The sequence below is a fragment of the Pteropus medius genome, unplaced genomic scaffold (genome assembly GCF_902729225.1).
Source record: "Pteropus medius unplaced genomic scaffold, Ma_sr-lr_union100, whole genome shotgun sequence".
NCBI classification, from domain to species: Eukaryota; Metazoa; Chordata; class Mammalia; order Chiroptera; family Pteropodidae; genus Pteropus; species Pteropus medius.
Window position 1 is genome coordinate 10109990 of NW_024356249.1, and position 135436 is coordinate 10245425.

Here is a 135436-nt window from a genome sequence, read left to right on the forward strand (position 1 = left end):
GAACTTTTTCCATGTTTTTTCCTAAGAGTTTTATAGTTTTAGGTCTTAACATTTAGGTCTTTGATCCATTTTGAGTTAGTGTTTGTATATAATGTATGTAAAGGGTCCAAGTTCATTCTTTTGCATGTGGCTATCCAGGTTTCCCAGCATTGCCATTTTCTGTATTGAATGGCATCTTTATTGAAAATCATTTGACCATGTATGTGAGAGTTTAATTTCCGGGCTCTATTCTATTCCATTGGTCCTGTCTGTCTGTCTGTCTGTCTTTTTGCCAGTGCCATATCATGTTGGTTACTATGGCTTTGTAATAAGTTTTGAAATTGGGCAATGTGAGACCTTCAGCATTGTTCTTTTTCAAGATTATTTTGGCTGTTCAAGGTCCCTTGAGATTCCATATGAATTTTAGGAGATTTTTTCTGTTTCTACCAAAAAAAAAAAATCAGTTGTGATTTTTAATAGGGATTGCATTGAATCTGTAGATCACTTTGGATAGTATTGACATCTTAACAATGTTGAGTCTTTAGCCAATGAACACACATTGTCTTTCCATTTATTGGTGTCTTCAATTTATTGCAGCAACGTTTTGTAGTTTAAATATTTTATTCTTTTTGATGCTATTGTAAATGGACCAACATGCACTTTTAAAAGCTGTTTTATCATAAATGTTATATCTATACAGGCTACTTTTCTGGGAAGATACACCATAGGATCAGGATGAGAGGGGAGGGAGACTTTCCTTTTTTCTCAGCCTCTGTACTGTTTGCATTTCTTTCATGAGCATGTGGTATACTTTTATAATTAAAACCAGACCAAGTTTTTAAAAGGGAGAGAAAATAAATTTTAGGCATAAGAGCTACTCTTTTCTCAGAACTGATTTCTTAATGTCACTTTATAAATTGGTTTACTTTCTCACCTCCCAGATTATTTCTAATAATTTTGTTAATGTTAAAATATGAAACCTTTTGAGTGCTATCTTATAGCTTACTAAGTTGCTTAATTTCATGCCCCAGAAGTAATTGACTTTTGGCCATAGATCAAGTGGCATGCATGACTGGAAAATAGCATGTGACTGCCTGCCTTCATGACACATTTTGCCAGAAGAGGGGATTTCCCCTCTACTAGGTAGGCATATATTGGCTGGGATGACCTTACAAAATTATTTTATTTCTTTATGTTATGAATCCTCCCAGTATAAGTAGTATTCCATCTACAAGTTGTCTCAGGGAGGGAAAAATTAACAGTTGTCCCTCTCTGTTTTTGCTCTTTTCCATCTAGTGTTGATCAGTCGGAGGGCAGGGTCATATTGGCTCTGATTTCCTTAGAGCAAATGGGAGCCTGCAGAGAACCCGCAAAGGACTGGGCTTAGAGTCAAGGATGCTAGTTTGAATGTTCCCACTTACTTCAGCTTATTCATCTGTAGAATAGGGCTAGTAATTCCAATCTCAGAGTGTTATTTTGAGTTACTAAGTAGAAATCTAAAGATCTGGCACATAGTAGGTAATCAGTGAATGTTAACTTTGTCTTTGGAAAAGAACCTGCAAGAATGTCATACTTGCAAAACTAGATGGAGCTTGTCTCTTGCCAGCTCTAAGGCAACCACCCACACATTCTCCACCAAGCCCATATTTCTTCATCTGGGCTAATATACATGACAGAACAATAGAGTAAGTCTGAAATAAAAGTTATGGACATTCTCTAAGTTAAGTAAAATCTTGGGGCAAAGGAGAGGAACCCAGATAATGCAGTGCTTCGAACAAAAATATCAGTGATCTTTGTGCTGTGATACGGGAAAATAAGGTGCACTACCAACCTGGCCTACTTGATCTTTCATTGCTAAACAAGTTTTGCAGCTCCTTACAGTAAGCTGTGCTATAATGGTGGGAAATGAACAGAAGTAAGAGGTAATGTTAGGTGCTAGAGAAAGGGTTTGAGGTTGCTCACCTCCCCTTAAAAATTCTCTCTCTTTAGTATGTGTGTTGCCCTTGAACCTTCTGCTCCATGCATGACTCAGTCTCCCTTTTGGTTTTAAGGTCCTATAACTCCTGCCTCAACATGCTGCTTTGTTTGCCATCCTAGCAGGGAGGGTGAACTGGTTCAGTTTCATTTCAGCAAGTCCAAGCCTGTTTTCAGATGATGCTGGTAATTAATTCCTTAGTGTTTTTAATTGGTAAACTTAAAGAAAGCTGGGATTTTTCATTCTGAAATACTATTTTTGCTTTCCAGACACCACTAATTATGACTAGAAGAAATCATGCCATCATTTTCCATTTCTCTGGAATGGATTGGAATTATGAGACTAGAGGCCAGAAAATAGAAACTAGAGGCCAGAAAATAGAGCCTAGAAATATAGTGTCAGCCTTAAATAAATAGAGATAGAAAAAGGATTAAAGCAGAAAGCGGAAAATACTTCTAGATTTTAGGAGTTTTGTGTTTTGTTTTGTTTTGTTTTTATTCACTTCTTTGGGCTTAATCACCAAGGACATTTAAGTTCAACATTTGGCTGAAGCTCTTGACACTAAAGCAGTTGCTGACAGGATTGGGAACAGAAGCTGAGCTGATTTTGGGATACTGTGGCCTGTCCCTCATTTCATCTAGTTCTCCTGCACTTGCATTTGGTTTTAATACTTTTTCTCATGTGTCACAAAAGAAGCTAAGGCTGGAGTTATCATTTCCCTTCCAGATTAAACCACGATCTCTGGTTGAAGGATAGAATTTAAAACATGCAAGGCATTAGGAGAGAAAAAGAATCTTGATTCTCCAGCCCTGTCCTAAGGTTAACTGTATCCTACTGTCCTCGTCCCTTAAAACACACCACACAGTGGCTTCCCTCGGGTTCCATGTCTTCCTCCTCCATGACATTGGGAGCATGAATGATAAGGGCTCACTCACCCTGACTATGTCCTTAACAGTCATTATTGGTTTGGAAATACACCGAGAAATGTAGTGCCTTTACTGAAGCATGTTAAATTCATGAAGAGCAAATGGCAGGATTCAAGACCTTCCTCGTTTTCATGACATTTTTCAGATGAAGAGCAACTAAAAGAAAGTGTCTAGGATATTCTGTTGAATCAAATCCTGGAGTCTCAATCAAGGTTCTTAATGATGTTTCAGACCTTATAGTAGGTAGGGAAATCCAGATGTGGGCACTTAAGCGGGTAGCTCTCATTTCTCCTTTTCTGTTGGATCACTGTTAGCATTTCCCTCCGCTGGTGTTTAATCATTATGAGGAGAGAGAGCTTTCTTACAGTGAATCCCACCGAGGCTGTAGGCTGTAGTTCCTGAGTTTTTCCAAATCACAGATGGTCATAGAAGGGTGAGCATATTGGGAAGAGCTTTCTTTTCCACTGTTTGGACAAAGGAAGCCTTTGGAAGAAACCGGGTCAGATGAATATTGGGCTATTTATTCTGCCTAGGCATCTCAGTGCTTGCCTGAGAACCAAGTTCTGATTCCTCCTCCTCCCTTTCTACAGGCCTTAACCCTTTCCTCTCTCCTCTACCTCCTCCTCCCACAGGAGGAAACCCTGAGCAGCCTGTTCAACTAGAAAATCGATGACTGATAGAGACTTAGTTGCTGGACTGGGCTTTGTAAACAAAATCTGCCTTTGGAAGAGAATGAGGAAACCAGGGTACCTAAGTTAGCTCAGCTCGTAGAATTAAAATAATCAGCCTTAGGTGAATATGCTTGCTTTTTTTACTTTGGTGTTTCTGCCTTACTTGTTTTTATGTCAAAGATTTTAACCAAGTGGTAGTGGTGGTGGTGTAGCAGCAGCCTACATTTGTTGAATACTATTTTGTTCACTGCTCTATTATCCTAAGCATTTTACATATATGAACTGATTAAATTCTCAAAACATTATGAGATGGATAGTAGATGAGGGAACTGAGGCAGATTGGTAACTTGCCCAAGGACACAGTGGAGCCAAGATTCAAACCTAGGCAATTTTTCTATAAGCCCATTTTTTAAGGACCATACGGCTGGCTTATAATTATTCTCATATCTAATAGTTAATATTTACTCTTGAATTATAGAAAAATTGGAAGCAGAGTCAATGTTGTTGTTGTTTTTCAGCGTATTATATCTTTCTCATCAGTCAGGGACCAACCTCCCTTTTCTTTTCTAGTGCTGAGGAATGTAAACAAGTTTGCTGGGCCTTGCGAGACTTCACCAGGTTGTTTCGATAGCTCACTCCTGCACTGTGCCTGTCACCCAGGTGAGTGGTATGTCGTTCCCAGCTTTCCCCTGGCTGCCAGGAGTGCTTGGGTTGGGGGTGGGCATACGTTTTAATGCCCATCATAGTACTAGGACTAGTACTATAGCTAGAGTCAGGGAAGGACCTGACAATTTAATCCTGCTGTACAACTGAGAGATGCAGGGTCCTGATTTTCTTGAGCTATGGCAGCCAGATAATTGTCAGCTTCTTTTGGATGCTCTTTTCACTTGTATAAGAAAGTTACTGTTGTGGAATATCTCAAAAAAAAAAAAAAAAAAATTCTCCTCTCTTTACCTTACAGACACTTCTAGGGCGGTAAGTGTGTATGGTTAACAAACAAGTATTTTTTTTAACAGTGCTGACCTAAAGTTGACCGTGGTACATGGCATGACTCATCTAAAACTGACCTTTCAGATTTAATGAGCAAAGATGCTTATTCTAATTTGAACACTGAAATGCCAGGTTTTGACTCAGGCAGGAGGTATAGGAAAGGAGCTGACATCTCTGTCTAGCTCATGATCATCAGTTTTCTCCATATGCTTCCTATCGCCTGATTTCTGAAGCAAAGCAAGAAGCTGAGCTAAGGAAAGAAAGGACTGGGTAGAGGGACTTGGGTTCCATTTTCTTGACTGAGAGAAGAAAGGTAACTTTCCTCTAAGCCTACCCTCTGACATTTTAAGCAGAATTTGTTCAGTCAGGAGGCAATTCTCGATGCATGTATAGGACTCTGGTAATTTCTGTGATTAAATGCATTAGTAGGTGAAAGTGCTGTTCAGCAGTGCCTCACCACACCAGAAATTATTTCTATGTTTTGGTTCTTTAATGAGTAGTGATAGCCTTTTGGATCCTCAGGTTTTACAGTGTCTATAAAAGCTAACATTGATACACGTTGGGTGAACAGTGAATGTTCATAGCAAATATTCATGGAGCCCTTACTGTGTATCAGATACTACTATAAATGATGTATGTGTTTTAACTAAGATAACCCTCACCCAGTTCCCTGGGTTAGTTACTGTTATTATTCCCATTTTACAAATGAGGAAATTGCGCTTCTAAGACGTTAAACAATTTGCTTGATGTCACAGTCGGTAATTGATAGAGCCACAATTCATATGTAGACATTCTGGTGCCAGAGTCCTCATTTTTAACCACTCTCTTTAGCACTTTACAGTAGTACTCTTTCCAGAGAGTCTAAATCATTGTTTTTTAAACTTTTATTTGTGAAACTCTAATATTTAAATAGACCGAAGTGGAGATTTTCTGGTTGGTTTAGAGTGGGTAGCATGGAACTACTGGCTCACCTTTACCCCCACATATCATTCTGAATTTCCACAGGACCCTCAGGATTGGAAAAGCACTGCAGATAGTATTTCACTAAAGCAGTAGCTCCCTTCAAATCACAAGTAAAACTTGAATTTCTTTTTTTTACTGACTTCTTATGGCAGAGACCAGAATAAGGTACCTGAGCAAGTATAGAAACTTCTGCCTTGACTTTATAAAATGCTTATTGTCTCCTGGACCACAAGTATTGACTATCTTTTCTCTTTTGTCAGGAATGTCTTTTTAAATTAGAAGACAGGAAGAAAACAAACCAGACTGTGTCCCACAATCAGAAACCTCCATTGTGGCAGAGGGGCCTTCACCGCCACCAGGGCGCCCACCAGACAGGGAGAGACTCCAGCCTTCCGAGGCTATCCTGAGGAGTTCCTGTTTGGGGGTGTGAGGGAAAATCAGCACGGTTTTTAAAAAGATGGCTGCGGGCCTGTCCAGCGTGGTGGGAGGGGAGCTGGTTTCCTGGTGAGCTTGTTTCTAAAAGGAAAAGTAATTTTAAGGAAATAAAAAAGGAAAACTAAACTTAAACCAGAACTGAAACATTCGCCTGGTAGCAAATGACACACACACATACATACACATACCCACACACACACATGCTGACACGTGTGTGCACACAGAAAAATTAAAGTACAACCTTTCTGTGAAACAAGAAAAACAGATACTTAGGGAAAATGGGAATTCAGATGAGATAAATAGCTGCAATGGAAGATAAGGGTCAGGATCATCTTACGGTTCTTTATTGTTTTGCCCTCTCTCTCATCCTCATCCTCCCTTCTTTCCTGTTTCCCCTCCTCTTTTAACAAAGTGGATAGAAATTTCCCCCATCCTCCCCAGGCGTTTCTTACCACCTTTAGAGTTGTTCGAACAGGGAGGAGTAAGTACAGAGCCTGTTCTGTTCTATATCATGGTCACATCAGTGATAGTGAGACCTGCCAGGGCCAAAATTCATGTATGTCCCAACTCTGACCACCCTCTCCAGTCTCTGATCCACTTCCAATCCACATTGGGTTGTTGTCAGCCTTGGAGAAAAGAGCCAAAACTGGGTTGAGTGGGATATAAATGTATATTCTAAGTTTTAACTTTTTTAAGATTTTTTTTTTAGTTAATATTTCACCCACAGACGTGAAAAAAAAAAGAGGGTGGGAATATGGAAAAAAGTGTTTACAGGGCTAAGTGTATTTTACTAAAAAATGTGGAAATTATTTGACTTTATGGGGATGAGGCGGGAAAGGGAAGCCCAAAGCAGATCTTAATGTTTTAAAGGCATTGCAGCCCTGCACAGGCACTAAACATGAGGGCACTGTTCTTTCTGGTGTTGTAGCCATCTCAAGAACAAATCAACAACAAAAAAGAAAAAAAGAAAAAAGAAAAAAATAAATTTTTAAAATTTAATCAATGTTTGTTTTATTTTCTTTCACTGCCTCATAGTTCTGAAATGGTACAACTGGACCACTTCCATGAGCAGTCTTAGTTGTGATCACATCATCTGTGTTTGAAGTTTAAAAGGCAGGCCCCTGTCCTTCATGCCACAGACACTTCGTATTCCAGGGGAGTGGCGCATTCTGCATCTTTTATTCTTCTAGTTCTCCCCAAAACTCTTGCGTTACATTATATCTTTTCATATAGCCTCAGTAGAAAAGAGAATGGATCTCTACAGCATGTTAAACAGCAATACGGTGTATTCTTTCCACGGTGGCCACCGAGTAGATTGGTGTTTACTAACCTACTGAGTATTTGGTCTTTAAAAAAAAACCTGTACTGAAGTATAATTGACATACAGTAAGCTGCACATATTTAAGGTATGCAGTTGATAAGCTCTGACAATAGGATACACCCATGAAATCATTAACAATCAAGACAATGAACTTGTTTACTCCCAAATTTCCTCATGCCTCTCCCCATTCTCCTCCATGCCCAAGTAGCCACAGGTCTGCTCTCTGTCATTGTAGATTAGTTTCCATTTTCTCGAGTTTTAAATAAATGAGATCATATAGTATGTTATAGTAATTGGGCTTTGAGCTAGTGAACTTGATTGCAGAGCTGCATCTACTATTTGGAATTGATGAAACTTTCCTGCTTAACATCGATGCTACTCAGAGTTTTACTCTCTAAAGAGGCATTATTGGAAGGGGAGGGAAAAACTTGAATATAAAAGTGTTTCTAGTGAGATTATCAAATTCTGGGCATCAGCACAGTACCCCAGCCATCTCTCATTTTCTGGGTAAACAAAACTGAAGCCTGGTCCAATCCTGGGTTCTTAAAACGGCCAGTTGCCCTTGCTCTGTTTGCTTTGTTTAAGGATTTGGCTTTGATCACAGAAAGTTGTATCTGGACTGGAAAAACGTGTAGAAGACTTAACACAATTCTCCCTGGCCACTGAAAAATTGCACGTGGAATGCATATCCCAGTTATGTAGCTCATTAATGGTGTCAGGGCCTCACTACTTACAATAAGTTACAGATCACTTCAGACTAGTTCTTATAAACAGTTGTTTTTGGCATAGCAAGAATACCCACCTAAATTTTAAGTTAAAAGGGAACTTTGGGATCAGGTCCCCTCAGTGTTTTCCTGCATGATATCTAGTGGAAGAATGAGAGTCTTGCCCCTGAGCTTACCTAAGGCATAAAGTGCTCACGCAATTGTCTGTTCCATGATTTCTGCATTGGCGTAGCCAGAGAATTTTAGTCATGATTATGGGGACCATAGATCACCCATTGGGGCTATACCCAGCAAGATTAATACTAAAGAAAAGTAACTTGTAATTTTTATGTTCATGTTCGATGAAGATAAGTAACTCAGAATGTAGGACAAATAAGACATTAAGAAACTTGAGCTTTTGAATGGCATCAGTACCTCATGAATGCAGTGTACATGTCCACCTTGTGTGGCCCCAGTTTAACTGAATCTTCTGCAAAGATTAAAGCCATAATCCATGATTATGCAGTAAGGTATGCCTGATTTTTTGAGACACGTTATCAGCAAATGAGAAAGCTGCTTCCAAGAATGTTCCTTTTACAAAAATGAAAACCATCAATATCCTCTCCTCTATGAATAATGAAAATTTCTTTATGTCAATGAAAAGCTGAATTAGAGGAAGGAGTCTTGAATTAAAAGGGAATATTTAGTCGGATACAAGGATGAACTCCGTTGGAAGGGTTTGGAGAAAGGAAGTGAGGGGGAAATTTTCTGTTGGGGGCTAGAGGGATGCGTTCATCCCCAGGGCCACGGACATCAGTGTTCTAATGGATTCCAGCTTCAACCCTAGCAGAGGCCCCTAGCACAGTCAAAGGCCACCACCAAGCAGAATTCTAGCAGAGCTAGGGAGTAGTAAATTGCAACACGCATTGTCCTGCCTTTAACCTCTGGAATGAGTTAACGTCTGTCGCTCCTTTCGGGTAGCGTTCATCCACAACAGGCTACTGCAACACAGATCTGTATGAAATGACAGCCAGGTATGCTGTTTTTCATTTTCATTTTTGTTTTATTTTTTAAAAAGTCAAAAAGTCGAAGCCCAAAGAGGATTTGCAGCAGCCCCTGAGCTTCCTGCAGTATTAAGAGAAATCCATCTACAAGTAGTCACCTAGTGCAGATCTTCCTTCCAAGATTCCATAGTTCATCTATTCTTGGGCTCCCTGCTCCACTGTTCATCAAGGGTTTCTAACCCAGATGCCTTCAGGGACAAGGCAGTGAAAGGAGGGAAGCAGGCTGGGAGAGGACTGTACTGAACTCGCCCATCTGAAGTTCCAGCTCATTATCGCTATTGGAGAATGTAATGGGAATGCTTCTATATTTCCCAATTCCCTGAAAGAAGCTGGAAATCAGGTGGGTGACATCTACTAATCTCAAAGTGTTGACAACTTATTTCAATCTAAAGAGGAAATAGAGCTATACAGGCCAGTGGGGAAAAGTGCTAACCTTGGTAAATGATTGAAAACTAAAGACAAAAGGAACTGTACATAAACACTGTGTTCTAGTCGGTAAAGTTCCTTAAAGGGTATGGGTTAACAATTCTGAAACCTCTGTGTGTATGTGCAGTATGGAAAAGGTGGGAAGAGGCGTCACCTATGGTAGAGAAACCTGACAAACACTATCTTAGCCAGGTGATCACGAAAAAAATCACGGTGGTAGCATGTGCCCTCAGTATGATGATGTGAGAATGACACTTCACCTCTGTGGTCTTCCTTACAAAAACCATGAGAAACACAAGAGATAAACCCAAAATAGGGGACTTTCTCATGTGTGCCCTCAAAGTCAAAAACAAGGAACCTCTGAGAAATTGTCAGACCGGTAGAGGCAAAGGAGACATGACTAAATGTAATGCAATAACTTGGATGGGATCCTGGAACAGAAAAAGGATATTAGATAAAAACTAATTAAATCTGAATAAAGATTGGAATTGAGTCAATAATAGTGTATTCATACAGATTCATTAGTTGTGACAAATATACCATAGTAATATAAGGTGTTAGCAATTGGGGAAACGGTATGAGGTATATAGGAACTCTCAAGTAACTTTTCTGTAACTCTAAAACTATTCTAAAATTTTTTTAAAATCCACACAGGCCACTTAACCACACAAAGACGCTTGGCCTTGCTCATAATGAGAAGTGGCACTAAGATACTATTTTTGATCTGTCAGGTTGGCAAAAATCCAGAATGTTAGTATAGTTTGTTGGTGTGATTGGGGAAACAGGCACACTCAGGTTTAATAGGATTTTGCCAATATCTAGAAAAATTACATATATTTTTCCTTTGGCCCAGAAATCCCATTTCTGGAGCTCCATCCCAAAGATACACTGGCAAAACTATGAAAAGATGAGTATGCACAAGCCTCTTCACTGTAGCATGATGTATAATAACTAAAGATGGAGACAAATACCTAAAACTAGGTAGTTAAAAAACTCCATTCAGTTGAGCCTCTAGAATTCAGAGTCTAGATCAAAGTACCAATTTACAGGAAATACAGAAGACAAAATACGTTAATAGCAGAGCAGCCAGCATCTAGGCAAAAGCAGAATGCTGAACAATTTGGTTTCTTCCACAATTAAATTGCAATAAAATTTATCTAATGTCTTAAATTTTTAAACAATAGGTATTTTATAAAAGTTAATGTCTTCACATTAGATTTGAGGATATAGTGGTTTTGTTTTTTCAGAATGTCCCTGTCTTCTTAGAGATACATGATGACAACACAAAATGTTAGGTGTAGGTAGGATTTGCTTCAAAATAACCTCAGGGTGGGGGTGTGGATGGTAGTTTAGATGAGAAAGACTATGAATTGACAATTGTTGAAGTTACTACATGGGGATTTCATACCATTCTCCCTACTTTCACAAATGTTTAAAATCTTCCATAATAAAAAGATAAACAAAATTATTCAAGCCAGAAAATTATATCTATGAGCCAGATTCAAACAATGAGCTACCAATTTACATTCATTGTCCTAATATATTTAATAGCGTGCAAATATACAGAAGGATAAAGATTGCGATGTAATCGAAATACCAGCCCTTTTTCATCATTTCTTATGGGAAAATTGATTTGGACAGGATTTTATATTCTGCACACATTTAAAAATCCATACCCTTGCTTTAGTCAGCTTCCTCCTGGAAAGCAGCCAGCCAGGTGAGTGTTTATGAAGGCCCCGCTGACTCATCAGCCTGGAAGGCAGGCCCTCTCTGTGTCAATGGCACCAGAGATGAAGGGGAGGTGCTAGGAGAAAGGGCCAGCTGGCATCAGAAATAGGGTCTAGTAGAATAGCATGGAAGCAGCTGGTGCTGGAAAAAGTAAAAGAATAGCTGAATGTTTTTAACATTTATTAATCCAAAAATATATAAAACTCCACTTTCTACCCCAGGTTCTTGGACTCTCAAGAAGAGGTAGCTGCCAGCCTTAAGTATCTGGTATAATACCTAAGTGCTCATATCTGTCTCAGGAAGGAGAAAGATGAAGTTAGGCTCAAAGTCAGGCCCATGCCCTGCAGAGGCCCTGCTAGGGGGACCGGGCCCAGAGCTCTTAGCTCTTTCTGCCAGAGGAAATGAGGGCATGCTGGCGCAATTCCCTCTGGACAGCGAGGGCCCCGGAGTCGGAGTTCCTTGTCTGCTCACTGGTGTCGATGGCTGAGTTCTTCCAGAGCCAGGAGACCAGGGCGAGCAGAGGAGAGGCATGTCCAGAAGATACAGCCCCCATAGCAAAACTGGCTTCCAGCTTCCTTTGCCTTCTGTCTGCAGGGAGAACCTGGAATTTGGGCCTCTCTTTCCTCTATTTTGGCCCAAATACACTTCCCGGAGACCCAGAGATAGGACCCTGCAGCCAGTCAGATGCCCCTGGGGCTGTCACACCTCCACATTAATCCATGCAGCCACCCAAGAAGCCTAGTTCAGTCACTATCTGCAACCTCATTGCATGCCGGCTGGGTGCATGGGCCAGGCCCCACCAGCAGGAGGGGCCTGGGCCACTGGCTGCAACTGCTGCTGAGACTGCCAGATGTGATGGAGCTCCTTGAACTGTTCCACCATGTGGTCTTTGAGGTCTGGGTTTGAGATCTGTAGCCGGATACTATCAGCCGACCAGGAAAGCTCCCCTGAGAACATCTCCAGCAACAACCGAGCTGCTACGGGCACCACCTGGGGAGCAAAGAAGATCCAGGAGAGGGAGAACCTTGTCAGGGTGGTCAAATCCAGTTGCACGTGAGGGCATCCACCAGGGGACGGGCGATGGGCCGCATACACCAGGAAGAAGCGGCACCAGTATCTACTTTGGACAAAGGCGACTTATGTGTGGACAGCCCTGGGCCTTGATGATATCCAGCCACCAAGTTCACACTGCCCAGAGAGCCCTGAGTCTCCACCGTGGGGCGAGGGCTTGTCTCAGGAGTCCCCTTTACTCAAGCCAAAGCAGAATTGGGGGGTTGGGGGGGTTGGGAGATGGTAGTATACCTGTACAGTGATGAGCTTCTTCTCTCGGGGTTTGCGGTCAGGCCACTCCTCCCCAAAGCAGAAGAAGATTTCAAACGGTGGTGGGGTGTTGGTCTGGCCCTTCTGGAACAGGATGAGCCCTACAGCGAGATCAAGACCCTCAGAGGCTAGAACCATGCCCCCGATGATAGGAGCCCAGGAGGAACACAATGTGGGGCCCTCACCATTGAGAAAATTCTCCAGGCTGAAGAGCTTGGTCTTGACCTCTCGCTGGATGGGGTTGGGGTGTGACCCATGAGCAAAGGCACAGGGCCCACTCCAGAACACCTTGCACTGGCACAGGCGGATGGCATACAGATCCTGACCTTGCAACTGGAGGATGAGCCCGCGGTCCAGGACATCCAGCAGCTGGTTCGTGTAGAAGCGCTGCTTGTCACTGGGGATGTCCTCAGGGCTGGGGAAGCGCACTTGCTCCAAGCTCACAGGGCCAAAGAGCTCCACCTGCTCCTGGGTGGCCTCTAGCTGGCTGTAGAAGAGCCGGCAGCCATGTGGATTGCTGATGGTGAGGGCACGGGGTGGCCGCCCACGGTACTGGAACTTGATCTCCAGGTCAGTCACTGTGGGGCAGAGGGGCAGGACTTCCTGGTCTCTGAGCCCCAGACCTCCCATTCTGCAGTTCGACCGACTTTTTCTGCCCAGTGGCTAGGTCGTCTGCTCAGCACTCCCCCTTACTTCCCCCCACCCAAGGAGGGACTGGCATGGGCATCTTTGTTCTTTTCTTAGCCATCCTCCATCCTCTTTACCAAACCAACCCCCCACCCCCCCCCCAGCACCGCTTTACCCTGCCCAGCCAGCCCCTGGGTCCTTACGAGGCAGCATGTGAGGGCTGATCAGCAGGTCGGGCAGGAGTTGTTCGCTTGCAGGGGGCAGGCTGGCAGCCAGGGCCCCGTGCTGCAGGCTCGGCAGGACCTCAGGGAGAAGCTCCCCATAGGCGGGGGCAGGGCCCAGGAGGTTGGGTCCTGGAGCAGGGGGGCCCAGCACTGCAGGAGGCTGCAGAGTAGGTGGCCACTTGACATCTTCCTTGGGTAAAGAATAGGGTGCCATGGGGGGACCAGGCTGCGCTGCTTCTATAGAGGGTAGGGGTGGAGAGAGCTTTAATGCAACTTCTAGGAGCTGCCTCCCAGGCTCACCTACTCCCGGCCCTGGACCTCCCCCCATAGCCTCCCTTCAACCCCCTCCCAGGTACCTATGGTACCTGCAGCTTCTCCTTATACTAAGCCCCCAACCATACCACCTCCCAGCCCCACCTGTGAGGCTCAGGCTTGGTAACATCCTCTGGAGCTGAAGGGAAGACACAGGCAAAGGAGGAGGGAAGAGGCCAGAGAGAGAAGGGAGGACAGGTTATTAAATTGATCTGATGCTAAAGAAAACACATGAGAACCACAAGGCAATTCCCTGGTCCTCGGCTTAGCCGAGGCCAGACCCTGCCTCCAGCCCCAGGTCTGCCATCGCAGGCAAGTCAGTGAGCTGCTCAGTCCCTCAGTTTCCACATCTGCCCTCTGAACAGGTATAGCACCTACTAAGCTCCAACTTTTGTGAGAGTCAGTCAATCAAAGTGTGAGCACGTGTTGAACCGACAAAGCCCCCGAGGGTTCAAGGTGGTGACTTTGTTTCTATCCTCAGAATCCCGGAGAAGAAACTCAAGAGTAGAGCTGCAGGGAGAGCAGCAGGGCTCCAGAGGAGTGGAGCAGGGCTGCCCGGTCCTAGAGCAGAGGACAAGAGAAACGCCCCGGCCGGGCCCACGTCAGGGCAGGCAGAGCCCCCGCTCACCTCTTCCTCTTCCTCCTCCTCCTCCTCCTCCTCTCCTGCACCACGCGTGTGGTCCTCGCTGGGCTGTGACTCTGCAGATGGAGGGAGAGAAAAAGGAAGACGGGAAAGAAGTCAGTGGGGAGGAGAAGGAGGGTCACTGGGGTCCACATAGCAGCCCCTGCTGTAGCTGCACAGCCATCAGGAACCAGTAGGGACCTCTCTGACCCCGTGGCGCTCAGCTCCCTAGGCCACCAGATCTGTACTGGGAGCCGGGAGCCAAGAACGAGAACTGGCTAAGGGAGATGAACCTAAAGCCCTGGTCCATGCCCCACAAGTGGCCTATCCCCAGCCACTCCTTGGGAGCGCGTGCCCGGCCACTGCACAATGGAGGGCACTGGGCCTCCCTGTACCGCCTCCTACGTGGCCCACACAGGGAGGCATGGATACCTGCGGGAGCAGGGCCATTGGAGCAGACCTCGTAGATCTTGTAGGGCTGAGGCGGCATGTCCCGGGGCCCGTCATAGATGAGGCGGAAGTCACGGCTCTTGTTAAGGGCACAGCGCAGGTTGGCCTTCCACTTGGCCGGATCGGCCTCGTCCACCCCCTCGGTGTACTTCCCCGTCTCCTTGGCCCAGGCCTGGGGCAGGGAGAGAAGACAGGCAACCGCAGAGAACCTCGCCCCTCACCAAAGCCCAGCCCCTCCTGTCTGATGGGAGTTGCTGCTGTGCAGGGAGACCACGGACACCCCGAGTGCCCCTCTGCAAGGTGGGAGATATGACACCAGCCCTTCCCAGCCCTCGGGGAAATCGAGGTGCTTTGAAAGGCATTGCTTTCCCCGCTCCTGCAAGCGTGAACAGGTATAATCTCTAAGGAGGACAGTACGACATGGTGGACAAGAATGTGGGTCTGGAGCAGGACCGGGTTTGAATCCAGAAACTGCCACCCGCCAGCTGTGTGCCAGCAGCACATTACTTTGCCTCTCTTTGCTTTGGTCTCCCCATCATAGCACCCACCTCACAGGGTGGCCATGAAGACTCGAGGGCCCAAAGAGCTCTCAGAACTAACCACACCTGCATTTGGATGGGCTCCGTACACTTTAGCTATTGGCATCATTATTTTGGAGGGCACTTTGGTTGCTGTCAGGATTACAAATGTTTCTATCCCTTAACCCAGTCATTTGACTTCCAGGAATTTATTCTATAGATACAGAAGCATCGACCTAATTCTACATATATAAGGTTATTCATTGCAGCATACTGTTTGTGAAAGTAAAAGACCCCAAATAACTGAAGTGCCCATCAATGGGTGCCCGTTAAATTACAACCCATTCTAAGAGTGATTAAAAAAAAGAGGGAGCTTTTGATATACTGACATGTTGTAATCTTCAAGAAATACGAGCTATGCATACGAATATGCATACGTCTCTCATTTTGTGGAAAGTGGAAGAAAGGATAGGTACATATTTGCTCGTCTATGTACAAAAAACTCTCGCAAAGGATAAACAAGAAACTGATAATACTTATTGCCTCTAGGGAGGGGGTGGCTGGCTGGGGACAGGGACAGGAGGGAGACTTTTTCTTGCAAACTATTTTATGCTTTTTAAATTTTGAGTTGTATAACTGGGTTATCTATTCAAAAATAAGCAGATTTGAAAAGAACTTGATAAGTGCAAAAACTAAGAAACACACATCCAAAGCTTTAAAAATAAGCATTCTCTTTGACCCAGCAATGTTTAACTCTAGGAACTAACCCCAAAGAAAATCATTTAAGATGTACAAAGGGTAAGAGTTTAGAGGGTATACCTGGCAATGTGGTCTTCAACACTGAAACACCAGAAGCATCCATAACCTGGGACTGGGTGACTAAACTGTGCTAAACCCCTCCAATGGAAATTACAGCGGTCACTAAAAGTGACGTGGCATATATTGGAGAGAAAATTTGGTCCCAATGTTGGGTGAAAAATGTGGGTTACAAAATAGAATACACAGTCTGATTCTAGGTTTGTGTCTCATGAATACATATGCAGAAGACTGAAAATATAAGCAAAAAATAATCATAGCAGTTACCTCTTAGTGTTATGACTACAGGGGAATTCTGTTGTCTTCGTTCAGCACATGTACATCGAACGTGCACAGTGCACACATGCTCACGTGTAATGAGTACAAGACAAGAACGAGGGGGAGGAGGAGTTACAGGAAGGTCTCTTGGGGACCTCTCAGTCCCCACCTTGCTCTTGGGAGCAAATTAGAAAAGATATACCCTGTGGTCATGCCTGGGTCGCCTAAGTCCACGTGTAGGATCACATGCAGCAAGGCAACTGAGTGGCCAGTCTGAGATTTGGGAGGGGGGGTCCTCTTCTAGGGAGGGGGTGCCTCAGAGGTCCAGGCAGTCCCTCATCCAAGGCTTACCTTGAAGATGGTGTTATCTCCATCCTGGCTTGGGCCGTGCCGTGTGGCATGTCGCCAGGGGATGTAGAAGAATTTCCTTTCACCATTGACCCACTGAAGCCCTGGGTACTGGCAGCTGTTCACCTGGGCCACCAGCCAGGGCTTCAGCCGCACACGGCGGGGCGGCGGGAGGGCACCTGGGGCGGGCTGGTTCATGGTCTGCAGGAGAAAGCAGGGCGGGGCATTAGCAGATTTGCAGCTAAATGCTCCTCTGGCAGAGGGGTGTGGGGGCGCTCGGGGGCCCAGCCGTTGGCTGTTAGGGCTTTCATTTCCTCCCAGCACTGGGGGCTGGAGTCTCCCCTGTCCCTCCAGGTGCTCAAGGACAATTCTCTTTTCTAGCCTTCAGCTTTCTTGTCACAGGATCATCTATGCTGTGTTTGGGGACAAAGGAAGGAGGGCATTACAGCTGAAGTGGATGCTGCGGGTGCCCCGCCCAGAGGTATCACTTCCCCAGCTGCTGTGAGGCTGGCACAGCACAGAGGCATAGAGCTGTCCATTGCGAGACCTGCCCTCCCTGCCCGACTCCAGGCTAGGCCCACCCCTCCCCACAGGGGACAGCCAGTAGCCAGTGAGTGACTGACACACAGGGACGAAAGGCCGGTTCCCTTGCTTTAGGTGGAGCAAACTGGTGCTGCATGCGCTCCAGAGCTCCCCGAGGGGTCAGGCTGAAGCCAGCCTCCAGCTGGGTCCACATCCTTGCTTAGCATTCCCCCTGCTCCCCTCCCTCACTAAAGCACCCTCTAGGAGACCTGGCCCAAGACCGAGGCAGACATGTGAACGGAGGGAGGGTTTCTACACCCAGTCTTCGGAGCTTCCTTTCTGCCTCAGTTTCCCTCAGAAATCAAGCTTTCCCCATCTGGACATCTTGAGGGAAATCTCATCAGTCAACTCAGTCTACCTCCTGTATCACCAGGACAGTGGCCACCAGACTTAGAGCCTATCCTTCTAAAGCCATCAAATTCTTAGACTCTGGTCCCTCCCCCTGACCATTCAGCAATTAGTAAGCACCTAACATTTGCCAGGCCCTGTGCTGCCCAGAGCTGCAGGAACTACAGAGGCGAGGTCTAACGGCTGCCCACAGGGACCCAGTGCCAGCTCTCCAGGCCAGTCTCTGCCTCCCTAGGCGGAGGCCAGCGGGCCACGTGGAACCCACGCCTCCTCCCTCCGTCTGCCAGCCCCTCTCCAGACCTGAAATTTCTCTTCACTGTCCTGAGGCCCTTCCTGCTCAGTTCCATCCTCGGTGGTTTCTCTCCTGCCCTTGCCCTTAACCTACAAGCCCAGAATCAGAGGTGGAAAGGACTGAGCCATCACAGAGCCACCCGTCTTAAGACCGAGGGGAATTTGTCACTCGGCCAGTAAAGAACAAAGGGCTGAGCAGGATGAGATACAAGGCTGCCTCCATGCCGGGCTCTGGTAGGTGAGTTGGTGGCTGGTGCGTGTGTGTGTAAGAGGACACACTGCCCCAGAACCATGCTTCTCTCCCACATCCTTGGTACCTCCATTGCCTCAAAAGACCCTCACAAGTAAGGAGAGGGGGTGGTGGCGATAAGGGTGGCATAGGAATGGGTGGGCATGTTGCCTGGAAGGGTGACGTGCAGACAGGTGCTGACACTTGCACTTGCGGGGTGGGCACACCAGCATTCACATTCCACTCTCCAAGGCACCATGGGTGGCCCCATGGGTGGCCCTGAACTCTTTTCATTGAGATCAGTGGGTTTGGGACTCTTACTCCACCTCACACTGACCCTCCCCCCATCTTGTTTACCTTCCAGGTGGGCAGGCGGCCTCCTCAAGGGCAAGACTGTCTCCTGCTCTCTGCTCCCACACACTCCCCTCACCCCAGCACCCTACCATTCACTGGACCAAAGTAGGACTTAAGAAATACCAGCCAACTGGTACACCCCAGATGCTGGATGCTTTCTGTCCTCCGGATGATCTCCCGCCACCAGCCCTGCTCTCTCCAGGGCCCTCTTCCAGGTCAAAGGGAGTGAGACTGGACCCAAGAGGAAGGCTGCTGAGGCTCCAATGCCGGCTAGGGTTCAAGGCTGGCAGGCCTCTCAGGGAAGGAACGGCTGAAGGAAACGGGGTATCCGGGTTGGTGAAGTGAACACTCAGGGGTGGGGGAGGGGGATGAGAGCTATCCTTAATGTTTGAGGTACCACTGTGTCAAAGGGACTAGGGTTTGAGTCAACACCAGAGTAGCCTTCACTGACGAAGATGACCCAGGCTGAAGAATTTTCTAACAGCTAAAGCCATCCAACCAGGGCCGGGCTGCTGCCTGGGAGGTCCTCAAACCCCAGGGGGTTTCCTGGCCTGCCTGGGTGGAAAGTTGACTGCCCTCTGTTGTTCCAGGTTTGCTTTGGCCTTGCTTTGGAACAGTGAGCCTCAGTTTCCCCCGAAATTCTCTGCCTGGTACCTTTTTGGGTTGTGGCTGCTAAGTGCCACATCCTGCAAAGAAGTCTCCATCCTTAGAGCAGTGCCCAGCTCCAGGCTGGGCCAGGGAGGGTGGGAAAGCTCCTGCCCTGCCCCCAGGCCTCAGAAGATGGACGGCTCAGTTCCCCTTTCTTTACCAGCCTCCACCCAGCCCCAGGGGAAATGAAAGTGGCCAGACAAGACAACTCAGAAACCTGACTCACTGAGCTGGGGGAGGGAAGGCATATGGAGATAAATTCTCGTTTGGGTCCCCCAGACCAAATTCTCAATCTCTCACCCTGCAGCCCATCCCCCAACCCCCAAGTCTGCTGGCTGTCACCAAACATTTAGTGTGGTTCATAGCATTGGGTAGCCTTCCTCCCAAAGGCCTTGCTCTTAGAATAGAGGGGTGATAGTCACCAGTCACAGGCGATTCCAGCTAAGTGAAAGTGGATGGAGGAAAGCTTTGTTGACACAGAGAGAAGGCAATCTGCCCCCAAAGACCCCACACACATGGTTGGGCCCGCAGCTGTGCCAGGGGTGGTGCAGCTGGGAGACCAGAAAGGCCGACTCCTGTGCCCAGGGCAAGGAGGAAATCTGGGTGAGTCCCACTGCCTGGTCGGCCCAGCACTGCTGTTCAATACAAAGGTTTTTAAATTATAATTCTGGCCTCTTGTCAGTATGGCACAGCCCCTTCAGGCAGGCCAGGCAGGGCCAAGGGAGGGCCTGCGCAGCAAACCTCAGAAAGGTCTTCAGCCTCAGGGAGTGTTGCCTGAAGCCAGGTGTAGCAGGACCAGGGTCAGCATCAGCTTCCCAAGGTGGCTTCCTCCTTCCCCAAGGTGGGTTTAGATTTGATTCCGACCATCCTTATGCCAAGAATTGTGAATTCCAGTGCCTTCGCGCCCTATCCCTATTTTCCCTCCAGATGGAAACAGTTGGCCAGATTTCCAGGGGACCCCAGAAGATATAGGGCAGCCCTCAGGAAGTCCCTCCTACATCCCGCCCCACTGCTGGAAAGGGATGGAGAAGGGCAGGGCTGGTCAGGGGTCTGCCCGACTCCTTGACAGCGGAAGAGGTCTGCAGTCTCAGGGGTGACATTTCTGCAGCCTCAGACCTAGCTTTGTGGATGCTGGAAAGTGGGGAAAACCCGGCAGCGCCTGCATCAGCTTCCATGGGATGCCGAAAGAGAAGTGGATACTGAGGACCCGAGGGAGTCTCCATACAGGAAGCAGCCAACAGCCCCTCTGGGGTCGGGGTGGTCCCACAACTCATGCCAGGGCCCTGACGTCCCCGGAGCCAGCGACTTGAGGAGTCTGGAACACTGTGGGCACCAGGGGCCCCTAGAAGAGAAAGTACTGCAGCCCCCTGGTTGTGGGCAGAGCAGCAAGCCCCTTGCCACCTCCCGAGTTTGATTCACATCGTCTCTCTCCCCAAACCCCACGCCAAGCTCAGGGAGGAGGCATGGGGGTTCCTGCACCCTCGATACCCTACATTCCACCTCCTCCACGCGGGCCGATCACACCCGGAGACCAGCGAAGGCTGGGGGCAACAGCTGCCTCAGGAAGAAGCCTCTCTCAGTCTCCTCCCAGGGCACTGTGGGGGAAGGCCAAAGCGCAGGGGGGAAACCCCAGAGTCAGGCCTTTCAGTAAGAAAGGTGGTTTCCAAGTGCCTCCTTAGACTTGCTGGGAGTCCCCGCGCCTCGGGCCAATAGTTCAGGGGAGGTCGAGGCCTCTGCCTCTGACCTGGCTGCTCCCTTCGGAGAGCCTCTAGCTTCCTCCATCTGCCCTACCCCGCGTCTTTGCTCGACCTGGTGACTTATCCCCGCTCCGCGCGCAAGAGTCCAGGCCAGACCCTGCACTGGGGACAGCCCTGCAGGTTCCGCCTGCAGCGGGTTGCCGCGGAGCCACCCCCGGGACACGGGCTCGGGGTCTGCCTCTCGGACAGCTCCTCTGGCGGGTGACACCTCCGCCCTCTTCCCCGCCCTGCTGTGCCCAAGGTGTTGGCGAGGCCAGGAAAGTTCCCCCATCCCCGCCCCGGTTCCGGGGCATCCGCTCCCGCCCTTGGGGGTCCTGGAGATCACCGTGTGGGGTCCTTCGCACGTATTCGCCATCCCTCAGGGCACACCGCGGCCACACTAGTCTCTGTTCCTTCACTTTGAGATTCTTAATTGTTTCGGTTTTAAGTTCCAGAGAAAGACGAAGAGAAACTAGTCCAAGAAATATTACGTCCCGTGGTTCCTCCTCTGCTAGGAGGGTCAGCGCCTTCATTTGTGGGCCGCGAGTCAAAAAACCGCGCCTCTACCTGACACCATCTTCCTACACACCCTCTGCCCGAATTCCTGCCATTGGCCTTAAGATCCTGGCAGGACGAACTCTTTAAACCTCATCCTCTTACCCGAAAGGGTGAGGGGTGCACGGGGGAGCGCACAGAAAGGACAAATCGGGGTTCTCTCCACGTCCCAAGGTACTCCGGCCGGGCGCCCGGGCGCACCCATCCTTGCCAACGCGAGACGGAGGGAGAGAAGCAGCAGAGCTGGCGCCTCTGGCAGCAGCGCCGACTCCACCACCGGGCCTCGGGGCTCCCGCGGCGCCTGCGGAACGAAGGCTGCTGGTGCGGGGCACCCTATGGTGATCGGGACGGGAGAGACACCCTGGAGGCTGCCAGACCGTCAGGGCGCGCCCTACATTAAGCGCCCACCCGAGCTCTGGCTCCAGGCGGGCGGGACGCCGACCCCTCCCGCGCGCCCGTCCCTCCCCAGCCCCCGCCCGCCGCCGGCAGGTGCCCAGCGGGCGCGACGAGGAGCGCGGGGTGGTCGGGACCTACCTGTCAGCCGTGCGCCCGCGTGGCTGCGCCCCGGAGCACGCGCCGGGCGGCGGGGCCGACTGCGCTCTCCGCGCGCGGCGCTCCCCACCCGCCGGCCGGCACTTCCGCATCGCCGCCCCCGCCCCTCCGGGAGGCCGCCGAGCCCGGGTGCGCGGGCTGCGCCCCGCCCCGCCCCGCGGAGCCACCCGCGGGCCCCCGCACTGACCCGGAGACCGCGGGCCCCCGCACTGACCCGGAGACCGCGGGCCCGGGCTCAGCTTCAGGCCGGACTGGGGCCCCTGCAGCGCGTGACCTCCGGGGAGCCGCCAGGCAGAGCAGGGGCCTGGACCGACGGCTGGGGTCCTTCGGCCTTCTGGACCTGCAAAATAGTCATGCGACAGCCCCAGCCCCCCACCACGCTTCAGTGCTCAGTCGGGCCCGGGAATTTCCCAGTCCGCGCCCTCCGGGAGCTCAGATCCGTGCAGACCCAGGCCATCAACCGAGCCTCGGACGGGCGCGCGGTGGGGCGACGGATAAGATCCGAGGCCGCCCCAGCCCCCAACCGCTGGCGCCCGGACCCCGACACCGCATCCTGGACGAGCCTGCAGATAGGGATCCTCAGGCTACTCTGCCCCTTTCTAATTCTCAACCCCCACACCTGCCTGCCGCAGCTCCCCTCCCTGGTCGCTCAAGGCCTCTCCGTCAGCGCCATGCTCGCCTGTCCCGCCTCTTCACTCACCGCTACCTTGACCGTCTGCCGTTCTGGACGTTATTCCGTTGTTAAGTGGGTCTAGCTGGCGGGCCTCAACCCTCACACGCCCTGTTTCTTCTCGTGGAATATTCTATGCTTCAAATTTTGTTTCAGCATCACCTTCCTTGGAAAGCTTCTCCTCCTGGGTCGGGTTCCCGAGGAGGAGAAGTCCGTCCTCGCTGGTTTCACTTATGGTTTTAATGTCTGATTCCCACTGGATTCAACTTACTCAGGGACCACTCCTATTTTCATTGGTTGCTATAGTAATTTTCAATAAAAAAATTTTTTTAATGAAGAACATTTCCAAGTTAACTGATTAAAGTTTAGATAACGACTAAAATATATAAGTTCTAGAAAGTACGGTTTGCCCTTTACAGCCCATGTTTATAACAAATACTTTGACCTTCCCTTAACCTCTCCCTCCCTCTAGGAAAACCTGGCTTGGTCTTTACCCCGGATCTGTAGCATCACTCATTGCCAGATGCCTTTTTACTTCTGCCTCTCTCCCCCTCTTCTTCACTCCTTGTAGCCCTAATATGAAATGGAAATATAATTATATATAAATATTTTACTATTTGTATCTGCTGAGTATTTCACCATTTCATATTTTTAAAATTTGAAGTGTCAGTGGGGAAAGGGTAGATAGGTAGATTGTTTTGTATTTCTTTCTTTAAAAATGAAACTGCTGTTTAACTGAAGATGGGAACCTTTGTCACTGGAGGCTGTTAATGCTTAATAGAAAATGTTATTTGTTGGACTAGAAAATATAGCTGGAACGATAGTCAAGAAGAACCTTCTTTTATTGTCAAATGCCCCCCACATGGTCTGAGGGATCATGAGACTAGGATTCTGCATTCTGCCAGCCCCACACACTGTCCCCCTTGCTCAGGTGAGGTCCTACCCTTAGAGACTCTGAACTTCATTAAGAACCGTGCAGGGCTGTGTGGAGGGGAAGGCGCACCGTACTTGAGCTTGCATCTGTCTCTGTTGTGTTCAAGTTAATGACCTTAGGCCAGTCCTGTGCGTCTCATTCTCTGTCTGTAAAGAGATGATGTTACTGTGCCCACAGTTTAGGCGTGAGGCTCCAGGGATGGAGGCTATTCAGGGGCTCTGCTTGACTGGAGACCTACCTTCCCCATACTACGGGAACCAGAGCCAAGAACCTCTTTGGGCCAGACATGGCATAGGCAGAGAGCATCACTCACACTCTTCCAAAATGGAAGGTCCCCGTGCATCCTGATGCTTATGGTGAAGCACAAGCACAGCTATATTTTCTAGTCCAACAAATAACATTTTATTAAACTGAGATCGCTTCCAGTTTCCCCCTGGGGCACATAGTAAACAGGGAGATGTGGCCTCCACAGTCCTGGGAGCTTTGACAGAGATGCGTGTCCAGGCTTCTCACTCCCAATGGTGAGACAGTCCCTGCCCCCACTTCCCTGGCTGGGGCGTCAGATTGAGGGTGTGGTGAAAGGCTTGATTCCGTTAGAGGCCTGTGTGTGTATGTGTGTGTGGCAGAATATCACCAAATGGAACTGAAAGAAGTCCGACGGTAGGGAGAGAAGACAGATGTCTAAGCTGGACAAGACCTCCCCGCATTCAACTCTGTACCTGGTCCCTTCAATGCAGGCCGGTGTAGATGACAGCTGCCTTTACCTGAAACTTCCCCTCCAGGAGACCCACCCCCACAGACCCTGGTTCTTGGGGTTCCCCAGGCTGGCCTGTTCTTCAGATACCCCCTATTTTCTGGGAACTTGTTGGCTAGACTGTGGAGTCCAACAGTGCTGAGTCACACTCTGGTTCCAGGACTCAGGCATTATGTGACCTTGAACAAATCACAGACCTTCTGGGAACCCCCATTTCCAGCCTATCAAGTGAAAATAATAACACTTTCACAGATTGGCCTAAATTCAGCAAATGCTCCGTGAGCAACTCTACATGCCAGGATAAAGCGGCAAACAAAAAGTCGATTTTGTCTAACGCCCCCTGCCCTTTTGGAGCCTCTGTTCTATGGAGTGAGTGAGGGAGACAGCAGATGCCTCCTGGGTCGTTGTACAGGCGGAGCAGAGCACGACATGGTCTGAAGTAGGTTTCTCTCGGCTCCTGTAAAGGGCATACCGTTTCTGATACATAAGTATTAGTTTTATTATTATCGAAGACCAAGACACCACAGCTGGGACTTCCTCCCCCAGGCTTACTAACTGCCACCTCCTCAGAGCTTTCTTGGGCACAGCTCGGAAGTCCCCCACTTGGCCAGCACTGTCACGCGGTCTCTAGACCTCATGTCTCCCTCTCCCAATGTGCAGCTCTTTTTATCTCTTCCCTTGGTCTGAGGCCCAGAAAGTTGGGCAGATGCCCTCATCCTTCTCAGGCCCTGGTCCTCCGCTCCTTTGGCCCTGTTAAGAATAAATACTACTTCTATTTTTCCTTTCTGGTCAGCCCCTTTCCTCTCTCTGATCCTCTGTAACCCAGCTCCCAAACTTTTCCATAGATTCTGCTCTGGACTTTGGACCCACAGCTCCAGCAGACCCTGAAACCCTCAGGAACTGTTCAAAAACTCTGGTCTCTATGTCTCTTTTTTATTTAAACTCTCAGATCCTGGAGTTTCACTGCTCCCTGGGTTTCTCACCATCCCCTTTAAATAACTGCACAAGAAACTTCTGTGGTGGAGACTTCTCACGTAGCCCTGGGATTCCGCTCCTAGCTCAGCTGTGTCGTAGTGTCCTCACTCTACCCCTGGCCACCTCGCCCCTGCCCTACCTCTGAGTGTAATCATCACTGGTCCTTCTGCTGATTTTTCCCCCACTCACATCCTCCGTCTAGACATCTTCATTACCCGCCCTGTCCCTATCAGCTGCTCTTGGGCTGATTCAAATACTCCTAAATCTGCTTAGCTCAGCGTTTCACTCAAACCACTTCCCTCTACTGGGCTCTATCACGGAAGGGGTCAAAGCCCTCATCCTTCCTGCCTGTCTGAAGGACTTGCTATAGCCCACAAGACACCTGGACAAAGAGTAAAAGAAAGAGGAGGAATTCTGCCCTAGAAAGCTCAACCTTTCAGGGGCCCTCACAATCAGAATGGGTTGGCCATGCTTTGTGGGGACAGAGGCCACCCCGTCAACACAGGATCTCCTGCTGTGGACCTCAGTGTCTTCTCTTGTCCCAAACAGACCTGGTTGAAGTTCAGAGTCCATAGATGTCACCCCCGGGGGAGAGGGAGTCCCATCCAGGTGCATGAAGTCCACCCCACATTGATGCGGGGTACAAGGGACCACAGGCTCTGAAGCGCTTATCAAACAGATTCATCTTAAGCCCCTGTAGCTTAGGACCAGTGCTTAGGATCCTCCTCAGACAGTTCTGTCACCCCTCTGAGGTGGGAAAAAGAGGGGACTTAAGTCTGTCCAGGATGTCAGGGTCAGCCCAAGGGCACAGATCACATTGGGATCTCGGGGTGGTGGGTAGATGACAGAGACACTCTGGATGGGAGGGGACTTCAGGAGTGGCTCTGGGTCTTTGCAGAAAGCTGGCCTGGAGTAGCTGAGGTTATGGGAGGGGGCAAAGGGGCATGACATCTGCCCCACAAGGCTCCTCAGCACCTTTCTGTGAGAGGAGGATGGCTCAGCTGCCCGCTCTGGCCTCCTGAGGGGTGGGCTGGGTAGGGGTGGTGGGTTGAGCATTCTGTGCGTGTGGTAGAGGGAAGGGAGGGAGCTCTTGAAGGCTGATAGCCAAACAGAGCTCCCGAGACAGGTGTTTGGTTCCTGACAGCCAGGTACCCGGGGGCCAATGCTAAATAACCTTGTGGGAGTCAGGCCTGGGGACACTGTGTGGGGCGTCCCCCAGGCTGCTCTGCTGCTCCTGCAGCCTCTGATGCTGGGTGGACAGTCAAGAAAGCAGAGACCCCTGGGGACTAAAAGACCCTGGGAGGCCCAGGGGGCAAGGCCCACTCTACTCTCTTGGGCCCTCCCAGGGAAGAGGAGGTGTCAGGACTTGATGGAGGGGAGTCTTGGGAAAATTCTTACCATATGCCAGTGTCCTGTGTTTCAAAGCTCTCCAAGCCAGGAGCCGTCTAGAACCCCGATGCCCACCCAGTCTCCCGTGCTGGGCAGACTGGGCCATACCAGTGCTGGTGGGCATGTGGGATTCAGGGGTCTTTGCTGGTCTGTGCCAGTCCAAGCACCATGTCTTCCCCGTTTCCCTCCCCCAATCCCCCTTCCTTTCTCCTGGAGCAGCACCTCCACAGCCAGCCTCAGAGGCTGACGTGGCCTCATAGCTTGTCCGAGGGCCATCATGGGGGTGGAGGTTAGGGCAAGATAGTAGGGGGAAAGATGTCCATGCTGATGCTTAGTGGGGCTTCCTCACAGGCCCCCAACTCGCCGAGAAGGCTTTGCTTTGCAGTAACAGGTCACAAGAGTGCCCGAAAGGACTGGGCGAGGGGACGGAGAGCTCACCTGGAGCTCGGCTGTGTAGAGAGCAAATGTGCTTAATCCTGTGTTGTCACTGAAGTTTGGGGGCACGGGGATCAGGAAAGAGAGGATAAGGCAGAGGAACAGCCCACCCCAAGGAGAAGAACCAGAAGTGATCACTGCCAGATTGCAGCCTAAGGCTGAGAGGCCATGCTGGTTAAGGCCCTACTGGAAATAAATGTGTCATTCTGGAAGGGACGGGCCACATGCTGGGCTGACTGGAGGTGCCAATACAACCAGGTAATACTAATGAGGCCTTAATACATGCTAGACACCGCTAAGCACTTTTCACACGTTATTGCATTTAATTGCCATAACCCGTAAGAATTATTAGTATCTCCATTTATAAAGCAGCAAGCTGAGTAACTTGCTAACCTCTTGAGCTTGAACGAGTTGGTCAGCTTACTTCTGTGTATTCTTTGTTTTATCTTTGGTGTTCCTTGGCTTATAGAAGCATCACCCTGATTTCTGCCTTCATCTTCACATGGGCTTTCCCTATGTCATAGCTCTACATCCAAATTTCCTCTTTTTATAAGGACATCAGTCATATTGGATTAGGGCCCACCCCAGTGCTTCAGCTTAACTCATTACATCTGCAATGGCTCTGTTTCCAAAAAGGTCACGTTGTGAGGTACCATGGTTTAGGACTTCAACCTCTGAATTTGGAGTGGAGGGGAACGCAATTCAATCCATAACACTATTTAACATGTAATCTGCTCTGCACCAAACATTGCGGTCACATTTGACTTTCATGACAACTGCACAAGGCAGGAGTATGTATGATCTTCATTTTTATAGATGAAGACTCTGAAGTTCAGAAAGGTGAAGCAGTTCACCCCAAGGCACAACTAGTAAAATGAGGCACCGGAATTTGAACCAGATTAACCATGAATGACATGCGATCACTTTGGTGTAGAGAGTGCCTGGGGGAGGAGGTGGTAAGTGGAGAGAAACCAGAGCCCTGGGGAAGGGAGGACTCTCGTGGTGGAATGAGGGGCAAACCCTGGGTCCACGGCTACCTTGGTCTCCTCCTCAGGGACAGCCATCCTCCTCCAGGCTGGGAGTTTCTGAATGAATGAATGAATGAATGATGGATCTGGAAATGGATCAGTGATGGAATGAATGGGAAGGGGTCAGTTCCTATCAACACTAAGAACAAGGTGGCTCATTTTCCCCAGGATTCTCACTTTTCCAGGCCTTTCAGGACTATTTCTTAAGTATCCACTTCAGGGACCTATATATGACCCTGAATGAGAGATGTGGGGTGGGCAGGATGGGGGCAGGGTGAGCCACAAGGCCCTGGGGAACCTGCATGGTCCTGCAGGGTAAGAGACCTTGCTCCTCTTCGCCCCCTTCCCGGAAACCTACTCAGGGGCTGCTCCCCGTGGCCCCACCTTCTCCATCTGGGCCACCAGGGGACACAGGCTGGGTTCACAGGGTTCAATCAGGTATTGGTGCTGCAGGGGAGGGTGAGGGACAGCAGGGTGGAGACCAAGGGACCTGTCACCCTGATTAGTGTGCTGAGCACATCTGCAGAGCAGCTGCCATGTTCCCCCGATGCGGGCCTCCTGGTAGGAGGAGCAGAGCCTGGCCTTGGGACTGAGCTTGTTTTCAGAGTGCCCTGGGAGGTGGGGCTGGTGGCAGTCGATGTGGAAGGGGAGGCCTTCCCTCAGCTGCTGGCAGGGCCCGGAGAGCCCCATGTGTGTGCATTCTGTCCCCAATGCCTCACCCTGGTCTGGCCACCCCTCCTGCACCTTGCGCACCCCTCTGTGGGACTAGGGATTTGGCAAAGACTGTTGTAGAGTCAAGGGTGCAGAGGCAGAGAGGTAGGGAGGCCTGAATCTCACAGGAAAGACCTTACTACAAGGAGCTCAGAGTCTCTGAGGTGCAAGAGCCAGCATTGGGGTTGGGCTGAGGGTCTCTTCTGAGAATTCTCAGACATCGTACCTTCCACCTCTACTTTGGACTGGAGCTTGGCAGGCAGCAACTCTGGCTACTGGGCATCAGCTGGAGTGAGGGGCAGCAGCCTGGGATGAGGGTTAAAGGGTAGAGCGCCCCTTATTATGCTTCAGCTTTGCCTCCACCACCAAGGGCTGAACTCTGACCTCCAAAACACCCAGTCTGGGCCCTTGTGGAATTCTGAGTGAGTGTCAGGAGGCCCATCCCCAGTGAGGGAACTGACCCCTGGTGTGTAGGGAACCCTAGGTTTTCACCTCATCCCGTGCTCTGCCTGCTCCCTGCTCTCAGGTTTATTCCTGATGATTTCCAGGTGCACTCACAGTGGGATTCTAATAGGGACCCTCCACTTCCTCGTCAGGGCCACTGGCTGAACCAGGAAGGCAGAAGTCTTCAGTATCCCTCCACTCCCAAAGCTTCCTCATCTTCAGATCCCCCGACTCCACACTTCATCCCTGTGTCTGCCTTCCAGCTGGTCCCTCCAGGAAGGGGAGAGTAGCCACCATTCCCACTGGGCCCCGCCCCACAGCCTGTTGGTCCCTGGGGGCAGAGGGGAAGTGGGCCAGCTCTGGGGTCTGCACTGGAGGTATTCGAGGTGCGGGATGGAGCAGCAGGAGCAGATGCCAGGCAGCCTGACCACAGGGATGCCCATAAACTGTGCCCAGACCTTAGCATACGTGTCCTCTTGTACCCGAACATCTGTCCTGACTCATAAAATCCAAGGTGACCCCAAGGGCTGTGCAACCCCACAAAGCTCCAGCAAAGCTGCAGCCTCTGTATGGCTCACTGGGGCCACCGTGTGGCCAGCCCAGTGTCTCAATCCTGTTTCCTTGTGGCCTCCTAGTCGAAGGCCGTCCTTCCTCAGGCAACTTTCCTGCCCACAGGCTCTACTCAGGCTCTTCCCTAGGGACAGCTCACCTAGGTGGGACCGGAAGGCAGTATAGTAAGCTGTCCACAGCTAAATTGTAGAGCAGCCACTAAAAAACTAACTCAAAAATATAGTAAAAAAGTACTTTAAATGTTACACTAGAAAATATTCACTTAATGCTAAAGAAAGCAATCTAGGAGAAACAAGGGAACAAAAAACATCAAATATTTATAGAAAACAAGTAAAATGGCAAATGTAAATACAGCTCTGTCAGTAATGGGAATGGATTAAATAGTTCAATCAAATAGCAGAGATCATCAAACCAGATTAAAAAACAAGATCCAACAATATATTGTCCATAGGGTACACATTTTAGATTTAAAACAAATTAAAAGGGATAGTTCCATAGAGTAGTGGTTAGCATTACACGCAGAAGGTCTTGGGTTCGAGCCCCAGCAGAACCATGGCCCATACCCCGGAGGTGCCAGGCCCCGGGTGTGCCAGGTCCCAGGAGCTCACCGCGACTGTGTGGGAGGAGACACCCCGCCTTCAGAGATCCAGTTCTTAAGGGGAGACAGCAACATCCGTAGGTCAGGGGTAGAAGTTGGAGGGTGGGGGGCGCTTAAAAACAAACAAACAAACAAACAAACAAAACAAATTTAAAGTAAAAGGACAGCAAAAGATATATCATGCAAACAAAAAGATATTAAAGATAAAGAGGGACATTTTATGATGATACAAGGGTAATTCACCAGGAAGGTGACAATTATAAACATATATGCACCTAACAACAGAACCATAGCTTCCACCACATACAAAAATTAACTCAAAATGGATCAAAAACCTATGTCTAAGAGCTAATACTATAAAACTCTTATAAGAAAACATAGGGATAAAATTTTCTAAACTTAGTTTAGGCAGTGGTTCTTTAAATGTGACAGCAAAAGGACAAGCAACAAACGAAAAAGAGAGATAAATTGGACTTCATCAAATTTAAAACTTTTGTGCTGCAAAAAACACCATGAAAGAAAATGAAAAGATGACCCCCAGAACAGGAGAAAATATTGACTAGCCAGCCATATACCTGGTAAGGTATCTAGAATATATAAAGAACTCTTACAACTGAATAATAAGAAGACAAATAACTCAAAACAAATAACCCATTAAAAAATGGGCCAACTATTTGAATAGGCATTTCTCAAGAGAAGATATGTAAATGACTAATAAGCACATGGAAAGACGTTCAACATCATGAGTCATTAGGGAAATACGACTCAAAACCACAATGAGATACCACTTCACATTCACTTGGGTGACTATAATAAAAGAGTCAGATAATAATAAGTGTTGTTAAGGAAGTGAAGAAATTGGAACCTGCATGTATTGCTGGTGGGAATGTAAAATGGCGTATCAGCTTTGGAAAACAACTTGGCAGTTCCTCAAAAGATTAAAGATAGAGTTACCAGATGATGCAGCAATTCCACTCCTGGTTATATACCCAAGAGATATTAAAGCATATATTCACACAAAAACTTGTGCATGAATGTTCATAACAGCATTATTCATAATAGTCAAAAAGTGGAAATAACCCAAATGTCTATCCATTGAAGAATGGATAAGTTACATATGGTATATACATAAGATGGAATATTATTTGGCAATTAAAAGGAATCAAGTACTGATACGTGGTTCAACATGAATAAACCTTAAAACATTATGCTAAGTAAAAGAAGTCAGACACAAAGGACCACATATTGTATGATTCATTTACGTGAAATGTCCAGAATAGGCAAATCCATGGAGAAATCCTGTGGACGAGTGCTTGCCTAAGGCTGGGGAATGGGTGGTGGCAGAAAATAGAGGTGAACGCTAAAGGATACAGAGTTTCTTTTTCGGATGAATGAAATGTTCTAAAATTGATTGTGGTGATGGTCGCACAACTCTGCTAATGTATTAAACAACTGAGCTGTATATTATAAACGGGTAGATTAATAGTATATGAATTATATCTCAATAAAGTTGTTTTTAAAAATAGAAGGTCACTGAGGTCACTATTAGGAGCCAGGGCATCTGATACCTCAAGATGGCCCCAGCTGTGGTTTTGATCCACTGGCCTCTGCCCCCTTGACACCTGACCCCTCTCTTCATATTACATGGAAGGAATAGGCGCCATCCCCCCTCCCTCAGCTCCTGTCTCAGGTCTCGTTTGTCTCTAAACCGGGGGCTGGGGCTGTGGTGCTGGGTGAGAGCAGGCCCTTGCCCAGAGGTCCTTTGGCCCAAACTCCTGTGAAATAGTGTTTCCTCTTGCCTGTGTGTGTGGGAAGGCGGCTCCAAGCCTAACCGCCAAGGGAGCCAGGGGAATGCCTGAGGGGTGCCGAGCTAACTCAAAGCAGAGCCCTGGGCGAGTGCAGGGCTCTCACCAGCCTCCATCCTGGCCCTCGAAACCACGAACAGAGTTGGGCCAGTTTGGAGGCCGACAGCTCAACCCCTTGCCTTTGCCTGGGATCTGAATCCTGGGGCCCAAACCAGGATCACAAGCACAGGGGCCAAAGGAACCTCTGAGGCTCAGCAGCCTCCACCCAATCCTTGGATTTGATAGTGGGATTGAGGCAATGGGAGGGGAGACCCCTGAGTGTGTCTACCTACTGGTACCTGCCAAACAACCCCCATAGCTATACCCTGAAATTAAAGCAAGGAGAGGCAGAGCTGGCAAGGTCGACCTACCCTCAGAGCACGCCCAGCCTCATGAGCAAGGGAGAGTAAGCCTGAATTGTGTAACTGAGTGAAGACCCAGGGCTGCTGCAGAAGGAGGGCACGGAGAAGCTGTTCTCAGTATGCAGAAAAGTCATGGGCGGTGAGAGAGAAGCAGGCATAGCCCTCTGTAGTGGTTTCGGGTCAGAGCTGGAGTGGAGTGCCAGTTTCTCTACTCTTCAGCTGAGCAACCTTGGTGGAGCTGCTTAAACTCTCCATGCCCGTTTCCTTACCCGTAAAATGGGGGCTATCAGAGTATCTACTTCCTAGAGCATTGTCAGCACGAACCCGATAATCCGTGTGACCAACCTGGCCAGTGCCTGGCTCCCACTGAGTACTCCCAGCACAGTAGTCATTATCACTACCATTCAGGGACCGGGGCCTGGAGCCAAGGTTGTGCACCGCACAACTCTGGGGGCCTCGTTCACATCGCAGGCATTGTGGATCTATTACTTTCCCAGCCAGTGGAAGGAAAGAAGTTGTCTTGAGAAGCTGCACGTTTCACTAATTTGCACAAAGGTGCATTCTGGTCTTAAGATGCACCATTCAGTACAGTAGCCACTGGCTACATATGTCTATTTCTATTAAAACTAAAAATTCAGATCCTCAATGGCACTAGCCATAGTATGGGTGCTCAGTAACCTCATGGGACCACTGTTTTAGACAGTACAGATATAGAACTTTTCCATCACCGCATTTCTATTGGACTATGATGGTCCAAAGTGGTAGCGCTGCCTAGAACCGCCAGAGGAGGTTTTGTTGAAGCTTGAGAGCAGAGCCAGGAGGGACAGGAGGAAGAGAAATGGGTGGGAAGAAGACAGAACTGCAGGCAGGAAGCCACGCGTATCTCCTCTCCTCTTTTCCTCACCTTTTTAGCTCCTCCAAGCCCGAAGGGGATCCCCAGGGATCAGTCTTTAAGAAAAGAAAATTGCACACTGATGTTCATAGCAGCATTATTCACGGTGGCCAGGACATGGAAGCAACCGAAGTGTCCTGCGATAGATGATTGGATAAAGAAGCTGTGGTACATCTATACAAGGAATATTACTCAGCCATAAGAAGAGACGAAATACCGCCATTTGCAACAACATGGATGGACCTTGAGATAGTCATGGTAAGCGAAATAAGCCGGACAGAAAAAGTTGAAAATCACATGATGTCACATATATGTGGGATATAAACATAAAGGCAACAAATGAGCAGGACAAATAAACAGAGACTCATGGATGTGGACAACAGGCTAGTGGTTACCAGAGGGGAGGGAGAAGGGCGAGGTGGGAAGGTAGATGCGGTAAAGAGGTCAAATATGTGGTGATAGAAAAAAATCTAACTGTGGGAGGTGAACACAGTGTAAATATATATATGCCTTTCTGTTAAAGTGTACAGCTGAAACTTATCATTAACCAGTGTCACCATAAAATTTAATTAATTAATTTTAAAAAGAAAACAAAATAAAAGAAAGTCAGAAAATAGTTTGGAGAAGCCCAGGCAGGAATAGGCAGAAGGGCAATTGGCAAGTTCCCCTCCAGGCTGGAGAACCTCGAGGCGGGAGGTCCCTGAGTGGGCGATGGAAATCTTCTGCCCACTGCCCAAGTCCCGTTCCCGTCCCCGTCCCCCCGCTGTGGTGTACAGATTTGCTATGCGATTGCATTGATCTCTATGCAAAAACAAAAACAAAAAATGCACACGCACTCTGAAAATCCAAGCAGATTCAGTCCAAGCAGGAAGACATTGCAGCCACCTGGGCGGAGGGACAAGGAGAAGGCATAGTGTCACCGATGCAGGACAGGACAAATCTCCTCAAGTCGGGGAGACCAAGCCCTGCTCTGAGAGAGGAAGAGGGTCCTTTGGCGGAGAGCGTGGAAAGAATTCAGCACACACGTCAAAGTTAGAGTCGAAAGGAAAGTTTATTGGAGAAGGGGTGACCCTCCACAGACAGAGCGTGGTCTCCTCTCAGAGGCAGAGGGTGAGAGCCTGAGAGACTCAGAGAGACACAGACAATAGAAAGACAAGGACAGTGAGAGAGAGAGAGTAAAGGTACTGAGAGGGACCCCGGTGTTCCCCGAATTTACATATTATTCTTTAGTTCCTGTGAGTTACAGTTTAAAGACTTAGTTTGCCCATTTCCTTTGATATAGACATACAGTGAGAAAGGGGCCGGGGAAGAGCGTGTCGCATGAGAACGTAAGCATATGCAGCGAGAAAGGCCTGCTGGCAGATCCCAGCCTTTAATCCATACGTTCTCGTGGTTTTAGCCATAGGGAATGAATAATTTTGTGCAGGGAGCCACTTAAAGACTCTTTTTCCTGTTTCCCCTTCACAGGGGTGGGAAATGAGTTGTTAGCAATCCCAACAGAAATCTTTCTTTGTTTTGCAAGTGTCCTGGCCCAGCTGCAGGGCCGATCAGCCTATTGCAGTCTCTGAATGTAGCTTGATTTAACACTTTAGTTCTCTTGCCTCCTCCCTACGTTACAACCACAGAGCCCATGGCAGGCAGGAGGGGAGAAATACCCCAACCACTCTCCTCTCCTGCCCTCCAGCCCTGTCCGTGACTCTGCCTGTGGCTCTCACTGGCTGAGCCAACAGCAAGCCAGAGCGTTGCAGTCTGTAGGAGCAGCGATGGGGGGGAATGAATGGGAGCGGGGAGAAATGGAGAACAACCCGCATAGACAGTAAGCGGTGGAGCAGTTGAGCTCAGAACTCACCGAAGTCTGGAGCCCTCTGCTGCCCTACGTAGCACCACACACTACTGGGCCCGCACACGTGCTAGATCCACACACCACTTCGTACATGGGGCCATTCTGTCCAGTAAGGACTCGAGCCTGGGCCCAAGTCATTTCTTCTTTGTGTAGGCAGAATGTTCCTCTTCTCAAGAAAGGGCTGGGTTTTGGTTAGGATATCGCATCTGATTCCACCAGCTCAGCAGAGAAATGTGAGCCCTTTATTCTGAGCCTGACCTTAGGGTGCACTGACGGTCCTGGGCTCATGCCCTTCCCTCTTCCGGGACCCCGTCCCCCCTTCCCTTGGCCTGCACGGGCATTCTGGCCAGTACCATATTTCGTTCATCGCTGTACCTCGCCCGACGGCTGGCACAGAGGCTCACGGTGATCGCTCACAGCGGAACTCAAATGTCTCCCCAAATAACACCCTTTCCTCAGGGCTCTGGGTTTTTATTTCATAGAGTGAGTTTTCCAGAAGCTTCTCTACCTTCTGTTGCAGGTAAAGAATGTTAATATTGGCTTTTCAGGTTGGGCCTGAGCAGGAGACAATGATTATGTTAATAGAAATAATGACATATTTTGGATGCTTAAAAGGTGCCAGGCGCTGTAAAAAGATTTTTATGTGCATTGCCCCATCCATTGGACCCCTCGTATGCAAATCCTCTCAGCCTCACCTTATTCTAGTTGTATGCAGGCTGCAAGCAGCTCTGCACAGGTGCAGCCCGGCAGTGCCTCGCCTCAGGCCCTGTCTGCAAATCTCTCCTTTCCAGCTTTGGAATTTCTGTGGTGCACAGCGTTGGACACTCTGCACTCGCTTATGCATAACTGGGAGCAGGTAATGCTTCAAGGGGCCACCCTTAGCAAAAGGGGCACTGATCGCAGCAGATAAATGCTTCCACTTTCTAACAGCTCAGATGGTCCTATGGGTTTGGACACCACCCTGCCCACTCCTCCCCCCGCCCCGATGCCCAGAGCTGTGACCGGCTCTGCCAAGACCACCTTGTATTGGTGCTCTAACCTGCTTTGCTTTCCCCACCCCTCATTCCTGCTTCCTGGAATCATATTCCAAAATTAACTTACATGTAAGCCTTTGTCTCAGGCTGTGCTTTCAGAGAATCCAGGCTAAAACAACTCTTTTAACAACCATGACAGAGGTACTATTATGGTCTGCGTTCCACAGGAGAGGAACCTAGGCTTGGAGAGCCTTGATAACTTGCCAAGGTCATATGGAGGAAAAGGCAGGACCACCGAGATGTTTAGGAAGAAAGAAGAGGGTATGAGGTGCTCCTCTCAGGGAATGGGAGATTGGATTCACCAGGGGACCGTAGTCCGTAGTAGGATTTCTGGCAGTGTTGTGTGGCCACCGAGGTTTGTGGCCATGAATTTGATGTGAAACCGGTCAGCCAAGTGGTGGGTCCTTCTGTGGTGACACTCAGGTGCTCTGACAGAGGCACTGGATAAGGCGGGTGGGGGCCTGGAGTAGGCACTGTAGGAGGGCAAGGGGAGGGGTAGCTGGGTAGAGTAGGGGGCACACGGAGTCAGGGTGACTGGGATGACTGAGGGGCTTGGGCTCTTGGTGATAATGAAGTTTACAGAGTGGTACAAGGATGCAAGTCCTGACAAGCCCTCCATCTTTGACTCTAGGAAAGATAACCCCCCAAACTGCTGGAAGCACGAGCCCCTCCTTCAGAGGCTGGCTAGGGTCATGCCAAGGTTGAAGCTAGGCCGTGTGGCCAGGGGTCAGTGTGACAGGCCTGGCCAGGCCCTGGGATCCCATGAACCCGGCATTGAATCTGGGCTCTGCGGTTTAGTCTTAGCATGACTTTGAGCTGCTTCCTGCTTCTTCCACATTCTTCATCTGTCAAATGAGAAGAAAGGCCCCCACCTGCATGGTCGGGGTGACTATGCAGAGATTGCACAAAAGAAGTAATGAGTTAATGTCGATGCGCCAGGCACCGTGCTGAGCGCTCTTTTCGACCATTAATTTATTTAACCTTCACAAACACTCTATGAGGTGGGTGCCATTAGAGCTACATGTCACAGCTAGGAAGAATTAGCTGCTGAGGTCACCAGCAGAAAACATCAGCTCCAGGATTTGATTAGCCTCTCCCGCCACCCAGACTCCCAGGGGACCTGCCCTATAACAGGTATCATTTTCCTTAAGGCCATTGGGAACAGAGCTGCCACTTCCTTGTTCCTTTTCCGCTGGCTGTCCCTGACTTCCCTCTGCTCTTGTGAGCCTTGCTCCGGGCCAGCTGAGGTCAGGTCTCAGCACTGGCTCACAGCCTCCCTGCCCGCTGCTGCCAACTGCTTAGGCCTTATTAGGGACCCACACTCCTGGGGAGAGAGGCTGCCCTCTCTCAGGGTGCAGGGAGAGTGGGCTGGAGGGACCTTTGTCCCTGCCTGGGTTAGGGGGAGGGGTGCCCTCTGACTAGCTGGCCTTTAGGCCGGAGGGAGAGGCTTCTGCAGGATTCGTGGCTCCGCCTTCCACATCCCTTTGCTTGTGAGCTTGGGGCCCATCCCCACCTCCCTCTGCTTCCCAGCTGCACCGAGGAGTGTCCCAGACTTGTGGGCTCTGTGGCCAGTTTCTTCACTTCCTCTCTTTGGCCCCCTCTGCCTGCTGAGCCCAGGGCCCAGCCCTGCCCCCAGCCCTGGCCCCTGCCCTGCTCCCTGCCCCTTCCCCCAGGCTCACCCCCCAGGCGAGGCCTGAGCTCAGGAGCTGGAAAATGGGCTGGGACCAGCCAACAAAAAGAAGCCTTGGCGTTTGGGGCTATGCCCAGGACTTCTGGGGTGGACAGGGATGGTGAGTAGAGTCCAGGAAAGAACACATAGGTGGAGGAGACTGGGAGCCTCTGAATTCAGAGACGGAGAGTAGCATCTATTTTATTTGTTATTTACTGAGCACTTAGCATATGCCAACCACTGCCCTAAATTTTTTATCTGCATAATCTCACCGCACCTTAATTGCAAGTTTATAAAGTAGATACCATGACACCCAGTTTACAGAGAAATTAAGACACGGAGAAGTGAGGGGTCTGACTAAGGGCATATGGAATCGACTAAGCAGAGATTTGAATCCAGGTCAGTCTGCTTTTCCTACAGACAGGCAAGAAAGGGAAAAAGCCGACTGGGAACCCCAGGGAGTTGGAGTAACCCAAGGGGGCAGGGACAGCAGCTGTCCCAGAGCTCCAGAGAGACAAATTTGTATTTATTTGCAGGGGCTCCTCTGGCAGCCTATGCTGATTTCACCCCCCACCCCTCCCAGCTTCCTGTGGGGCTGGGGCTGCTCTCGCCACTGCACCTCTGAGCCAGGGCTGGGCCTGGAGGGGGCTGGGACCCTGGGGTCGAGGTGCCCAGCAGGGAGGCAGGCACAGCCGGGAGCGATGACAGATTCCAGAAGCCCTCCCTGAACAAAGGCTGGATGGGAGGCGGCCTGGTGTGTCCCCACCCCGCCTCCCCCATAGCCTGCTGAGCCGAGACCACAGACAGCAGCCAGGCCTGAGAGCATGGCGGGGTTCAGGACCGCTCTGCTGCCCCTTGTCCTACAGCTCATGAGCCTGGCTCCAGCCCGGGCTGTGAGCAGAGGTAAGTCGGGGCGCAGAGGGCTCAGGGGCGGCTGGGCTGGACCCAGCCCTTGCTCAGATCAGTCTGAGGGGACAAGCTGTCTCTCCAGGCCCCGCTGAGGGGGCGCGTTGCCTCCAGTCCCTGGAGGAGCCAGCATGATGGGGGAGCACAGAGGGAGTCGAGGGGTCCAGGAGAGGGAGGGGCTTCCTGTTATGGCCTTGGGAGGAATTCCTGCAGGCAGCAGTGGGGCAGAGGCTGTCCTGGAATCCCGGAGTCTGAAGTTAATTATTTGTCTTGAGAAAGGGGGCCTGCTCTGGGAGCTGACTTAGAGTCTCACGCTGGCTCTCACCCAGCGGGACAGGCAGGAATAGACGGGTCAGGGAGGGGAACTGAGGACAGTTCCACGGGGAGCAACTGGGCTTTGTGCAACACTCAGGAGCTCTTTCTTCAGGTCTCTCCAGGCAAGGGACCAGCCTTATCCTGCCTGAGGGTCTCAAAGGACTGCCATCTTCTCCCTGACCCCCTAATTGTTCCTGTTTAAGCAGGTCTGGAGCAGGATCAGGAGGATGAGAGTCAAGATGGGGTGGAGGGTTTAAGATGCTGGGACCCTATCCTTGGCTGCCCTTCATGGGGCTAGGAAGTAAGCTGGGTATGGGAGCCACACCAAGACAGCATGGCATTCCAGGTAACCCTGTGCAGGGGAGGGGCATGGCAACGTGCAGAAGAGGTCTGAGTGCCTGTATCTGTTAGAACCCCGAATGTGGGGGATAGCAGGGCAGGCTGAAAAGGTGGGTGGCGCTTGCGAAACGTCACATTTGGACCTGCTGGTGGGAACCTGCAGGCGTGTGATTTAGAAAGGCCGCGTGGAGGGGAGCAGAGCAGGTGGAGGCAGGGAGGGCGGCTCTTGGCTTCGGCCTCCTGAGTGGAGACAGAAGCAGAGGAGAGGACAGGGGGCTGGGCTGGGGGATGGCTGCGTGCGACAGAGACCGATGGGGCTTGGGAAGGGTGCAGAAGTGGGAAGCAGATTTCTGAGTAGGTGGAGATAGCATTAACCAAGCCCAGGAACTTAGGCCAAAGCAGGTTTGGAAGAAAGAGGACAACTTAGGTTTTGGACGAGAATCTCCCACGCCCCTCCTCCTCTTGGTGGAGGCGGTGGGGTGGTGGGGGGAGGGCCTCATAAAACTAATGTTAACGTCTTCAAGAAAACCTTTAGCCACCCCAAGCCGGCCTCACCCGTGAGCCAGTGAGCCACCTGTGTGGGAAAGACCCTCCCCTGTCCCTCTTTCCTCTCACCTCCTCCCCCAGACTCCAGTGCCCCGCCCACCCCCATGTGGAGGTCTGTGGGATGGATGTCTGTGGAGTTAACTTGTCCTGCCCCCCACCCCCCCATCCTCCCACCTTTACTCTCCAGACTGCGGGAGAGGGGTCAAAGCAAGGTGAAAGTAGCTGTCTGCAACCTTAGACCTGAACTTCCCTCAACATAGTGCCACCTGGAACCAGGGAGAGGCTGTCTTCATTCAGCCCAGCACCTTGAAAGCCAGTGGGAGCCCTTCCAGCACCTGCCCCAAACCTTTCAGAAAATGCAGCCAGGTCTCACTTTCTGAAGCCCATCTTGCCCAGTGTGGGACCCCTAGGCCCCTCAGCCACAGGCCTGGAAACAGTGGCCAGGCTTGAGGGTGGGGACAGAGCGAGCTATTGCATCTCCTCCCTCCCACCTCCCCCTACCCCACCAGGCAACCTCCCAAAGTGATGCCCTTTCCGATAGGTGGAGACAGGCAGTTGGCGGCAAGGTTCACTCGCACCTGACTCCGGGCACTTTAAAGCAACCCCACCCACACTTCACATATCTGTCTCTTCCTGCACTTCAGCCTGTGCTGGCTTCTGGGCCCTCCCAGCGTGACATGTCAGTCCCCCCAAGCTGCCCCTGGACAAAGCCCTGGCCCAAGTGAGGATAAAAGACCCTGACATGCCCCCCATGGCTGGGAACCCCTGCAGAGTCAGGCAAGCTACAGGGAGGCCCTGGACTATATATTCCCTGCATCCCCAGTGGGTCAGGGTTCCTGGGGCTGGTACCAGGGGAATTGGGTCCCCTTCTTTCCAAAGGAGAGGGTTTTGCTATGTGGGAAAGCCGGTTGGGTCACTTTTGTCCACTTAAGGCTCCCTTCTCCTTCCACATGTTCACTCCAGCACCCTCACAGCTCCTACCTCCTTCCCTGCATGGTGGGTGGATAGGTGAATGGGGGTGGGGCACAGGGTGGCATCACTGGGAAGACAGAACCCAGGAAACCTTGCTAACCCCTCTCCCATAAGCCCACCGGGGATTCTTGTGCTTTCAGGCGGGGTCGCCCCCAGGGAGCCCCTGGGGCTTGACACCTATGACTACCAGCAGCAAGCCCCCGCCCACTCCTCAGCCCCTGCTGGGGTCCCCCAGGGGCAGTGGCGCCCCCTGGAGGAGCGGCTGGGAAGGCTAGAAGCAGAGGTGACTGAGCTCAAAGAACAGGTACCACTGGGGCCAGGCCTGGGCAGTGGGAGGGAAAGAGAGGAGCTGGGCTTGGGCGGCAGGGAAGGGGTGGGGGGTGGCGGCCAGGGGACCCTAAAATAGAATTTTGTTTTAAATGCACATGGAGAGGTTCTTATCTGAAGAAGTTCTTAGCATTGTTTCTTTCATAAAAATGGAGAACCTCCAGGATATCTGTTTTGTCGATTCAGACTTCCACATTCTTTCACGTTGCAAGCATTCTGGAGTACCTATTATGTAGAAGGCACCATCAGGAAAGATTTTGGATGGTTAAAGGTCTTTAACTGTTGGGGCTGGAGTGTGGGTCCCCTTCTGTCCAAAGGAGAGGCCTGGGGGCCCCACGCTCCCCTGGGAAACTGTTCAGCCCTCAGGCCCTGAGAACTGTGACTGTTTGAGCTGGGTGCTGACTGGAGTTGGACCCATCTCTGCTCTGGAATTGTCAGGTTTCCTTTTCATTCTGTCTCAGTTTTCACACCCCGTAAATCTGCGGGAGATGGTGGGGGAAGCTGAGCCAGGGCCTCTCCCTGCCTCGCTTTTTTCCCCAGAACAAGGACCTGCAGGCGAGGGTGAGGCAGCTGGAGTCCTGTGAATGCCGCCCAGCTTCTCCCCAGTGCTGGGGCCTGGGGCGGGCCTGGCCCGAGGGGGCTCGCTGGGAACCTGACCCCTGTATGACCTGCATCTGCCAGGATGGGGCCGCACACTGTGACCCTGTGCCCGGCCTGCCCCACTGCAGCGGTGAGTGCCATCCACCTGCCCTCTAGGGCCTGGACATGAGCCTAAGTGCCTGAGTGACGGCTCTATCTCTTCAGGCTGCAGCCACAATGGTCAGGCCTATGGTAATAGGGAGACTTTCTCCCCAGATGCCTGCACCACCTGCCACTGCCTGGTGAGTTCCACGACCCACCTGAATATCCTATACCTGTCCCCTCACCTGTCTGTCTCACTTTAGCTACCTGTCGCTGCAGCCTAGTGTGCCGAATGTTAAGTAATGGGGTCTGCCTGCCCCTCCCCCTCCCCTACCCCCGGCCTGGCAGCACATGGCCGTCAGCTCATTCTGAGTAGTTCTACTTCCTGGAACTCAGTCCCCATGCTCACGGCGGGGGCTCCCAGGCCCCTATGATTTGGGCCTGGCAAATGGTGGCACGGAGGACAGAGAGGATGGTGTCGCCCGCCGTCCTGCATTGCCCCCTCACCTGTGGATGTCCTCCAACTGCCCCTGTCAACTACCCGCCTGTTCTCTCTCACCTGGCTCCACATCCACCTTCTGGCCTTTTCTTCCTCACTCCATTGAGGAAGGCCCTGGTCCCCTTTCTAGGATCTCTCCACTCTGGGAATTTGCTGGCACCTGGAAGAAATGATTTCTGGGGTCAAGAGTGTCAGGAGGTGATGGGCTGGGGATAGGACGTCTCCTCCCTGCCCTCAGACCAAGGGCGGCTCACGTCCCCTGAGCCAGTTTAGCCTCTCGCTCCTCCGGCGTGTCCCAGCTTGGGGCGAGGTTTCGGGTCTGGAGGCCCTGCCCTCCGGGATTCTGATGTCTGCGCAGCCAGCAGTCTGCCTCCCCACAGGAAGGAGCCGTAACCTGTACCCAGAAGCCATGCCCAAGAGGACCCTGCCGGGAGCCAGGAGCATGCTGCCCACACTGTGAGCCAGGTCAGACTCCTGCCAGCCCCCGCCTTGCCTCCTGCACTTGTTCTGGAGCCCCCAGAGCCATGTTCTGCCACACGTCACAGGCCCAGAGGGTGCCTTGCCCACTCACTCTGCCAGTGGCTAGGGGATTTCGAAACCGAAGCACAGTCAGCAAATACTACCTCTGGCCTGGGACTAAACCAGAGGCCCTATAAGATCTTTTACCTGCCCTCGGGGAGCTTCTAATCTAGTTGAGAAGATAAATTTATAGCTAATATAATACAAGATTTAAGATCCAATGAACAGATTAAGAGGAGGTATAGAAAGGCAGTAAGCAGTTAATTGTCAGAAGAGAGGGCAGGAAGGCAGGGAAGGCCCACCCAGACTTGGTGTCAGGGTGGGCTTTACAGACAGTCGGCTGGATCTTCAAGAGAAAGGGGGATTTCACTTGAAGGAGACAGTACTTAAGGGCCCTCTGGGTGCAAGAACAAGGTGGGGGGAGGTGTGTTGCAGGAAAGCAGTCTGAGAAGGCCAGGAGAAACAGCCTGCTGCTATGAGCCTTGTAATTTGGACTTTCTTCTGTGGGCACTGGGGAGCCATTGAAAGTGGAAGCGCGAGTGTAGCATGTTCAAAGAGGTGTTTTGGGAATATTCATCTGATATGGGCTAGATGCAGAGAGAGCAGTTAGGAGGCTAGCACGGCAGTCGTCTAGGCATGGAACCAGGGATGGCACTGCACTGCAGAAGGAGGGGTGTTTTTAAAGAATGAGCAGGAGCTGGTGACTGGGTGGATCCCATGGAATACTGGGGAAGTAGGAGCACAGTAGTGCCAGCGACACGGAGAGAGAGCTGGGAGGAAGCGGAGGCAGCGCTCTGCCGGGCGGCATTACCGGCTCTTTGTCGGGGAGACAGGGTTGCCAGATATAGCAAATAAAAATACCGGATGCTCTATTAAATTTGAATTTCCGATAAACAACCTATACTTTTTTATTGTACATAAGTGATTTGGAACATCCTTATACTTCAAAAGTGTGGGTTGTCTAACTTATCAACGTAAGAATTGTCCAAATCTATAGAGAATTTTAAAAAGAGTTTATTCGAGCCCACACCGATGACAGTTGCTAGGAAGCAAGCTCTCAAAAGCTCTAAAGAATGACAGTTTTGGGGTTTCCCTTAGGCATTTGAAATTAGGGCGGGAACATAAAGCAGATCACACGGAGATGGGAGAAAGCAAGGCGGGGATTGGCTCCAGGATAGGTAAGGTCATGTGCCCTTCTGGAGGTGAGTAGGCTTATTCCAAAGGTGTGTTAACCTAGATGCGCAGACACAATGGACAGGGCTTGCTTAAGGCAAAGATAAAGCTTTTACCAAAGAACTGTATGCTTGGGTCATGACTACCCACCGTGACCTGCACAGTTAGGTCCCCCTGTGAGGTGACTTTCCATAAAACCCTTTTTTTCATACGCAATCTGAAATTCAAATTTAACTAAATTTTATCTACTCTACCCCAGGAAAAAATCTCATCTGGTAGTGGGAAAGGTGGATGTCTGGAAATGTAGCCTGGGAGTCTTGGCCAGAGATGAGGAGCAAAGTCTTGGGAGTTGATGGATCTCAAAGACAAGACAGCACACACACACTCACACACACACACACACACACACACGCACGCACACACACACACCCGTCCGTGGGACACGTGGTGCTTCGGGGCCACTGCTAGCCCATATGATGTCTTTGGCAGACTTTTTATAAAAGGCACCCTTCCTCAACAGTTCCATCTGTTGTAAAATAATGGAAATCTACTGAATGTGTTAGAGTCAGACACTTTACTGCCACCTGCTGTAAAATTGTAGTAAATACCAAAATCTTTGCTGTCTATCACCTGAATGGGGCCCCTTCGCTATGGCACCCTCAGGAGTGCTTTTGCCCTAGGACTCTGAGTCTCTTACTTAGAGGCCTGGCCTTGATTTTGCAGGCTGCCCTGGAGGTCACAGAGCTGGGGAAACATGGCAACTGGAGCCCTGTGTCACTTGCACCTGCCAGGTAAGGGAATCGGAGCCTGGCCCCAGCCACCACACTACCCTCGGCCTGGCAGTGTCAAGCCCGATCTGGCAGTCAGATAGGGCTGCTGCCGCTGCCCAGGCATTGAGGTCTGGAGCCTGCTAGGCCTGCTAGGCCAGCAGGGTGACTCAGTAACAGGCAGTGGAGAGGGAGGGAGGGCTCAGTGTCTGCCCCACAGGCAGGGACTGTGCGGTGCCAGGGGCCCTCATGCTCAGAGCTCAACTGCCTGGAGAGCTACACCCCACCAGGAGAGTGCTGCCCCGTCTGTCGGCCAGGTGACCGCCCCATCCTGCCTTGCCCCTCCATCCCCCGAGGGTCCAGTACCTACTTGGGGTTATACCTTCCCTTGGGTGATGTCTGCTCACCCTGCTCTCTGCTGACCAGCCTGTGATCCTGGCAACCCTCCCCAGGCTGTGAGTACGAGGGGCAGCTTTATGAGGAGGGGACCAACTTCCTGTCCAGCTCCAACCCTTGTCTCCAATGCTCCTGCCTGGTGAGTCCCCCTACAGCTTTACCCAGGCCCTGCTCCTCCTGGACGCCCACCACCCTGCCCCGGGGCCACTCTTTCAGTCCCTCACACGCCTTCCAAGGCCTGGCACCAGTGAGGTTCACTCTCTGTCCTGACCCTGTGCCCGACCCCTCCAAGGGTGCCCGACACCTGCCCACTCTGCTCTCTCTGGGAAGCAGACTCAGAGACTTTATAGCTGTTGTTACATTACAGAGAAGCCTGGTTCACTGTGTGCCCATGAAGTGCCCACCCAGCCCCTGCCCTGAGCCAGTCCTGAGGCCTGGCCACTGCTGCCCGATCTGCCAAGGTGAGCCCTACCCCTTCCCTGGCGGAGCTGCAGCTGGGCTGTCACACCATTTCTTCAACTCCAGAGCCCACTCCAACGGCTCTGACCTAGGGGTTTGGTCAGTGGGGCCGCCATGCCCGGCCATGCCTGCTCTAGAGGCGGAATGACTGAGCTCAAATTCTGCCCTTGCCACTTCATGGCTATGGGCCTCTGAGTGAGCTACTCTGTGCCTCGATTCCCCTTTTGTAAGGCGTAGATAATGATATTCTATGTTAGTAATGTTGACTATTATCCGCTTTGTGCACATAAGACCCAGGGTAGGCCTTCGAGGCAGACCACTAGAGAGTGACACTGAGTCACATACCAATACTGTCGCAAAGGCAGAAATAGCAGCAGGCACCCGGTACTATGGAAACTCAGAGGAAGGAGAACTAATCCAGCCTGGGCAAAGGAGGAAAAGCATCCTGGAGGCAGCGTGTCCTGAACAAACCTTAAGGATAAAGAGCAGTTACCTAGGTGAAGGGTGAAACAGGGCAGAGAGCATCCCAGAAAGAGAGGGCAGCTAGAGCAAAGGCTTGGGACTGACACTCAGTGTGAGGTGGGTGGATGTTAGGTGGGAAGGTGCAAGCAGACAGGAATGGCCTAATCTTACAGTAAGAGGTGGGAGGGGCCAGAGAGAGAGGGTGGGGGGGGGGCAGGGGGGCTTGGCCGTGCTAAGTCCTGGAAGGCCTGGAAGGGCAAACTAAGGAGCTTGGCCTTACCCAGCCTGGGACACTGGGAGTCGCCAAGGGGTCTAGGCAGAGGCGTGACCTGGTCTGGTCTGGGCTCAGAGGCGCGCCCTCAGAAGGATGGAGGAGGATGGGGGCGGGCTAAAGCTGGGATCCCGGCTGGCTGCTGCCAGGCCTCCTCTTGGCCCCTCTCTCTCCCAACCCCAGGCTGCACAGAAGGTGGCTCTCACCAGGAGCATGGCCAAGAGTGGACTGCACCTGGGGACCCCTGCCAGATCTGCCAGTGCCTGGTGAGCCTCAGTGCTGCTCCTGGGCTTGCCCCAGCCCTCCTCTCCCCCAGGCCCACCATATTTATCCCTTCGTTCCACTGAGCACATCCCAAAGGCTCTGTGAGGGGACAGAGATGGAGAGGAGCTGATCCTGGGAGCTGTGAGGGTGGGAGTGGAGTCGTGCCTGCCTGTATGCTGAGCTCTGAGCACAGGAGTTGATATCACAGGTTTGTGAACGGAACTCAAGGAGCTTACAGGCTACAGAAGTGAGGCAGGGCAGGATGCGACAGGTGGCAGCTCTAGGGAGGGACGAATGCAGATTGACTTGAGGCATCTATAACCGTGTTGTGTGATCAGTAGCCACAACTGCATGTGGCCACTGAGCCCTTGAAATGCAGCTATTCAACTTGAGATGGGCTAAAAAGCATAAAATACGCACTGGATTTCAAAGCTTTAGCAGTAAAGAGAGGAATGTAAAATATCTCATTCATACTTTGTGTTGATTATAGATTGAAATAACATTTTGGATATATTGGGTTGAGCGGTATATATTATTAAAGTCTAGTTTCATTTGTTTCTTTTTATTTTTTGAAATTTAGGTACTAGAGAATTTGAAACGACATATGTGGCTTGGGTTATATTTCTGTTGGGCAGCACAGCTGTAGAAAATCTTCATGGAGGGGTAATGTTTACCTGGGTCTTAAAGGGCGAGTAGGATTTGAGCAGAGAGAAATGGGGAAAGATACCCCAAGGTGATGGTGTTTGGAGGTGGGGCCTTTAGAAGTTGAATCGGTCATGAGGGTGGAACCTCGTGAATGAGATCCGTGCCCTTACAGCACCCTGGCCCCCTTCCACAGTGTGAGGACACAGCCAAAAGACAGCCACCTATGAACTAGGAAGCAGATTCTCACCAGACACTGAAACTGCTGGTACCTTGATCTTGGACTTTTTGACTTCCGTAACTGTGAGAACTAAATGTTTTTGATGAGCCACCCAGTCTATGGGATTTCATTCCAGCAGCCCAAATGGACTAGGATGCCAGGTGTAGGGAACAGTCAGGGCAGAGCCTGGGGGATGAAGGTAGAGACACGAAGGCCTAGCGTCCAGGCAGGGTACATGCTGAAGAGGACTGTATTTCATGGGGGCTGAGGCCAGCCACAGAATGACAGCCTGCCAAAGACTAAGGACTCCATTGTGAAGGCCTTGGGGCCCCTTTGTAATCCTGTGTTTCCCCTCCCTGTTCACACTGACCGCCCTCACACACCGGTGAGAAGAGCCACTGGCTGCCCAGACACTAACGGGGCTGAGGACAGGCATGAACTCCAGGGCTGGGGTCTGTCGGAGAGAGGCCATGGGGAGTAGCAACAACCACTGTTTATTAACCGCCAGCTTCCAGAAGTGGAGGCCATACCAGACACCTTACCTCATCTGCATAAGAAGGACAGAAATACTATTGTCCCTTTTTTTTCAGATGAGTAAACTGAGTCAGGGAGAAGTTAAGGACAAGCTAGGTCATACACCGTATTAGTTTCCTAGGGCTCCCATAACAAAGTACCACGGATGGAGAGGCTTAAATAACAGAAACGTGTTGTCTCATGGTGTGGAAGCCAGAAGTTCGAGATGAAGGCGTGGCAGGGCTGGTCTCTTCTGAGGGCGGTGAGGGAGCCTCTCCCCTGGCTTCCGGTGGTTGGTGGAAAGCTTTGGTGTTCCTCTGCCTTCATCCTCACACGTTGCTCTCCGTACGTGTGTGCGTGTGTGTGTGTCTAAAGTTCTCCTTTTTATAAGGACACCAGTCATCGGCTTAGGGGCCAACCCGCCTCATCGTAACTCATTACATCTACAACGAACCTTTTTCAGAATAAGGTCACATTCTGAGGTAGTGGGGTTAGGACGTCAACATATGAATTTGCGTGTAAGGTGGGGGCACAACTCAACTCTTACCATCTAATAGTGGAGAGCTTGCAGTCAAACACTGTTTCTGCCACTTGGCTGAACTCTGATGACCTCCTTCTCCTGTCCAATCTGCACCCTACCAGGAGGGCCACATTCAGTGCCGCCAGCGAGAATGCTCCAGCCTGTGCCCATACCCGGCCCGGCCCCTCCCGGGCACCTGCTGCCCCGTGTGCGACGGTGAGTCAGCAGGTGGAGCCTGGAGGGGCTCAGAAAGCTGATTGACAGCCCGGCCTGGGTCTCCCAAGAAGACCAGGACATGGGGCAGTGATGGAACCCGAGGAGGGTCTAAGGCACTCTCTTCCCAACAGGCTGTTTCCTAAATGGGCGGGAGTACCGCAGCGGGGAGTCGGTGGGCTCCGGGGACGCCTGCTCGCACTGCCGCTGTGCTGTGAGTGTGGCTGCCCAGCCGGGAGGGCCTGGCTTCTGGGCCTGCCTCTCCAATGCTGACCAGGCCCTGTTGTCAGAATGGGAGTGTCCAGTGTGAGCCTCTGCCCTGCCCAGTTGTGCCCTGCAGACACCCAGGCAGGATTCCTGGGCAGTGCTGCCCAGTCTGTGCAGGTGAGTGGGGGTCTTGAGTCACTGGGTGAGGTGTAGACACCGGTCAGAGTCTCTGGGTGTGTTTGGGGGAGGATTGCTTCCTTCGGACCTACAGGAAGCCCCCTTGAACTAAAGTACAGGAGAAATCTTTTACAATCCTAAGCTCCTGTCTCTACTGATGAGGGATGAGTTCTTACCTTCTCGTGGCAAACTGGGCACTCTAGTGGGGCCCTTGCTCCTGGGAGAGGCTGGCAGGAACCCATGAGGACATGGACGGCTGTCCTCATCAGGGCGGAAGGTGGATGTTAGGGTTGTGTGAGGCTTCCCCATCAGCCTCCAGCCCTGTCCCTCAGTTCCCCTGTCCTGCTCAGGCTGTGAGTACCAGGGACACCAGTATCAGAGCCAGGAGACCTTCAGACTCCAAGAGGGTGGCCGCTGTGTTCGCTGCTCCTGCCAGGTACAGTCTTGCTGTCTCAAGTCCCAGATCTGTCTCCTCCTTGAGGGCCTCTCACCCAGTCTTCATCCTAGGCTGGCGAGGTCTCCTGTGAGGAACAGGACTGCCCAACAGCCCCCTGTACCCTGTCCGATTCTGGCCCCCAGATGTGCTCAGGTGTGTGTGGGGGGGATGGGTGGGGAGAAATAGCTACAAAGGGGTGCTGCTTCCGAAGGCTGGAGATGGAGGGGTATTCCTTCACAATAAAGGGGGGCATTGCTAAGTCCGTCAACCCTTCCAGAGTATATTCAGAGGATGCCGTGAGGATGGCAAAGCTAAGGTCCTGGGAAGGGTCCTGTGGTCTGGGATGGACAGGGTTAGGTGAAGGTGTCCAGGTCGCCATGGTGACAACCCCCTTCCTGTAGCCTGCGTACTCAATGGAGAGGAGTTTGCTGAGGGGGTCCAGTGGGAGCCTGATGGTCAGCCGTGCACAGCCTGCTCCTGTCGAGATGGGGTGCCCACGTGTGCGGCTGTGCTCTGCTCCCCAGCTCCCTGCCAGCACCCCACCCAGGCCCCTGGTGAGTGCTCCACCCTGATCTAGCTTTCATCTCCTGCTTTGCTCAGCCCACTCTGATCAGCTGGTCTCTGATTGACCTGTCCCACCCAGGTGCCTGCTGCCCCAGGTGTGAGAGCTGCACCTACCATGGCCAAGTTTATGCCAATGGGCAGAACTTCACGGACTCAGACAGCCCTTGCCACACCTGCCACTGCGAGGTACCTCCCCAGGCTCACCGCTGCCCTGCTGCACCCCTCCTGGGGCTCACCCCCCTTGTCCTCTCTCCTGTTCTTAGGATGGGACCGTGAGGTGCTCCTTGGTCAACTGTCCACCCACAACCTGTGCCGAGCCCCAGAGTGGCCCTGGCCAGTGCTGCCCGAGGTGCCCAGGTATGTGCTTACTGCACCTGTCTGGCTTGGGGAAGCCTTGGATTGACCCTGCCCTCCCACGGCCGAACGGTCACCTTAGAAAGCAACAGCCTTCCAAGTTGTTTTCAGTCTGACACAGCTTGGGACTCACAAGACACGGCTGGGAGGGAGAGAAGAGACTCGTTTATCCCTCGCGCCACCATGCCACCCTTCTTTCCCATCCTATCTTCCTCTTCCAATACCCCACCACTCAGACGCAGTCATACGTCTACCTGTATAATGCATGTTCATGCAACGAACATTTGGGTGTGCCAGGAGGGAGACTGGGTGCCTGGATGCAGTGTGCCCGAACCCTGGCCTGCACGGGGAGTGTTCTAGGGTGCGAATCACAAACACAGGCACGTGCATGCGTGAGCTCTTCAGCTTTTCACCCTCAGAGGCACACACATCGCCAGTAGGTGAAGGGGGGACTAAATGCACACACACACACACACACATACATACGCACATACACACGCACACGCACACGCACAGCGTGTGCTCAGAGGACGACCATGTCTGCACCATAGCGCCCCTCCTCTCCCTGCATGGGGACGGCATCCACAGGGCACTTCTGCAGTGGCTCTGAACTCCGAGCAGCTGCCAGCAGCGTCAGCCTTTGCCCCTGCTCATGCCCCACCCCCTGCCCAGACTGCATCCTGGAGAAACAAGTGTTTGTGGATGGCGAGAGTTTCTCCCACCCCCGAGACCCCTGCCAGGAGTGCCGGTGTCAGGAAGGCCAAGCCCGTTGCCAGCCTCGGGCCTGCCCCAGGGCCCCCTGTGCCCACCCGCTGCCTGGGCCCTGCTGCCAGAATAACTGCAATGGTGAGGCCGACAGGATGGGGGAGGGGGGGACAGTCTCCTGGCCCCATCTATGGACATTTAGGGCTTGGGAGGACAGCATGACCTAGAGTAAGTAGGTCCTCTCCCAGGCCTATAGCTGTCCCCTTCCCCAGGCTGTGCCTTCGGTGGGAAAGAGTACCCCAACGGAGCAGACTTCCCCCACCCCACTGCCGCCTGCCGCCTGTGTCACTGTCTGGTGAGTCTGCCACTTGGATGGGAGGGGGAGTCCAGGGGAGTCCGGGAGGGACTTGAGGAGGCCAGGGTAGGTCCGCCACAGTGGGGTGGGAAGGGATGGGGGTCTCCTTGGCTCCCACCACTAACGCTGCCTGCCTGGTCCATCTCTCCACGCAGAGCGGCAACGTGCAGTGCCTGGCTCGTCGCTGTCCTCCGCTGCCCTGTGCAGAGCCGGTCTCGCTGCCAGGAGAGTGCTGTCCGCAGTGCCCAGGTAAGAGCTGCACCCCTTGGCGGCTCCTCCCGGAGGGGCCCCCTCCGCAACCTCTCCCTGGTCTCCCCATGATACAGGCTCTCTCACCTCAGCCTCCCTCTCGGGTTGTCCGCTGCCGGGGGGCTTGGTCCCCGCGCGCCACCAGGAGCATTTCTCCCCGCCTGGCGACCCCTGCCGCCGCTGCCTCTGCCTGGACGGCTCCGTGTCCTGCCAGCGGCTGCCCTGCCCACCCGCACCCTGCGCCCACCCGCGCCGGGGGCCCTGCTGCCCCTCCTGCGACGGTAACGCCCCGGCGGCGCCCCCTTCAGGCCCGCAGAGCCCCTTGCATCCTCTTCCTCCGCGTCCTCCTTTCTCCAGCCCCAGACAGTCCCCTTCCTCGTGGTCCTGCCCTCCCACGTCGGAGTTCTCGCTGAGAATGTGGGGAGACAGTGCCCACTTCACGGGGCCTGGGAGGTCGTGGGCTTGGTAAACAGCCGCTGCCCTCTCGCCTGCCGCCTAGGCTGCCTGTACCAGGGGAAAGAGTTTGCCAGCGGGGAGCGCTTCCCTTCCGTCACCGTCCGGTGCCACGTCTGCCTGTGCTGGGAGGGCAGCGTCAGCTGCGAGCCCAGGGCCTGTGCCCCTGCACAGTGCCCCTTCCCCGCTAGGGGTGACTGCTGCCCTGCCTGTGATGGTGAGAGGCAGGGGACTGGGGGTTTGTGGGGGAGAACGGAAGGGCTGGGTCCCTCTTACTGCCTTAGAGTGGATACAAAATACTTATTACAGTAAGAAAAAAAAGCACTGGATTAAAGCCTGGATTTTCTCCTGCCTGTGATGCTGTTTGGCTGTGTGATTTTGGACAAGTCATATAACCTCTCTGGGCCTAATTTTCTCAATGTTTTAAAAAATACATTTTATAAATGTGAATTTTCGTAAAATGCACATAACATAAAATTTGCTACCTTAACAATTTTCAAAGTGTAACCTAATTTTAACTCCTGAAAAAAAAAAAAGAGATTGAATAAGACCAGTCTTCCAGTCTTCGTTCCCTCTTGTATTATCTTAGTAATTTTTTCTGAATATTCTCTACCAACTGTAACTTTATTTAGTATTTTTCTTCAAATGAATTCACTTTTAAATTTAAATTTATTTAGAAAGAAGTCTTTATATCACACTGCAAATGGAAAAATTAGATTTGTCAGGACTAGAATATTACCATAGAAATAAATACAATTAGAAATGAAATATTAAATTCGAGTCAGATGCTTTTGCCTGCCAAGGCTTTGAGCCTGAGACTCATCATCCTTCCCACCCCCACCTTCTATTAACTTCTTTAAAGAGGATTTTTATGTTCACAGCAACATAGAGAGGAAGGTGCAGAGATTTCTTGTATACTCCCTGCCCTCACACAGACACAGCGGCCCTCATTATCAATGTCCCAGTGTGGCACACTGGTTACAATTGATGAGCTTATGCTGACCCATCATTGTCACCCAAAGCACCCTCTCTTTTTCAAAAAGGAGGTCGGCAAGTGTCAGCGGCTAAGGGCAGGCTGCCACCACCCTGGGACCCTCTCCGCCTCTTTGATCAGAGGGCTCGAAAGAGCATGGGAAAGGGATGTCTTGGGTCCAGGCTACCTACGCCATCGCGAGCAATTCCCAGCTCTCCTCAGGCTGGGAAACTTGGTGCCTTCTGGCCCAGCAGTGGCCTGCTGGGTATTTGACAGATTTCATGTGTGTTTTCCCTATAGATTGGACAGGGGGATTTCTCTGCAGGACAAAGGGGAGGAAGTTTGCCATCTCCCCCCACCCCCTCTGTTTCGCCCACCAGCCTGGACCGAGCCCTCCCTCCCAGCCATAGCCAGGTCTCCGAGGCCTTGGACTCGGGCCTGACGCAGGGTCAGAGCTGAGGATTGCTGCCCTCTCACTCCTTTCTGCCCGCTCCCCTGCTTTTCTCTGTCCTCTCTCCAAGGCTGTGAGTATCTGGGGGAGTCATACCTGAGCAGCCAGGAGTTCCCGGATCCCCGAGAGCCCTGCAACATGTGTACCTGCCTCAGAGGCTTTGTGACCTGCAGCCGCCGGCCCTGTGAGCCTCTGGGCTGCAGCCACCCGCTCACGCCATCTGGGCACTGCTGCCCCACCTGCCAAGGTAGGACAGCACGTGTCCTTCCACTGCTCCTTCTGGGTTCCCAGCAGCTCGGAGTCACCTGGACCGGCCACCCTCACCCCTCCCTGAGATAACCACACGGCAAACCCACCCTGTGTTTTCATCAGACGCTGCACACTATATCCGTGCCCTCCTCTCCCTGCTGTCACTTCTCAGTGACAGTTATATCCACCACATAACGGATCCCTGTGCTTCCGGATCTTTCCGCTCTTAAATTGTCTCACCGGCTTCCTAAAAGATCACGTCGCGACTCGAAACCCTTCCACGGCTCCCACCGCTCTCAGGCGCACCCCAAGGGGCGGTCTCCTTCTCTCCTGCTTGCTTAGCCCACCCTCCGGAGCCCAGCCCATCTCTCACCTTCCTCTCCAGGTGTGCCCACCCCTCACGCCGTCTTCCCACGCTGGCCCGCACAGACGGCACGTTCTCAGCAGCCTGTGTCTCGCCTCCCGTCCTCCACTGCCTCACACGTGCAAACCTCGCTGCTTACAGCTCGGCTGACATCCTTCTCCCGCCCCTTACTTTCCCAGCCACTTTTCTCTCCCTTTCAGACTCCCTAAGCTTTGGTAGATGTCCCCAGGCCTGGCTGTGTGTGCGTACACGTGTGTGTGTGTGTGTGTGTGTGTGTGTGTGTGTGTGTGTGTATTGCGTTAGTGTGTGTGAGTGTGTGAGTGTGAGGTGTGTGTGTGAGGTGGCAGTGGAGGGTTCCATCGATGGCAGCTCTTCCCTTGCATTCCCCGCTCTGCCAGGATGCCTCTATCATGGGGTCACTGCTGCCCCTGGAGAGACCCTTCCTGACCCACTTGACCCCACCTGCTCCCTCTGCACCTGCCAGGTGAGGTGGCCCTTTGGGAACTTGATAAGCTTTCATCCCTGATCCTCCTCTCTGTCCAGGGGTTGTTTTCTCCACCCAGGTCTCCTGGGGTACACTGCCGGTGACATCTAAGGGGGCAGGATTAGATTCACTTCAGGTCTCCTGGGCCAAGGGAGGGGGGTTGGGGCCTGTAGGCCCAGGAAGGTTTCGTGTCTGGTGCCCTGGGGCAGTGTGTAGCCTGGTTTGAGTGTGTGATGACATGGGAGTCAGGAAGTAGCAATGTGGTCTCTCTCCAGGAAGGTTCCATGAGCTGCCAGAAGAAGCCATGTCCTCCAGCTCTCTGCCCCCACCCCTCTCCGGGACCCTGCTTCTGCCCTGTATGCCACAGTGAGCTGCTTTCCACATGCACCAGCCCCTCATGCCCTTCCCTGCCCCTCCTTTCTCCCTTTCTGCCGGGCCTGAGGTTGGACGGGGCAAGGTGGCACAGCACCTCCACTCAGGAAGCATGTCACCCACAGGCTGCTTCTCTCAGGGCCTGGAGCACCAGGATGGGGAGGAGTTTGAGGGGCCCACAGGCAGCTGTGAGAGGTGTCGCTGTCAGGTATGGTAGGGAGATGGCAGAGGGGGCTCGTGTGGGGTCTGGACCTAAGGAGCAAGTCGCTGAGTCTGCATCTCTTGCAGGCCGGCCAGGTCAGCTGTGTGCGGCTGCAGTGCCCCCTCCTGCCCTGCCCACTCCAGGTCACAGAGCAGGGGAGCTGCTGCCCGCGCTGCAGAGGTATGCCTGGCCGGTGGGGCTGCCACCTCACTTTGGCCCCTCCATCTGCCTTACCTCCCTGTCCACCCATCTAGCCCTCCCATCCCTCAGCCCTTGAGGAGACTGAGGTTTGGAGAGATGGAGTTACCTTGGGTATATGGTTAGCGATGGAGCCTTTCATTCATTGCACATGTATTTATTAGATGCCTGCTGTGTGCCAGGTACTGTTGCTGGTGCTGGGCTACAGTGGACACTGCCTGCTGCCTGGCATTTGGTCTAGCAAGCAAGCAGACGTGGGCGGGATTAGAGCCCAGGCGTTCTGACCCCAACCCAGAATCTTCCCCCTCCATCGCAGACAGAATATCTGCCCCAGGCCACCTTACCACCTCATCCCTGCAGCGTCCCCTCCCCTGCCAGGCCCACGTGCCCTGCCGACGACCCAGGGTGGGCGGTCAGGGGCAGACACAGAGAACCCAGACTCAGCGCTCATCTCTGCCCACCTGGGACACAGGCTGCCTGGCTCATGGAGAGGAGCGTCCTGAAGGCAGCAGCTGGGAGCCTCCCGGCAGCCCCTGCTCCTCCTGCACGTGTCACGAGGGCATCGTCACCTGTGCCCGCGTCCAGTGTGTCAGCCCCTGCGCCCAGCCCCACCAGGGGCCCAGCGACTGCTGCCCTCGATGCTCGGGTACGGGGAGTGGGTAGGCGTGGACGGCACAGAGGCAGCGCCCGTCGGCACCTCCCGGCCTTGGCGCTGGGCTGGGTGGCAGAGACAGGCTGTTTCAGCCATTTTTGCACGCCCTAATCCTGGGGGCTGGGGTATCTGGGGGGCAGAGAACCCCACTGCCGGCACTGCTGCCAGCCTGAAGTCTCCCTGGTCCTATTCTGCTCTTACTCCACCCCCCAAGACTGTGAGCATGAAGGCCGGAAGTATGAGCCAGGGGAGAGCTTCCAGCCTGGGGCAGACCCCTGTGAAGTGTGCATCTGTGAGGTGGGTGAGGGCCCTGCTGAGGGGCGGGGCACTATGAGGAGCAGGCACTATGGGGGTCAGAAACAGGAGTGTGTCCCTGTGGCCAGGAGGTGAGGCAGGGCTTGGGGTAAGGAGCCAGGAGGGCTGGGAAATCTAGAGTTAGACGTGGGCACTGATGCTGAGCGTGGGGTGGGTGTGTATAGGAGGTAGGGGGAGATACCTGGGACATGTTGGGGGGCCATGTTGGGGAAATTCCAGTTGAAGGGTAATGGGGAACCAATGGGAGGGTATTGAGCAAGCGGTGACACCATAGGTCAGGGGATGAGGCCTGGGAGAAGGATGGTGGGAGAGTGCCCGAGGGTCAGACGCCACATGAACATTCAAGCACAAATGACTGGAAAGAGAAGGGGACATCATCTCTGGGGATCAGGGCGTGCAGTAAGGAGCATGTCTAGGAAGACACTGAGTCTCTCTGCAGACTGGAGTCTGACGTGCCAGAGGAGGTGCAGCAGACAAATGGAGGGGCATGGACTCTAGGGGAAGAGGGTGGCTCTTGGCTTCCATGGCTTGGGACTCAGCCCCTGCTCACTCATTCCTGTTGTAGCTGCAGCCTGTGGGGCCTCCCAGCCTTCGCTGTCACCGGAGGCAGTGTCCCAGCCTGGTGGGCTGCCCTGCCAGCCAGCTCCTGCCCGCTGGGCCTCAGCACTGCTGCCCCACCTGTGCCCGTGAGTCCCTGGATGTGGGGATAAGGAGGGCAGGGCCACCATCCCCAGATGGCAGCTCTGCTCCGCAGTCCCAGCCCCAGCCCTTTTCTGAGTCCAGGGGACTGTTCTGGAAGTCCTTGCCCCAGCAGATGAGCCTTGCACCGCCACAAGGGGAACTGGGGAAGCTGGCGGGACCCTTTGACTCTGAAGCTCGGAGCAGTTTGTGGAGCATCTTGCCCAGCAGGTGGTGCTTCCGGGTAGCAGTTGTGCAGCTGCTGGCTTCTTGAGAGCAGTGATGTCAAGACCAGAGGGGCAGTGAGTGGCCTAGCTACAGAGGTGGAGGGTGGGGAGCTAGCTATTCTTATCAAGACAGCTAGGATGTGCTTCGAGGAAAGAGAAGGGGACTAATATTGATTAAGCTCCTACTGCATGCCATGCACCATGCACCATAGTTGGTACTTTCTTTTTCTTTTCTTTTTTTTTTTAGGCGAGGCAACCCTTGGTTGACCTCACAGATTGCAAGGACCTTGTCAGCTTACAATCCCTTATTTTTTATTTTTTATGCCTACAGCACCTGGTCTTCCTAGGTGGTCTCCCATCCAAGTACTAACCAGGTCCGACCCTGCTTAGCTTCCGAGATCAGACAGGATCGGGCTTGTTCAGGGTGGCATGGCCATAGACCCACACTTGGTTTTTTAATAAACAGTAACTCATTTAATTCTCACCATTGTCCAGTGAGGTAGGTATTATTACTATTATTTTTACAGATGGAGAAACAGGTTCAGAGCGGTTTGTTGACCTGTCTAAAATGGCATAGTCGCTGAGTACTGGCTAGGATTGTAACCTGGGTCCCTGGCTCTTTGTGCTTTCCTGTGCTCTTTTAGCCAGGCAATATGAAGGAAGTGGGAATTTGGGGCAGGTTGGGTAGCCGGCTGGTCTTTAGAGACCTCAGGCTGAGGGAGCCGCACGTTTTCAGTTTGCAGGCCCCCACCCTAGTAGCCTAGCAAAGTTCCTTTTCAAAAGTCTAAACTTTTCTTTGCTGAACCAAAGGGAAAAGGGATTTATCCTTCCTAGAGTCAAGGTGCTGAAGACACGGCTATGCCCTGGGCCCAAGAAGTCTGGGGGTCGAGCGGGTCAGTGGGATCGACCAGGCTTTCCTGCCCTGCTCTGCCCTTCTCCCCGCCACATCGCATTCTCGCCTCCACAGAGGCCCTGAGTAACTGCACGGAGGACCTGCTGGGGTCTGAGCTGGCCCCGCCAGACCCCTGCTACTCCTGCCAGTGCCAGGTGAGCCCTCCTGCCTTGGGGACTCCCGAAGTCCCCTCTTCTTCCTCCTCTGTGGTCTGTGGCTGACTCCACTCCTGCAGCAGGTCTGGGCTTCCCACTCACTCTGACATTTGCCTGCTTGTCCTGAATGTCACATTCTGCCGAGGCTCTGTACCCTCCCTTCTGTTCTCTACCTATGGTGTTCACATGCCCTTCCACAGGACCTGACCTGGCTCTGCATTCACCGTGCCTGTCCTGAGCTCAGCTGTCCCCCATCAGAGCGCCATTCCCTTCCTGGAAGCTGCTGCCCTGTGTGTCAGGGTAAGTGCCCAGCCTTGGCCTGGACCCTCAGAGCATGAACCCAAGAAGGAGACAAGAAGGGTGGCATCCATGGGCCAAGTAGGCAGTCCAGGGTCTGCACTCTAAATGCAGGCTTTGTTCTTTTGTAGAAATGGAGGGCTATTCATTGGGGTAGAGGAGAGATCCACGAGGCAGAGGGAGGCAGGGAATGAAGCCTGGATTTTCAGGGGCTGGCAGCAGGCCAGAGGAAGGTTCCAGCCTCTGGCTCTTCAGGCTTCCAAAGCCCTTTAGAGTCTCAAGCCCTGCCATCCAGTAGGCCATCTATATGCTGGTTGAAGAAATTAACATCATCAGGGTGCTGATTGAATGAGGAGGGCACCTGCTGCTGTGGGCCTTCAGGGTGACCTCCAGGGAGGTGGGATGCAGCTGGAAGGACGATGCTCTCCCAGCCCCATCTCTTCCCATCAGAATGTGTGGTGGAGGCCGAGGGCCGGAGAGTAGCGGATGGAGAGAGCTGGCGCCACCCCAGTAACGCCTGCATTACTTGTACCTGCCATGTGAGCTGCGGGCGGGAGGGTGGGGGTTGGTGGAGGACCTTATAGGTGGATAAGCGGGGAGCCTCAGGACACTGGTCCAGCAAATATGGAGTCTTTAGGGTAATTAGAGAAGGGCGCCCGCGCTGGGCGAGAAGGGCAGAGGTACCCCGCGCTAGGGCAGAGCTGAGGGTTGGACTTTATCCCCCGCTTCGTCAGGAAGTGGGTGTCCTTGTGGGGCAGGAGCAGAGAGAAAAGGGGCTGCTGCCTCAGACCTTGAGTCAGATGGTCCCCAGAAGTGTGAGACCAGAGACCCCAAGCCCTGCTGGAAGTCCCTAGAGCAAAGACGTCTGTCCTCAGTGGGGCCAAGTGGAGTGCCACCTTGAGGAGTGCCAGGCCCTCTCCTGCCCTCACGGCTGGGCGAAGGTGCTGGAGGCTGGCAGGTGCTGCGAGCAATGCCAAGGTGCGGGTCAGGACGATGTGGGGGAGGAGGGGCGAGACTCAGTATGAGGGACTGGCGGCTGATCCTCTCCCCTTCCCTGCAATGTCCCTTCAGCTCCTGCCCAGACGTGCTCGCATCAGGGCCGAGAAGTGGCCTCCGGGGAGGGCTGGGTCGTGGACGCCTGTACCAGCTGCTCTTGTGTGGCTGGCACCGTGCGCTGCCAGAGCCAGCGCTGCCCGCCGATCTCCTGTGGCCCCGTGAGTGCCGCGGTCTAGGGCGGTGGGGTTAGTGGGCATATAGCGCCGCCATCCTGGCGCAACCGAGAGGGCGGGAGGAGGATGGGCTTGGGCCGCGGTAGTAGCAGCGGAGCGGGAAGCGGGAGCCGGGAGCGGGCGGCTGGGGGCCCGGGGGCCTGCAGTTCCTGGAGTGGCCACGAGGTGGTGCCCTGAGTCCGCCTCCAGTGAATCCAGGAGCACGAGCGCTCCTCCGTCCTCAGGAAGGCTCTGGGTGGGGCTCCGCCCGGAGGGCGGCGTGTCTGACCGCGTCTGGGGCTGAGGCCAGGACAAGGCCCCCGCCCTGAATCCCGGCAGCTGCTGTCCCCACTGCCTGCCCCGGCCCGCTTCCTGCATGGCCTTCGGAGACCCTCATTACCGCACTTTCGACGGCCGCCTGCTGCACTTCCAAGGAAGCTGCAGCTACGTGCTGGCCAAGGACTGCCGTGGAGGGGACTTCAGGTGCACAGCTCCCTCTGCCGTCTCCCTAACCCCCTACACCCGTCCTTGCTGACCACTGAACCCGGGCCTCTCACACCACAGCGTGCACGTGACCAACGATGACCGAGGCCGAAGCGGCGTGGCCTGGACACAGGAGGTGACAGTGCTTCTGGGAGACATGGTTGTGCAGCTACTGCAGGGCGGGAAGGTCACGGTGAGCAGAGCTGAGGACCCGGAGAAAGGTGGGTCTCACGCTGTCCACTCGTCTTTCCTGAGATCGCCCCTCCCGCCTCCCTTCTCCTCCAGGTGGATGGACGCCCCGAGACCTTGCCCTTCCTGAAGGAGCGGCTGCTGTACGTGGAGCTGCGGGGACGCACTGTGATCCTGCACGCCCAGCCGGGGCTCCAGGTGCGGCCAGGGCGAGTGTGGCTGGGGAGCCTTGGGCCTGCTCAGGCTTCTGTTATCTGTAGAGAAAGTAGGAATACGAGCTATGTCCCGGGCCAAACGAAGCCAGAGAGGTGAGAGAGTTCTGCTAGATTCTGAGGGGAGGAGAGGAATCAGGGTCAGAGACCTCCAGGTGCACTGAAAGGAGTTCTGAGCCTGGTTTCTAACCTTGACTCAGCCACCAACACACTGGGGCTCTTAGGCCAGTACCAGTCCTCTCTGGGCCTCAATTTCCTCATTGGTAAAATGGGGGAAGGGTTAATAGGGAGAGAACGTCAACTAAGGTCTCCTAGGTGGTTCAGGGTTCCTTCCATGTCAAAGTAATTCACTTCCCTGCCCCCAGCAAAAAGCATAATTTGTAAATTCATAAAATAAGATTTGTCGTCTACGTCCATGCCGCCCAGAACACGCCGGATCCCGTCTGATCTTGGAAGCTAAGCAGGGTCGGGCCTGGTTAGTACTCGGATGGGGAGACCACCTAGGAAGACTGGGTGCTATAGGTGAAAAAAAAAGTAAAAATAAGACTTGTCTACACTTACAATCCAGACTCTAATTGTGCTTTGTCCTCTGTAAGGCCCGAATGCCCACGAGATAGCGAATCTCAGGAGAAGGTGCCTTCCTGGGGCTTGTGGGTGGCTCTTCACAGCTCCCAGAGCATGTGCAGACTTGGCCTTGGTCAGGACAGCCTGGCTTCCATCCGCCCATTCTCCTTGCCGACACCAGGGGGCGGGCAGACACAGAGAATGCGGCCTGGATGGCCCGTGGGCTTCCTGGGGTCCCTATTTTTCCCCACTCCCCAGTCCCAGCCTCTCTGCGCAGGTGCTGTGGGATGGGCAGTCCCAGGTGGAGGTGAACGTACCAGGTTCCTACCGGGGCCAGATTTGTGGGCTTTGTGGGAACTTCAATGGCTTCGCCCAGGATGATCTGCAGGGCCCCGAGGGGCTGCTCCTGCCCACTGAGGCTGCATTTGGGAATAGCTGGCAGGTGAGTGGTACAGGATCCCGAATGGGAGGTTGGAGAGCGCACAGTTGAGCGTGAGCCTCAGAGCAGCCCTCCGGTATGGAAACGGGAGTAGGAGGGTAGACACGAGACAGGCCTTTTGGTTTTCAGGGTGGTCTGGGGGCTTCTTGCCTGCCATGGAGCTAGGGGAGGCAGGATGGCTGAAAAAGTCTCATCATCTGATTCCCCAACCCCTGCTTTGCTACTCACGGGCTGTGTGACCCTGAACAAATTACTTGCCTGCTCTGGGTCTTCGTTTTTGTCCCCAAAATGGGGACAAAGGAAAAGTGGATGATGCTTCCTTTGCTGTTCTTGTAAGGAGGTTTTTGAGGCTAAAACAAAACGTTGGGTAGAAATTGCTTTGAAGGACAGCACACAAATTTTAGCTGCTAGTAGACGCTGTCACACCAGAGCTACTTTCCTCACCTAGGTCCCAGAGGGGCCAGGACCTGGTCGGCCCTGTTCCAAAGGCCATGAGGTGGATCCGTGCCGGACGGCAGGTTACCGTGCCAGGCGTGATGCCAATGCCCGGTGTGGGGTGCTGAAGTCCTCCCCGTTCAGTCGCTGCCACGTTGTGGTGCCACCAGAGCCCTTCTTTGCTGCCTGCGTGTATGACCTGTGTGCCTGTGGCCCTGGCTCCTCAGCCGATGCCTGCCTCTGTGATGCTCTGGAAGCCTATGCCAGCCACTGTCGCCAGGCAGGGGTGACGCCTGCCTGGCGGGGCCCCACACTCTGTGGTGAGGGGGCAATGCCCAGTGTGGGACAGGGAGGGGTGGGTACAGAGGGCTCAGGCCTGGACAGGGGAGGTATGGGGAGGGCCACAAGGGGCGAGCAGAGCAACTGGAGCACTGTGACCTTGTCTTCTACTGCACTTGCAGTGGTGGGCTGTCCCCTGGACCGTGGCTTCGTATTCGATGAATGTGGCCCGCCCTGTCCACGTACCTGCTTCAACCAGCACGTCCCTCTGGGAGAGCTGGCGGCCCACTGTGTGAGGCCCTGCGTTCCTGGCTGCCAGTGCCCCGCAGGCCTGGTAGAGCATGACGCCCACTGCATCCCACCTGAGGCCTGCCCCCCAGTCCTACTCACTGGAACCCAGCCACCCAGCACTGTGCCCAGCCCCAGGCGGGAGCCCCAGGGGGCATCCTGATCCAGGACGGCACCGACCAGGACTCATCATCCCCTTGGAGAGCAGCTTCCAACCTCACCACAGCTCCTGGGCACTGAGAGCCTGGGCCTGTGTCTCACAAAGACCCCGGCTGTGTTGAGTCAGAAGCAGTAAACTTGGGGCCTGCCCTGAGGCCACTGTGTGTGTGTGCTTCCTACTAGGGTGGTGACATGAGCTGCTGGAACATAGGGGCTAGAGGTCAGTGTCCCCAGAGTCAAAGTGGTAGCAGCTGTGGGGATTCAGCCCTAGACCTTGCTCACTCCTTGTGCCCGCATTCTGCACTGCCCCCACCTGCCACACCCCTGTGCTGCCCTGCAGTAGGCAGGAGGACCCGGGTGTCCTGGTCCCGGCCCTGTGTAAACATATAGCCGGCATGGCCCTTGGCCCTCATATGGGACCCGCTGTGGATCCAGGTGGAATCCTGCAGGGGCTGAGGTGCATGGAAGACAAGGCTCAGTTCCTACAGGACATACTTTTTCTTCTTGGTTTGGGGTATACCAAGTACTCGGTGGCCTCTATGGCGACTCTGAGAGCTAGTGACACAGGGACCCCATGCCTGGGGTGGGGACCAGGACCTTGATGAAATATGGACACATGTGCATGTGTACACACACACCCCAGAAACCCAGATAAACACGTACGGCACGTGTGCACAGCTGCTTGCATTCACAGCCACACCTACCCCTGATGGGTATGTGGGCAGGGGACACACATGCAACTTTCGAAGAAATCCTTGTAGGGGAAAGAACATGGGTTTGAAATAGAAAAACTATTTATTTGAAAAGAAAGCTCTCTTTTTAAAAAGAACTCTAATTTGAGTTCTTTTTGCCACCTACCAGCCGTGCAACCTTGGTGTGTTAGAGACCTAGGCTAAAAGATCAAGGGGGACCATATTCTCATTCCTGGGTCCCTAATATTTCAACAGGCGTAAAGGGAGAGTGTTGGGCTGAACTGAGATCATCTGCCTGCTTGCTCTGCCCGCTTCTGCTGAGGCTGCTCTCTGGGGCCCAGAGTGGGGAGCTGGCTCCCTTCTCTCACTGAGCCGCAGGCAGGCGAGGCTGCGAAGATCAGAGACCATCTCATGTTTTCATTCCCTCCTCTAGTTAGGATTTATACAGACTGTCCTCATTGAATGTATCTTGGGTATTGCAAGGAATAAGCAGAGTGACCCACGAATAGCGCCCTGCATGTGGGCAGCTTGGAGCCAGCATTAGGGAGCACTTGCCATTGTCCTGCCTGTTATGGCTCACACTCAGAGACCATTTTGCCAGGGCCTGTTTGTCACAGCCATTCATCTCCAGATGAGGGAGACGGTGCCTCACGTTAGTTAAGGCAGCTTTCTCTCTGAGGCCCAGCTTTCTGATCTGTAAAATGAGGATAAGAATGATAGCACCTACTTCACAGAGTTGCTGCGAGGAAGGTCACATATACGGAGCATTCGTGCCCTAGTCAGCTCCTGGTGGCTGCTGCCCACACTGGGCATATTATATGCCCATATAATGCATCTTCGTATGTATGTATACATATGTAGATGTAAAACCGATACTCATTCGGAACTGCAGACAAACATGCACACACCTCTCTGGCTGGATCACACTCCTAACCCTACACTCCTACACTGCCACCCCATGGCCAAGAAATCTTTTCGGAGTCAGGCCAGAATCTCTATAAAACTTGGCTGGGGTCCAGGCCCTGGCTCAGATGTCAGGGTCCTGCATTATTGAGCTCAGGAGCTTTGTCTCCTCCTTGCTCCTGTGCTCAGCAACTAGTCCTCCTCTCTCCAGTCTCCAGTGGTGCGGGGAGAGCAAGGAGGGGACACCTGTTCCAGCTCCCCACTCCATGGCACAGGCAGGCGCACCTGGGGGCCGAGGGCTCCCTTGTAGCCCCAAACAGGCCTTGGCTCTGTACCAGCACCTCTTCCGGTGCCCTGCAGGCCTGGGCCAGCTCCAGGCTGCACTGCGACAGGTGAGGCAGGCAGGCCACTGTCTTCAAGGAGGCAGGCTCTCCGTGGGGCCTGAGTCCACCCTGCCTCCCCAGGTGCAAAATGGCCGGGCCTGTCCCTCAGGTCTGGAGTTGCTCACTGTGCTCCTGGAGATGGAACGGAGCCGGCGGGCCCAGGAGCAGGTAGGGGCTGGCTGGGGGTGTAGCAGAGGGCAGGGTGGGTACACGCTCACATCCTGGCACCCCATCTTTTTTCAGCTCCTGTGGGACTTGGAGCTGCTGACTGGGGCAGGGCTGGACCTCTTCTGGCCTCCCTGGGCCCAGTTCTGCTGTCCGAGGGACCAGATCTGGTGTGCATGGGGACAGCGCAATGAGCCCCGTGGTAGGACAAGTGGGGGCTCTGAGCAGCTGATGAAGGGGGTGAGCGGGGGCTTGGCTGAGGCAGGGGGTTCAGTGTGACATCAGAGTAATCATAGTGGTACAGGAAGTGGAAAGAGTGTGGGCTCTGGAGACAGGCGGATCTGTTTCAGATCTCGATTCTGATGCTCTGCATGGACTGGGAGCCTCTATTTCTTCAAGCTACAAACTGGGGAAGTTAACACAACTTTCTCAGAGGGCTGCTGGGAAGACCTGAGAACTCATCCACATAAAGCTTGAGCATTGTGCCTGGAGCACAGGACCTGCTCCTTCTCTGCAGGCTGTTACCATCCCACAGTTAACTATTATCTTGGTCAGATCCACTGTGGTGATACCTAGAAGTCTTTAGACATGGCTGCAGCGGGGGAGGAAAGCAGGCCTGGCAGAGTCCCCCGAGGGCAGAGGTGCTGATGTGCTAAGTGCCCCTGAGATGAGACGCTGAGCAGCCCTGGCCACAGGCTTCTCCCTCCAGGGCTGGTGACTGGCCTGACCTGTGCCTCCAGTCCCAGCCCAGCCACCAACTGCCGAGGCACCTTGGGCAGGTTGGCAGCCCTCTCTGGACTGAGGCATCCTCAGCTGTAGCAGGAGGGCGTGTCACATGATGACCGTTAAGGAAATGTCCAGCCAACACCGTCGGCCAGGACTGCAGGCTCATCTGAAGGCTTGGCTGGGCAGGAGAGACCCCTTTCCAAGCTTCCTCACCTAGAGGGGAAGGGGAAGGCATCACCCAAGGACACGGATGCCAGGACCAGGGGTCCCTGAGGGCCGTCTTAGAGGCTGCCTACCACACTGGGAGTTGGTGCCCTCGGGACTAGGCCAGACCCCTAACCCTTCCAGAGTTCCAGGCTGTGCCCATCACCCCAGGCTGGGGACTGCCTGAGCCAGAACCATCAGCTCCCAGATGGGTGAGTTTTTCCCCCAGGGAACTCTGTCTACTCTGTGTTGCCACACAAAGCAACCAAACGCTGGCCCCTTTCTGGTCTCCTTCCACAGCCCTGGCCAACACCTTCTCACACCCCAGGCTCCTCCGGGGCTCTTACTCATTTGCACCCATATGGCTGCCCCACAACCCCTGGAAAGGGCACCCCCCAGGATCCAGTGGTGGGTGCAGGGGCTGGAGCAGGCTGCCCTGGACTGAGTCTGAGTGTTGGGTGGGAAGGCTCAGCAGCCTGCTGGCAGTGAGGACTGCTCCCACTTCCAGAGCCCAGATGCAAGAGGTGCATCCGAGGCAGCCTTTGCACTCCTGCAGGGGGCAGGCGGCGGACCCATCGTCAGTCCCAGACCCAAGCGAAGCCAGGAGTGACGGAGGCCGAAGGTGGGAGAACGCTGGCATGCCTGCAGAGCCCACACCTGGTATGTCGACAGGAGCAATCTGCAGCCAGGACAGCAGGAGTCCCTGGGCCGGGGTGGCCAGACTAGATTGGGAAGTCCTCACCCCGAGTCTCAGGATTCCAGTTCAGTCCTCACTCATTCTTCATCTCATACGTTTTTATCGGGTGCTGGGGTGCCCAGGGGCTACAGGTAGGTTTTATTTTATATGCCTTTTCCCTGATTGGTAGCCGCTGTCTCAGGCACTGTGTCCAGGAAGATTCTGAAGCCAGGCTGAGAGGCTGGAAATGACCGTCCGTGGCTGACCAGAGGAGGAGGGAATGGAACAGCAGCTCTCGGCTGCCTATTGGCCACCCTTATGCCAGGCACTGGGGATACACAGAGCACAAGAGAGTCTTGGCCCGGTCACTGGGTCCTCATCCTTGAGGAGACCGCAGCCTAGTGAAAGAGTGTGACAATAAATAAATGATTAGAATCCAGTGGGATAGATGCTGTGAGCCTTGGAAGTGTAATTTAAATGAAACAGACTCTCGAAGGATTTGTTAAACCATAAACCTGGCAAGGGCATAAGCTTTTATTGGTTCCATCATGCATCTGAGAGAGGAGGAAAGTGCCAATGATTATTTTCTGATTGGAAGAGAAATTTTTACAAGTATATTCTCTTTGAAATACAGATAGATCAATTACAACATTATTACCAGAGACATAAGTGATCAGTAAGACAAAAGACGAGAATTACAGACGAAGGAGGCTAGGGGTTATGTTCACAGTTCACGGCAATAATTTCTAAAGGCTCGGGAATCTTATCAGACCCCTTTGTTCAGAAACTCCTCAAAAGACAGATTTATTTTCACGGAACATACTCATTTTGTTAGTTATGAATATTCACATATCCATATTGCATAAACATAGAATGTTCTTCTGAAAGTTCTTAATTTAAGACCTTATGAAATCAAGTTATTTCAACGAGTTTTATAGATGCTGAGTGACTCTCCCTCCTCCACAGCTGCAAGGGAGCAGCGACATTTCATCTCTTTTTTTAGATTTCTTTGGATAATTATGAAGACTTGCAGTTTTGAGGCCTGGCCCTGGCCTAAAATTTCACTTCTTGAATTTCATTTGATGGTGCTGTCAGAAACCAAGAAAGAGCTAAAGAGGATTTTTTTTTTTTTTTGGCTTTTGCTTAATAATAATAAAGTAAGGTGCACATAGGTTTCCTTATGGGCCCGGATGGGCACACCAGGACAAAGTGGGGGTGTTTTTATGAGGCCCTTCCTGCTCCAGGTGGAGGGAGAAGGTATGCCAGTTCCCGTGAGGTGGTCTGCCTTGGATGGAAGGATAAGGAAGATGAGGTTGGCTGTTGGCAGACAAACCTGGCAAGCAGGCACTTAGTAGGCTTTGTAAATAAAGGTAGATCATGAACTGAAGTTCAAACACCAGTTCTCAGGCAACTCACCGCTCCCCCACCCCCACCCCTCGCCCTGGCTATGTGCCAGGGACTCCTTAGGCTTCTTGGTTCCAGTTCAGGTAGAATGAATGTGAGGAGCTGAGACATGAGCAGAGGGCTCCCAACATCAATCTTTCTCCCTCAGGTTGCCTACCAGAGCTGAACCCCACCTCCAGCAGTAGCTTTGGGGAACCAGAAAGCTCAGAGTTCAAGGTGAAGTGGTCGAAGGGTCCTGGGCAAGGGCCCTCTCAGACTGTGGACAGCAGGGGTGGGGTCAGCCTCAGAGGAGGCTACTGGGGTGAGGTGGGGCCACCTCTTGTGGTCAAATGGAAGAAGGGACCATCGCTGATGCACCTTTTACACTACATAACATGGGTTTAACAAATTCAGGAATCAGGCAAGGCGCGTAATGGAAGCGAGATCCAGCTGGGCAGCCACTGGGGTCTCCAGACTCCCCTGGGGTAAGCGGCCCTGGCACAGGGATTCCCTCACAAGCCTGGGACAAAGTGCTCTTCCTTCCCAGGACCTGGACCAGAAGAAAGAGAGGGGCCAAGCAGAGCCCACCACCCAGAGGCCCCTTCCACCATCCTCTGGGAACCTTCAAGGGAGAAAGGTCGCTCAGGAAGCCTGGGGGTCCTCAGGCCTGCCTTCCCAGGGCCTGCCAGAACACCAAGATCCCCGCAAGGGGCTGGCCTGGAGCCTGGGCCAGGACAGAGCAGAACTTCAGAAACTGCCAAGGACTGCGATTCCTCAGAGTCAGAGGGAGAAGACGATCCAGGGGCAGAGTGGGGAGACTACTCAGGCTCTGAGAGAAGTCGTCTCTGGGGGTCCAGGATGGGAGACCCCTCAGGGTGAGAATAAAAATGCTCTTCAAAGCCACAGAGGAAATTGCCCTGAGTGCCAGAGAAAGGAGGCCCTCTTGGAACCGAGTGAGGAGACCTCTCAGGGCGGGGAAGTGAAGATCCTTCAGTTTTCCGGAGGCGGAAGCCAAGACTCACAAGCCAGGGAAGTGGCTCAGGGAGAGACGCCTACACAGCCCCAAGAAGAAGGAGACTCCCTGGGAATTCTGGGCGACTTCTGCAGGTCCCCAGGAGAACAGATGCCGCAGCCTAGGCAAAGGGAGAGGCCAGGCCCCGGGGAAAAGAGCACCAGGCTGATGCAGGACAAGACCGATGGCCAGAGACAAGAGTCGGCACTGGCGGTGGGAGAGCAGGGGGCCGGCCTGGAGGGAGCACCGGCTCTCATTCCGTCCGCGAGGCCTCCAGCCCCGCCGCTGCTCCCAGTCCCGGGAGCTGTGATGCTAGCGGCTCTGATCACCGGGGACTCTGAGCAGCAAGAGCGCCCTACAGCTCTCCCGGGGCACCCAGGGATGGTGCGCAATCAGCACCGGCTGCGGGACCCGGGGGGAGACCCGGGCCCCGCGGTCCAGCAGGTGCTCGAGGCGAGGGGGCCACGGGCAGGCGACTCTGCGAGGCTCCTGGACGCCCATGGGGAGAGAAAGGGAGCGGCTGAGGCCCCCAAGGCCTCGAAAGGTGCGTGGCTCAGGCCCCCCGGCAGGGAGGCTTCCGTGGGCGTGAGTGCAGCACAGCAGGAGACGACCTTGCAGCGGCTGCTGGAGCTGCACAGCGCGGCGAGGCGCCGGCGGCGGCAGGACTGCGAACAGCAGCGGCTGCGGGCGCGTCCCCCGCACAGGGCGGGCCAGCTGGCAGACGGGGCAACGAGAGCTGCTAGCCGACAGCTGACAGCTGTCTCCCTTAGGTCCTGGAACGTCTTAGCATCGTCAGGAACCGCCACTGCCGGGTGCACTCCCTGGGGCCCCCACCCAGCCCGGCTCAGCTCTCATCACAGGCCAGACCTCCGGGAGAGGTTAGTAGGGGCCTTGGGCCAAGCTGGGTGCGTCCTGGTTCCCTTTCAAGTGTGTGCACCGCGCACTTGTGCAGACACAGATCGAGAGCTGGGAGGGGGCTGAGCGGGGCGAGTATGTCCCGGTGCTGCCCCCTGCTGGCTACGTCGAGCTGTGGGGCTGCGAGGTGAGCGCGCTCAGTGCCCCGCACTGCCCAGGAGGACGCTGCGGGGCAGCGGCGCGCCCTGCGGGAGCAGCTGAAACAGATGCACCAGGAGAGGACAGGGTGGCTGCGGGCCCTCGGGGCCAGGTGAGGGGGCGAGGGGAGGCTTGTGGGGGTGGTGGCGGCCCCCTTTCTCTGGCATCTGGGATGACAGGCCACTCTCTCCCCAGGAATACCAAGAACTTCCAGCAGCTACTGTGGTCCCCTGGCACTGAGAAACCTGCGCCTGGAGAGTAGCCTTCAACCTTCCCAGCTCTCTTCTAACCATTGCTGAATTTTCAAAAGGATGATTAAAGAGATGGGGGTTAAGGAAGAAGCAAGAGGCCAATCTACAGATCAGAGGTAGTTTCAGAAAAGCCCAGAACGCAGCCCAGGGCCTGGGAGAGCCAAACACACAGACACATGCAAGAGCTTCTTCCCACTAGGTGGCGCGTGATTCTTCTTCCCTCCTCTAAGCCGCCTCCTGGCCCAAGGTCAGAGAGCCAGGTCCCTGGGGTCAAGCAGTGCGAAGGCCCCGTTCTTGCGGAAGAACGATTCAATGCGGCACATCTTGCAGGAGACCAGTTCTTGCTTCACTGGGGGACCTGGGAAAAGATGTCAGAGGCCAGTAATGGGTTCCTGAGAAAGGAACTCACAGAGCACGTCAGGCCCTGCCTGCCCAGCCCTAGGAATTTGCCTGTGTTGTATCCACTTTCTAAGTGTGAAGAAATAAAAAGTTCTTATAAAGAGTGAGGACTATGGGAAGACAGGGAGTGGGCTGGGTTCCCAGATCAGCAGTGATGGCAAAATGACAGCCAGCCTCAGGATCCTCCAGCCCTGCTCGTCACAGGGACAAAGCTAGACTTCTTTGAAACAGCTAGGTAGGGCTTTTTTTCTACCTCTTGCTCTCCATCTGGGCCATCTTTCATTGGAATTGCTCTTTTTACTGTCCCTTTAGAGCCCTGAAGAAAGTGGGGGACTTTTTAGGCAAACTTTCAATTGTGTGTATCTCCAACCATACACCTGTTCTGTGCAGGCTCCAGCTGCTGGAGAAGACGCATGGCCGAGTAGTTCACTTGAAATTCATGACCACAAAGAGCAATGGGACACTCGGCATCACCCAGCCATCCTGCACCACTCCCTGGCATGATCCTTCTCCCATACCTTAACTCTTCCTCTCAAACTACACCACTGTCTCTACTCCTCTCCCTTCCAGCCGACATTGACTCGGCTTCACAGAAAAAGCAGACTCAGTCCAGATGGACAGCTTTCCCATCAACACCATCTCCCTACCCCTCTGTGCCCCCTGGTTCTCCTCCCATCAGACCCCAGAATCTAGAGCTCCCTGGCTAAGGGACCCCAATCTCATGGCTTTAAAGAGTACCTGTTTTCTGATAACCCCCAATTTGCATCTTCAGCTCTGACCCAGAGGGCAACTGCCTCACTGACCACTCCAGTTCAGGGCCGGCGCTGACCTGTCTTCACACAGCCTCCAGCCCTGTTCCTCTCCCCGTCTGCTCTGTCACAGCTGCTTCGGCCAAACACCTGGGTGTCCCCAGTGCATCCTCTTTTCCCTTTCTCACATTCAACCCATCAGGAAGTTCCATTGATTGATTCTTCCTCCAAAACATATCCTGAACCTATTTCAGCTCTACTGCTAATCACCCTGGCCCAAGCCATCATCATCTCTTGCCAGAAAGTAGCTGCCTAACTCATCTATCAGTCTATGTTGTCTCACGAAAAAGCCATTACCTACAGAACAGTCAGGGTGATTTTTTTTAAGTGTCACTCATCTGCTTAAAACCCTCCACTGGCTTCCCCTCGTATTTAGAATAAATCTCCAACTCCTGCTCGTCATTTAACTCTCGGCCTTTAGGTCCCCAGAGGTCTTTCCTGGCAATCCTGTCTAAAGCAGCATATGCACCCTGCCCCTACCCCATCACTCTCTAGTCTCATCTGGAACTTGTCTCTCTCAGACATTTCCTTGCTCTTATGGACACCCCAGAAAGGAGCGTCTATGCCTCTTTCATGACTCCTGCCCAGAGCACTATCTGGCTCATGGCAGGTGCCCATTTGTGAGGTGAATTGTTTCTGGGAGGTTGGGGCTCACCCAGCTGCCAGCCATATGTGAAGTTGGTGGTGACAGGGAAGAGGTAGCGCATCTCTGGCATGTCCAGTTTTCGGGTGTTCAGGTAGTGGTAGCGCCCCTGGAGGTCGTGGGAGATGCCTTCGTACAGCAAGGCCCGCGTGGCAGGTGGTACTGGGTACATTTCTGACTGAATAGGAGCTCCCGGGGCAGGGCTAGGGGCCCTGGAAGGAACTGCTTTGGGTGCGGGTGGGGGTGAGAGTGGGGTTTTGGGGTACAGGGTGGGCAGTTTGAGGGGGAGGCGGGCTGCAGCCTTGGCCTTCTGCTTGGCCTTCACCATCGACCCATACTTGCGGTGCCATTCACAGCGCAACATCTTCTGCCTCAGAAACTCCTCCTTCCAGAAGTTCTGTTGCACTGTGTCCATGTTGAGTTGCCGCGACATGGTGGCAAGGGAAAGAGTGGTACCAGGGTGGCTGCGGCTGAGAGGTGAGCAGAGCAGGTCCTTCTGACAGCAGATGGCTGCCCAGGGACAGTCACCAGGCAACCAAGCCTCACCTCACACAGGGCCAGGGTTCTACTTGCCATGCCCTCAGCACACCTCACATGCCTTGCTTCCTGAGGCAGCCTGAGGCCAGAGCCCATTGGCTAAGAGCCTTGGTCTCCACAACCCTTGCAGGACCCAGGCCCAGTGTAGTATCACAGCTTCCAGGTTTCCTGTGTTTTCTGCTTCCATCTTTTGGGCTCAGGTTCCCTCCCAGCCCATATAGACTGAAGTTGGGGAGCCAGGGGTCTGGGTACAATCCTCCCATTCCTCCCTGCCAGAGCTGGTCATCTTTGATTCAGACCAGTCCTTGAGTTATGGCCTCCTGGCACAATCTTCCTTGTCCAAATCCTCTGTGCCTGGGTGTTTGGCAGAACCTTTTCCAGCTCGGCCCGTCTAATCCCCCGCACCAGCCTCATCCCACACCTGTCTTTTTTAGCACCAAGGCTTAGTTTGGAGAGAAGAATGTTACTTTAATTTAACATCAACAATGACATTGTAACAGCACGGGAAAGAGGTAGTGGAGAGAGAAGACACTCAGGCTTCCTGTTCCCTAACCAGCCTTGATTTTAATGGCAGAGCTCCAGCAACCTGGAAGCACCTCACCTAGCCTCTAGGAGTGGGAAAGGGCAGGGAATTGGAAATCAGAGGCTCAGAACTTAGAGAGGGGCTGATGGCAAGCCTGGGGAGAGGCAGCGGGGATGGGACGAGTCCTCTAGCGCAGGTCTTCGGCCGTGAACATGCCCTTGGCCCTGCGCAGGATGGAGTCCTTGGCAGCATCGTATGGGTGCTCCTTGGACGGGATCTCCAGAACGGCTGGAATGGAGCGCTGGTGGGCATCAAGCGCGTGCCGTACCATCTCTGCAATGTACTGGTTGATGAGGATGATACCGATGTCATCTCGGTTTAGAAACTGCCTGTGGGGAGAGATGAGAAGGGAGTCCCAGGCCCACTGGTAGGCTGGGCTACAGAAGGGAATGTGCTTGACCTAGAGAGCACAGAGGACGAGGGTAAAGGTTGCTACACGAAACTCTCCATTCTCTCCAGAACCAATTTCATTCAGAAGCTAAGGGCCATGGTGGTCAGTTTTCTACTTCCCCTTCTTGGAAGGCTCTCAAGTGGACTGGTAATGAAGATTAGGGTGCATGCCATTTTATTCCGTATGTTGCCTTTGTGTAAGAAAAGGAAAGGATAATATATGTCTGTCCCTTTGCATTTGCATTAAAAAAACTGGAAAGATAAGGAAGAAGGTAAGTGGTTATTCATAGGCGTGGAGGAGGGAGGTAATGAGGTAGAATAAGGTTGGTGGCAGTGAGACTTCTCAACTGTGTTCGCCTTTTAAGTATTAATTTGCAAACCACATGAACTCATTAACTTTTCAAAGGAAAATAAATTAACTTAAAAAAAAAAAACCATGGGCTGACTAAACACCTCAAGGTCTATGCTGATGAGGGCGGGGATGGATCATACGAAGTTTAGCATGAGCTAAGAACACAACACAGGAAGTGGAAAATCATAATGAAGGAATCACACTTTCCACACAGAGAGAACTTGGTACTGGGATCTTCCTTTCTTGTGATTCTCCCACCCATTCATTCATTTACTTATTCATTAAAAACTGTTTTGTATTATAAAGTTGTACATCTGAAATTTCTATAGTTATTGACCAATGTTACCCCGATAAAATAATTTTTTAAAAACTACTGAGCACTTACTGTGTCAGATAATAGGGAAGGTTAGACTTGATTTCCCTTGGCATGTGAGAAACATGGCAAGTTCTTGGGGTGAAATTTGTCCGCCCATGACAACTTTGGGTCACTTTACCAGACTGCTTGCAGATCAGCAGAGATCAGCTTAGAAGTCAGCCTACCAGCCTCCCAGGTCAGGGCCTATTATACCCCAGGCAGCAGGAACTAGTCTCAGCCTGCAGCTCAGGGCTGGGCTGTTTAGGGGAAAACAGGTGAATGCTTTTTGTTCCTGAGACTTGGCAAAAGGGGCCCTAGAGAAGGGGTGAGGGAAAGAATAGGGGGCTGATGTCCTCAAGTCTAATCACCAGGACAATGCCTGAATTAAGAGACAAGCCTGCAGAAGGGAGGACACAGTCCTGATCTTCTACCCACTGTGCTTAGGACAACGAGAAATTCCAAGACAGACTGGGGAGGGCGGTGCGCCTTGCAGTGCGCCTACAAGGTAGAGTGTGGCCCTAGCTTAAGAGGCAGAAAGGTTTGGGACTGGGTTCAACTCCCTGCTCTGTCTCTTCCGAATCGTGTGACTTTGGGACGTGCTTTAACCTCTCTGAGCTTTAGTTTTCTCATCCATAGTGAGAGTAATAACCCTTACCTTACAGGACGATTGTGCAGTGCGCCTCTAAGGGAGACGAAAATACAAGAAAGCCCGAGTTCAGGGCTCCCTAGGTGTGTTCACTGTGTGCGTTTCCTTTAGGGGTCAACTCGCTAGAGCCGAGTGCTTTGCAATGCGAGTAGCCTGCTCTATGGGTGAACTGGGAGAACTCCTGCAGAGGAACTGAGACTGGCCGCCTCTGAGGCCCGGGCGCTCTGGACACCCAGCTATGAAGTGGCAGGTTCCACCAAGGGGCGGCGCGCCAGTCATGAGCTCTGTTCCCCTTCTTTCCTGATACGCAGTCATGTGAGGAGGGAGCCCTGATCCCACCGAACCCCCAGAGGGAACTTGGGGCGTGGAGGCCTCTCCTCCGGAAGGGCGGGCGCACTGACTTCCCTGACTTTGGAGGCAGGAACCCAACGCTTCAGCCAGGGTCTGCAAGCCCCGCGCCGCCCCCGCCTTCTCCCAGCGCTCCCACCAGGCAGCAGAGGGGCCCGTTCAGGCCTCGCGGGCTACCGTACCGGAAAGTGTCTTCGATCTCATTGATGGTAGTATCCTTCTCCACCACCAGGAAATTAGGGTGGCGGTTCTTGTTAAGCTCCCCTATACCGCCCAGCAGGAAGCCGGTCACCGTGTCTTCGTCTCCGATCACCGCAATCAGCTTCCCCCTCCCTGCCATCCTCGCAGACCGGCAGGTTCGGCGGTGACCACCTCGTCACCGAAGCCCCGCCTCCGCAGAGCTCCGCCTTTTCGGCCGCGCCCCCACGCTTTAGGCATGCGCAGTTCCGCCACTCCGCCCCCGGAACATGCGCATTAACAGCAAAACCGCCTCAATCGGAATGCGCCTGCGCCATAAAGAGAGGCCTGAATCCCGGGACTACGATTTCCAGAAGTCTGCGCGGCATCGCGGATTCGCACAGGCACTTTAGATTGTTCCTTCAACAAACGTTTAGAGCCTACTATCGTTAGACCCCGAGATCCCAAAGGAGAAGATAGTGTCTGTTCTCGAGGGCAACGTCTGGGTCTGTGTCATGTATGTATGTATGTAACTATGGCACATAGTTAATCATTACAGAGTCGTTCAGTTGGTAAAAGGATGAGCAAATTAATGATGCTACTGTCTAGTGAGGTAGAGTCCAGTGAACAGGCAATTATAAAGCAGTGTGTTAATTGCTAAAATGTGAGAAGTACGTGGAAGCATACATCGGGGTAACTAACCCACGAGAGAGGGGGCGCTCAAGATTGCCAGCAGGATGAAGGGGTACCAATGAGGACCAGAGGGTGTTCCAGGAAAGAGGAGCAGCCCGTGCAAAGGCTTAGTGGCAAGAGAGCATAAGTGCCTTCAAGAAAGTTAAAGAATCTGGAAGGTATCCTGAGGACAGTTATCCTGAAGCCACTGAAGGATTTCAATGAGAGAATGATACCGCCAGATTTATGTTTTAGAGATAACATTGTGCAGAGGCAAGACTGAAGGAGCAACCATTGTAAGAGATGATAGTGGCCAGAACTCAGGCAGTGATCATGGGGAATGTGGAGAAGCAGATGGAGTCAAGAGATAGAGACAGAATGGGAACATTTGGATTGGATATGTTTGGAGAGTGAGGTAGAGAGAGCCAGGGAACCCGCAGGCTTCTGGCCTGGGCAGCGAGGTGGCTAGGAATAACATTCTGAGGGAGTGAACTCTATGAGGTGAACATGTTGAAGAGGAAAGGTCCACTCTTTCCTCCTCCCTTTTAACAAACGCATTCTGATGTCTGGCATGTGATTTGGGAGTTCAGAGTACTTGAGACATCCAGATGGTCTGCTCTACTGGTTATTTGCATGATAGGTTTGGGATTTGGGCACATCTGGTTTGAATCTCGGCCCTGCTATATAGAAGTATGATTTTGGACTCGTCACCACCATTCTCAGGGCCTTGGTTTTGTCACAGAACAGTATGCCCGCCTCATAGGCTGTTAGAATTAAGTGAGTTTGAGCCCAAGTGCTCAGCAACCGGGGCCATACTGTGGCCAGGGAAGAGCAGCAGGGCTGGATATCCATACATGCATGAACACACAGGTGGGTGGCAGCAACTCATGCAGGAAAACCTCACACCTGGGGGTGAGGAAGAGGGAGGGCAGAGAGGAGGGCTGTGTGGAAGTATCTGGCTGAGTGCCTGGCATGGAACTGGCTTTTAATGGCTGTGAGTCTTTGGGTACTTAAAGGAAAAAACAGATCCCGCCTCAGTAGATCTGTCAGATAAAGGAGCTGAGACTGCCACATTCATCATATACCTCATTCAGCCAGCATTTATCAGATGTGGCCACAAAGAGGTGAGGATGCAAGATTGTCTTCAAGGAGCTCCCTCAGGACTGAGGGGAGAGTGAAAAATATCAGAGGGAGCGGGGCAGACATACAGAAAGAAAATACAGAAAAAAGTCTTGAGAGGGCAGGATTCAGAGTGAGAGAGGGAGGGAAAGGGAAAGAAGAAAAAGAGCAAGGAGGCTGATAGGCTACTGAGTGAAGATGTGAGGACGGGGAATGAAGCTGACCCGCCATGTGCTGCAGTGTCCCAGGTCAATTGAGTGAAATGCTTCTGTGCCCTACTCTGGCTACTCAGTTGCTCATTCATTTATTTATTCATCACACCTCCCAGGGCCAGAGAGCTCTGGGGGAGCTCTGGGGGAGGTTGCCTGTGGATACATAGTCACAGATTAGGGTAGTAAATGCAGCTAGAGATGTGCCCCAGGGGGAATGAGAGCTGGGGGCTGATCTGGGAGGGGTCTAGGAAAGTTACCTGTTGGACAGGAAGAGGAGAAGGGTGGAGAGGCAAGAGTGTTCCCCAGCAGAAGCCCAAACTGCAGCATGGGTGCCTGGTAACTACAGGCTGTGAAGAGGGATTGGCACTGGAGGATGCAGTGGGGAATGAGCATACTGCCCAACTTGGGGGTTTCTGGAATGAACAGGTGGGGAGGCCGGACCTGGACCTAGAAGCCTTGAATGTCTTGTTAGGAAAAGCAGACTTTAGCCTGGAGCAGGAGGGAGCCACAGAAGGGCCCTGGATCAAAGGGCATAATCCCTTTAATGTGACCCGCTCTGGCTGCAGCTAGGAGGGTAAGTTGGAGGGAGCTGGCCCAGGCCAGGGAGGTTGATGGGTCAGGGAGGCTAGTGGATAGGCTGATGGGCTGGGAAGACTAAGGCTGGTTCAAGAGGGAAGCCCTGATTTAACACAGGACCTGGCTAGAGTGAAGGTTCCTGTGTTTGCATATGGTTCTGCCTGCCTGCTGGGTGAGGAGCATTCCTGTTTGAGTCAGCGCTCACTTTTAAGGTCCTAATTTGGAGAATATCCTTGAGATCAGGCTGAATAGAAACTGGCCACCCAATGGCCCTAGGGTAGACATCTAAACCACAGTGTCTACCTCCACCTCCCATCCACCAGCTCTCCAGGAATCAGAGTACCAATCCCATATCCCTGAGCCAGCACCCCCGCCCCCAGTTCTTCCTGCCAACATCCCAGACCTCACCAAATAGAAGGCCCAGAGGTAGAGCCTTCTGCCCCAGGCCCTTCCCTTCACTCTGGGTCAGTCCTGCAGGGGAGGACTCTTCCTCTTCCTCCCTGGGGCCTGATTTAGTGTGGCGGGGAGGGGCAGAAGGTGGCAACCATTGAGAACATGCACACAAGGAACAGCCAAGCCTCTGCGACAGGCCGCACTTTATTTGGAGTTTTCCACCTAAGCGGCTCCCAGCTGAGCCGCATGACATGTGCAAAAGTCCCCCCAGAAAGCTGGGCCTCGCAGTGTGTAAAAAAGGCCCCCCATGGGGCATAGCTGTGCAACCATAAAAAAAAGAAAGAGAGAAATCCGTCCCCCAGGAAGCCTGGCTGGGATATGAATCGCCCTGGGCCGGGCCACATGCCAGCGCTGCTGCTGCTTCTGGGTCCTTTTTCTCCTCCGACTGTGCTTCTTTTCCAAGTTCTTAACACTGGGTTGTGGCCACCAGGGGGCCAGATGCAGTCCTCAGCATAAGGAGGCCTGGCCAGCAGTACAGTTTGAGGGTGCCCTCTCACACACGCAGACACCCCCAAACGTGTGTTCCCCCACTGGCCTCAGCCCCAACCAGAAAATTCAGGGCTTCCCTGACCCTCTGAATCCCCAGTCTGCCCTCATGTCACATTTGAGGGGAGGGACACTGCCCTGAGACAGACAAAGCCTGGGGGTGTGACAGGCTGGAGAGGCAGTGCCATTTATTTTAAACCCCAAGGCAGGTGTTTGTAGTGTCTGATTGTGCGTGTGTGCATCTGGGTGTGGCCCATTCGTGTATGTCGGTGAGTGTGTGTTTGGCCAGAGGTCGGGGCTGAGGCTGGGGGAGGCACTTCTGGGATTCAGGGCACGTTGACTTTGAAGGGGCTTCCGGGGACACTTTCATCACCCCACTTGACAATGAGGATGTAGTCGCCTTTCTCCTTGACGGTGTAGGTGACATTGTATACCCGGTTGCCCATGTGCTTCACGTATACCTCCTCACATGGGGTCTTGGGCCCATGCACACCCACCATCATCATGTTGGTGCCTGGAGAGAGAGGCAGCGAGGGTGGGCTCACACCAGGGGTCCTCGCCCACACAGGCCCCGCCCCGCCATTCCTGCCTCCTCGCCCACCCCAGGAGACCGCCCATCTCCCCCTCAGCATGCCTGCTTTGCTGCAGTCCACAGTGAAGGAGTTCTTCTGGCCCACAAAGGCCTGGGACAGCCCGGGGCCGCGTGTCACCACCTTGCTGGCATCTGAGGAGAACTTGGGGATAGAGCTGTAGCTGGAGCCCCGGCTAGATGACGACTTGGTCACTGTCTCCACCAGAACTGTGGATGTTTCGTGAAGGCTGTGGCCTCCAGACAGCCGGGGACCTGAGGGGCAGAGTCAGGTAGCCGTGAGCCAGGTCAGAGTCCTGCCCCTCTGTAGGCAGTGGGTCCTTGGCACACGGAGTCGAGGGCTACGCTTCCTCCCTCAGCTGTGGCACCCCAGGAGCAATGCCCCACTCTGAGAGAGCCTGGGTTATGGGCCCTGTGGCAGGTGTACCCTGAGGTCTGGGGCTCTGGCGGCTCCATCTCTCACTTTTCTGGGCTTCGTCTGGGAACTCAAGTCACAGGGTAAGAGTCTTGCTTTAAAAAGGAATATGTATCCAACTAATCCTTCCCCAAGCTTCCAAGAGGAAAGCTTGCTAAATATTTACTGAGCTCTGTCTTTTTGGAAGCCAGAAACGTGGGAAGCCGGGAAGGCAGAAAGTTAAGCTAAAGCTTGGGGAGCTGCCATAGGGAAAAGAATAAACAAGTGATTGACAACAATAAAGAGGAAAGATTTGAAAAATGATTCTGTGTGAATCCACATGTGGAATATGGGGGGTGGTGTGCTATGTAAAGCTAAGTGCACTTCCTGATAACTTGACTGTGATGTTTGGGGCAGTCCATGATCCAGATGTGAATGGCTACTGGAGACATCCATGGTGCTCTGGGCTGCAGATTGGGCTAGAGGGACCTCCCCCTACCCAGGGCACTCACCTGTGACTTTGGCCTTGAAGGGGCTGCCCACGATGTGTTGGGGACCACCATACTTGATGGCAATGAGGTAGTTGCCAGGGGCCATGGGAGTGTAAGTGACCACGTGGCCCTCAGGACACTCCCGACAGTCTAGCTGCACCTTGGAGGGGCCATCAATGGTGACAGACAAAGCCCCTGAGCCTGCATTCAGGGTGTTGACGATGAACTCCGATGATACACCTGGGGGCCAGAAGTAGTAAGGTTGGAAGGGCTTGGGGCCCAGAAATGGATGGGCCATGCCCCAGGCTCCCCGGGGGCAGGCCCCTTTGAGGACTCAGGGCTCATTAGCACTGCTCCTGCCTCTGGAGCAGGGCAGTATGGGACTAGAGGCTGAGCACCCCAATATCCACCCCTCCTTCCCAGCCCTAGGCACTCACCTGTAGTGCCTCCCTCGAGCCCAGGACCATAGGCTGACACTAAGCCTGGATCCCCAGCCTGGCTCTGCTCCCCAACACGGATCTTGAAGGGACTGCCAGGGATGTGGGCACCATTGAACTTGACATCAATGGAGTGGACACCATTCTCATGGGGGATGAAACGGATGGTGTGCTTGTCTGTGGGGCAAAGGATTGGTAGGTGAGGCTTTATCTTCCCCTCCCCTTCCCAAGAAGTCTTAGACTGACAGGGGTGGCAGGGGCAGGGCCAGCTCACCACTGTCCAACTCAGAGACATAGCACTCCTCCACTGCCCCCGAGGGCGTGTGTACCCTGGCATCGATCACACCCCGCGCACCATTCAGCTGCACTGCAAAGGACGCTGGCTGGTTCACCTTGAGCCCCGTCTCCTGTGGAGACCACAGAAGATGCTCAGACTTCTGGGAGGGTCTGGAGAGCTCCTCTCTGCAGCCCAACCTTGCCCTCACTGTACCCAGGCCTAGGAGGCTCCCACCTCCCATCCTCAGCCTGGCTCCTGCTGCTGGCCCAGCTTAGGCAGGCTCTCAACAAGGCTGTGGTGGGAGACAGGGGCTGGGTCTGTGGCCTCAGCACCCACCTGCTAGGAGGGGGGGCCACTTGGCTGTGCTGGGCACAGTGGAGGATGATGTGCTCTGCTCTGGCTGAGGGGTAAGACCCAGACACTGTAAGGTGGGCCTGATGTCTGAGAAGCCAGTGCTAAGATAGTGCTGTTTGGACACAGATGAGGAAACACTGGAGTGTGGCCTGGACTAGCCTGGGGGCCCTCTCTAGAGGAGGTGGGCCGATGGGAAGACTCCAGGGAGGTGAAGATGAGCCTGGGGGTAGAACATGGAGCCCAGTTCTAGTGGGGTAATGAGAGGAATAAGGGCCTCTGAGGCTGATAAGGCTACCCCGAGGTACAGCTGGAGAAGGGCATGGAGCCCCCATTGCACGGACACTGGGAGAGAGGGGAACGTCTGTCCGGCCAGTCCAAGGTCACTGCTAAAGCCCTTGGCCACATGGGCCTGCCATCCTCAACTGCTGCCCATCTTTCAAGGCGGTAGAGGGGCCCCAACCCCAGACACACACCTGGAGGCTGGTGACAGTAAGGCGGCGAGCGTCATCCGACAGGGAGGCTACAGGCACCACAAAAGGGCTGTCTGGGATGTGCTCATCATTGAACTTGATGGAGACTTCATAGTCACCTGGGGAGAGAAGGCCAGTCAGCCCAGGCCCCAGAATCTGGGGTGGCAGGGGAGGAACCACCCCACCCCAGCCTCATCTCAGGACAGGCTCCCTGGGTTTCCAGTTCAGCTGTGGAAACACACACACAATCTTAGGAATGTGGGGTGGAGGGAGATGGGGCAGGGAGCAGGGCTGCAAGAGAAGAAGCAGTTCTGTAGCTCCAGCCACCTCCTGCCTGGTCGGTGAGTAGAAACCCAGTCTGGTAGGTCAGACAGGCCCAGCCCCCATCCCCATCGTGGACACCCACCTGGTTCCTGGACAACATAGGAGACCCCGCAGGAGCCATCTTTGCGGTCCTCAAATGCAATCTCTGCCTTGCTGGGACCCTCCACGGCAATAGACAGTCCCCCGGCGCCTGCTTCTCGGGTCCAGATGCTGAACTCGGCTGGAAACGGAACGGGGGCAGGGGTGTCTCTTTAGCACTGTCACTCATCCTGCTGGCTGCCCTGCCTCCATCCCCCTCCTGGCCAACTGCCCCTCACCTGGCACACCAGCCACACCTCGCTCCAGCCCAGTGCCTCCTGCCCGCACCTTATGGGCTCCGCCTTCACCCAGCGGCCCCACAGTGAACTGAAAGGGGCTGCCGGGCACATGCTGGCCACGGTACTTGACAGTTACTGTATGGGGCCCCATCTCCTGGGGCACAAAGCGCACGCTGTATGCGCTGTCCTCCCCCTCGACGATCTCTGCAGCTTCTGTCTTGCCTGATGGGCTGGTCACCTGTGCGGTCATGTCCTGAGAGCTGGCCTCACCTGCAGGTGGTGGGAATTGTCAGGGCAACCCTAGGGCTGCTCTTGGCCTTGGACCTGCCAGTGGCCCCAGTAAAACCCACTCCTCTACTGCACAGACCGGCCCTGGCTGGCTGACCAGACCCTCTTCATCCTGTCCCAAGGGACAGAAGGCCCAGCCTCCCACTGAGGACCCAGGCCCAGCCCTGCTCACCCTCCTGCTGCCGGGTGATGCTGCCAAAGGAGCCCAGCCTCTCTCGGCCCAGGAAGTCCCCAAAGACGGTGGGGAAAGGGTCTCCGCCAACCTGGGTGGACTCCTCCACCCGCACCTCACGCTTGGTCTCCCCGCCCCGCGTCTTGCTGATCTCCGTGCGCTCTGTGCGCGTGTACGTGTGGCTGCTGCGTGTGAAGGTGCGTGTCAGGCGCTCCTGGGCAGACACCATCTGGAACCAGTTCCCTGGGGACACAGCCAGGGAGAGGGGAGGGAGAGATAAGCAAGCAAGACAGAAACCTCTTAGGGCAGGCTCTGGGCCCACGAGACCGTCCTGCCCTGCCCTGCCCAGGCTCTCCCCGGCTCACACCTGGGATCTTGAGGTTGAGGTCACAAGTGCTGCCGATGGTGGCGATGGAGGGCGCCTGCCTGCGCCGGGTGATGCTCTCCTTCATTCGGCCCTCACCAGTAACCTTCACAGTGAAGGGGCTTCCTGTAGGGAGAGGAAAGGTGGGTCAGGTGGCTCAGACCACCCGCCTTCGACCCAGCTGCAGCCCAGACCCTTACCTGGCACGTGCTTGTCGGCAAACTTGATGTTGATGATGTAGGTGCCGGGTTCGGTGGGGCAGTAGGTGACTTTGCACGTCCCGTCCTCCATGTCCTCACAGTTGATGTCCACCTTGCTAGGGCCTTCAATACTTAGCCCCAGGCCCCCATAACCTGGTGAAAAACAAAAGACATGTCTCCCTGAGTCCCTGCTGTCCACTGCCCCTCTGCTTTCCCCTCCCCAAACCATAGGCTCCATCTGGAATGGGCACCCAAGGTATGCAGTAAACCACTAAGGAAAGATGCTCAGTGGGAAGGAGGGGCGAGTCAGGCACTGACCCAGAGGGCAAGGTATAGGCGGTCTGGAAAATTCCTTAAAGTAGGCCTCTTGGCTCCCAGTAAGCGTGGGAGAGACAAACTCAGGACAGCTGAGCCTTCTCTTAAATGTCAGAGAGCTGACATGGAGACATTCGCTTTCTCCTAAATGGCTCCAGAATGTGAATCCCAACAGAGACGGGGCCGGAAGTTCAGGGAGGAGGGTGTAACGAAGTGGGTTCCGGGCAGGAAAGAAGGACAAGTCCTCATTAGAGGCACCGGTTGAAAGGAGGGGTCTCTCGGGAGAAGCACCTGCGTTACGAGTGTCCACGATGAACTCTGCCACCTGGAAGGTGTGTCCCTCGGAGAGGCCCTTGCCCCAGACCCGCACCTTGCTAGCATCTCCAATCTCAGACGGCCCCACCAGGATCTTGAAAGGGCTGTTGGTGACGTGCTTGCCACTCTTACGCACACTCACCACGTGCTCCCCAACCTCCTTGGGGGTGAAGGAGATGCCTGTGGAGAGGTTGGGGGGGGGAGTCAGGCATGGAGCCCTGGGCCTGGCAGAGCATCCCAGCCCGTTGGGCCTTCCTCCTCCCCAGGCCCCGCCCCGTGGCCCCACACCCACCAATGTGCCGGTTGGGCAGGCGCTTCAGCAGGCAGGGCTCCTCGTTGCCCGAGGGGGCTCGGATGCTGGCAGTCAGCTGGCTCAGGTCACTCTCAGTGATCTTCAGTGACACATCCGTGGAGGTGCCCACATTTAGCTGTGATGTCCTCATGGAGTCATCACCTAGTGGGGGAGTTGGGGTGTCAGGCAATCGTGACTCCAGGCAGGTCCTGCCCTCATGGGACACCTCCTAGCAGGTCCCACTGACTCAACAGAGACTGGGAACCGCTCACAGGCACGGAGAGGCCCAAGGCCAGAGAGAGTGCAGTCTTCCTTCCCAGGTTAGCTGTCAAAGACTACGGACGGGCCCAGCACCCCAACTGCCCTGGGGATGCCTTGGCCTTGAATGCATTAAATCCCTAATTTGTGTACTTTAATCCTGAGACGCATGGTTTTATGGAAACAAAACACTACACTGGGCGAGACAACACATCCTTTACTCCGCGGCTCTGATCAAGCTGCTTAGCCTCTCTGCGCCTACTGGTTTCCTCACCCATCAGAATGGATTATCGATACTCTCACCTCACAAGAGCTACCTCAAGGACTAAATGAGATGATGGGTTTCAAAGCAGGGGGTGGATGGCTGTCCCTCACCTGTAGAGAATAGAGTGTCCTTTACATTTGTCCAAAAGTGACTTCTTCCACCTCAAGGAGCCCTACTCTAAGGCCCCGGTGACCTGAACATTCTGCGCTTGCATGTCCGTTATGCACTGGGGTGTGTGTCATAGGCCGTATGTGCTCACGTGCCCCCACCTGTGATCTTGGCTGTGAAGGGGCTGCCTGGGATGTGTTTGTCGTCAAAGCGCACAATGATGCTGTAGTCTCCGGGTGCCGTGGGAAGGTAGGACACTGTGCAGGTGCCATCCTTGTTGTCCTTGCAGGTGATCTCCGCTTTGGATGGGCCCTCCACAGCCAGGGACAGACCCCCTGTAGGTGGAGGTGGGCCTGAGATCAAAGGTCCTGCCCTCACCCCTGCACCGGGCTGGCCCCCCACACCTGGCTGGCCCCCCACACCAGCCCCCGGCCTGCAGCTTCCCTCACCTTCCCCAGCATCCTTGGTGACAATGGTGAAGGTGGCTGGCTTGTTGACCATGCCATGGCTCAGGCCTGGCCCATAGGCACTGACATGGCGGCTGTTGATGGCATCCACATAGAACTGCAGGGGGCTTCCTGGAGGTACACAGAGAAGGGGGCTGGGTCAGCAGTGAGGACAGAGACTGCCTGAGCCTACTTCTGCTACCAGCACCATCCAGTGGCCTCCCCGCTGAGCCCTACATCTCTGTTATAGGGGCCTGACTGGGGCAAGTCTGCCTCCCACCAGGCTGTCAGATTCCCCAGGGCTTTGCAGCATGTCTGCACACAGCGGGCACTCAACAGATGTTTGTTGAAAAAAGGCAAGCAAGAATGAAGTTGCCTGGGCTGCTCTCAAATCAGCCCAGCTCAGCCCAGCCCAGCCCAGCCCGGCCCCCCACTCACCAGGGATGTGGTTGCCATCATACTTAATCCCCATCTGGTGCAGGCCTTTCTCGGTGGGCGCGTATCTCACGGTGATGGTGCCGTCCTTGTTGTCGGTGATGTTGGGCCGGGCAGTCTTCCCAGAGGGCATCCGCACCTCCCCTGCCAAGCAGACCCAGTTATGTGGGGGACCCCAGTGCTTCCTTCCACAACCTCTATGCTATCCCCACCCAACTCCTGTGTGGTTGTGCTTCCTCCCCAGAGGTTAGGCACCAGCATGGAACAGCGGATAAACCCTGAACTGGGAGACAGACAGCTTGAATCTGAGTTCCAGCTCTGCCCAACTTTCTTTCTGCATGACCTTGGGTTGCTCACTTTCCCTCTCCTGGCCCCAGTTTTCATCTCTAAGACAAGGGGCTGGGCCTGGACAAAGGCGTCCTCCCTCTGAGCCCTCATGCCTCAGTACCTGTGAGCTCCCCTTTCTGCACGGTGAAGGGGATAACCAGGTTGAAGGGCCTCAGCATGGACTCCATTGGCTCCACAGGCACCACTGGCTCCTCTGTGGCCTATGGCAGGTAAGAGAGAACAGCTGTTGGCTGGGAAGGCTGGGGGTGCTGGGCCTGAGCCACGACTGAAGTCGGAGAAAGTGAGGCAAGAACGAGATGGTTAATGGTGAAACCAGAGTGGCAAAGAGGTGTGTCAGCTGCAAGAGAAGAGGTGTCATGCCCAGCCCGGGGAGCCCTCTGCCCAACCTGACCTCCCCCCACCGCTCCCCAAGATGGCCCCAAATCATGCCCAGCCCTGGCTGCCGAGGAATAGAATAAAGAAACGAAGGCCGAAGAGGAGGAGGAGGGCAAGGGCTCGCCCCGTGGGAGGTGGCAGTACCCAGCGTGTGGGGTAGGCGCCAGGCCGGTGCAGCTGCAGCACGTCGCACGGCTCCTCCACACGGGACATGGGATCGCACGCCTGGGAGGCAAGGTACCGAGAGCTCAGGATGTGGCAGGCCGGCACGCCAGTGCGAGTGACTGGGAACTGACTCAGAGAATGACTCTGGGTCCTGACATCCTGGGCTGCCCATGGGGCAGGATGGATATCTTGGGTGCTTTACCCTCTGCAGGGCTTCATTGTCCCGCAGGACCACCTTGGGAAGATGTAGGGGGACAGGGGGCCAAGAGTCAGGAGGAAACATGGCGAGTTCCTCCAGAGAGAGCTGACCACTGCCAGAGGGGCCCAGGCTCACCTCCCAGGTCGGGAAAGCAAAGGCTTGGCTGTGGAGCATCTGGGCCCAGAATCCTTCAGACGTGGGGAAGGGCTCTGGGATTCTTTGCTGTTGCTAAGAGGGCCTGACCCGCCTCCCTAGACACCATGTAGTCCTGCTTCGGCTGTGGCACTTACCAGCACGTGGAAGGGGCTGTTGGGGATGTGCTCGCCTCCAAAGCGGATGGTGATGACGTACTTGCCCGGCTCGGGGGCTGTGTAGTAGATGTCGAAGGTACCGTCGTGGTTCTCAACCACGTCCACGTCGAGCTCTGCCCCATCCGGCGTGGACACCGTGCACGTCACCTTCCCCTTGCCTGCTGCTTTGGCATCTACCGTGATCACCGTCTCCTCCCCAATCTGGATGCGGGGGCCCAGGCAGGCACCTGCCACACGGGAGAGCCTTGTCAGGGATCTGCGAGGAGTGTGCCCAGCCCTGCTCCGTACCCAACTGCCCCCACCACCTCAGCCCACAGCAGGAAGAGAAGAGATCGGCCACTCACCTAGGCCGTGGCCTCCAATGGACACTGGAAAGAAAGAACAGTATGAGGCAGTGTAGCACTCAGGAGGAGTGAGCTGGGGGCCACGGGGTGGGAGGGGCAGGCTCTCGGGTCCCTGGACACTGGGCCAGGAACCTGGAAGAGCTGTGAGGGGTGCTGGACAGTGAGCAGGCAGAGGAAGTGGGTAGGTGCCCACCTGTGACGAGGCACTTGCTGGCATCCCCAGTGGGCAGGGCATGGATGCGGAAGGGTGAGTAGGGGATCTCGTCGCCGCCGTATTTGATGGTGATGGTGTACCGGCCACTCATATCCGGCAGGTAGGACACAGTATACGTGCCATCTCCGTTGTCCCGGATATTGGCCTTCTTCGGCTTACCCTCAGGGTCCTGGGGGAGAAGCAGAGGTCAAGGCCTGCCTGTCCCCAGAGCCTGACCTGGGAGGTAGGCTGAGCGTGGACTCACCAGGATCTGGACAGTGAGCAAGCCCTCCCCAGCGTCCCGGGCATCAATGGTGAACTCCACAGGCAGGCTGGCAGGGATGCCGGAGGCATTGAGGCCAGGGCCACTGGCCCGCACCTTGCTCGCATCATGGGCTGGAAGCACCTTGATCTTGAAGGGGCTGGAGGGGCAGAAGAGATAGGCAGTTGGTTGGGGGTTGGGTTGGGACACCCCATCTCATTTGTGGGGAGTCTCTCCCCACAGACATGAGCAGGAGGGATAACTCCATAGAGCAGGGAGGACGGACCAGTTCCCAGGAGCCAGATTACATCCCGAGTCTTGGGGAGGGTCACTTGGGGACACCCTTGACAGAGCCCAAACACTTCTTCATCCCAAGGAAGATGCTGTGGTTTATTTAAAGAGGAGGGTGTAGAGGCTGCCCTCTCCTGCCTCCTGCCTTTTCCCTAGGTATTAATTTTGTGGCTACATGGTGAGAAAGCCTGAGGAACGTCCCTGGGGGCTGTGCTGCCTCCAGGACAGAGACAGGTAGGGAGCCCAGAGAAGGAGCAGGCAGGGCTGAGATGAGTGGGACGGGCAGTCCCAGGGCCCAGCAGTGGCCTGCAGGCATGGCCTAGCAGGAGAGGCCCAGAGCTCGGCAGGGCGTGGGAGCCCGAAGCTCATCCTCACCTGCGTGGCACCTCCTGGTCAGCATACTTGACAGCCACCGTGTAGGGCCCATCAGTGGCTGGGGTGTAGTGGACAGTGTGGGTGCCATCTCCATTGTCACGCACCTCCACAGGCTCAGCCACACCTGGGCAAGGTGAGCAGGGTCAGCAGAGACTCTGGCACCCCATCCCACCTCCCTCCACACTGCCCCAGACTTTTCATACCTGTGGGGCCCAGCACGGCCACCTGCAGGGGGGCTCTGCCAGCTTGGCTGCAGTCCACCGTGAAGGTCTGGGGTACCCGGGCCCTGACACCGGCCCCCAGCCCTGGTCCAGAGCACTTTACCTTCCCAGGGTCTACCACATCCTTCACCGGCACTCGGAACGGGCTCCCTGGGAAGAAAAGGACATGAGCTTCTATGCACCTGCCAGGAGGGTCTCTGACACTTAGGAACCAGGAGGGAGCCTTTGAAATGCCTCCAGGAGGCCAGATCGAAATGTGCAAATGCTAAGAAACTTGCTAAGAAAATATAAACGAGGATAAATAAACTGGACTGCAGACTGAAGCTGGGCAAACCTCACTCGTTTGGGCCATAGGCCTGAAAGAAGGCCTTCCTAAGTTAATAAAAAGTTAAAAATGGAATATTTTTAAAAGAAAACACATTTTCGATAGTAAAATTAGATAAGGGGGAGAAAAATGTTGAGCAGCTCAGCCTACAGAAGAGCGGGGGTTCTCGGCTTTGCAGAGAGAGAACGAGAGGGCACAAGACTGTCCTCACTGAGCCAGTGAGAATGTCCTGGACTGTGGCTGAGTGACCGAACCCATGAGGTCCGGTGCTCTAGGCAAAGGGCCGGGATGCCAGCCTTGGGCCTCTGTGAATGGCTGGAGGGGTGGTCCCATCAACAGCACCCACTGCCTTTCCTCTGGAGATGGCCTTAGCGCCCATGCCTGCCCACTCTGTGTCCTCCCCACTGGCGTGGCTCTTGGTCGTCCTGTTCTAGGGATGAATCTGCACATCTGCTTCCTTCCAGTTTCCCACCCACTGAGCAGGCATCCCACTGCCCACCTGGAGCCCTACCCACCCTCCCTGCACACCTGGGATGGGCCGACCCCCAAAGGTGATGTTGACATCATAGTCTCCAGGAGTGAAGGGGATGTACTCCACCGTGCAGCTACCATCCTTGTTGTCCTTACAGGACATCTTGGCTTCCGAGGGGCCCTCAATGGCTAGGCCTAGGCCTCCGGTGCCGGCTCCCCTGCAAGATGACATCTCCATCAGCTCTGCTAGGACCAGTGGGTAGGGATGGAGGTGGGAGGGAGGAGAGCAGGCCACTGGGGGCCTGGCTGATCTGGGATACGAGGAGATTTGCTCCTAGGTCACCCTTGATAGGGAATGGAGATGCTGAGGCACCCACAGAGGACAAAGGAGTCGGGCGAGGGCTAGGATCAGGGTGGACACAGTGTCAAGGTCAAAGTTAGGAAGGGGAGAGAATACCTGGTCTCCACAGTGAAGCGGTTGGCTTTGTTGACCAGACCACCCTCCAGACCTGGGCCAAAGGCCCGGACTCGAGTTGGGTCACAGCCCTCGGTCACGCCCACTCGGAAGGGGCTCTTGGGCACAGCTACTTCATCATACAGCACCTCCACCAAGTGCACACCTAGAAGCATCCATGCAGAGCAGGTCAGGATGTGCAGTGCCCCACCACCCGGTCCCCCCAAGAATGCTGGGATCAGATCCCACCATCCCGGCTCAGGCTGGCCCCTCACCCTCTTCATAGGCTGTATACTGCACTCTGTAGGTGCCATCCCCGTTGTCCGTCACATAGGTGTCCGTTTTAGCACCCGACGGGTTGAGCACTCGAGCTGTCACGTGGTTCCCACCCGTGGCTGTTAGGGATCTTGCGTCCACAGTGAACTCAGTGGTCACCTCACGCAGGACACCTGGGTCCCAGGAGAGGAGAGCTCAGTGTGGCTGGGGTCAGCCTTCACGTAGTAGCTGATCCCCAACTCTCTCCCCAGCCCGGAGGCTGCTCCTTCCTAGAGCCCGGCCACCCCTGTGCCCTCATGAGGCGCAGGCTCTGCCTCCCACAGCCTCTGCTTTCGCTCCCTTCACCACGTGGTGATGTTCCGTTCACATCAGTCACCCCACCAGGCTGTGGACCCCTAGAGGGAAGATCTGGGTCTTAGGTCCCTCTGCACCTCCATCCTCATGCTTAGCCTAGGGTCATCTCGATCCCAAAGTGTCCCTCTGTACCCTCTAGAGCAGGGTTCTTAGCTTTTCCAGATCAGGAAAAGCTGATGAGAGCTGATGAAAGTTGAGTACCTCCCCCCAAAATGAGTGGGCACAATTTCGCCACGAGAGCAGAAGCAAAGCTCCAAGCCCTGTCCTTGCCCTTAGCTCCTTCTCTGGGGTGTCTGCAAACTAAGGAATCCAAGGCTGCCCCAAAGCCCTCCCTTCATCCCATGCTGGCACTCTAGGCCCTTGGCCCTCCTTTCCTCCATCCCGCTGACTCCTCTGGCTCCCTGACTGACAATCTGACAGGCTCCTGGATCCTTCTGTCTCACTCACCATGAGGCTCCACGCCAGGCCCAGAGACCTTGATTCCACTGGTGTCGACAGCGGGCTGCACATGGACACGGGTGGGGAACTTGGGTACGGGGTGCCCGCCATACTTGATGGTGATAGTGTAGGTGCCGGGGAAGGCGGGGCTGTAGGTGATGTGGTAGGTGCCATCTGCATTGTTGTGGATCAGCACCTCGGCCTTGACGCCAGCATCTGACAGGATCTCAATGGTCAGCTCAGCCTCACCCGCCTCTGAGCAGTCCACTGTGAAGGTGGCTGCCTCGCCAGCCTTGCCACGCTCCAGACCTGGCCCACTGGCCCGCACCTTGCTTGGGTCGAACACAGGCTGGATGGTGGCCTTGAAGGGAGAGCCAGGGATGTGGGCTTCGGCGAACAGGATGTTGATGGTATACTCGCCCGGCTCTGTGGGCAGGTAGCTGACAGCACACGAGCCATCACCATTGTCCTGGCACTCGATCTTGGCTTCACAGGGGCCCTCCACAGTCAGCCCCAGGCCACCTGTGCCAGCCCCCTTGGTGTCGATGGAGAACGGTGCTGGGGTGCCTACTAGCCCGCCCTTGAGACCAGGACCATAAGCACAAACCTAGAGAGAGAAACAGATATATGGGTTCCCTATACCTGGCCTCTCCTGGGCCTGGCCTTCATGGCTCCCCACCCCGATAAGCACCTTCAACTGTAGCAGCTACTACAGACTGAGTCCTCATAACAGTTCCAGATGAGGAAACAGAGACGGAGAGATTAGATCATTTGTTCCAATTAGTGGATCTGGAACTCAAGTCCAGGTCCGATCCAGGGCTAGGCTGTTAATAACTAAGCTGTCTCAAAGGCAGGTCCTGGGGTAGGGATTGCCTTGGCCCTGGGTCCTTGGCTGTGCCCACTCTGGGACGTAAGGCCCTCTGATCTCTGCCCCTGTGACTCATCCACCTTCCCTACAAACCCCCTCCTAGCTCCCACCAGCCCCTGTCTCCTCACCTTGGAGGGGTCAGGGGGCAGGACCCCCTCCACAGTGAAGGGGCTGCCAGGCACGGGGTGACCATCGTAGGTGATGTCCACCTTGTAGGGCCCCTCCTCAGGGGGCATGTAGCGCACAGCCTGGGCTTCAGCTCCACCCCCGGGCTCCAGCTTGCAGGGGATGGGTCGTCGGGAGGGTGAGGTCATCCGCACGTCCAGCTGGCCTTGACCGCCAGCCCCTCGTGTGTTCACAGAGAATGCCTGTTCTTGCCCCACAGCCACCTCTGCATAGAGGGCAAGGGACACCATTAGCAGGGACTCTAGCCCACCCCAAACGCCCCCCACGCCCAGAGTAGCTCTTGCCCCACTTACTGTTGTTGAGGCCTTGAACTTTGACTTTGCTGAGGTCCAGTGGAGGCGCCACATTCACCACAAAGGGGCTTTTGGGGACGGGGTCCCCGCCATAGGTCACTGTCACTGCCATGTTGCCCTATGGGGTACAACAGGAGGTCAGACCTGGGTGGCTTAGATATAGCCTGGCAACATGTGGACTTGAGGCTCAGAGATTCACATCAAGAGAGAATGGGAGGCAGGAAAGGGGCCAAGATCCAGAACGGACCCTACGAAACTGAAGGAAGGGGACCCAGAACCCTGTCCGCCAGGAGGGCCGGGGGCATGGAAAGAGGCAGGGCGCACCTGTTGCACGGCCGTGTACTTGACGGTGTAGGAGTAGTCGTGGTTGTCAATGATTTCAAAGTCCCGTACAGCCTCCCCCTTGGCAGCCCCAGCAAAGTGCACGTCCAGCTTGGCCTTGCCGGCTCCCTTGGTCAGCACCGTGAAGTGAGTGGGCTTCCCAACTTCCACACCTGTGGAGCCACCCCGAGACGGAGGTAAGGGCCTGGTGGCCACCTAACACCAAGTTGCCTAGTCCCTGCCCAGACATTCACCTGTGCGGTTCAGCCCAGGGCCCTCAGCCTTGACCTTGCTGGCATCGTGAGACGGGTCCACTTTGATGTGGAAGGGGCTGGCGGGGATCTCCTGGATGGAGACAAAGTTTGGTCAGGGTGGGCAAGGACAGCCTCTGAAAGAGCCCCCTTTGTTTCCTCTGAGGCACGTTACCCACATACAGGAAGTGCTCAATCAATGGCCTTGGAACTGTCCCCCCCTCCCCCAATGACAGCATCTCCAGTTGCCAGCATAGACTTGGGGGCAGTGGTATAGGCCACCGGTGACTGCCGAAAGCTGAGAGTGGGTACCTGGTTGGCAAATAGCACCATGATGGTGTAGCGGCCGGCCCCTGGGGGTGTGTACTTGACTGTGAAGGTGTCATTGTCATTCTTGATGATGTCAAAGTCAATGTCAGCCTCTGCAGGGCCCACCACACCAGGGGCGCACTTGATGCCAATGCTCACATCGCCTGAGGGGAGGCATGAGGCCATGAGACGGGGGCTGAACAACCTCCCCCGCCTGACCAGTCCCGTAGAGTCCTGGCCAGAGTACTAGCCTCAGCAGGCCAGACCCCGCCGGGCCCTACCCCCACGTCCACTCTCAGTCTAGGCGCACCTTGCCCTGCCTCGCTGCAGTCCACAGTGAAGTAGGTGGGCTCGTTGGCCTTGAGGCCCGTCTTCTCCACGCCAGGGCCATACACCTTCACGCGCTCAGGGTGACTGCCCTCTCCCACATTTACCTGTGGGGAGGGGTCAGTGCTCAGCACAGTGAACCTCCCTCGAGGCCCGTCCCCTTCCCCAGCACTACCCGCCACAGCCTTAGCGGGACTGTCAGCCTCTGCAAGGGGGCCCGGAGGTGGGGAGTGGAGACAAGGGCCCAGGGACAGCCAACATCTCTTGCACGAGGTTCCACCCGCCCTCTGGGGCCCCAGGAGGTGGGTAAGGTCAGAGCAAGGAGGACGCACCCGGAAGGGGCTCTTGGGCACGTTGACGCCTCCCCAGGAGATAATGATGGTGTGCTTAATGGGCTTGGTGGGCACGTAGGAGCAGCGGAAGGTGCCGTCGCCATTGGGGATGACCTTGATGTCAATGGGGCAGCCATCGGCGTCCTGTGGGCGTCACCAAGCAAGGTTCTTAGAGGGCTTGTGCTTCCTCAGAGCACTGGCACCCTCTGTGGGCCTCAGGCCGTCCTCCTTACCCACCGCTACACACAGGGGCCTTCCCAGCCCAGACCTCAGGCCATGGGAGCCTAGTGCCACATCCTCTGACGGCCAGAGTGTACCCTGGGAGTCAGGGGGCCGGGCCCTTGGCCATCCGCGTGGCCTGCTCTCCCAGCCTAGGTCTCTGAAATGTGTTAGCATGGGAGAGGCTGAGCTAAAGCAATGTTCCTAAAATTGAATAACGAACATTTTAAAGTAGAATCTTCTTCCTGGACTTAAGATATGTTCATTAACCTCTAGGGGTCGATGAACACCAATTTGAGAAACTAATTTAGGAAACTAATATCTTACTCAAATTATCTTTTAATCACAAGTTATTAGTATAAAAACATGTTTTTGATAAAGTTATGTTTTTAATTATTAGTAAAGAAATATAAAATTTAAAATTTTCCATAGTTCTTATGGACCCATGAGAATGAATCCTGTGATTCCTGGAGGCCCCTGCCTCTCACCTCCCTCCCCGCCCCCAGGGTCCTGCCCAGGAGAGTGACATGGAGCAATGTCCCACCTGGGCATAGAGCTTCAGATCTCCCTTGCCAGCTGCACGGGCATCAATGGTGAACTCCGCAGGCTTGTCCACGATGCAGCCCGTGGGCTCCAGGCCAGGTCCAAAGGCCTTCACCTGAGCAGGGGCAAGAGAGGAGGGCTGGGTTGGAGACTAGAGGAGGGCCTGCTCGCCCCATCCCAGGCTGGTGTGCAGGAGCTAGGACCGCACCTTGTCGGGAAAGCAGTCGGGTGGGGCTGGCTGGATGTGGGCAATGAAGGGAGAGTCTCGGATGTCTTCATCATCGCAGATGACATGCACGGCATACTCCCCAGGCTCCGTGGGCCAGTACCGCACGTCACAGGAGCCATCTCCCTTGTCATCACACTCGATCTTGGCCTGTGAGGGCCCCTCGATGGAGAAGCCTGGGTGCAAGGTGCAGAGGATCAGAAAGTACTAGAGGCAGTTTGGACATCCTGTCGGTTCCCCAGAACCCCACTCCAGTGGCCCCCGTGTCCCATCTCCTTGTCTCATCCCAACACGCCCTAACATTCCCACCTCCGGTCACTCCCCAGTGTCCCTCCATCACGCCACTCCCCAGCATTCCCACCTGCTGCCACCCAACCACTTACCCAGTGTCCCACCTCCGTGCCAATGGCTTCCACCACAAAGTCAGCTGACTTGCCCACCTGGCCAGTTTCCAAACCGGGACCCCAGGCCCGTACCTTCTGCGCTCCTGCCTCTGGGCTCACCTGTACCTCAAAGGGGCTGGACAAAGAGGGAGCCGGTGTCAATGTTGAGAAGTGTCCCCAACAGAAGTCCCCCTCCTCTCTTCCTGCAGAGTCCCAGGCAGCTGGCTCCCTCCTACCACCCTATAGGGCCCAGACAGGAAGGCAGGGGTGCACAGTGCTTACCTGCGGGGGATGGCGTAGCCGCCCCACGTGATGGTCACCACATACTTTCCAGGCACCACGGGGTAGTACTCACACTCGAACACACCGTCTCCAGCCTCCCGCACCTTCACGGGCTCCTCTGTGCCCTCTGAGGAGATGCAGGAAATGGGAATCAGTGGACAAGTCCCAGCTCCTCGATCCTCTCAAGGAGCCCTGGGGACCCAGGCCCAGCCCAAGGGCAGAGCGGACCATTCCCAGCTTGGGAAACTGAGGCAGAGAGGAGTTGGTGTGCCTAAGGTCCCACCCCGCCTCTGGTCAGTGTCTCTTTGGAGTCTCTCCAGGGGGCATTGTGCCGGCTGTCATGGCTCTCAGGGGGTCAGAGCCCCTGGCCACATTCCTCCCTCCTCCCCCAACCCCACCACCTGCACCCCCACCACCCCTTCCCTCATCTCCTGCTCAGGGCCCTGGCACTCACTTGGCCCCTTCACTGTGACCTTGAGCTCCCCACTGCCAGCGCCCTTGGTGAACACCTTGAAGTCAGCTACCTCTTTCACACGCACACCTTTGGGCTGCAGGCCCCGCCCAGAGGCTCGGCAAGCATTTGGGTTACAGGCTGGGGGGAAGAGGAGAGGGGAGGTTGAGGGTGCTCAGGGGTCCTGAACAGAGCCTCAGCCCCTCACCACTCATCCCCCACCTCACTGTGTACACTCCTCCTGACGCCCTCGCAAGTCCATTGCCTCATGCAAGCTTCCTCCGTGCTCCCTGGTACCCCCAACACAACTAGGGCTGCTGAGAGCCACGCTTGGCAGGGAGCCAGGCACAGGCCCCTATCAGGCCTATTACAAGGAACTTCTGCTAGGCTCTCAGCGTCGATGCTGCCTGGGACAAAGGCATGGCAGAGGCTGGGTACAGAGTGGAGCAAAGAGAGACAGGGAAGGGCCCTTCACTGTGCTCACCATATACGCCCCTACCTTGTGGCCTTGGCACTTCCCCCTCAACCCTTCCAAGGTGGCACTTGTCTGCTAACCTTTGCTGTGGTCCCCTGACCCACCTCGGGCGTTGGGGGTAGGGAGATGATCAGGATGAGGTCTCTCCAGAGCCCCACTCCCTGGCTATTCTTTTGCCCATGTGAAGACTTCAGCTGGCTCCCCACCCACCACTGAACTTAGTGCTTCATTTCCCATAAATCCTCAGACCCAGAATTTGGTGGCAATTCTCTCTGTGTCCTGGCCTTGGTGAAGATGATTGTGGGGACGGGCGAAAGGGCTTTACCTTCAGCCACGTGGACGGGGAAGGGACTGCGGGTGATGGGGGCACCAGCGAAGGCGACATGCACGGTGTGAGGCCCCTCCATCACAGGCCTGTATGTGCAGCGGAACGTGCTGTCGCCCTTGTCCTCCAGGGCCACCTCCACTGTGTCCCGCCGGCCCTGTGGGTCCACGATCACCACAGCAACATCACCAGTGCCAGCCCCTGCCAAAGACAAAGGCTGTCAGCACCCACTGTGGACATACACAGCTACTCAGAGCTACCTTACCCTGAGACCACCCGATCCCCCACCCACACCCCCCATGCAGTCAGGGGCTGCCCACCTAACAGCCCCCAGAGGCCCATCTATACCTGCGGTGTAGATGTCAAAATAGGTAGGTTTGTTGGCTACATTGCCCACAGGCTCCAGGCCAGGCCCACGGGCTGATACTTTGTTGGCATCCCCCAAGGCCATGCCCACATTCACTTCAAAGGGGCTGCGTTCAATATTCTGGCCAGCAAAGAGCACGGTCACCTGGGGGTCAGGGGTCAAAGGTTAGCTTCAAAAGGAGAACAGTTCTGAGAGGTGGCAAAGGGGCAGAGCAGAGCTAAGGAGGGTGGGAGGTAGGTGGCTGCCGCCCTGGAGTCGGGTGTAAGCTGAGACGGGGGGTCCACTCAGCCAGAGCCTAGGATGTGAATGGAATGGAGAGTGTGGGGGAGGGCCCGTGGGTAGATACCTTGTGCAATCCAGCGACCTTGGGCACGTAGGAGACAGCGTAGGTTCGGTCCTTGTCATTGTTGGGGACGACCTTGGCCTATTGGGAAGGGAAAAGATTGGAAGTCACAGTGGCTATATCCCCTCCTGACCCCACAGAGCCTGGCGGCCCCCATGGTGAAGCTTCCCCCGCTCTCCAGCATAGTGGATGGCTCTGGCAGCCATCTCTAGGCCATTCCTGTTGTTGGCCTGTAGCCTCTGGTTCCAATGTCACACTAATCCCTCTCATTCCAAAGGCCTCTCCATACCTCCTCAGTGTGGCCCTCAGGGTCCTCAACGTAGACCAGCACCTCGCCCACACCGGCATCCACTGTCTGCACGGTGAAGTGGGCGGGCTGCAGCACGGTGTTGCCCTGTGGCTCAATGCCTGAGGAGCAGAGGCAGAGGCAGGTTACTCAGGGAGATCCATCCTGGTGGCACCCAGCTGCCCAGGGAGGACCATCAGGGGCTCAACACATACCGGGTCCATAGGCAATGGCCTTCTTGGGGTTCAGCTGCTTAGAGCGAACAGGGGCACCAGGTTTGAGCTTGGCTTTGGGGAACTGGGAGAGGTAAGTCATGACAGAATGCTCGTCCACGTTGGGGTCCACAATCTCCTCCGGGGCAATCACCTGCCATGGGGAGGAATGGAGTTACAGGGTGCTCTCCTTACCTAGCAACCCCAGTTCTCACCCACATCCCGACCAGGCATCCTTACAGACCCAACCTCTACCCTTGGCCCCCTCACCCCTATCCTCTCCCCGCACCTCAACCGCAAGTGTACCTGGGGCACCCCGAGCCAGTCGTCCGCCTGCTGCATAGCCTCCCGGGCATTCTCCACAGGCTGGTTGGGGTCCCAGGCCTCCCAGTCGGGGCAGAGACCTGGAGAGGTGGTGAAGGAGACGACAATTAGGCAGAAGCAGTCAGCCAGAGGCAGGACATGTACTCATCTGTCATCCTCACAGGCTGTGGGTTCATACCCCCTCCCAGCGGCCAGGTTCCTGCTGACCCCTGATGTTATGGCCCATCAGCCGGGATGCCCACTGCTCCTTAGAGGCAGGCGACCTTCCCTAGCACCAACAATGAGGCCTTTCTGTCCTGGCTGACGCAGCCTGGCACCAGCCCTGCCAGCCAGCCTCCTGCCTTCCCAGGCCCCAGCACAGACCCTGAGCACCAAACCCGAAACACCAGACCCCCATGAGGGCATCCCTCCCAGGCCCCTCCACCTCATTTCACCTGCCTTGGGGTGGACAGAGGAGGTCAAAGTCCCTGTCTCACATATGCCCCGGTACACCCACCCCCTAGAAGGTCCCCTCGCAGCTGTCCTGAAGTCCTATATCTCTAAGCACTTCCCACAACAGCCTTAGGGAATAAGACTCCCTCTCCATCCCAAATGCCCACTTGTGGAAACTGAGGTACTGAAGGGCCTATTGGGAGAGGATGAATTGTCCTCTATGGCGACCCGGTGCCCAGCTCTTTTGGCGGAAGGACTAAGGCAGCCCCAGGTCACTCTTGTAAAGGGGTGTAGGGGTTAGGAGGTGCTTGGTCTAGGCTAGACCTGGAGAAGGGTGGGTGATGCTCACTGGCGGGGACAGGGCCGGCTCAAGGGCTGGAATCCATGACTGGCCAGAACAGCTGAGCTCACTGCTGGCAGCCGCACCAGCCATGGGCAATGGCTCAGCAGCTGGGACTGCTTCCCAGGCTGCTGGTGCCCCTGCCTCCCACCCCCTGCTCCCTAGTTGACCCCAGGCTGAGAGAGGATTCTCTCAAGGGGCCATGGCTCCCCACGGGCAGAGCAGACTGACCCAGGGGCAAGAAGACCTATTTTCTCAGGAGATGAGGGTCAGAAAGGGAGCTGCACATGGGGCAGGGCTCCAGCCGTGCTGCCCCAGTCTTCTCAGGGTCCCTGAGCTGCCCCCACCTGACTAGGCCAGGGCTGAGTCACCTGCCATGGGGCAGTGCCACATCACCTCAGCCCATATCATTCTGGGCCGCAGCCCCCTCCCAAAGCTGTCCCACGGTTTCACAAAGCAGAGCCTTCTCTGGATCTAACTCCTGGCCTTCTTACTACAAGTCCCACCACATTTCTTTTTTCTCAGCTCAGCAGAAATGGTGCCTGTGTGGCAAAGTAGGAAGCTCATGGAGCAGGGAGTTGAGGCTCTGGGCTCTAGACCAGTTCTGCCACAGATAAGCTATGTGATCTTGGACAGGTCACTAGCGCTCTGGACCTCAGTGTCCTTGTCTGTAAAATGAGGGGTTCTAAACCTTTTCCTGCCGCTGCAGAACCTGGCACACCCATCAGGAAGGGCTGACTCCAACACTGATTCTCAGCTGGGGAAGTGGGGAAGCCCCGCAGGTGGTCCTGATCCCCCAGCTCTGAGAAATGCATTCTGACCGCCAGTGGCCTCAGTACCACCAGCTCGTCCACTCCTCTTCCAGGCTAAGGGATCCATGTGTCCTAGCTGGCCTACTCACCAGGGGCACAGTTGTCCACCAGGGCACCCAGTGCTTTGCCATCCTGCCAGTCACGGTTGAAATTGGTGATGGGCAGCTGGGGCACCTTGTTCTGGATCCAGCCGAGCAGACGCTGCTTGGGCGTCTGCTTTCGGGCATCCTCATCATCCTCATCTTCCCACATGGGCATGGAGATGGAGTAGTGCAAGATCAATGTCCAGATGAGGCCCAGGATCAGCTTCAGGTTCCCATCCACGATGGCCTTGCTGTCTGCAGAGTGGAAGAGACAATATGGGCTCGGGAGGGCCCCATCTTCCACTGCTCAGACCCCTCTGGCCCACAGCGCCCTCCCGCCCCTGTCTCCTATTTCTGGAACCTACTCCCTTCTCTGCCTACCACATTCTCTCCCTCCTGTAAGGCCTGGCCCAGAAGGCAACCCCTTTACAGATCCTTACCTTCTCCCCTGGAATGAGGCTACTTCTCAACGTATTCCCACAGCAGAAACTCTCACCTCTATCACAGCACTCGAGTGGGTCTCTTATTAGACTATAGATATCTCTTATTAGACTATAGATATCCTCCTGGAGGCAGACACCACTGTGTTGTTTCATTTTATTGAGAGGTATGCTTGACATACCACAAACTGCACATATTACGGAGTACAACTGAATAAGCCTTGACAACATGTATACACCCATAAAGCCGTCGCCATAAGATAATGAACACACCCCCTTCCCAAAGTTTCCTAGCACATTCTCCTTTGCGATCCCTCCCCCTGCCCTTCCTTGTCCCCTCTTACCAGGCAACAACAGATCTGCTCTAGGTCACTATTGATTAGTTTGCGTTTTCTCTTTTTTGTCTGGATTCTTTCGCTTTAGACACTGTATTTTATCTTTCTATACTCAGAGCCTAGAACTTAGTAGGGTCTGAATGAATGAACGAATGAATGAATGGATACTTAAAAAACTGAAGTTGGAGAGGAGCAGGACCCACCCGGTTCCAGCCAAATTCTACTCTGAAGGCCATAAAAGGCTTTTGGAACAAAGTTCTGAGAGGAGGGAAGGGGTACAGTACATGCTCTGTTAAGGCTTAAAAAAAACATGTTTTCAAATGCTGGGGGCCAGTGGGATTTCACAAGAGCCAGGGGAAATGTCACCCATGGGGATTCAAGTCTTAGAAGCTGAGACCCTTAACCCATTCCCTCCTTTGAGGAATACAATGCACCAGAATTGTTTCCTCAAGATATTGGGGAGCCTAGTTCCCCTTAAACAGCCAGAAAGAAATATCCAGGAGCAGGGAGTGGCCTGGAGTATAAATCTTTGGAAACCAGTTCATTCGTAAAGAACAATGCAGGCCTGAAATCCATCAGCTTCCCTGAGCCCTGCTTTTAGGAGGTTGGGAGGGGGCGGAAGACTCAGCCTTGTTTACTGGTGTTGCCCAAGAGATGGGAAAGGGTGGGGCTGAAGACGCCCGGTACACGATTTTTTCTGACCCCCCTAGATCTTGGGGGACAGCATTGGGCAATCCCAGCATCCTCCACTCCACCCCCACCTGCCCTCAGGAGGAACAATCTCAGCCTCTCTGTCCCTCTGGTCCAGGGCTCTGGCCTCTTTGGCTTCCCCACCCTTTCACTGATTCATCCTTCCTTCCCCGGCAGCTCCCCAGGCCGCCCCCTCTCCCCCTGGCTCCACTGCAGCACAATGGTTTGGCAGCTTTCAGATTCCATGACACACTCACTCCCAGTCTCCTGGTGCTTCAGTGCATTCCCTCTCAAACACACAGGCCCAGGGCACATTCACTCCGTCTTGACACCCAGAGCCACACAGCCTCTCACAGTCCTGACAGCCTCCAAAGTCAGTGCTTACAGAATTACTTCTTGCAAACTGGAGCCAGATCCCTGGGAAGGAGGCCTAGAGGCTGCTGGGGTTGGGGGCCGGGGCGGGGTGTAGGGGCGTGGGGGGGCGTTGTGGTTGGGGGAGGTCCTTCATATTTGCTGCAGGAATAGGTTTCTCCCCAGCAACTGGCCCTGGGCCAGACAGCAAGTGGTCCACTTTGGCTTGGAGCAGGAGAGGGGTGGGCCTAGAGTCTCACTCTGGGAGCAGTGACCTTCCTCTTCCTTTCCCCCTCAGAGGCCAGGCAGAGGAGGGGAGCTCGGCTCAAGCCAGGCTTCCTCTCTTGCACCCCAAGCCACCACTTCTATGCCTGCCAGGGGATACCCCCCAAAGGGAGGAGCCCGACAGTCAGTCCCTGAGGCCACCCCAGGCCCCAAGTAGAGGGGAAGGAGAGAGGGCTGGACAAAGGAGGGGCTGGGACAGCTGCTGCCCTCTCCAGCCCCTCCCTTGGCTGTTGGCTCAAAGAGAAGGAATAGCAACTGGGGAACAGCTGCGGGACAGAGCTGCCTCATGCGTCTCTTTGTTCGGAGGGGCTGAGGGGGTGGTGGGGACTGGGATGGGGGGAGGGTACTCTGCCTTCAACCCAAGCAGAGCACCCTCTCCTTCAGGTGGACGTCTCAGCTCCCAGCTCCCGCCCCACTCCTAGAAAGGGAAGTGGGAGTCTTTTTGACCTCTTTCCAGGTGCCCAGATGCTTAATTTCAGTCTTGAGATAATGTCCGGAGGAGGGTCCCTGGATAGCCCCTTCCCACCATTGAACAGAGGGAACTAGAGGAAGCAGGATGCCACCCCCGGTGGGGAAACCCTTTACATCTCCGCAGGGTTGGGCAGCCCCTGCTGCTGGTGCCCCTGAGCCTCCACCCTCAGCCTCAGGCCCAGCAGCTGAATTGCTGACAGCTTATCTCATCAGCGAGAGTGAGCCACTTGGCCCAAACGGAGAACGGTTCCCTTCCTCTCAGCAGGAACCCAGCAGGAACCGAGGCGCTTCCCTCCCGCCCTCAAACCAGTTTGTGCTTCTTCCCCCTCTACTCTGAGCCGGCCCCTCCACGGCTGAGCCAAAGGGCTGGAGCCAGGCACCACCATGGGGGAGGGGAGAGGTGCACTCAGGAAGGTTGAGGCCTGGAGAGGGGCCGGCCGCCCCATTGCCGGGAGGGGAGGGGAAGGCAGAGCAGTTTCCTATAAAGTCGTGGTGAGGCCCCAAGCTCTCTCCTGGAGAGCCCACCTGGGACAGTCAGTCCCGTCTGTCAAATCCCGGCCAGTACAGGTTGAAGGCCCCAGAGCTGGCCGACTCCTCTCTGACCAGCCCCCACCCCCAAACACACTCTCACGTAGCCCTCAGACCCACTACACAAACCAGGGCCCCTCCCCCAGCCGTCCTCAGGCTTGTCCTTCTGGAAAGCTCAGAGACATCTGCTGTGTCACGGAGGCAGGGCTATTTCCAGGCCAGAGCATGTGGGGGGGCAGTATTGGGGCAGGAGGGGGTAAGGCCTACAGAGGGGACTGGACAGGGCAAAGGGCCCCGGACTGACCTCAGCTGCTAATTCAGGAGGCCTAGAGATGCCCTGAGGGAGAGTGGGGGGTGGACAGATATTCAATTATCTGGAGTAGTCTCTGGAGCAGTCTGGCCAGAGAGGCACCTGACCCCAAGTTAAACTCCTCTCCTGGGACTCTGGGGCGCACCCCCTCAAGGGACTCTCCTTTAAATCACAGCAGGACTCTGAAGAGATCACCACAAGGGTAGAGGGCCTGTCCCAGGCCCCCAGCCTGCAAGGAGGACTACAGGGCTATGAGGGGAGGGGCAACTTTTGGCCACTCAGAGTCCAACCTTGGCCTCTGGGCTCCCAAGCCTAGAGTGTCTCCCCACCCCCACCCAACACAGACACACCTTCCAAATCTGGTTACACTCAATGACTTCCTCCCTTCTACAGGCCTTCTCCTCCCTCCCTTCGGCACAGACCCGTTAGCCACAGCCAATCCCAGCTTAGGGGGTGGTCTGGGGCCGGGGCTGGGGCCGGGCACGGACGTGAGGAACCCCCTCCCCGAAAGGCTGAGCAGGAGGAGGACAAGCGGGGGTTAAGGCTCCCGCACTCGCTCAGTGCCTTTTTAGGTTTCTGAGGCTGGGCCCTGCCTGCCCCGGCCCCGGGCCTGAACCCAGCTGCCGAGCACATGGGGGCCACCGGCTCTCTGTCTGCCCCGGAGCCCCAGGATCCGCAGTAGTTGGAACTTGCCTTCAGCCCGCTCCAACCCTGGGAGCTGCTCCGAGGCTAGGAAGCCGCTGCTTTGTTTGGGGGGAGATGCCCCCAGGAATCAGTAATGGGTACTGGCCCTGTCCTCTCAAGTACGGCTGGGGTTGCTCGATGGCAGGAAGGGGGACAATGAGCAAAGGCGAGTAGGTGGGAGCCTGTGGGAGAAGCTGGGGGACTCTGGACCCTTCCGGCATCCCCTGCCCCCGCCGCGGTGCAGAGGGGCGTGAAGGCAGTACCCGTGTGGCCGGCGCCGGTGGCTGGACAGCCGGGGCCAGGGTCCCCTCCCTGTGCCAGGGGCTGCTCTCCGCCCTCTCTCTCGGCTCCCCGCTTCCACCGGCACCTGTGTCCCCTGTCCCCACGGGCCATCCCGTCCTCGGAACACTCCCTGCTCCCCGCCCGCACTGACCTATGGACACCAGCTTGATGTGCTCGCGCTCGAGGAACTCGAGAGCCACGGACACGTTCTCCAGCTTCATCTGGCGGAAATTGGGGCGCGGATGGAACTTGCGGTACATGCGCTTCTGGCTGAGCACCTCGAGCAGCGCGATGAGGCGCAGCCCGTCGCTGAGGTCGCGCTGCAGGTCGGTCAGGCGCTTGCCCACACACTTGAGGTGCTCGTTGCACCAGCGCGTGAACGTGTTCTGCTGGATCTTTTTCCACGGTGCGTCCTCCGCCAGGTCCTTCTCCGTGGACGGCATGTCGTCCGCCTCGTCCCCCAGGCCGAGGCCCGCGGCCTCCGAGTAACCGCTGTTGTTCATCATCCTGGCAGGGGCTGGGCTGGGCTGGGCTGGGTGCTGCGCTGCCTGCTGGGCGCGGGCTGGGTCGGGGCTGAAGGCGCTGTCGGGGCGCTGTCGGGGCGACCACTGGACTCGCAGCTCGGCGCCGCGCGGCTCTCAACTTCTCTCGCGCCCCTGGCTGGCCGGACTCGGCGGGACTCGGCGGGACTCCTCGCTCCTTGGCCGCGCGCTTTCTCCCTCTCTCTCCCTCTCCCTCCGGGGGCGGAGCAGTGCTCGGGAAGTGCCGGCCGGGCCGGGGCGGGGGGTTTAAGAAGCCCCCGAGCCGCGCTCCCCCCGCCGCGCTCGCGGCCCCCGGGTCCACGTCAGAGCGCCGGCCTCCCAGGAATGCCGCCCGGCCCGCGGGTGGGGGCTGCGCCGAGCCCGCCCGCCCCGCCTCCCCCCTCCCCCCACCACGCGCCCGAGCGGCCGAGGGGGGGCTCCCGCCCCCGGCCCCGGGTTAGCCGCCGAGAGAGGGGCTGGTCCCTGGGGCTCTGCGCTGACGAGGTAGTGAGCAGAGCTGGAATGTGCGGGGGGGGGAGGGAACCCAACACCCCAAAACTAAGCATTGCCAGTCAGAGATGAAATATGCCCCCTTCACGTCCCAAAAGAGACAAAAGAGATCAATGGGGAAACTGAGGCCATTCATCAGGTGTTAGAATTTCCTGGACTAGTTTGTGACAGGGCCATCGACAGGACCTGGGAGTCCTGGCTCCTAGCCCCCGTATCGTCCACCTGCAGACAGAGAAGGGAAGAGTGTGTGCTTGTGTAGAGACAGACTGAGAGGAAGTAAGGACACTGCCCAGGCCAATGAGGGAGAAGGCTTGGTGGTGGTGATAGTGGGTGCTCCACTTTACGGGTAGAAATGCCTAGTTTGAAGCGCAGGCCTGGGGTTCCAGAAGAAAGACTGAGGCCACCCCTGACTCAGTGTCCCTGTCACCATCCCCGCTAGCCTCATCCCCTCAGAATGAAGCTGAGCTCAAGAAAAGTGTCCCCAGTGAGTCACACCGCGCCCTCCCCACCAAAGTCTGACTCAACCAAGGTGATGAGCGGGAAGGGAGACTCTGCCTGTAGCACCAGGGAGCCCCCCTGGGCAATGTGCCCATTCGGGCCACAGGGCAGATCCTTCCAGTGAAAGGGCGGGTTAGCCAGATAGAAACTGGGAGAGCCCTGCCAGACCAGCCAAGGGAAACGTGACAGGGGCTGGTGGGCAGGGAGAGTCCAAGGGAGCCAGCCAGGAACCCTAGGCAGGACTGGGCTCAGGATAAGTGAAGGGAGACTAGAGGCTAAGGAAAGGTGACAGCCAGGAAACTGAGGCACTCAAAGAAGCTGGCCTGGGATGACAGAGCTATAGAATATACCTATATAAAAAGACAATATTTTCATCATTCTGTAGCATACACGTATTCTACATCCCCCGGAACCCCCTGTAGGCCATATTTCCAAAGCTTTCCCATTCTTCAAAACCAAGTAAGTTTGGCCAGACAGCTCCCGACTCAAGCTGTATGATAATTAAAGTTTGGGAAGGTTCTGGGACCTTATAGGTGAATCTTTCTACCTTATTCCTCTTCTACCCCCAGGCCCAGTGAAAAGGAAGGGGACAGTGGGCATCTCTGAAGGCTATCTCCCAAGGGCAGAACGAGGGCAATCCCCATTATGGAACTCAGAAATTCAGAGGTTTTGTGGGGGGCAGTGCTTACGGTGAAAAGGGTCCATAAATGATTTCTTTCCCTCTCATTAGGTAGGGAGGGGGAGGAGTGGAGAAGGGGCCAGAAACAGAAAAGAGACCTGCTGTGTGTGGCTTAGGGGGTGGGGGGAGCTCTGGGGGCCCTGATAGTGACAGGCAAGGTATAAATAGCTTGGGCCCTGCGGCTCATGTTCTGTCGGCTGCCTGTGACGAGGTGCTCAGGAATTCCACTCTGCTATTGGCACCCCCCTCCCTATCTCCAGAACTCTCATTCCCCCATGCCACCTTTGTCCCATGGCCAAAACCAACCACCGGGCATTAGTGCTGTCCATCTACTTGAGAGACTGAGCTCTCCTGTGGAGAGATGCTCAGCTCCTGGGAACACATGACACATAGCTGGGTCTCACAAGGGAACTGTGTGTGTGTGTGTGTGTGTGGAAAAGCAGACTTCTGACACCTAACCTGAGGTGTCAGCTCAAGGCTCAACGATGTCTTTGAGGCCCTAATAAAGATACCGAATCACAGGTCTGAGAAAGGACGGCTTCCTCTCTCTGAACTGCTGGGAAGGAGACAAAGCGGTAAAGCGGATCAGCTTGGAGCCAACGGCTCCTTTAGAAATCCTAGTGGCTCAGAGCCCTATTTTGTGGGCATTTCCTGATATTCCCCAGTCAGTCGAGGGCCTCCGCTGAGGTGGGAATGTTCAGAGGGAAGCCAGTGAGTGGAGAAAGAAGTCTCTTCTCTCTCCCTTCTCATTTTCTCTCTCCAGGCAGTTCGTATGAGGCCCCGGGGGAGTGAGTGAATGGTCTCAGCAAAGCAGGGTGCCCAGTGCCAAGGATGGTTCCCGGCACCCTCCTTACCCCCCTTCCCCCAGAAACCTGAGACTGTTGCTCTCCAGGATAAATCGGGGCCTGACTCAGGCCCCAGCCAGCCAGTCACAGCAGCCTGACCCAGGCGCAGGTTGGTGACTCAGCCCTCAATATAGCCCATGAGCCCAGGCCCCAGGCCGGGCCATGAGGACTAGAACAGACCGTGCACAATGCCGGTCCAGTGGCCTGCCAAGTGGGGCCGCCTCCCTGAGAGCCGATATGTTCCTCCCCAAGTGAGGCAGGGGCACATAGAGGGGCTTACAAGGGGTTTCATCAGCTGAGTATTTGGGGCAGTGCTGGTTGGGGCCACAGGCCATTTATAGCCCCCTGACTCACCACCCGCTGACCTGTCTCAGGGGACCAGGTTGCCTGGCCTTTCACCTGGCCCTACTTCTCCCATCAAGGGGCTCGTCAGCCATGGACAGTGGTCATATTTAACTCGAGCTGAGCAGAGTCTGAATGAGTGGCTCCAATGAGCCATGTTTGAGAATCCTGTTTTTCTGGAGCCAGGGACATTTCCACAGTCACTTGTGATGATAGCAGCCTGGCCAGGGCTCACAGCAGACACTTTGACAACCAGTGATGCTACTGACTGTGGCCCTGTCCTGGCTGCTAGGGACAGTGTGGTAGGATGGAAAGATCCATAGACTCTGTAACCTTGGGTGGGTAATGTAACTCAGTTTTCTCAACTGTAAAATGGACTTAACAGTGTGTTCTCATAGCAATTTTTTATGTATGAAGATGAAAGGAGGTAACATGAAATGATTAGCCTGGTGCCTGGCAGCTAATAGGTCATTAGGAAAAATAGTCTGCTTTCTCTGCTAGTATCTTGGGAACCATGTGGGTTCTGGTGAGCTAGGCCTTCCTCCCAGCTGTCTCTATCCCTGGCAGAGCCCATTGCCAGGATCTCCATCCTATTCCGGGTCTTCCCTTCCCTGAATCTTATTATTCCACCTGCCGGAATCAGAACCGGAGTACTTCTGATCTTTAGAACCTGCCCCCCAATAGCAGCTGGTCCTTGACAGGAGTGGCGGGTGGTGTGCTCTGCCACGTAGCCTGGGAAGGGAAAGCAGAGCGGGCTGTCGTGCTGGGACACGGCAAAAAGGAAGCAGTTAGGAGGGCAGCAGAGCTGGAAATGGAGGCCCCTGAAGGTGTTTGGAGTCCTGGTTCTATTTTGTACCTCGGCCTGGGTGCATGAACTGCCTGTGGCTTCTAGAAGACACCCCTGTAGACTCACAGCCAGTTCAAAGTGACATTCAACACAGAGAGACCTCTTTAGTCTCCTCTGGTAACAGCGTATCAATAAGACCCAGGAGTCAAAGCCTAGAAGGCATTCTAAAATGAGCCATCAGGGACAAGTGTCCTGAAGAGAAGAGCTCTGTATTCTAAGCAAAAAGGCTGGGGGAAAGCAGAGCCATTTTCTTGTCATTTCCCAGGCTCTAGATTCAGGCCCGGGAAGGACCGGATAAAGTCCTGACTTGGGGCCGAATGCCTACCAGGCCATGACCTCCGCCTTGACTTCTAATTCCAAGTTAAGTCAGTGTTCTTTGGCGGTAGGTAACCTTCCAGTCTTTTCTACCAAATATGTTCTCTGGCCAACTGGTGGCCAGAGTAAAGTGGATGAAAAGCAGGGTTTCATTACACTCAACAGCAAGGGGTCAGTGGCACCAAGTGGGTTGTGAAGGAATTTCTTCAATTAGGTTACAACTGAGAACACACAATCTAATATAACTGAGGACAGTGCTCCTCACTAATGATCTGCTCACACACAGATCTTCTCACTTGTGCACACTAATCAACTGAGAATCTTGTTAAAATGCAGATTCTGTGTCAGTAGTTCTGAGGTGGGGCTGGAGATTCTGCCTAACAAACTCAAAATGCTGATGCTGCAGGTTCGTGAGTTACTCTTCAAGTAGTGAGGGGCTAGGTCAGTACTATGTTCAAAGGATAGTCATTCAGAGGGAGGCAAAAGGGACATGTGGCACTGCCCTCGATCTGCCTAGGTGTGGCCTCGTTTATAGGGGCTGATCACGATTTCAGCACTAGCCCCATGCCCACTAGGACGGACTCCCAATTCAGCCTTGTCACTCTTCTAGGCTGCACACAACTTTAAATTCTAAATGTCCTTGCTACTCCCCCAAGGAAAAGCTAGGGAAGAAATAAATTCATTTAGTGCTCAGCAGTGCCCACCACTCTACATGCGCTATAGGTTGCTTTGGATTATTTGGGTGCGTGAGACAGAATTCTCTGGCATCAGGTGGAAATGAGGCAGAGAGAGGGGTCCCGGAAAACTAGCAGTCATGGGGGCCATTCTGTCCACTGTGGCTTGTGAATATACTTGGGGGCTTTCAAATGGAAACATTCGTGATAAGAACCAATCACAAGGACACTCATAAATCATCATCGTTCTGCTTGTCCCTACTGAGACCCACTCTCAATCCTCTGTCCCACTCTGAACTCCAGGAAGCTGACCTCAAAAGATGATGTCACCTGGGCACCTCTGCTCTCTGGCTCCCAGTTGGGATCAGTTACCAACAGGAAACTGGCAGGTGGGAGGAGGGTTGGGGAGTACATAAACTTCATTGTGGTAAAGGCCACCTTACTATCCCCCTGTGGCCACCATGCGTATCTGGGGGCCCTTTTTAGGTCTCAAGCTCTTGCTTCCTCCCCTTTTCCCGCTTCAGGCCTGGGGTAATAGTCACTATCCACTGTTGCTGGTGCTTGGGGACTTCACTATTCTTGGTTGGTTCTCCTAGCTCTGCCTTCTATACATTGTCCCTTCATTAAACTCTTCAGTTAAAGCTTTTTGAGTGTGCCACCTGTTTACAGCCAAGGCCCTGAGTGATTAATAAGTCATCTCTGAGAGCAAATCCCTTGAGAAGTCATAGGACTAAGCCACGAAGGCTCACACACAGATCTCAGGGCATCCTTCTCGCAGGAGATAGGTGTGGGCACAGAACCTAAGGGCAGGTCATTGGGTCCCTCTCGCACAAAGTACCCAGTTCATTCCATTTCTGTGTGCCCAGGCGAGTTCCTTGAGATTAGGTTAATATGCAAAGACCAATCCATCTGTGATTCGGCTGGCAGCACAAGGAGCCAGCCTCATTTCTGAGGTCATCTGTAGAGTGAGAAATCACATTTAGGAGCCAGATCCTCTGCGAGGTACCTGGCTTAAGGGGAACCGCTCTGTTCTGGTTGTGTTGTGAGGTATTTAGCAAATAAAAAAGCCACAAAGTCTTATGTAGTTAGGTTGATATTTAATTACAAGGAACTCAAGTTCTTATACAAGGCAGGAGGAGATGGGAGCCAGCAGCTAGCTCCCCATAAGCCTTTCCAGCCTGGGTGACTGAGGCTAAGAAGATGGGGACACATGGGACATATGGGTGGAGTGGGGGCTCTGGCACAGTGTGTCCTGCCCAAAGCTGAGGGTAGTAGCCACTGGGGATCTGCCCCCTTGGCTGGCCCAGGTCTGCCATCACTCCATGAGGCAGAACTCTGTCTCCTGCTGTCGCATGTTGGGTAACACATACAGAGCCACAGCTGCAAGAGCCAAGAACACCATAGGCTTCCACATCCCAAACATGTTCTGTGGGGACCAAAGACAAATGGTGAGTAGTGCCTGGCCTTCTGAACCCTTCCCTAAGCCAGAGATCCCCTGCCTACTGGTGCTGGAGACACCTCAGGACCATCATGGTCCGGTCCCTCTTACCTCCTGGGTAACCACTGGAGACAGTGCCGTCTGAGTCCTGGCACCACTAGAATCCTGGAACAATACTATGTGTATCACCCGAGGTGACTGCCTGTAAGCACGCCCCACGGAATGAGAATACCAGTTCCCGCGTGAGTCAGATTTCAGACTATCCAAATGGGTGCAGTTGAGAAAGGATCAAACTCCACGGCAAAAAAAAAAAAAAAAAAAATGTGGGCCTTTGGGAAAAGCAATAGCACCTCATTAGTTTCATGGAAGAGAATGAACTCAAGAGTCAAGAGGATGTTTAGACTAAACGGGGGAAGTGGAGAAGGTGTGCCACAGAGTGCAGGCAAATATGGGGCTCTTAGGCAGCCCAAACCCTTCGTGGAGAATGATGCTGGCCCAAGGAAATTTGCGGAAGCTGGTCACTGGCCCTGGGAGGCAAATGCCAGCCAGGGTCATTAAAACACCCCCAGCCGCTGGGTGTGTCGACTGACTTCCTAAGCATGTACTAGAGGGCGGAGGCTTCCAGGCTCTGCTGACCATAGCAAATCCTGCTGATTCGTGGGACAACAAAAAACATCATTTAGGGAACATGAAATCTTGGACAAGAAAATACATACTTGGGGAAATAGTTCCCATTTTCAGTACTTTTTTTTTGCTGTACTACTTGAAAGACAGAATTTGGGTTTTTAGTTGTAAGCTATGAGGAAAAGTAACAAAAGTAAGGATGAATACAGCCCATTGATGCTAAGAATGCATTTGCTCAGAGAATGAGGGATCTGAAAAGAAGATTTTAAGCCAACTTATAAAGAACAACAAAAAAATTTCCTTATAGAAATAGTTACTAAAAAGGACATAAGCTATGAAATGGAAAGCAAAAACAATGCCGGAGGTGGGTATACAGAGCAATTCATGTACAACAATATCTGATAAGGGAGCTAGGAAAAATATTTACATGTGCAGATGATTACATCCTAGTGCGCACTGCTAAAAATGTCCATCTGATCGTCTTAAGGGGAAAGAGCTGAAGCCCGCAAGTGAGAACTGGTGCCCTTTACGCCGGGCAGAGGCAAGATTCCAGACAGGCTGCACAGAGGGCTGGTTTGGGTGTCACAGAGGGCTAAGTCATGTCACTCCTTTCAGGCTGGGTTACTAAATTCACGGATCAAGAAAATCATATTTTAGCCTTAATCAAGGTGTTTACAACAGAAACAAATTCATAGATACTGATGGCTGTCAGATGGGGGGCGGGGTTGGGGGGGCTGGGTGTAAAAGGTGAAAAGATTAAGAATTACAAATCGGTAGTTACAAAACAGTCCTGGGGATGTGAAGTACAGCATAGGGAATAGAGTCAGTAATATTGTAATAACTACGTGTGGTGTCAGATAGGTACCAGACTTATCAGAGAGATCACTTTGTAAACTATATAAATGTCTAACCGCTATACTGTACACCTCGATCTGATATATTGCCAATTTTAATTTTAAAAAGACTTCTTTTTTCTTGAATAAATATTCTTACAAACAAACAAAAAGGTGTTTGACAAAGTTTTCCAGGGTATCACTGGAGAAAATATGAAGAAATGAGAGTAGGATGACAGCACAGTTTATGATGTGACCAATAAGGTGGATAAAAGAGACTGGAGAGATGACACTTGAGAGGCTCGGCCCTCCTCTGTAACGTGAATGAGGATATGAGGGTGGGCTTCTCACCCCTGAGGATGATGATGTGAAGATGGTAGGGAAAGGGAATATTTTGAGACCAGAGTCGAGAATTAAAAAACAAACAAACAAACAAACAAACAAAACACAAAAAACTTCACAGGTTAGATCAATGGTTTATCTCTAATAGGGATACATGAAAAATTCTGCCTTGGATCTAAAAAAAATCAACTACGGGTAAGGGGGAGGGGAGGCTTGGCACATGCACTGTGCAAAGGGGTTGTATAAACATTATTTGAAGTTAACAATGTGATATTAATTATCGAGAGAGCTAACGTGATCCGGAGCTGAATAAAGAGAAATATGATGTCTTCCTAATTACTTGGAAGCGACCAAAGAAAATCTCTCGAAATGAGGAGAGATGATAAGAGGAAACAGGATTGGAATTTTATCTGTTGCTAAAGTTAAGTCCTTAGAGTCTGAGTCGGTGAAAGGTTATGCCTGAGTGCTCCGGGTCATCCTACAGGGACTTAGAAATCGGGAAGTGTACAGGGGAGAACAGGTGCAGGGAGAGACCCCGTCACTAAAGAGGTAAAGATTGCGGGCATAACCGGAATGTCTAAAAGATAGAAAGAAGCATTTGAAGAGAAAATAAAAGTGAGAGTGGGAATGAAGGAGAGAAAAGGAAATGTTGGTAAGAGCTACCGACATGTGCTTCAGTTGCCACTCCGAACCTAAGCCGTTAAGCCAACTACACTCCATCTCCCGGGATGTGAGGAGAGAGGGTTGGGGAGTGGACGTGGCAGGGGCAGCATGAGAAAGGAGCCAACGAAGGCCAAGAGAGAACAGCCTACAAACTCCAGAAGACAGGTGGAACCCTAGGGTTCTACATTGGGCCATAAGACCGCATTCCGCCTCCTGAATTTGGTATCCCGTCGACAGACCAGATTACACGGACTGGCCAACTGGAAGGCGCCCAGCACGTACCAGTCTCAGTTCCCCCAAAACGCTTGCATCTCCGCTTGGGGTAAATGTTTCACCAATACCACATTCTCTCCAGAAAGCCCAGCTTGGAAAGCCAGGTACAGCAGAATCCAGCCCCCGAAAGGGATAAACCAAAGAACTAGGAAATATTTCCCGGCACTCTCGTTCTGATTTTTCTGGAGACAAGAAGCTCCAAATCAGAGAACTTCTCAGTAGAAAGTAATATGGAGGGGTTTCGGTCTCATTTTCCCCAAGGTTGAAGGACGAATTGAAGTTGCCCTCCTCTCTCACACAACAGGGGAAGCAGTGACTCCTTATTCTGACATCCCGGGTAGCGACAACAGAGAGAGCTTGGCTCTGGGGCAAAGCAGAGACAAAGAGCACCCAGGCCAGCCTTGCAGACAGACATCAGCTCGTGGGAAGTAGTCAGGCAGCTTTGAAAGTAGCCACAGCGCTGGGCTCATCCAAATTTTTCCCAGTGAGAAGACAGAAATTCAAACCATGTCAACGGGAAGCATTCTAACTCCGTATGGGCTATGAAGACATGTCATGGGCTTTGCAGGAGCCCGAGGCAAAACTAGGGCTAAATCTCAGACCTGCGTAATGCCTGTTTTAAAACAGCAAAAGCAAGAAGCAAGCGGCTCAGAGAGAAGGGAAAGAGAAGAGGCCAGGGCAACCTGCACCCTCCCTCTATCCCTCCGAAGGAGAAGACGCAATACCAGTACCTGTGTTAGGACGACGTCTCGGCCCACCAGCACCAGAGCAAAGCCGATATGACCACCAGGCCTACGAGAGGCAAGGAGAAGATGGGGGGATTGGGGGCAGGGGATGGCTGCAACAGATCAAACGAGAAAGAAGCACAACGAGAGGCCAGGAGATGAGAGGTGGCAAAAAGACACAACACACATGAATCCAACAGATAACGAAGATGAGAAAACAAAAGGAAAACAGAGAGAGATCAGAGGTTAAACAAGTGGTCCGTGGGAGCGGCAGAATGTTTCTCTGTTACCCGGGCCTGGTTCTTCCCACCGGGAGCCTCCAGAAGATGCAAAATGAAATGGGTTTAGCAGCAGCTGAGGTCCCAATCAGGCGATGGCTCCGGCTTTCTGGCTTGTTGTATCCCTCTCATATCTTTGTTAAGCAGGGGTGATCTGCACCTAGACCTCTCCCATAGGTCAGTAACTAAAACGGTGAATCTCTGGCAAAGTAAAGCTGGGCTCTGCAGATGAGTACGATGTAAACTCTGCCTGGGTCACCCTAGGAAGCACTCGTCTCCTGCCCGGCTACATGTCTGTTAGCCCCTTGTTCTGGCTGCTTTCCATCAAGTCCCTCAGTGTTGTGGGCTCTGGTCCCTACGATGCCCTAGGAGTGTAATGCTGTGGTAGAGACAAAATGCACTCAAACGAGCTAACAGCGGAGAAGAGCTAGTTCTTTCACTGCAACAATCTTCCAGAGAGAAAGTGAGTTTGCAGGCGGTGACACATTGCCAGTAGAGATGCCTGCAAAAGATACAGGACCCACCGCGCCGAAAGGACACCTTCATATGCTGACACCAAGAATGTGCTCGACTTCGATGTAAAAAAAATCAGGTCTGGCATTCAGAAATGTGGCACCCAAGGCCAGGAAATCTACGAGGCTCTGAACCAGAATGTGGTGGAATACGATGGAGTCGAAGAAATACAACACTGAGGGGCTGTGACTGCTCCCACTCTCAGCTCCCGAAGCTGTGGTCTGCCACAAGCTTGAGAGGGCTGCACGCTGGATCCGAAGCCAGTGCTGCAGACCGAACTGCCAGAAAATCCCAGATAGCCTTAAAGCTTGCTGGACACCCCGCCACAAGAGACTGATTTTCTTCCCCTGCGTTTAGAGAGGCAGAAAGAACCTGGCCTGTGAACTGAGGGCTTATTCGGGAAGGACTCGAACTCCTCAGAGAGCCAGAGCCCCAGTTGGCCTCAACCACAGCAGGAATTCAGCTGGTACGTACTTGGACCAATGTATCGGTTGTTAAAACGCAGACACGCTTTTGTACGGGACATTCCCACCCCAGCCTTTCAAGATCCAGCTACTAAAAGGTTAGGGTCCAGGCTGGTCTCCCCAGACTGATCAATGCCCCTGCTGTACGGATAGAACTATTTTGACTACCACTTCTGATCACCCAGGCCCCCACCCTCATGCCTCATAGAGCCCAGTGGATGCTGCCAGCCCCCCACCCACTCCTAATAGCAGCAACAACAAAGGTCAAACTTGACAGGGCACCGCGGAGAAGGACTGAGTGACTGCCGCGGGCTGATGGAAGGCCTCGTTCTGTCAGCCTCCCTCCTGACGTAAGTCACAGGGATACCATGCAAATGAAATCAGGTAGGACTCCAATGACCCCACCTTGGTTCCCAGCAAAGGTGGCCTTTGCGGGACAGTTCCATGGCATATTGGCCTATGTTTGCCATTTCCCGCAGAGAGACCACTCTCTCCAAACCTGGCTCCATTTCTGCCTTCCCCGAGGGCTATGCCTCAGAGCTCGCTGGCCTCTCCACCCACAGAAGTCCATCCTGGGGCTGGGTCGCCCTGAACACTGAGGCGCCTGAGCCCAAGGGCCCGCTTCCCACTTGATCCAGCCTTTGGCTGCGGTTACCTTTCTGCTCTCGGAAATTTTGAGGGGGTTGTTTTCCTCTGAAGCTTCAGGGGAAGAGCTGTCGTCCTCTTCCTTCTCCTCCTGGTCTTGGGAGTCTTCGAGGCCCTCCTCACCTTCTACGGACTTTATTTCTGTCGGGTCTGGGGGCTCAGAAACTAGTTCATCCCAGGACTCCTTCGATTCCTCTTTAATTTCTTCCTTGTTTTCGTCCTCCGTATCCTCTTTCTTTCCCTCTTTTGTCAGATCATCTAAATCCCTGTGGCTGGCCTTGTAGTACAGCACCACCTCCAGACTCTGTGGGGCGGAGGTGGGGCAGGACAGGGGATGCTGTTACCTGGGAAGATCCGTGCCCTCGAGGCTGTGCTGAACTATCTCAAAAACACTGTGCTTCCCAGCACTGCATCTGGGACCCATGGTCCTCCCTGCAAGCAGTGTGGGGGGCAGTCACGCCCAGGCTCCAGGGGCGATGCGTCTAGCCGGCCATTCGCCACTCCAGATGGCTAGCTGCCAGATCCTCGAGCTCTGCACCTCCACTGCTCTTGCTACCCCCACGTGGCGACTCCTGTTTTGCCCAGTCCTCTTTCACATGTGTGCGCACGAGTGCTTGGAATAAATTCCTCTTTTCATCCGTTTGGTCCTTCTCTTGGGCGTGTGACCCGGGAAGAACAGGGGCCCCAGAGAATTGGGCTAGGTTAACTGAAGCAGATGTCCAGCCTAGGGGCTGTGGTCCTTTGGGGCTGTAACTCCAGATACGAGTGGCCTGGATTCCACTCTCCCCTTAACTTCACAGGAAAAGGGGGCACCACTTAGTAGCCAATTGCTACTAAGATGAAACTACTCTGGACACCTTAGAGACCCCAGGAGCTTCTCTACAAACGCCTACCTGGTCAGAATGGTGGCAGAGATGACTTTTCTTCCCAGGATCTCCTCTACCTTTCTGCTTATCTGGCTGCATAGGTCCTACTCACCTTTTCAGACTCACAGCTGCCCTTAGAACTCTGCAGGCTTGCCTTGGACGCCTTTTTATTTTTAACCCCATTGGCGTTCTTGTTCAAGTTCTTACTGCTATTCTTTCCCTCGGTTTCTTTGGCAACAGAAGACCGCTTCTCTTTGAGCTGGCGAAGCTCCTCCTGGCAGCACTGCAGCTGCCCCTCCAGGTGTTCCTGCACTGCCAGGAGCCGCCCCTGCTCATCCATGCTGGCTTGGTACTGCAGCTGCAGCTCCCGCAGCTTGCTCTGGAGTTCTTTGATCTGTTGGTAGTGGAGGGCCAGTTACCCACAGCCGGGCCTATGCGGGACTCCTGGGCCCTGCCTGGGGGTCACTGCCTCAGAAATGTCCCTGCTGGAGCTCACGGGGAAATAGATAATAAAGAAAACACAAAACGGTGGAAAATGATCCTCTAACGCAGTTGTACAGAGAGCTCCTCCGTAACTTGAGGTATCTGATCATTTATATCTAACGTGATGCAAAAAGGATGATTTAAATTACATCTTTACTGTGATCTGTCTGGGGAATAACTAACTATCTGGCTACCCCTTCTGAACCTCAGGGTTTATTCTACAGTGATTTTTGATGGGCACTCTTACTTCACCCAAGCTATTTCTCTCTGTACTAAGTACAATCATCTAAGGAACGGCATCGTACACTCCTGAGAATGTACCTGGGCACTTGCACCTCTTCCTGGAAAAAGAGGCAAGTCCCAACCCTGCCTCCTAGTCTCCAGTTCTCTTTTCTGACTTCTGGCAGCACACCAGGGTCTCCTTGGCAAGTACCAATACGAAGCAACCTAGGCCCACGTTGTCTACTGCTCTGAGCCTCTCCCATGTGCACACAGTGACCCCCACTGGACTGTGGACTGCTCTTGGTCAGAGACAATGCCTTCCGTCCCATTGCTAGTGGATGCAGAGTACTCTTCTTGGCATTATGAGAGATCCAAGAGAAGGACACATGGCCCTGTCCTTGAGGGGCTTACAATCTAGTTGAAGACACAAAGACAAATACACACAAAATAACTAAAGAAAATGGGTGGGGGAAAAAAATACAACTCTACCAGAAGTGCTGTAGGACACAGAGCAAAACAGAGAACAGAAGTGGCATAGGGAAAAAAGAAAAAATTATTCAAAGGGTCCTGATGATCAGCGAATGCCAGTACTGTGGGCACCTGGGAAACGTCCATCAGCAACACAGCAGACTGCCAGGCCTCCCGGGATTCAGTCCTTGTTCTGTCCATCTGACCAGGAAGCGAACAGCCGTGCAGAGAGCGGGGCAGTGAGCTCCTGACCCTCTCTCCTCAGCCTCTTTGAATGGCTACGACCTCCTCTGGCTCCAGGGTCTCCCACAAGAAACCCTGCCTCCCTGAAAGCAGTTACCTCGTTCTTGTCGTTTTGGGAGGCAACAGGTTTCCCAAGGCCCTCCATGCACTCCTTGAATTCTTTTTCACAGGCATCCAGCTCTTCCTTCAGCAACTTCTGTTTGTCCAGCAGCTTCCTCATCCTCTCCTGCAGCAGGTCGTGCTCCTCCTGGCTGAACTGGTACATGGCCTGCACCCCTTGCAGCTTGACCAGCACCTTGGAGACCATTTCCTCAAAGTGCTGTGGAGGGTGGGGGAGTAATGACGGCACCCTGGAATGCACCTGCCCTCCACCCCACTCTCCTTGCTAAGCCCTTCCTTGGGTACAAAACAATGGCCATAGGACCTGAAGCTGCCCAGAGGGATCCTGTATTTCTTCCCATAGCGAGCACCGTGACTGTGCTGATGAAAAGTCCTGCACCCTAGACCTCCATCCAGACAGAAAGCTCTCCAGACTAGATGGGCGGCGTGCCTCCTTTACTTCCAGCAAGCTACCCAGCTCAGCTCTGACCCCACTGCCCACCTTCCTTCTGTGCCCTTCCCCAGTGACTTACGTCTTAATAAGACAAGAACCTTCTTTCCTTGCCTGACCTGTCATCTGCCTGCTTTTACCTCTATATCTTCAGCTTCAGCAGATGCGTCTTCAGTGCTGCTGGTGACATAACTCTTGTAAAAGGTGTCAGAGCTATTGCCACTGCTGCTGATGGTGGTGTGGTGGCTCTTCACACAGGTCTCACTGGTGGTACTGTAGTAGCTCTTGAGAAAGCTCTCATCGCTGGCCTGGGAGCTCCTGTAACTCTTCTGATAGCTCTCGTTGTCATCAAGGTTGTTATTGTCAGTCTTTTCACAGATCTCACTGCTGTTGGCTGTGCTATTCTTCTTGCTGGACTCGAGGCTCATTTTTATAGACGGGGACTGGGCTTGGAGCAACTGCATTTCTTCCAGGCAGAGCTGCAAGTCAGCCTGTAGCCTCTTCTGCTCCTCCTGGAGCCTCCCCTGCTCCTGCTGCAGTAGTTCCTGCTTAGTCTGGCTGGTCTCGTACAGATCCTGCAGAACCCGTATCTGAGCGACGATCACCTTGGACTGCCGGGAGTGGGTAGGGAGACAGTATCGTTACTGACACCGCGGTCCTCCGAGCTGCACCCTTCCTGGTGCAGACGTCCGAGAGCACACTTTAGAGAACTATACACCTACACTCCAGTCTCACCACAGTCTAGGTCCTCGACTTAGCCTACAGGTAACCGGCATGTGTCAGTTTCTTGATCATTGGGGAAAATCTCCCCAGGGCAGACGCTCCAAGATTTCCAAGCTCTCATTTCTCTTGTTTCTGCATTCAGTTACATCTCTCTTTCCTTGGAGCAGTGCTGAGTGGGCCTCGAGAACACTCTGGTTCCTTATCCTTCCCTCTCCTCAGTCAGGTGTACCCATTATCCTGACCTTTAGACTCAGGCCCCTTCTCTACCCCCAATTCTAAAATCAGCCCTGGCCTTGAATGTGAGCAGACGAAGAATTCCTTCCTCAGAAGATGGAGACTTGGAACCAAGATCTCACTACGAGTTCCTATACTCCTGCCCCAGCTCTGAATCTGGCCTCTGGGCAGGTTTCCCAGGCCCTCTGAGACTGACTTCTTGGCCGCTGATGCCCAGGATGAGATCTGACCGGTTAAGGAAATATTTTATACCTGCTTTGGGTCTCTGTTACCCAGGCTGAGATCTGATGCTCCTGGAATCTGACTAAATCTCGGTTTGGACGCCTGCTATTCCCTGGATCTTCCTGTCCAGGCTAATATCTGAATGGACTGATTTTGCCGAAATTGAAACTATCTCTCTATTCCTCCTTACTCCCACTTAGACTTCAGACCAACTTCATCCCCCAAACCCAAAAGACGCGTATGGAAATCTCCACCAGTGAGGCCTCACGGCATGACCCCCTGCTGGTGCCTAACTCCCCTCACATGGCTCTTATTGCTGCCAACGTTCTAACGAAGACAGTGTGGTCGGGACCAAGGTTCCCGCATGCTAGGACCTCTTCTCTTGGAAATAAAGGGTCCCAGATTGGCCTGAGGAAGAACCCCGAAAGGTTACAGATTTTGATCCTTGAAAAGTGTACTTCTCAACCATCAACCAGCTCATGAGAAAAGAATGACACCTTTCGAGTCAGGCCCAAGGAATCCCAGCAAAAACTGAAGCGGGATTATATATCTGGAAAATGAGATGTTGAAGGGACCGAATCAAATGATCAGGTGATTCTAGGCTTTCGGGTCACCCCAGTTCTAAGTGTTCACACGGCTGCAGCTGGGCGTACATGGGGGTGAGGTCTTTGGGCCACATCTAAAGCCACATCTTAACTGAGCCCATGAGCAGTCATGGATGGGGCAGGTCAGGGCTTCAGCCTCATCCTTCCTCCTGGCAACACAAGCCTCCCCAAACTTGGACCCTTCCACGCAGCCCCTTTCCCTGCCATGCTGCTGCCCCCAGAAACTTGTCCCTGCCTCTTGCTATGGTTACCTTGTTTTGACCATATCTTGAGGACCTAGGCGATTTGGAACTTTCCAGATTCTCCAACACTTCCCGGAAACGAGAGTCTTTGCAAAGATGCAGTTTTTCGTGCAGCTCTAACTGTTCTTTTATTAACACTTCTTGGTTGTGTACCAGTTTTTCCTGCTCTCCCTGCATGCCTTGGTAGAGCAGCTGCAGTTCACACAGGTCTTGTAACTTTGAAAGGAGGTCCTGACTCTGCGAAGTACAGTGGAAGGAAGGGGGCAGGAACTGTGGCGGCCACATGGAAAGACCTCTGCCTCCTTCCCGCCGGGGGCCCTTCCCTTGGAAGTCTCTGGTTTGGCTCTGCACAGCCCACCTGGGGTGGAGGGAGCCCTGCTGTGGAGGAGACCTGCTAGTAATGAGCAGGTCTCGTCTATATGGATGCATTCGGTAGTTTACAATGTGCTTTCAAGTATATTTTCTCCAGGTGGACTAATTATCTAAATATAAAATGCTGGACAGAGTCTGGAGCATAAAACGTATTTCGAAGTGTACAATCCTAATCAGCTTTCTGGTTTGAGAAGAGTGGTGAAAAAGTAAGGAGTGGTCGGTTAGGAAAAGAAAAAGTCTGATCTCCACCCTTTTCTTTTTCCCTAGTCACACGTGGGAAGCCTCTCAAAGCAGTTTCTCCACAGTAAGCTGCCATTCCCTGGCTGTGGTTACCTTCTGCACAAGACCAGATTTGGGTAACGGGAATGTGAGCTCGTGCAGCTCCTCTTGCAGCTGGCCCTGCTCCTCCTGCAGCCTCCTCTGATCTTCCAGGAGCTCGCACTGCTCCATCTGCAGCTTCTCCATCTCCTTCTGGCTGGCCTTGTACTTTTCCTGCAATTCTGTAAGTCTGGACAGCAGCGCATCACACTGGACGGGGCGGAGCATGGAGGGGCGGTTACTCTGCAAGGTGGTTCTCTGCCTGTGCGGCTGGCCTCTTACCTCTTACACCTGACCAGGCAGGGTCTCCCTCCCTGTACCGAGACGCGCTGTGCGCACCCAGGCCGAGACACTGAGTGGGGGACGCCAGCAGCCTGCTCGGGATTGCCATTTGGCTCTGCTCTACATTTCCTTTACCGGGCACTTCGAAGAGCATTCTGAGCGGGAGTGTTATGAACGCCTCTCCTTTCTCCCTTCCCGCTTCCCTCTCCTCTGGCCCTTTCCTTTGCTATAAGCCATTTTCCTACCCTGCTGGTCATTCTAGTTCCTTCTATTCCCATTACTCTCAATTTTTTTTTTAGACCTAAGTATGCTCCCTACCAATACGGTCATAATGTCACACTAATTTTTTCCCATTTTTGTTTTCACAATCGTGTTTTAAATCTTTAGAAAAGTAGGCGCTATTGCCGAATTTGGGTTGAGAAGACTAAATCATGCTGTGATTCCCAAACCCCAAATCTTCTCAGACTAATCTCAATGCTGTTTTGTGACCAGAGAGAAAAAGCTAGCTCTGTACACCAGCATTTTTCCTCTTCCACCGGAAGAGGAGGTGATGAGCAAGGCATGGACCCCCTGGGCCCCTAAATTGAGTGGGAATGGAATGAGGAAAAGGGGAAATGTAAGCCTGGGTGTAGAAAGGCAGGTGGACTGTTAGGGGGCCCAAAATAACCTCCCCACTTCTGTGTCTCCCGAAGGCCTTTCCCTGGGGACACGGCCTGCTGTTGGCTGTGGCAGGAGCTACTGAGTCTTCTGGTAGAATGTGACTTGTTCCACCATTTTTTGAAAATCCTGTGCCTGTTCTCTACCACGCTTTAACACCTTGCCATTTCCTTACTGGTGATCCTGAAAGTGCTCAACACAGAGTAATTGATAATGACTTGCATTTTACACACTATGAAAAATAGAGAAAATGAATAAGGAGGGCTTTATTTATCACTACCAGGATTTATTACTAAAAGGAAGTAAGATAATAGTATTCTGTTCAATTTAAATTGGGTAAAATTCAAGCTTAGAGGACTTAATGACTCTGAAGTCACGGAATAAATCCTGGAAGAGCCTAGGTCCTTCTAATATCCAATCAGTGTTCTGGGCACAAGACCATGCCATCTGACAAGAGTGTTTGCAATCTGCCTCAGAAAACCGGTACGTGTAGAACTCTTTCTAGTTCTAACAATAAAATTTATATATATGGGCCTATGTGTATGTTCTTCTCCACGAATGACAAGATACCCTACACGTGGAATTATGTGCAAAACCTTCAGGTGTTCAGACTGGATTCAGATGTACTGATCCCGAGCTGTGGCTAGGGTCGAGGTCAATGCAAACTGTTTTAAAGTTAATGGCATGGGACTCTCGCCTCTGTTTCCTGCCTTGCCACACTCAGCTGTGGTTGGATAAGAGCCCATCAAGCCCCTTGGGCGGATGGATGACTTCATCTTTTGCCCTTACCTCCTTTCTCCAGAGGAAGTGCCCAGGAGATCTCACCTCTCTTAATTACAATTACCTTATCAGCACATTTTCCCTTGTCCTCTGTGAGGGACTGGGTGGTCTTGAGCTCCTTCAGCTCCTGCTGGCAGAGCAGGAAGTCCTGCTCCAGCTGATCAAACATGTGCTTCTGATGTTCCAGCTGCTCTTTGCTGCTCTGGTACAGCTGCTTCATCTCCTCAAGCTGGGACTGCATCTCTGTGTTCTGGGGCAGGGAAGGCAGGCCCCGCCATCACCCCAGGAGCCCCAGTGGCTATACTCTCTCCTCTCAGACAGGGGCTAAAGGGATCCTACCCTGTCCCTTCCAGTCCCAATTTCATCCCGTTGGGGGCTCCCCCAGACGCACCTGTCCCTAACAGGCTCTACACAGAGACCTCCTGGGGCTTCCATTTTGGGGATTGGGAAAGAAAAAGGGCTTCTTTTTGATAGGCCCATTTTCTGATTTAAAATCCAAGGAAACTGAGAGCGTCGTGAGTCTCTGACATACCTTTCTACTAAGCACTTCTTTATCCTCCTCACCAACAGCCACTCCACAGAACTCCTGGCATCCCCACTCCTCCTTTATACCAGTCCTCTCCCAGAAGCTTCTGCCTTGCTACCCTCTCCCTCACTTGAAGCTTCTTTTACCTTCTCCGTGCTCTCTTGGAAGCAGCCTGCGATGTCCTTGAGGCGCTGCACCTCTGCCTCATGGTACTGCAGGTCCTCCCGCAGTTGCTGCTGCACGTCCAGCAGCTTATCCTTCTCACACATGAGGTTCTGGTACTGGAGCTGCAGCTTGTGCAGCCGGCACAGTAACTCCTATGGTGGAGGGGGCTTTGGGCAGTACCTCTGGGATGCTCAAGCCACCCACTCTCTCTTCTGCCAGAGTCGCTCTCAGACACGGACGGTCTAAGAATTGACTTCTTCCTGCCCTTCATTTACCGGTTGTCCTCTCTCCTCTCATCTAATGTAGTACTCAAGGGTGGCCGGAGTTCCCCTGTGATGCTGCACAGGCGGTGGCTGGAGTCGTTTTAACTCTCTACCCTTATGCACCTTCCCAAAAGCTCTTAGCACCTAAGTCGCCCCTCACCTCTGGTTGCTGTTACCTTCTCACTTTGGCTTTCTACAACTGATGATTTCATGATTTTGAGCTGCCGGAGCTCAGCTTGAAGTTGGAGTTGTGCCTTCAAGAGCTCATGCTGCTCATCCTGGCTAGCATCATACTTTTGCTGCAGGGCACAGAGTCTGGTCTTCAGTTCCTCGTTCTGTGGTGGGGAGGATGTGGGTAGAACGGTTACTCTCAAGAAATAGCAGACCAGTTTGGTTCTTTTCCAGATGTAGACATCTTGAGTTGCTCCCACAGGTCTCTGGTATGGTTTCTTCTCTGAGGCAGACACTCAATAATGACTTGCATTTCTAGAATGCAATGCTATGTGACGTCTCCAGTAGACTGTAGCCCTGGTTGCAGGGCAAGAATCAGGAGGGCACAGCCTTACTCTGCGTTCATCCTCCCCTGAGGCAGCGACTCCATGGAGGCCCTTCTGCCCTCCCCAAAGTCCCTTCCCATCAGTGTTTACCTGGGTGGCATTGTGGGAAGTCTGAAACCGAAGCACCTCATTCTGTGCGCACTTGAGCTCCCTCTGCAGCCGCTTCTGCTCCTCCTCACTGGCCAGGCGATGATGCTGTAGCTCTTGCAACTCACAACACAATTCCTTACACTGCGGGGAACAGAATAAGAAGGTGACTTACTACATGTACCACATGCACTCCAAGAACAGGCTTGGGAGAATATTTACATCAGGCAAGCAAGCAAGGCTCCAGAGCACTATCTCCTGCTATCGTGCAATGCCTCTTTTGTCAGCCCTGTGTCTAAGGAGATGTCTCCCCCACGGGCCAGGAGAGAGACAATGAAAGGGGCCTCTCTCCCCTACCTTGTTCTTCATGTCGTGCATCTGCTCCTCGGCTCCCAGCAGCTGCTGTCGTAACAACTGGGTTTCCGGATCAGGCTCCAGGAAATCCATTTCTGAAGTCTGAGACTCTGCTGACATCATATTCCTTAGTGTTTGGGACTCCAGCAGCCATTTTTCTGTTGCTCTTCGTGTCCTGTAATCCAGAACCCCAGAGCCATGTTTGGGAGAGAGCTCTGCCTGGCATCACCTACCAAGTGTGGTCTCGATGCCTTCATTTTAGGCAAAAGATAGTAAAGAGTCTTCTATTGTGTTTTACCTCTCAAATAAACACCCTAGAAGAGTACAGAAAAAGTGCCAAGCACCTCTGTCTGCAAAGGCTTGTTTGGCTCTGGGAAACCCTATGAGTGTAAGTCCAGTTGAGCTTGAGGCTGGGCCTGATGTCAAGCCAGCTCTAAACTGGAGGCCACTAGACTGAATTGAGACCATGTGGACAACAAAGGAATCACTTCCAATCTACCCTAGAGGAGATCAAACCAGACTCCAATGGCTAGAACAGAAGAAAACTAAACTTTAGCACTCACTCGACTCTAGTTCTAGACAACTGGGTTAGATCCCCAAGCCTGCTTCTAGGCCGTATCTGGATCCTTTGGACACCATGGGAAGGACCAGTTCTCCAGGAGCAGAAGGATGCTCATCAGCCTGGCATCAGCATCTGCCTTCACCAGTTCTACTCAGGGAAAAGCCCAGTCCTACAGAGCCCCAATAGCCTCTTGGCTGTACCTCTCACTCTCCAGATCTGCAAGCTGCCCTGTGAGGCTGCTGTTGCTCTCCTGCAGGGCCCGGTACTCCTCGTTCAGAAAATGGTAGCGTTCCCGCAGTTGTTGCAATTCTTCTGCAGAGGACAAGCAGAGAGAAGTGAGGTCCTAGGGAGGAAGCACTGATAACCAGACCCTAATTTTCCTGCCTAGAAATCTGATAGCAGAAGGCTGAATAGCTCTTCTTTTTCTAAAGACAGAAGAGATACCACAGGCAGAGGCTCAGAAGACAGGGCCCAGAAATTTCCACGCTGCGAAAAGAGCTTCGTCTTCTTTCAAGAGACTGCCCTTCCTTTCATCTTTACAGAAGATTTGACCTGCGTGCCCATATTTAAAACCCCAGTCTACAGCCATGCCACCCTGAATCTCGTGCCTGATCCCGTCTGATCTCGGAAGCTAAGCAGGGTCGGGCCTGGTTAGTACTTGGATGGGAGACCACCTAGGAAGACCAGGTGCAGTAGGTGTAAAAAACAAAACAAAACAAAACAAAAACGAGACAGAGTCTTAGGATTTTAGGAGCTTGTGAGGGTTGAATTGTTTGGTTTATTGTATTTAAAGTTTCCACTGAACTGTTTGATTGCCTTCCTATAATACTTTTAGTACAAAAAGCTGAGAGATGTGAGCTCCCAGGTGTTACGCTGCCAGTCCTGGCCTTTCAGAGACAGTCCAGGCATCCTGAATGTCCTTTTACTTCCTTTATTGCCACACCAAAAACACTGGCCTGCACATGGTCAAGAGTTCTTTCTAACGATCTTTTATCTGCCGACAGAAGGGCCCATCCCAACCGGACCCGCATATCATCCTCAGGCATCAGTAGAGATCCGGCTGAAATGCCCCAGCACAAGTCCCTAAGTACCAGGTACCAATACTTTTGAATGCTGCAGTAATACGAACACCCATATGTTTTGTTTCTTCATGATTAAGATTTTTCTTAGAATACTAATTCTACTGACATTTTAAAAATACTAACTTGTTCTAATTAGAACACAAGGCCTATCTTACCTGCTGTCAGCCTCAACGCCCTGAAATTCACTCTTAATGTTTATTCCAATTAGAAGTCCTTGGAATACTGCAAATTACCATAGACGGAAAGAAGGACACTAATCTTTACTAAAAACCAACCATCTGCTAAGCATTAGGTTTGATGGTTTCGGCCTCGGATTCAGTTAGTATGTAGTATGTTAGTGCTTTCAACGTGCTAGGCATTTCATTTAATCCCCCAAATAGCTCTGTAAGGTTTTCTTTCCTTTTTTTAAAAATAAACTTTTTGTTTTAGAATAGTTTTACAGAACAGATTTACAGAAACATTGCAAAGACAGTGCGGAATCCCCTGGGAGAGTTCTCACCTAGTTCCCCCTATTGTTAACATCTGACAGTGGGTACACTTGTTGCGATTAAGGAACCAGCACTGCTACTTTACTATTAGTTAAACTCTACACTTTAGTCAGATTTCTCTACATTTTTCCCTAAGGTCCTTTTCGTGTTTCAGGATCTCATCTAATTGTAAAGTTTTATTAACCAGTTTTTACAGATGTGGAAACTGAAGTTCAGAGAGATAATAACAAGACTAAAGTCACCCTGTTAATCGGTGGAGCCGAGATGCTGAACTGAAGGCTGCACAAGTCCCGTCCAAGCCTTTTCCCTGGGCTGGCCGCCCTCTCCTAGCATCGCCAGTCCAAAGGCTCTTCTGAGAGGCTTGTTACAGGTAGAGAAACCTGCAGTTCTTTGGTTTCTTATTGATTTGCCTTTGCTTGACCTGGCCTAATACAGGGCCCCTCCCATTATACCAAGATCATCAATCTAGCCTCAGAATAAAGGCAAACTCTTTGATGTCATGAATCCTAGCAACTAGCTGGGAGACTCACTGTCTGAAAGCCGGGCTCTGAGCTTTTGAGTACCTCATGTATTACTAGAAATAACCTCCCTTCCTCTCTAGCTGTCTTGTGCTCTGATCTGTGGCCCCCTAAAGCTTCTACTTTGGGGAGGGCTAAAGGAGCCGATGAATTAGCAGCCCAGGGCTTGGGAACAGGACTGGAGCCTCCCCAGAAAGTGGTCCAGGCAAAGCGCCATGATGCCAGAGCAACAAGAAGAGTTTCCCAAGGTGACTGGCCCCTGTACTCCCATCTCAGAACTGGAGAGCTCCAGTCTTTTCCAGGAAGGCTGTTAGCAGAGTTGAATCAACAAATGATGGATGGCTCTCCGAGAAAGAATTCTCAGGGTACATCTCCAATGGTGCTATTTTTTTCTCGACTACGGATTGGCTGGCTGTGAGACATCTGGCTAAGTTTTTCTCCCTTTTAGTCTTGAATTCAACCTGGAGGTTTTTTTTTTTTCTAGAGGTTCCCAATTCATGATTTAAGGTTACCTTCCACCATCTTCTTACTCACTATCTCTCTCTGCCTGATTTTACCGACAGAACAGGAGGAGGGCTTGTGCTCACATACCTTGCATCTCAGAGAAATCTGAGAGACTATAACTATTGGATGGGTCCGAGCTCTTCATTTCTATTTCCGCACGGAGGGAGGTGATCTCCATCTCGTACTCTCCCCGAATGCGCTCCATGTCATCGAGCTCGCTCTGCATCCGGCAGAGGTCCTCCTGCAGGGACGCCAAGTCGCTCTCATGTTCAGTCGCAGAATCCTCCGCGGCTTGTCGCAGATTCCGGATCTCAGCCTGGGCCAGATGCAACTCCTGTTCTATTTCCTTAAGTTCGACTTCTTTCTCACGCTCTAACAGGGAAATCTCCTCCCGTAGAGACCGCAGCTCGCCTGCAAATCCCAGAGGTTCGGATGGTCAAGAGGATAAGGGAACTAATTAACCATATTTTAGAAGCACAAAGGTAAAGGTAGACTTATTTCTCATCTGGAAACTCCTGACCACCTAGTCTCTACGCCATCAGAGAAGAATAGTTTCATCTGGTATGGAATAAAGGGAATATCTCAAAAGGGAACAGAGGGAATCTATGTAGTAAGTTACAGTAGAAAAGTAGATTTTGAGGCTTGACACCAAAAGCAGTAACTTAGGCTACTGCAAACAAAAAGTATTAAGTGTTTCTAAGGAATAGCCTGACAATTAAAGACCAAATCTAATTTATAGTATTTTACTGATGCCCTTAGTCTTTCCAAAAATGTTCTGGTTAGAAAAATTTACACAGACTATTCTCATCCATTCAGTCTGGGAGCTTAGAATTATAGAGCCTCAGAGCTCCCATAAACTGCCTGAGGTAAGTAGCGGCCCCAAAACAACGTGTATTTAGAGTTCACAGCTGAAATTCAAATGTAGGTTCATCGCATGATAACCAAACATGGCAAAATAAATGTCAATCGATGAGGGATTTTTTAAATTGATAACAGTTAAGTAGAATATCAGCAGCAATTTAAAAGAAAGTGATAGATCTAGAGAGAAGACCTAAAAAGGTTTCCATAATACACTAACTAGAAATAAAAATGAACTATAAAATTTATAGTCTTATTTTTGCAAAAAAAAATATTTATATGCATAATAAATATATAACACAAATATACATAGACATGGAAAAAGATTGGGAAAGATCTATGTGCCAAACCATAAAGAGCAGTTCCTTTTGAGCAGCAAGATAGCATGAGATAGGGACTTTTACACTCCATATGATATATATTGGTGCTGTTTGAATTTTCATAAGCCTATATTTTATAATAGATTTTAATTTACAAAAGATATGTGTCAGAGCTCCCCGTATCCGTGGAGCATCTTAGGGTTTCTGGACATGGGTACCCATTCGGGATCAGGAGAACCTACAAGTGGAGAGTAAAGGGCACTGCTACCAGTAGAGAATTCAAAACTGGGACTGAGCATTAGGGAATTAATGAGGATTGGGTTGGGAGGGTCAGGACCTTAACCTTTTGCAGTCACGCTGTCCTTATCCCTTGCCCACCCTAAACTCCTGCTCTTTCTACTCACCCTTCAGATTTCAATTTTCCCTAGCCTGCCACCTCTTCAAAAAACTAAGCAGTCCTCTATTAAATGCTCTCAAAGCACCTTGTAGTTTGCACTGTGTGTATGTGTATGTTTGTGTAAAACATTGGTCTCTCCCTCACTCTGTTATAAGCTTCATGAAGGCAGAGAACATGTCTGTTTTGCTCACCATTATAGCTCCAGGATTTGCCACAGTATCTGTCATAATGCAGCTTGAGAAATATTTGCTGTGCTTATGCATAAATGAGGCAGGGGTTTGGTTTGTCTAATCAACGAACTTTTACTGAGTACTAACGAATACAGAATTGCATGTTTGGGTATTTTTTTAAAAAATTAGAACAGAACATAGATACTTGAGAATAAATATTCGGGTGTACTACAGATACAAATGCTGAGTTGGCATTTGTATAGGGACAGGGGGAAAAGTCTCCTGCCCTACTTTCCCAAGCTCACCTGTGCATCTTCTGGCGCATCTTTTGCCAGTCTTTTCTTCCCTAGGACCCCAGCTGCCTCTTCTCTTTGGTCTACTCACAAGTATTAATGGATTAACCCTTCTGTGCCAAACCCAAGCATCTTCCCACTTAGATTCTCTGACTTCCTTCCTATTTGAAAGGAACAAAGTCCTTGTTCTATCCACTACGCCTCTTGGAGCTTGCGGTCTAGAGGGGGAGACACCTATGTCACATTAGGATAAAGGCCCTAGGGCCTGGGGTGAGCTCCTGTGGGGGGCTGACCAATCTCCACTTCCCTAATATGCCCTTGATGTTCGGCTTCAAATCTCCCTTAGGGAGTCTAGCCCTAAAAAAGATGGCATGCTCAGATGCACTGGGAAATGAAGGAAGTTCTCCATCAGCCTAAGGAAGCTCTTAATTAGGAACACAAAGGGCCAGGACCCGCCGTAGGCCGAGGGGCGGGGCTTGCAGGCCCGAGGGAGGGGCTTATCCGGAAGCTGGGCGGGGCGGACCCTGGCTGGGAGTTAGTAGGGCCTGGCCCGGTTCCGAAGAGCTGGCGCCGGTTGACAACGGGGCTGGGTCCGTCGGGGTGAGTCCGAGGGCCCGGGAGTCGGGCTGGGTGGGCAGAGAAGTCGGTTCTCACTTACTGGTTATGGCCTCCATCTCGTCGGCCCCCCGTAAGTGGTCTCCCTGGGGGGCCTCCCTCCGCAGGCCGGTCCGGCCCCGAGGGGCTGTGGCGGCCGGAACGGCCTCGCAACACCAGCTACCTCTGAGGTCGCGCGCGCGCCCCCTCTTAGCGGAAACCGGCAACGCACGTGCGCAAGGACTATTTTCGCGGGGTGGGGATTGGGGGAGCCTTCACCAGACTTTCAGCCCCCGCTTGGATGAGATCTAATGCTAGAAACAAAGCTACTGAGTTGGGAATCGCTCTAGAACTTTATTTTCCCACGTAGTTGGCTACCTGCGTCTTTTAGATCCCCTGACTTCCCTCTTGTCTGAAAGGAAGAATGCCCCTTCTCCAAGCAAAGGCCTTTTTCTGCTATACTGGATCATTTCCTTCATCATACAAACATGATCTAGTGTGTCCTATCTCAAAAAAAAAAAAAAACAAAAAAAAACAATAACAAAAACTGTCCCTTGACTTTATTTTTTTCCTGCTTTCTTATTTCTCTGCTTCTCTTCAAAATATGACTGCTGGACCTATCTGTACACGCCTCCCTTTCACCTCCTTTCCTCTTCAGTCCCGATCCAATCAGGCTTCTGTCTTCACTGAAATATGCCAGAGCCCTCCATCTTGCAAAACCCAATGGCCATCGTACCTGAGGCATAGTTCCTCCTATCTCAGTCTCTTATTCATTTCTCCTTCTATACTGGACCTTAAAATACTGGAGTAATCCTGGGACTGGACTCTCTTTTTCTCCTCTTCCTGTATCTCTCCATGTGATTTCATGTTTTCCCATAGATTCGAATGTCATCTGTATGCTAATGACTCCCAAATTTACATCTCCAATTTCTTCTCTGGTTCTAGATTCATATATTCAACTTAACATATTTACTTGGATGTCAATAGCCATATCAAACTCAACACATAGAAAACATGTCTTAAATGCTTCCCTTAGCCCCCAAACTTGTTCCTTGCCAAGTCTTTCCCAGTAAAGGACACCGACGACCATCAAGTTTCTCAAGGCTGCCATCTTTCTTGTCTCTCTTATCCCCTGTCCAATTCATCAGAAGTCCTGAGGGCTCAACTTTCAAAATCTCTTGTGAATCATCTTTATTTCTACTGTTCTAATCCAGGCAACTATCACTTCTTGAATGGACTACTGTAATAACTTGCTGACCAGACTCACTGTTTTGACTCCATTTCCTCCATCCAATTTCCACACAGTGGCCAAAGTGCTCTTTTTAAAAATGTAAAGCAGATCACATCACTCCAGCCTTGGCTAAGACCCTCCCATGTCTTCTCACTAGACTTAGGATAAAAGCCAAACCTCTCAGCTGGCCTACAAGGACCTCTGAAATCTGGCTTCTGCTTGCTTCTCAGAACTCTCTCTTACCAGATCCTCCACGTGTACTTTGCTTCAGCCACAATGGCATTTGTTCTGTCTTTCAAATACATGTTCTTTCTTGCATCTGAGCTTTTGCAGTTGCTAGTCTTTCTGCCTGATGTGCTCTTCCCTCAGATCTTTCTCATTATTCAGGTCTTAGTGCAAATGTTATTGTCTCAAAGAGAACTTTTCTAACTACCCTGTCAAAAATAAACTCCCATCTCACTCCATGTCTATCATATTGTTATATTGTCTTCATAGCTCTTATTGTCACCTGAACTTGTGTTATTTTCCGCCTCTCCCAATTAGAATGTACTCTTCCTTAGGGCAAGGATCTGGTCTGTCCCGTTCATAGTTGGTCTTCCAAGTATACAGGGACTCCGTAAATGGTTGATAAATAAATTTTACAGATGAGAAACCGAGTCTCAGAAAGATAAAAGTGACTTGCCCAAGAGCACAAAGCTTGTTATGTGGCAGAGCTGGGCCCAAGAATATAGGTAATCTGAAGCCAGTGCTCACACTCTTTGCCCCGTGCAATACATCCGCTCCGTTCCTGTCCTCTGCCCTCCCAGCTGCATCGTCTGCTTTTGCATCTACATTTGCTTACATCTTTCCCTCCCTCTCCTCGACCTTTGCATCTTCCTCTCCAGGCCTGCTTCCTGGCCTTCCTTTTTTCTCCATTTATACTTTTTTTTTTTTTTTGGCTTGATCTCTGTTCTCCCTGGAAAGTCCCTGCTGTTTTCTAGGGCAGCTCCCCTAAACCTTCCGGAAGCCCACAAAAGTGACAAAAGCTGCCTATTTGGTGGTGCAGTGGAATGTGGGACGCCTGCTTTGCTGCTTCCCAGAGACAAAGGGAATGTGGGCATTAGAAGAAAGGGATTTGGGGGCCACAAATTCTGGACCTAGGGAGCAAGAGATGCATTCTCATCTGATGCAGACTCCCCTCCAATCACTTCTCACTGGCTCGCTGCTCTTCCCATGGTGCCCTTGGAGGGACAGAAAAAGCAATCTGGTTTGGAATTCAGTCCTGATCACCCACCCCTGGCATTGACCAGGAGAACCAAGGAAAAGGGATGCATGTGTGAAGGGAGGCAGCTGAAGGAGAGAAAAAGAGGAGAGTTAACCACAGATAGAAGGGGCGAAATAGGAGGGCAAGAAAGGGAAGGGGAAGACAGAAGAGCCAGGCAGAGACGCAAAAAGAAGGGAAATTAGGAGGAGAGTGGAGAGACAAGGAGAAAGGGCGAGAATGGAAGAGAAAAAAGAGGAGAAATTACTGAATTGGATTATGTTTGTCTGCTTTGCTGCAGCCAAACCCTCAGGACAGAAGTATTTGGATGGCCACTGCCTCTCCAGCCTCAGGGCTAGGAATTACCTTGAAGTTGCTGGATCTGCTTGGTGAACACCTCTGCCTGCTGGGCGCTGGCCAGCCGTTCATCCTCCAGGAGCCCTGCAGTTAGAGG

The 135436-nt window shown here is 53.3% G+C and overlaps 8 protein-coding genes, 1 non-coding gene and 2 pseudogenes across 35 annotated transcripts in view; 5 read left to right on the forward strand and 6 right to left on the reverse strand.

Moving 5' to 3' along the window:
* TNPO3 (transportin 3) overlaps positions 1–6897 on the forward strand; it is a 70680-nt gene extending 63783 nt beyond the window's left edge. For all 4 annotated transcript variants that reach the window (XM_039860938.1, XM_039860940.1, XM_039860941.1 and 1 more), the window contains exons 22-23: positions 4122–4211; positions 5765–6897. In XM_039860938.1, coding sequence (XP_039716872.1) covers positions 4122–4182 — 61 coding nt within the window. In that variant the 3' untranslated portion in view covers positions 4183–4211; positions 5765–6897. The remainder of the gene's footprint in view (positions 1–4121; positions 4212–5764) is intronic.
* Positions 6898–9019: 2122 nt separating this feature from the next.
* Positions 9020–22322, reverse strand: IRF5 (interferon regulatory factor 5). 4 transcript variants are annotated; one of them, XM_039860945.1, is made up of 9 exons: positions 22187–22322; positions 16681–16878; positions 14720–14909; positions 14294–14364; positions 13771–13804; positions 13333–13590; positions 12688–13080; positions 12485–12603; positions 9020–12172 (listed from the first exon to the last, which is right to left on the reverse strand). In XM_039860945.1, the coding sequence occupies exons 2-9, from the start codon at positions 16873–16875 to the stop codon at positions 11945–11947; spliced, it is 1488 nt and encodes a 495-aa protein (XP_039716879.1). In that variant the 5' UTR covers positions 16876–16878; positions 22187–22322; the 3' UTR covers positions 9020–11944. The 4 variants fall into 4 exon arrangements, with proteins under 4 accessions (XP_039716879.1, XP_039716878.1, XP_039716877.1 ...); XM_039860944.1 differs by lacking the exon at positions 22187–22322 and adding an exon at positions 21955–22076; XM_039860943.1 differs by lacking the exon at positions 22187–22322 and adding an exon at positions 18612–21840.
* Positions 22323–37950: 15628 nt separating this feature from the next.
* On the forward strand, positions 37951–63548 carry KCP (kielin cysteine rich BMP regulator). Of its 12 annotated transcripts, XM_039860757.1 has the most exons (43): positions 37954–38523; positions 38661–39027; positions 41343–41506; positions 42070–42259; positions 42334–42410; positions 43090–43174; positions 45125–45192; positions 45389–45485; positions 45621–45703; positions 45932–46025; positions 46940–47022; positions 49038–49131; positions 49263–49342; positions 49419–49512; positions 49863–49948; positions 50020–50101; positions 50350–50502; positions 50592–50698; positions 50776–50869; positions 51539–51712; positions 51844–51926; positions 52082–52175; positions 52268–52456; positions 52675–52845; positions 54123–54299; positions 55064–55149; positions 55425–55515; positions 55647–55729; positions 55810–55903; positions 56394–56567; positions 56788–56870; positions 57454–57574; positions 58761–58840; positions 59041–59140; positions 59588–59676; positions 60013–60115; positions 60209–60346; positions 60651–60828; positions 60910–61021; positions 61114–61215; positions 62071–62235; positions 62681–62987; positions 63129–63548. In XM_039860757.1, the coding sequence occupies exons 2-43, from the start codon at positions 38949–38951 to the stop codon at positions 63395–63397; spliced, it is 5073 nt and encodes a 1690-aa protein (XP_039716691.1). In that variant the 5' UTR covers positions 37954–38523; positions 38661–38948; the 3' UTR covers positions 63398–63548. The 12 variants fall into 12 exon arrangements, 10 of the variants coding, with proteins under 10 accessions (XP_039716698.1, XP_039716696.1, XP_039716700.1 ...); XM_039860758.1 differs by having other exon boundaries at positions 37954–39027; positions 60209–60351; positions 60656–60828; XM_039860759.1 differs by having other exon boundaries at positions 37954–39027; positions 60910–60964.
* Positions 58116–58234, reverse strand: LOC120601414 (5S ribosomal RNA). Its single transcript, XR_005652439.1, has one exon. It is a non-coding gene; the product is annotated as a 5S ribosomal RNA (ribosomal RNA).
* Positions 61635–61754, forward strand: LOC120601368 (uncharacterized; annotated as a pseudogene).
* A 1096-nt stretch (positions 63549–64644) lies between the features above and the next one.
* Positions 64645–70928, forward strand: LOC120601218 (glutenin, high molecular weight subunit DX5-like). Of its 3 annotated transcripts, XM_039860979.1 has the most exons (7): positions 64645–65380; positions 65453–65776; positions 66611–66678; positions 66975–67126; positions 68695–68762; positions 69073–70415; positions 70786–70928. In XM_039860979.1, the coding sequence occupies exons 1-7, from the start codon at positions 65117–65119 to the stop codon at positions 70850–70852; spliced, it is 2286 nt and encodes a 761-aa protein (XP_039716913.1). In that variant the 5' UTR covers positions 64645–65116; the 3' UTR covers positions 70853–70928. The 3 variants fall into 3 exon arrangements, with proteins under 3 accessions (XP_039716913.1, XP_039716914.1, XP_039716915.1); XM_039860980.1 differs by lacking the exon at positions 70786–70928 and having other exon boundaries at positions 67023–67126; positions 69073–70532; XM_039860981.1 differs by lacking the exons at positions 66611–66678; positions 70786–70928 and having other exon boundaries at positions 65453–65539; positions 66982–67126; positions 69073–70532.
* Positions 70929–71067: 139 nt separating this feature from the next.
* On the reverse strand, positions 71068–73125 carry SPMIP1 (sperm microtubule inner protein 1). Its single transcript, XM_039860982.1, has 2 exons — positions 72705–73125; positions 71068–71199 (listed from the first exon to the last, which is right to left on the reverse strand). The coding sequence occupies exons 1-2, from the start codon at positions 73123–73125 to the stop codon at positions 71090–71092; spliced, it is 531 nt and encodes a 176-aa protein (XP_039716916.1). The 3' UTR covers positions 71068–71089.
* A 551-nt stretch (positions 73126–73676) lies between these two features.
* On the reverse strand, positions 73677–76306 carry ATP6V1F (ATPase H+ transporting V1 subunit F). Its single transcript, XM_039860983.1, has 2 exons — positions 76086–76306; positions 73677–74141 (listed from the first exon to the last, which is right to left on the reverse strand). Exons 1-2 carry the CDS (start codon positions 76241–76243, stop codon positions 73940–73942), a joined length of 360 nt encoding a protein of 119 aa, XP_039716917.1. The 5' UTR covers positions 76244–76306; the 3' UTR covers positions 73677–73939.
* A 2931-nt stretch (positions 76307–79237) lies between these two features.
* On the reverse strand, positions 79238–106328 carry FLNC (filamin C). 2 transcript variants are annotated; one of them, XM_039860984.1, is made up of 48 exons: positions 105629–106328; positions 101108–101356; positions 99417–99514; positions 99114–99264; positions 98902–99020; positions 98616–98693; positions 98251–98413; positions 97903–98103; positions 97106–97243; positions 96652–96778; positions 96363–96505; positions 95969–96162; positions 95762–95875; positions 94999–95142; positions 94650–94773; positions 94343–94503; positions 94034–94124; positions 93783–93952; positions 93459–93576; positions 93108–93370; positions 92121–92718; positions 91319–91492; positions 91047–91209; positions 90647–90807; positions 89776–89943; positions 89573–89696; positions 88910–89066; positions 88645–88834; positions 88452–88475; positions 88087–88334; positions 87577–87657; positions 87158–87257; positions 86713–86853; positions 86278–86406; positions 85990–86163; positions 85198–85359; positions 84882–85085; positions 84276–84428; positions 84079–84201; positions 83712–83954; positions 83252–83521; positions 83017–83154; positions 82614–82729; positions 81784–81916; positions 81510–81686; positions 81094–81312; positions 80233–80442; positions 79238–80112 (listed from the first exon to the last, which is right to left on the reverse strand). In XM_039860984.1, exons 1-48 carry the CDS (start codon positions 105981–105983, stop codon positions 79925–79927), a joined length of 8169 nt encoding a protein of 2722 aa, XP_039716918.1. In that variant the 5' UTR covers positions 105984–106328; the 3' UTR covers positions 79238–79924. The 2 variants fall into 2 exon arrangements, with proteins under 2 accessions (XP_039716918.1, XP_039716919.1); XM_039860985.1 differs by lacking the exon at positions 87577–87657.
* A 5457-nt stretch (positions 106329–111785) lies between these two features.
* CCDC136 (coiled-coil domain containing 136) overlaps positions 111786–135436 on the reverse strand; it is a 26535-nt gene continuing 2884 nt past the window's right edge. Inside the window, exons 4-18 of one of the 7 annotated variants that reach the window (XM_039860927.1) lie at positions 135349–135423; positions 129967–130290; positions 127488–127599; positions 126729–126900; positions 126375–126515; positions 125904–126062; positions 125446–125616; positions 124838–125023; positions 123070–123264; positions 122374–122601; positions 120479–120949; positions 119886–120107; positions 118485–118766; positions 117517–117810; positions 111891–112134 (exon numbers count right to left, since the gene is read on the reverse strand). In XM_039860927.1, coding sequence (XP_039716861.1) covers positions 112024–112134; positions 117517–117810; positions 118485–118766; positions 119886–120107; positions 120479–120949; positions 122374–122601; positions 123070–123264; positions 124838–125023; positions 125446–125616; positions 125904–126062; positions 126375–126515; positions 126729–126900; positions 127488–127599; positions 129967–130290; positions 135349–135423 — 3143 coding nt within the window. In that variant the 3' untranslated portion in view covers positions 111891–112023. Of the gene's footprint in view, positions 112135–114059; positions 117811–118484; positions 118767–119885; positions 120108–120478; positions 120950–122373; positions 122602–123069; positions 123265–124837; positions 125024–125445; positions 125617–125903; positions 126063–126374; positions 126516–126728; positions 126901–127487; positions 127600–129966; positions 130291–135348; positions 135424–135436 lie in introns of those variants that run through there. The other 6 variants (XM_039860930.1, XM_039860928.1, XM_039860926.1 and 3 more) reach the window with 6 other exon arrangements.
* On the forward strand, positions 127865–127986 carry LOC120601420 (uncharacterized; annotated as a pseudogene).

Bases quoted from the DNA above. Each gene is read 5' to 3' on its own strand.
- SPMIP1 (XM_039860982.1), bottom strand. From the start codon at position 73,125: ATGTCGCGGCAACTCAACATGGACACAGTGCAACAGAACTTCTGGAAG. The intron at 71,200-72,704 runs GTGAGCCCCAAC...ATCTTTTCCCAG, and splicing joins CACATATGGCTGGCAGCTGG to GTCCCCCAGTGAAGCAAGAA.
- KCP (XM_039860758.1), top strand. From the start codon at position 38,949: ATGGCGGGGTTCAGGACCGCTCTGCTGCCCCTTGTCCTACAGCTCATG. The intron at 52,176-52,267 runs GTAAGAGCTGCA...CTCTCACCTCAG, and splicing joins GTGCTGTCCGCAGTGCCCAG to CCTCCCTCTCGGGTTGTCCG. The intron at 55,730-55,809 runs GTATGGTAGGGA...CATCTCTTGCAG, and splicing joins GTGAGAGGTGTCGCTGTCAG to GCCGGCCAGGTCAGCTGTGT.
- IRF5 (XM_039860945.1), bottom strand. From the start codon at position 16,875: ATGAACCAGCCCGCCCCAGGTGCCCTCCCGCCGCCCCGCCGTGTGCGG. The intron at 14,910-16,680 runs GTAAGCCTTGGA...TCCCTGCCCCAG, and splicing joins GAGATAACACCATCTTCAAG to GCCTGGGCCAAGGAGACGGG. The intron at 12,173-12,484 runs GTATACTACCAT...TTTGCTCCCCAG, and splicing joins AGAAGCTCATCACTGTACAG to GTGGTGCCCGTAGCAGCTCG.
- LOC120601218 (XM_039860979.1), top strand. From the start codon at position 65,117: ATGTCAGGGTCCTGCATTATTGAGCTCAGGAGCTTTGTCTCCTCCTTG. The intron at 66,679-66,974 runs GTGAGTTTTTCC...TCCCACTTCCAG, and splicing joins AACCATCAGCTCCCAGATGG to AGCCCAGATGCAAGAGGTGC. The intron at 68,763-69,072 runs GTGAAGTGGTCG...CTTCCTTCCCAG, and splicing joins CAGAAAGCTCAGAGTTCAAG to GACCTGGACCAGAAGAAAGA.
- ATP6V1F (XM_039860983.1), bottom strand. From the start codon at position 76,243: ATGGCAGGGAGGGGGAAGCTGATTGCGGTGATCGGAGACGAAGACACG. The intron at 74,142-76,085 runs GTACGGTAGCCC...CTCTCCCCACAG, and splicing joins GAGATCGAAGACACTTTCCG to GCAGTTTCTAAACCGAGATG.
- FLNC (XM_039860984.1), bottom strand. From the start codon at position 105,983: ATGATGAACAACAGCGGTTACTCGGAGGCCGCGGGCCTCGGCCTGGGG. The intron at 96,163-96,362 runs GTTGGGTGGCAG...CCTTGCACCCAG, and splicing joins GGTGGGACACTGGGTAAGTG to GCTTCTCCATCGAGGGGCCC. The intron at 94,504-94,649 runs GTGCGCCTAGAC...GCCTCCCCTCAG, and splicing joins CTGCAGCGAGGCAGGGCAAG to GCGATGTGAGCATTGGCATC.